At 43.4% G+C, this 115,624-nt stretch overlaps 2 protein-coding genes and 1 long non-coding RNA gene across 6 annotated transcripts; 1 reads left to right on the top strand and 2 right to left on the bottom strand.

Annotated features, from left to right (window-relative positions):
- Nucleotides 1-16,896: 16,896 nt before the first annotated feature.
- Nucleotides 16,897-27,090, top strand: VSIG10L2 (V-set and immunoglobulin domain containing 10 like 2). The gene is given in 11 exon segments (XM_072953811.1): nucleotides 16,897-16,978; nucleotides 18,526-18,873; nucleotides 19,124-19,399; nucleotides 21,021-21,278; nucleotides 21,816-22,064; nucleotides 22,748-23,008; nucleotides 24,309-24,599; nucleotides 25,006-25,206; nucleotides 25,209-25,301; nucleotides 25,966-26,138; nucleotides 26,464-27,090. Coding segments are annotated over 11 exon segments (2,574 nt in total). The 3' UTR covers nucleotides 26,806-27,090.
- Nucleotides 27,091-28,204: 1,114 nt separating this feature from the next.
- Nucleotides 28,205-115,272, bottom strand: CDON (cell adhesion associated, oncogene regulated). Of its 4 annotated transcripts, none has more exons than XM_072953733.1 (20): nucleotides 114,911-115,270; nucleotides 83,218-83,354; nucleotides 81,256-81,528; nucleotides 79,847-79,993; nucleotides 78,838-78,981; nucleotides 77,870-78,157; nucleotides 76,293-76,562; nucleotides 71,072-71,425; nucleotides 66,050-66,339; nucleotides 64,549-64,723; nucleotides 62,804-62,932; nucleotides 59,191-59,394; nucleotides 57,295-57,476; nucleotides 56,707-56,812; nucleotides 51,731-51,853; nucleotides 48,891-49,112; nucleotides 46,611-46,861; nucleotides 43,854-43,933; nucleotides 32,222-32,496; nucleotides 28,205-31,615 (listed from the first exon to the last, which is right to left on the bottom strand). In XM_072953733.1, exons 2-20 carry the CDS (start codon nucleotides 83,291-83,293, stop codon nucleotides 31,455-31,457), a joined length of 3,750 nt encoding a protein of 1,249 aa, XP_072809834.1. In that variant the 5' UTR covers nucleotides 83,294-83,354; nucleotides 114,911-115,270; the 3' UTR covers nucleotides 28,205-31,454. The 4 variants fall into 4 exon arrangements, with proteins under 4 accessions (XP_072809834.1, XP_006209928.2, XP_072809835.1 ...); XM_006209866.4 differs by lacking the exon at nucleotides 114,911-115,270 and adding an exon at nucleotides 111,560-111,769; XM_072953734.1 differs by lacking the exon at nucleotides 114,911-115,270 and adding an exon at nucleotides 107,210-108,738.
- On the bottom strand, nucleotides 32,519-42,166 carry LOC140691054 (uncharacterized). The gene is made up of 3 exons (XR_012066498.1): nucleotides 38,346-42,166; nucleotides 37,965-38,259; nucleotides 32,519-34,074 (listed from the first exon to the last, which is right to left on the bottom strand). It is a non-coding gene; the product is annotated as an uncharacterized lncRNA (long non-coding RNA).
- Nucleotides 115,273-115,624: the final 352 nt, after the last annotated feature.

Raw genomic sequence — 115,624 nt, 5'->3', positions numbered from 1 at the left:
CACAGAGCGTGTTTCTGGCATATCTCTTGATGCTCCGCGTGCACGTCACCCTGCCCGTGTTTTGTCGCCGTGAGCAGGGCTTAGAAGTACATCAGATCGTCTGGTTTCCTCACTCCACAACAGACATTTATGTGCACCCCTTATGCTAAACACCAAGGAAGAGAGATGGGTATGATGTCACAGTTATTTCAGAGTCCAGAGACTCAGAATAAGCCAGCATTCTAACAGTAATAGTCTCTGCTTAAGGAGGGGGTGGAGAGGAGGCCCCTCCGGCACCACCGGGCCAGCTTCCAGAGGAGAAGACACTCTCCATCTCCTTTTGTAAGAGAGGACAGGGGTTGAAGAGTGCCTCTCCTCCGGGACCTGGTACCACCTTGAAGTCACCTAACATAGGTCCACCGAGGCAGTGTCCCAGATCCAGCTCATCACCAGAATTACCTGGAGAACTTGAAAAAAAAAATCGTTTTTAAAATGGAGGTACTGGGGATTGAACCTAGGACCTCGAGCATGCTAAGCAAGTGCTTTGCCACTGAGCTGTACCCTCCCACTGCTGAAAAAAAAAATTACAGATTTCTTCCCCATACTGTACACAGGAAGCCAGACTCTCTGAGGGTGGAGGCCAGAAATACACTTTCATAAGGGAGCTGAAATCAGCAGGTCATAGAGACCACAGTCTTAGCGAGGAGGCACCGAGGAAAGGGAAGTCCTCGGGGACAAGAGTCTAGAAAAGCGGAGGTCCTACCCTGCATGTCCCCTCGGTTCTCCTTACACCCCATCTGTCGCCCACTCTGGGCTATCAGCTTGTGACCCGTTGTCTTGTCCACTCAGTACCCAGCCCCCAGCAAATAGTAGGCCCTCAACAGATATTCTGTGGAGTAAATATTCTGTTGCTATTTCTTCATTCACTCACCTTCTTCCCTGAAGTTTTCCAGCTTAGTTTTGAACCCCAATCACAAGGCACAGGATGAATATGCCTGGGGATGCTTTGCTGTCTCACTAGTGAAGAATTGAGGCGGACTTTCCCTCATAGTCAGCCGGGCGGTGGGGGTCTCCTAACAGACTTTCTCACCTCCCTTTTCAGTTCTGACCTCTGATGGAATCTCTGCCAGTTAACCCTCACAGCCGTCCTCAGTGATTTGTCAGCTGTTCCCATGGAGTCTGCAAACAGTGGGCATTCTTCCCCGTCCCCTTTGCCCCTCTGCTCACTTCCCTTCATCTCACCACCCAGGAGGCAGAAAGCCCTCCATGTTCTGCGCACAACACGCTGTCTTAACGTTGTCTGTGCAGTTTGGCGAGTCAGTGTTGCCAAGGCTGTTTTGCAGGGTGCAGCTCCTCACTCAGAACCGCCAGAAGTTTTCACATTTCCTGACGGGGCCAGGCCGGGATCATCTTGCTCAGTTGATGCCTGCCCGAGAAAGAGGAAATGGAGAAGCCAGGAATAGCCAGATGGTTCCAGTGCATCTGTAAGCCGGGTTAATCAGCTGTGTATTACTTGGCACCAGATACTAAACCAAATCCATTAGGTTTATCTTGGCCAGCGCCACACTGTGAGCATATTGAAGTTCCCGATTACGCAGAGCAGTGTGACTTCCAGTGGGAGTTAGGGGCACAGATCCTGCTCGCTAGGTGCGGGATCTGAGGCAGCTGTGACTAATAGGACAGGCAGACGCACCATCCTGGTCTGGTGGGTTGTCTGACAGCCCTTCTCAGGAGACGTGACTGCTTTTGCTTATGAGAAAGTGTTGATCCTCCCCGCAGAGCTCGGTCCCCAGGAAAGCTCTGGCAGCCTCTGCACGTGTGGTCAGCAGTGGAAAGTCTTGGGGGATGAGCAGTACATTTCCAGTCAAGACACGGGAGAGAGGAGCCGGTGGTGTCCAGCCTCGGTCCTGCTCTCGGTCCCCTGAGTGGCTTTCTCCTTCCCTTTGATTCAGGCCGGGGCCCAGGTCAGAGAGAGGACCGCGGAGACAGCACTGCGGCTGGAATGGATGCTCTGGGGGGTCCAGAGCAGGGCGCTCTCCGTGGGCCCGCTGAGCTCAGGGGCCTTCCTGCTGTTGCACAGACAGCTTGCGGGCTGGTCGGGAGGGCGCGGTAGTGGTTCCAAGGGACTACCAGAAGAGTCTGTCCTCTTAAATCCTACCCCTCGCCCCAGCCCTCCAGCACGTTCAGGGAATCACCGTATCTGTCTACCCTCGTTATGTTGTGGCCCACAGACTGTGAAATAGCCCAGTGTTGCTCTGCGCTGCAGGCAACACCAGCTTTCCACCTAGGAGGACTCCCAGAGGCACTCGCATCTGCACTTGGTACTCACGGCTGGGAGGCGAGTTGGGACTGACTTGCCTCCTCCCTTCCGTCTGCTGACCGCCCGCCCGCAGCGCCTCTGCTCACTTCCTCAAGCTGACGCTCCCATTTCCAGGTTCTGAGTTGTGTGTGGCCACAGGCTGTCCTGTGTCCCCTGCATCTCCAAGGCGGGAGGGATCACCCAGGCCGCTGTCAGAGCCGCTGGCTTGAGACACTGCTCTCTTCCCCTGCTTCCTGTATTGTCTGGGGTCCTGGTCGGCTCAGGCTGCCTCAACAAAATGCTACCAGAGACTGAGGGCATAAACGTAAGAAGTTTATTTTCTCAGACTTCTGGAGGCCAGGAAGTCCAAGATCAAGGTCCGGCAGGGCTCTGCTTCTAGTAAGGTGAGGTCTGTCTTCTGCCTCCTCACTGTGTCCTCATGTGGCAGGGGGAGAGGCACATGCATCCTGTCTGGTGCCTCCAATCCCACAGTCCCACCTTATGACCTTATTACCTCCCAAGAGCCTCACCTCCAAACGCCATCACATCAGGGGTTAGGGCTTCAGTGTATGAATTTGGAAGGTGAGGGGCGGGCAGACATTGTGCTCACCCACCAAATAACACTTTGCAATCTATCATTTAAAACATTAGGTGGAGTTGAAGCACCGTTCTCTATTTCTTTTTTTTTTCCCCTGTTATCTCTTTTTAATATGGTTTCCTACCCCACCTTTCAGCATGAAACTTTGAGACTCTTCTAATGTAACACAAGAAACACACCTGACCCAGGCTGATTCTTGGTTAAGGGGCGCACTGGTGTGTCCGCCCCAGGGCAGAGTCCCGCTCTGCTGTCGAGGCTCAAGACAGAGAGCTAGTGAAATGAGAAAGACGAGCACAGGAAAGATGGCTCTCCCCCCATACTCAGAAGAACTGAAAGATTTTTCTAAATGAGAATCTTCACAGATCTCAAGTCTTCAGTCTTTAGAGAGAAGCGTAGGCAGCCATCTGCAGCCCTTTCCTGTGGGAAGTCCTCTTTTCCTGTAATTTTGGTTCTATTCAGTAGAACGGCCATGGGTTTCCATATCCCCATTTCTAGGATACATTTGTCACCAGCGTGGTTGTCTCTCACTTTGAGCTCATTGTTTTTGTTTTGTTAGGAAGGTGATGCCATCTCACTCCAGTCCCTTAGTTGGTGATTTGTGGCTTGAAATCCCAGCTGGAAGGAAGTGATTGACCAGGAAGGCCTGCTCCGCGTGAGGGTGAGAGGCCTTGCTGAGCAGGCAGGGCCTGCACGGGCTGGGGGGGAACGTGGGGAGCCCCCAGCTTGTCGGGACAGTCAGCCCTTTGGAAGCATCCATTACGGTTACTTGCAAAGGATGCTGAACTCTGGCTGTTGAACTAGCTGGGAGTTTGGAGTTGAATGATCTCTGAGACTCCACCTGTTCTAAAACACCACGTTCCTGTGACCCGACCCGACAGAGCCACACACACGGAAGGGCCTGAGCTATAGGAACTTCGCACATAGAAGGTGGTTTCCCACAAATGAAAAGAAAATAGAGATAAAGAAGATGTGGTATATTTGTACAATGGAATAGTATTCAGCCATAAAAACTGACAACATAACGCCATTTGCAGCAACATGGATGTTCCTGGAGAATGTCATTCTAAGTGAAGTAAGCCAGAAAGAGAAAGAGAAATACCATATGAGATCGCTCATATGTGGAATCTTAAAAAAAAAAAAAGCACCATAGATACAAAAGAGAAACAGACTCATAGACATAGAATACAAACTTGTGGTTGCCAAGGGGGCAGGGAGGTGGGAAGAGACAGACTGGAATTTCAAAATGTAGAATAGATAAACAAGATTATACTGCATAGCACAGGGAAATACTGCAAGATCTTGTGGTGGCTCACAGTGAAAAAAAAAAGTGACAATGAATATATGTATGTTCATGTATAACTGAATAATTGTGCTCTACACTGGAATTTGACACAACATTGTAAAATGACTATAATTCAATAAAAAAAAGGGGGGGAAAATGGAGCCATGAACTCCTTGCTGCACCCCCGTATTAACTTTCAGATTCACTGGCTTCCCCGTGTGACCAGCTCATCATAGCTGTCGTCACTAGCTTATACAGAATCTGGATTTTTTTTCATTTAACACTTCTGTTATAAAAGCAATAAAACAGCAAAAATAGGGGTAAATTATTAAAAAGTCTCATTCTTTCATCAATAGCACTGTCTTGAAATAGTCTTTTTTTCATCTTAGTATGACTATTTGGAGTTAATCATAGTGCCTGGAAAGTATCATGTCCTTTTATTTGAAATATTCTAGTGTTTTTTTTCATGTTACTCCATGGTCTCTGGAATTATTATAATTATAATAATGGAAATACAATAATAATTGACTGCATTATCCTATCAGGTGAATGTAACACAACACATATTTCTCTCCTGGTTGAATATGTATGTGATGGCCAATTTTTCAACATTATACATGTACAAATAATGCAGCAAATCTTCTTGCCCACTGCTTTGAATTATTTCCTTAGAATTAGAGATGTTATATTTGAGTACTAGGTCAAAAAACAGGAGCATTTTTATGGCTTTTGGTAGATAGTGTCAAGTTGCTTCCAAAGGCCATGACTACAGCAGTTTTTATATTTTCCCCCGATTTCACCTCCCCTCACCAGCAAGGGATAGTTCCATTTTAAAATTGCTTGGTTACTTTTTCTGGTTTATGTTTCTTTTAATACAAAGTTGAAATTTTGTTTATTTGTTTGTTTGGTATATGGTTCCATCATTTGAGGAATATTTGTGGTGTCCTTTGCCCATTTCTCTTATGAGATCTTCGTATTGTCCTTAACCAAGTTTTGTGAAATACATGTGTGAATGGATTTTTCCAAAGAAAATATACTTTTTTTTTTTTACTGAAAATATACTTTCCTAGTTTACCTTATTATTTATACTATGACTTTTACACAAAACTGCCTGATTTTTGTACTGAGCTACATCAGTAATTTTGTGGGTTTTGTCTGCTGGTTTTAGAATGTGAATATCTGCTCTAGGAAATATTCAATTTTATTTTTGGTTATTATTATTATTTGGTGATTCTATCTTTAAAACAGATATTTGGCTAATCCATCTGAAATTTATTCTGGTGTGAGGTGTATCAAATTTGTCACATTTTTCTCTTTCAGAAAAAGTTAACTAATAATTCCAACACCATTTATTGAGATCTTTCTTTTTTCCATTTTCTTCTGCTGTCTCCTTTATCATATTAAATTTCTACACACCTGCGCATATATAATAGGATTCTGGATACCTACTTAATTACAGTTTACTCTTGCACCAGCACCACAATGTTAAGTCTTGTGATTATATAATGTTTAAATTTAAGGACTTGTTTCTCCTCTTGGCTATTTTCATTCTCTCTCATTTAAAAAAAAATACCATTACCAGTTTTATTCTTCAAGATCAATTTTAGATCCTATTTATCAACTTCCCAAAAACCCTCTGAATTTTTGTTTGCATCCATTTGGCAGTAATAATTTATTCTGTCCAGATATTCACTTGTGGAGAATTGATTTCTTTACAACATGTAATCATGTGGTAGGTCGTTCCTTTCTCAAAAGTCTGGAGGCAAATCTGGAGCCAAGACATTAAAAGGAATGGGCACCCCTGGAGCCAGGAGGCTGTGACTGCTGAGGGAGGGGCGGGGGTGGGGGTGAGGGGTCTCAGCTGGGTGTCCCTGGGTCGGGCCGTGCACGCCCACATGCTGACTTGTCTGCCAGAGCCAGTCCTGCTGAGGGATGAGTGGTGCATCTGGAGGGGTCTAGAGACCTGGGTTCTAGCCCCACCTAGAGGATTACTATGTCATTCTGTGCCAGAACAAAGCCACTCTCCTGGCCAGGGCCTTGCTCCAAGGTCCCTTCCAGCTCTGAAATCCTTCTCATCTCTGCTCCTTGTGGTGAAAGACGCCATGGAGGTGGGTCAGGGAGGCAAAGGCCCTCCCTAGCCCATCTTGCACCCAGCTCAATGCCTCCCCCTCACAGGTACCCCATCCCCGCAGGAAGAGGAGGGAAGGGCAAAACTGTGTCTCTCCAGGTTATAGAAGAGCTCTGTCCCGGCCCCTGTGTTCAGAGCACCCTCTCCCAGCGTTGACAGCAAGCAGAAGCTGGGGAGCGTGTTTAAGCTGCAGCTCTGATTTCACAGTTCTGGGCGGCGGCAACACCCCTAGTCTACAGAGCACACTTTGAGCAGCGAAGGCCTAGAACACAGATCTAGGTGTGACTTCTTGGCTGAAAAAGAAGGGGAGGTAGTGGGCGGGATGGGGGTCTGGAGTCCCAGTCACAATTAGGCTGTAAAAGTATGTGTGTAGACAAGAAACTAGGGACGCCGAGGTAGTGGGTGACGTTCTTCTACAGGCTTGTTGCTTTCAAGAGTTGACAAAGAATAAAAATGCTCAAGAACTCTCTAAGTGAAGGAAAAACAAAAGCCGTTCTTGGTCCCATGGCCGCACAGGGCTGGCCAGGCCCCTCCACTCACTGTCCCTTCTCTGAGTGACTGCGCTCCTGGGGCAAGGTTTCTCCTGGCTGGGAGGTTGTCAAAACGTTTTCCAACAGCCTGCTTGACTTTGCTCGTTTAGAAGTCCCGGGAGGCTGTACCCACAGCCCAGACCGTGCGTGTGGCAAGCAACCCCACCTCGGGTGCAGACGCAGACTTTACGGATGCAAGAAAACCCCTGGTTCCCCATCGGGCTTAACCCACAGCCCGGCCAGGTGACCGGCGACGCCCTCCACCCCGAAAGCGCTGAGGAAAATCTCTGAGCTAAAAGTTTGCCTTTCTTACTGGAAGAATTTTTATGAGGCCAAAGCGTTGACAAGTTTGTCATTCCCAGAATCTGCTAACACCCTCCCCCACCGACCCCCTTCGGTTTTTAGTACTTTTTCCCTCCTCGTTTCTCAAGGGGGTGGAAAACTGTCTCTAACAGGCAGAAGGTTTTATCCAAGGTGTTTGGCAGTGACTCGGCGTGCTGGGAAAGATTTATGTCTCCGTTCCCTGGCACTGCCTAGTGTGAGCTCACTTAAAATAACCGAATAAATGAGTTCACTTTATCCCGTCAAAATGGAACCGAGGGCGGCATGGTACCCAGCTGGGGTCCGCGGGGACCCTGAGGCAACGTTCCTGTCTCAGTCGCTTGTGCTGAGCTCAGCCGTTTTTATGTCTGTCTGAGATCATTAAATCGAGGAGGGCAGGGAGCAGAAAGACCCGGGGAATTGGAGGTGTGAGGGAGACGCCACTTGGAGTCTGGAGGGCTCGGCCGAGGGCAGGAGCCCAGGGGTTCGTTTAAAAGGCCGCCTCTCAGCCTCTCACCAGTTGGTTTGGCTCGAGCTCCTTGAAGGGGGCTCCTCCAGAGAGGTTTCTCTGCGCCAGTGGTCACAAGAATATTGGTTTTCCTGTCTCATTAAGTCATATTTTCTCTTTCCTGCTGCCCTACTGCCACTAAGACCAGGCCCATCAAGACAGGGCCTTGTTGCTCTAGAGAAAGGAACAGGGATTCTGTCCTGGGTGGATTTTCTAGGCCAGGGCTAGGCGCATCCCTCTCATGCGGGTTCGAGGAATTACCAAGCAGCTGTGCTGTTAATCTGAGGCAAAGTGACTGGAAAAGGAACAGCTGCCCCAAAGGGAAGGACTGTGCCCTTTGGCCACGAGCAGAGGGATGCTGGCAAGCTGGAGGCCCTGGGGTCTGGGCCTGCCCTCCGGGAAAGGCTGCGTGACCCTCCCCTCTCCCCTGTGCCAGGCGCTGTTTCTCCTTCCTGGGCTGCAGCTGGAGGGAGGGATGGCGTCTGTCTCAGGGTGGGGGACCCAGAGCTATAGTAACCCCTGACAATTTCTTAGGGGACCCTAACTGTAAGCAGCCTAAGGGTGGGGACTGTACATGCTTCCTGAGAAAGGAAGGGAGGGAGGGAGGATGGGAGGGAGGGAGTGGAAGAGGGAGAAAGCAAATCGATCCTTACATGTCCTGAGAAACTCCCAAGGAAACGTTAGGACGCCATTTGATAAATGCGGGAGCCGAGTGGTTGTGGTTTCCATCAGGCAGCTGAACTGGGGTCGAACTGCAGGCCTGTCTGAATCCTTGTTCCTTGCCCCTCCCCTTCATCAGCCCCACCCAAACGTCAATCACTCTCTGCCTTCATCTTCTTCACAATCTTTCTACTACATATATGTGTAAAAATATCCTGAAATCAATTTATTTTTACTTAAAAAATATAACTAGTTTGACGTGCTAGTTGTGGTTTCCGAACATGCACAAAAGCCTAGATATTTGTAAGATAACAGGTGCCATGCAGGTATCACCTGGGAAGCCGCCCAGCGTGTTCCCATCAGACCGGAGCCGTGGTTCTCAGCCTGGCCCGCAGATTGGCAGCATCGGCATCACCTGAGAACTTCCTAGAAATCAAAATCTCAGGCCCTACCACAGACCCCTTGCCTCAAAATCCCAGGGGATGGGGCTCAGCAAGCTCTTTTCTCAAACCCTGGGGATGATTCTGACGCCTGCGAAAGTTCGGGAACCATTGCACTAGAGCGTTGGGCCACTCTGTAGTGTCCTGGTTGGGTCACTTTGCCCTCCCCCCAGATTCCCACAGTATCTCTATGAACACAGAACATATGAAAGCCCTGGGTGAAGCATCAACATAAATGTTAAATCGTCAGGAAAGACAAGAGGTGTGGTGTGAGTGAACATCTGATTCAAGGAAAACACCTTGAAACTTACATGTGAGGCTATAAAGAGCCAACGCTGGCTCATTTCTCTGTGACTCCTTGGGTCAGAATTCAGAAGTGATGGGGAGGACCCAACAAAGCAGCTATCTCCTCATTGCTTAGAGCAGCTCTATTCAACAGAACTTTTTGCAGCATTGCAAACGTTTGCTACCTGCATGATGCAGGGAGACAATTCTCTGAGGGATTTGCATTTCTGCACATTTGGCATGCAGAGGCACTGAATGCATTTTTTTCTGGATATTTTTCAAGGACGTTTGTACAGCCCACAGCCTTGGAAGGTAGAGATAGTGTCTTCCTCCAGAGCAAAGGACAGCACGCTTCCTGCCCATTATAAAGGATGCATTTTCCCTAAACTCGGGGTTCTTGTCCCGTGTTGCATCCCACTGTACGTACATCCAAGAGGGTATCATCCAGCCCTCTTCATGTTGCCTTGTGGGAATTGGAGCTCCGGAAACTGGAGCAAGAAAATGCTGATACTCTGACTACTGATATTGCTATAAATAATGGAGTCTCCCGTGTCAGACCCGGTAGTCTCATGTGTTTTGCCAGCATCCACGAACCTGGCAGATTAACTTGTTAGCTTGCAACCAGAGCAAAATGTGAGCTCCCTTGAATATCTTCACATGTATCTTGGGTGATCTCTGGGTTATTTTAATGTTTGGATTTTGATAAGCTGCAGCCCTAGGAAGGGTGGGATAATGAAGAGACGCCTATTCTTTGATTACCTCCGGGGGGGGGGGGTTCCTGGTACAGGTGAGAGATGAGGGGAAAGAGAAATCGGGGCTGAGTTTGGAGCCTGGGGATGGGGAGATGGTCCTACTGTAGGATATGTCTCTTGGAAGTGGCTTGGAGACTAGAGGGAGAAGATACGGCCAGAGATGAGCAGACCAGTGGTCCTTAAAGAATTTTCTCAGCCCTGCCCTCCACTTCTCCCCTCAGCTTGAGAACACCCCCACCTGCCCCTGGCTGGCTGGAAGACCCCTCTGGGCCCTTCTCAGCTCCCCAGGCTCCCGCCCCCTCACCTCCTGGCTCAGAACAATCTCCCCTTTGACTGCTGACTCAGGCCCTGCTGACAGGTCAGGTCATATGTACCTAATCAGGAGGAGCTGGGGCCTGAGGGATGATAAACGGGGCTTCTCATTTCAATAAAGTTTGTGCACAATATTGGAAACAGCTGTGGGCCTTCACTGGCGGTGCCAGAGCCTGTGGGGGCCTGGTGTTTGGGGAGGAGGGTTGAGACGAGGGAGCACCGGGGCAAGAGTCTAAAGGGTGCTTGGCTTCCTGACGGCTGACAAAGCTAGTGAGCTTGGTTCCACGCCAGCTCCTCCAGGAATCCTAGGCTTTGAGGAGGGTGGAGAGCCCTCCGGGATCAGAGGACACAGGGTACGGCCAAGCAGATCTGAATCACCCAACAGACATTTGTTTACTTTTACTGTCATTTATTTCACAAAGTCCACACAGATTTCTCTGCAAGGTGCTTTTCTCATCTGACATCGTGAAAATCTAATTTATTCTCTTTCTTAAATTGTGGTAAAATACACGTAACATAAAAATTTACCATCTTAACCACTTCTAAGCACGCAGTTCAGTGGCGTTAAGTGTATTCATGTTGTTGAGCATCCAAGCTCCAGAACTTTTTCATCTCGCAAACCTGAAACTCTATACCCATTAAACAACAGTTTCCCATTTCCCCTTTCATCCTAGGAATTCACAGCCACTATTCTTCCTGTTTCTGTGAGCTTCACTACTTTAGAGATATCTAAAGGGGAACCCTACAGCATTTGTCTTTTTGAAATGTATTCTTTTGAATAATTGCATCACATTACTGCAATTAAGGGTATATACATACATACACATATATGGGTATATGTATACCATTCAATCATTACTAGTATTTTTGCTGCCACAAATAAAGGGTTATAAATAATTTTTTTATGGATATCCTTGCATCCTGGAGTTTGCTGCGGGTTTTTTTTGTTTTCATTTGTAGGATAAATTGCCGGAAATGACATAGCTGGGTCAAAAAGATGCATACTTTTTGTTTTCATATGCATGACCAGATCCTTTTCTCAAAAGCCTGTGGTAACACACACACCTGTCAGCTGTGATTAAGGGGGTTGTCTCTCTCATAACTCCTCCAGCCCTAGCTACCGTCATTCTTAAGGTCTGCTATTCTGATAAATGGAAAGTGGCATCACACCTTTAAAATGTGCATTTCCTTGGCTGTTAGTGAGGTTGAGCCTCTTCCCATCAATGTATTGATCATTTGGATGTTCTCTTCCATGAGTCACCTGTTCACATGTCTCGATCATTTTTGACCAGGTTGTTTCTTTCTTATTGTACGTAGGAGCCCTTTGTGCATTTCAGATGTTAACTCTTTCTTGGTGGTAAATTGAATGTTTTCTCCAGTCTATAATTTCTCTTTTGACTTTGTTTATGCCATCTTTCATCCTTCTAAAATTTAAACATTTAGAATTTTCCTCTGTAGCTTCTGGATTTTCTGCTTTGTTTAGGAAAAATTCCTCAAACCCTAGATTATATAAATAGTCTCCTAGTTTTTTCCTCATTAAATCGTTTTAAATATTTAAATTGCTTTAAATATTGTTTAAAATTGTTTTAAATATTTCCTCATGAAATTGTTTAAATATAAAAACCAATATTTAAATTGTTTTAAATGTTTAAATTTAAATACATTTAAGCCTTTCATGTGTTTGCAGCTGAGTTTTAGTAACTCGTGAGGTAGAGAGCTTAAGCTTGTTTTGTTTTTTAAGATAGACAGCCAGTTGTGTCTGTACAGTTTATTAAATAAACTATCCTTCTCCCCACCGGTTTGAAGCACCACCTTTATCATACACTGTGATCCTTAGGTACTGGGATGTGCTTCTGGACTTGTTTCTCTTACTGTCCCGTGAATCTCTTTACCTTGTCCTTTATCCTTTGTGTATGATTTGATCACAGTGATTTATAGTTAGTTTTCCTAAGGCCACTCTTACCTAAATGTTCCTTCACTGATGTTGTTTCCATCATCACCATTACATCAGTTCCTTCCCGCTGTCAGAGCCTGTCCGTGTTGTCTTCAAGACAAGCCAGAGTAAGCTGGGGAAAGCTGCCCATTGGCCTCCACAGGAATCGACCAAGGTTGAGGCCAATGATGTTAGATGAGCACCTACTATGTGCTTGGCACTGCTCTCTCCGCTAAAGCTGGGGCCAGAAGACCAGAACTTTCGGACCCCAGCAGCTAATACTCTAAATAAAGGTCTTGCTTCTCCGCTCCAGACCCAGCCTCTGTCCCTGCCTTTGTGATGCTGGCCTTGGGCCCCGTGAACCCCCATTTCTGCTTTGCCAGCTGTTCCCTCTCAGGTTCCCCAGTAGGAGCCTCTAAAGGGACACTACAGGCTGGAGGTTGAAGGGTGGGCATCTCCTTCCTTTTTGCACCTGTGTGTTCCCCGTGAGCATCACCCTGACCCCACTTCTTCACCCCAGCGGCAGCAGGCCCACCCTGATGCAGCAGCAGAATCCAGTTTGCAGTTTTTCCGACGCTTAGAGCTTCATCCTCCACTACCCACCCCCAACCCCTGCCCCAGAATCCCCAGCACCAGCAGGCAGGTGCCCTTTCCTCTGGGGCCTGGGCACAAGCATCCTTCCTTCCTGCTCAAGCCTCCACTGAGGTCTGGGTCCCCCTCCTCTATGTATGGAAGGCTCAGTGATTCCAGCCTCTCCTTCTGAGCCCCCCGAAAGGTAGCTGCTACTGCAGTTGTACCCCTGTGATACCTAAGCACACTCCTGTCACCCTTCTGTTACCTAATTAACAACTTTGTACCTAGTTACCAATTCTCCACGTTCAGTTCTCCTTTCAACTAACTGATGTGGCCTCTGTCTCCTGTCCAGGCCCCAACTGACACAGGTGGGGAAGAGCTGAAGTCTCCCGGGGGCTGAGGGCTTGCTTCTCTTGGCCGCCCTGCAGAGAGCTCCCCTCCCTCCTCCATTCCCAGAATTATTTGGCTGCTGGTTGCCAAGGAGACGCCTGACAGTTTCCAGTTGCCAAGCCTCCCCCTGGAGCTCTACGGAGACATTCTGGAAACTCCCTCCTCCTTCCTGCTCCCCAGCCAGGGAACTTGGAGAATCGAGCCAGGTTGTGTGCATGTGAGGTGGGTGGGATGTGGGGGGTGGGGAGGGAGTAGACTAGGCCTCAAGATGGAGAGAGGAGAGCTTTCCTTGAGCTTTGGCTTCCTCTGCAGACCCCGCCGCTGGGCCTGGCTCTCCCTTGGCCCTGTCCAGACAGACCCTCACTGGGCCCCACCAAGGCCGAGCTCTCCAACCAGGCCCTCAGTCACAGAAAGCTGCCCTAACACTGTCACTCCGGGCATGGTGGGGGCCCCATGGCCAGCTGGAGCAGGGAAGGACCCAGAACCTCTGTTGGGGAGGAACCCCAGCCTTGTCCTTCCGCGGAGCAAGCACTCAACATTCACTCAAACCTGGCGTCACGGCCCGGCTCCGTGCTGCCTCACAATGACAACAGCAACACGGGTGGCAATAACAGCAGGGAGGCGGGTGGGACTGATTCCACAAACGTACTTGTGCAAGGGTCCCTGTTCCTTTATGTCCTTAAAATCAAATAAAGTTGACTGCATGCTTTACGGGGTATGGAGTCCTGCCCCTCCCACCAGAATCCAGGAGGCTTATGAGGTACCAGATCCAAGGAGAAGCTTCTGCCCTCATGGCTGCTCCTGAGCTTGTCCACTGAGCCCCTGGGAGGTCCCCGCTTCTCCGCCCCCCACGGCTCAGGGGCCTGGCCTGACATCCTCTCCCAGGGACCCAGAGACCTCCGACCTGTCCCCAGTTCAGGGAAATCGCTTCCTCTTGACTCTAACAGCCTCCAAAGCCTCCTTCCTTTCTCCTTCTCATCACTTCCACTGAGACCACCTTAACATGACTTTTCAGTGAATTTAGGCTTTTACAAAAATAGGGAAATACTAACTTTGCTGTCAAGCAGGTTTTGCATCCACCCTGTAAAAATCCCTGAGGCAAAGTGGAATGGAAGACCTGCCTAAGGCTGCTTCATGGCTTTGAGTTTCACAGACGTATTTTAAAGAAAAGGCACCATTACATCTCATCCCTGAATGTTTTAGAATTCACTAAAATACAAACAGAAACGTTGTCTGACAGAAACACAAAACTGTGACCACCTGTAACAAACCCAACAACCATTTTCTAATATTGGCCTCCTTCTCTGAGGGAGAAACTGAGACTTGGAGAGAGTAAGTGTCGTGTCTGCCGTCACTCGGCTGGTGGGTCACGGAGCCGGGATCCGAACGCCGATCTGATTCCCAGGCCCGCTGTCATCCCGCTCCCCTGCTTGTCAACGCGGTTTATGCCTTTCACGGTCCCCTCCTGCTCCCCTCCTGCTCGCCCGCTCACCCAGCTCGTGCAACAGCCTCAGGGCGCAGCTGTCGGGCATTGTGGCCGCATTGTTAACCCATCCAGAGACAGAGGCCCAGAGAAACAGAGCGTCCTGCCCTCGGTGGCCCAGGAAGGGCTGTGGGTGGAAGGGCACGGGGACTGGGAAAGCAGATGGCAGGAGGGCTTGTCACTGCGCAGCGGGCACAGAAACCTGGCCACCTTCCCCGTGGCCCCAAGCCTCCCCTGCCTCCCCTTTCCCCTCTCCTGATCTGCTGCTCTCCCTTTGGCCACCCCTCCAGCTAGGGCTCATTCATTTCCTCTCCAGTCTCCAAGGAGCAGTGGACAAAGTGACTAAGCGGTGACCCCTGCCGGAGCCTCTGGCCCTCCACCGCCTCCTCTCAGCCGTGAACGCAGCGGGAGCCGGGTGTACTGCCGAGCTTCTGGCCCATTTCCTCTCCAGCCCTCGTCTCATCTCCTGCTGGGGTCCCTGGGGCCTATGGTTGGCCTCCGACCAGGCCCACGTGGACGCACATGGAAAAGCCATTTGTTTCCAAGAGCATCTGCTTCCTCTGCTCCAGCCCAGCTGTCCCCATCCTTCCACATTCTGCTCTTCCCAAAGCCGGGGGGTTCAGAATCAGGATTCAAAATGGTCGACACAGTCTGGAGGGCTGGGGTAAAACCACAGCACCACGGGAGGGGCCTGCAGGTTGGCTCAGAGAAGCCAAGAAGTGAGTGCAAGACAGGAAGCGGCCAGGAGGAGATTCCCCGGCCCCGAGTTTAGCAAGTGCCACAGTCTGACCCACAGGGATGCAGAGGTTCCTGGAAAGTGAGGCAGCGGCCAGAAACCTGGGTGCTGGCTGCAGACACCCTACTGCCTCGTCTGGAGACTGGGGAGACCCAAGGAGCCACTGTTTCCTCCCAGGGGACTAAGTTCTGTCCAGCCTCACTCATGGGCCTGGGTGAGGGCCCAGGAAAGCAGCAGAGTCAACACGCCCTGGTACACGGTGGCCAGGAAATCAGTGTTTACCAGATGGATAAGCAAAAACCCTGACAACATGGAGAAAGATTTTGAGTCTTCTTGTCGGGGAGAAGGAACTTAGTTCCACAGACCCCTGGTCAGCCCAGAGGGGACACAGCCCCAGGTGGATGGGGACAAACTGGAGAAGGCCCAATGGAGTTAGGACGGAGTGGGGGCTAAAGACCCTAAGGAGGGCACAGAGGAACCGCAGTTGAGAGAGAGTGGGACAGCGGTCTGTCCACTGTCCTAGGGCGAGTGAGAGGTCGGGAGTACCATGGCGAGCCTCGCCCGGCCAGGAGGAGCCTGCCTGGCTTCAGCTCTGACAGCCCCTGTCCTGGCTGAGCCCCGAGCAACCTGACACCAGATATCAGAGCTCATCTCACTGGAGTCCAGGAATCTCACCCTCCCTCCAACCCTGCCACCAGATAATGGAAAACTCTGACCTCATCTCAGGCTGCCCCTCAGACAGCTATGGCAGCAGGACATGCTAAGAGCGAGAAAGAGAGAGAGAGAGAGAGGGAGAGAGTGTGCTGGGATTCAGAGCACCCTGGATCCAGGAGACCTGGTCTCCATTTTAGCTCCAGGGGCCAGACTTTGCAGGTCAGATCTAGCTAGGAGCATGAATGCTGCTGGGCCGAATACACACACGTGTGTGTGAATTTCATAAGCATAAATAAAAGTATATAAAAAATGAATGTACAACTCAATGAACTGTAACCCTCAGCCAAGAAATAGGGCATCATTAGCACCCAAGAAGCCCCCATATGCTAATATGAACTATTCTTTTAATATTCACAATGATGTTTATAAGAAAGAAGATGTTACCCCCATTTATCTGTGAAGAAACTAAAGCTCAGAAAGGCTCAGAAATGCCCTAAAGTCCCATCAGTCAAGCTCAAACTCTGGATTTGTGTTTGACTCCAGGGGTCCTTCCAGCACGCCACCAGCTCCTCCCCAGGAAATGTGAGGGAAACACGAGGGGGCGAAGGGCGTCTAAAGGCATGTCTGAACCCTGACGCCCGTGGTCTGAGGGCTGCACGCGGGGGGCGCTGGGCAGGCGGCTGGACCTGACGAGGTCAAGGCTGTTTTCACCTCATGCTCGGACTCTCTAACTTTATGCTATTATTCAAGTGAAAAGTCAGGAGCTCGGGGTCTTCCCCTAGGTCTGGCCCAGCTGGATCTTGCCCTCCCCAGCTCTGCATTATGGGTGGAGAGAATCATCTGGTAGATAGGCCACCTGATATGGGGGCGGCGAGGGTAATAGGAGAGCGGGGGTGGAGGGGCTGAGAGGGCTGAGGTCGGCAACCTGAGACAGACCGCCCCCCATCCTTCCAGGGCCAGGCTTTGCTCTGGGGAGAGGGAGCCCGAGAGCCAGGCAGGAGCCTCGTGGGGCGGCCCCCCGGGAGACGGGGCCATGGAGGGTCAGAAGGCCCTCTGCGGGCCGCTCAGTCTGCTGCTGCTGGCGTCCCTCTGCCTGCTGCCTCCGGGGGCCTCAGGTGAGTGATGCTCAGGTCACCCCCCGCCACGGCGGCCCACTCCCCACTCACATCCTGTTACTTCTTCCCCTTTCTTCCTTGGGGTCCTCCTCTTGCACTTGTGTAGCTATTCAGTAAAGGCCTTTAACTTGGTTCGTCTGCTGCACGTAGCCAGCACGCACCGAGCGACCACCCTGTGCCAGGCCGGGGAGGCAGGGCCAGGGCGCAGAGGGCGCGCGCTTTGCCCCAAGGAGCCGGAAGTGACGCTGAGGGCCACCGTCGGGCTGGAGGCGTGGCGGGGCGGGTCACACCTGGGTTGGAGCTGGGAGCAGTGGGGAGGCCTGTGTGATAGTCTAGTGGAGAGATGCTGGTAGCATGGGCCAAAGCAGGGTCCGTGGTGTTGGAAAGAATGAGTTTCTGGGTTAAACATCTTCCTTCTGGATCAACTGAATATCAGAATCTTGCCTTTGATTCCCCGCCTCCAACTCCATGGCTGCCCCCTCCTCTTCTCTCTCTGGGGAGGCTGACAGCGGTGGGAAGAATCTGAGGTTGGGGGTTAGCCAGGGCTCCAGTCCCAGTGCCGCCACCTACTGCATGGTTCTAGATGAAGTGACTTTGTGTTTCAGAGTCAGGGGCCGGGGGGTGGTTGTTACAGTTAAGATCAGTAGGTGATGCATGTGAAGAGCCACCACAGGGCATGGCCTGGGGGCGCTCAGTCAAGGAAGCTAGTGTGAATGGTCCCTGTAGGCTTTCCTCTGACCCACTTACTTCCCTAAATGTGCTGGCCACATGGGGCAGAACGAGGGGCTCAGGCAGGTGTGGGGTTCTGTGCTGGGCCCTGAGCAGGAAAGACTGCCTGTTGCCTGCTTTTCCCACAATGACCGGTGACTCTCTGACTCCCTGATAGGCTGCGAGCTCCACAGGACAGGGACGAGTGGCTCATTTGTCACTGTAGCCCATGCCTCACAAGGAGCAGTTGCTCCATCCTTGCAAGGTGATGAAAGAATGGCTGCTGGATGGGCTGACGGCAGGCTGATGTCGTCTTCCCTTGGCTGCAGTAGGTCTGGAGTCCCCCCGGGAAGCCTTACACAGAGAGTGCCAGGGCCTGAACTAGCAGCGGCCAGGTAGATCCCCTGAGCCTCGGGGGTCATCTTCTGGCTGATCATCAGATTGACTTCTGGATGCTTGTTAAAAACACAGATTGCTGGGCCCTGCCCCACCCCTGGGTGGGGTGGGGATTCTGACTCAGTAATCTGGGATGCGGCCCAGGAATCTATGTTTTCATCAAGCTTTCCAAAAGGTCTGCTGGGAACCTCTGCTCTGGTCCATTCCCTCATCTCAAGGACCCCCCTCCCCGGCCCGCCCCTACAGCACAGCCAGACAGGAATCTCCATAGGCTCCCTCAGAAACCATCTCTTGCCCATCAACTCCAAAGGGCCTGTGCTGTCTTATCAAACCCTGCCCAACCAGCCTGCCTGGGGAACAATAAACAGAGGCTCTGGGCAGGGATAAGGGAGCAGGAGACCCCAGAGAAGCCCAGACAGCCCGCCTTGTCTCTCTGTCTCCAGGGCAGCTCCATCCAACCCGCAAAGCCCCCGAGGCGGCCCCCTCCATCCAAGGAGTGCGGGGCGGCTCCGTAGAGCTGGCCTGTGGCTCCCGGCCCGCCCCGCTGGTGGTCTTCTGGAGCTTCACCCCACTGGGCTCACTGATTCCCCGGCCTGTGGCCGTCACCAATGGAGCAGAGTCCAAAGTGGAGGCCGGGGCCTCGGCTCTGGGGGCCGTGAGTCTGCGGAACAGCAGCCTGGTGCTGGGGGAGCTGCGGGAGGGTGCCAGCGGCCACTTCCTGTGCCAGGCCCTGCACACGGCTGGCGGCCAGCTCCACACCACCTCCTCCTACCTCACTCTGGCGGTGCTGGGTGAGGGCTTCGCCAGGGACCAGGCTGACCTGAGCCGCTTTGCATGCTGCTTTGCATGTATTTGCATGTGCTTTCCGTGGTGTTCTGCTGGGCCCAGGTCCTACGGGAGTGAAAAGACCTGGGATCATGAGGAAGGGATGTTCAGGGCCCGGTGGGCAGGCCAGATCCCCGTCAGCAAGGGCTGGGCAGCCAGACGCAGCCAGGCACAGCCTGCGATAACAAACACAGGGCCTCTCCCTCCTCTGGCCAGTGCCCGTATCGAAGCCGCAGGTGCGGCTGAGCGACCCGGCCCCGGTGGAGGGGACCTCCGTGGTGGCCATGTGTGCAGTGCGGGAGGGCACGGAGCCTGTGACCTTTGCCTGGCAGCATCAGGCACCCCGCGGTCCTGGAGAGGCTCTGGTGGGGCCCACAAAGCGCCTACTCCAGCTGGACCCAGTCAACCGTACACATCTGGGCTGGTATGTGTGCAGTGCCCACAATGCCGTCAACCAGCTGAGCAGCGATGGCACCTTCCTGGATGTCATCTGTGAGTCTGAATGGTCGGGGGTAGGGGGCAGGGCTGGCACCCACCTACCCACCTGGGCTTGGCCTTCTGACACACCTCGGGGCTCCCAGGAGAGCCCTGGCCTTCCGAGAGGCTCCAGTAGGCAGGAGCTCAAGGCACTGTACCCACTGGCGCCAGACACGGCTCTAGTACAAAGGGTTTTCACCTTTTCAAAGTCATGGGCATACACTCATAGTCACAGTTTTACCCATGACTTCAGGGGTGGCCCAGAAAGTCTGCCTTTGACCAACTGAACCCCGAAGAAACACGGAGGGGCCACAGAGGGAAGAGAGGGCGGCAAGTTAGTACTAAGTCTGAGGCTGAGAGGCTGAAATTAGAACTCAGACAGAAGCTTGTCTTGAAAGCACGCATAGCAAACAAAGGATTACATCTCAGAAGACACAGAGAACTCCAGAACAACCAATATCGAAGAAACGATCCAATACAAAAGTGGACAGAAGACCAGAATAGTTATCTCAGTAAAGAGGAGAACACATGAGGCCAATTAACTTCCAAAAATTAAAAAAAAAAACAGATTTTAAATTTAAAAATGAAGAGAAATCAGGAGTTTGTGTGAAAAATGAAGACTCGTGTAGTCTGGAGCGGCGCTGTCCGGTACGGCGGCCACTCGTGTGACCGGAGCACTTGAGCTGTGGCCGAACCTCACTGAGATGTGCTCTGAGGGCACTGGAGTTTGAAGACTTGGTCTAAAGAAAAAATCATTGATGAACTTATATATATATATATATATATATATATACACACACACACACACACACACACACACACACACAATAATTTGATATTGATCATACATTGAAATCAATGAATATATTTGGTTAAGCAAAAAATATTAAAATTATTAAAACCTATTGGGGTTTTATTTTGTTTGGTTGGGTTTGGCTATTTTCCCTTTTTTAGATTTGGCCACTGGAAAATTTAACATATCTGTGGCACATGTGTATCTCTTGAGTGGTGCTGGTCTAGGGGATTTAAGGAGCCAGGACTCCTGCCTGATGATGTCCACGAATGATGGTGGTCTGTGGGAACTGTGAGCTGAGGGCTGTGGAGGAGACAGGTGAGCGGCTCCTGGGAGAGAGCAGAATGGAAGCAGGCAGAGAACTCGGTCTTCTCTGGGAATCAAGGGAGAGAGGGAACACAGGAGACAAGGGAAGGTGGTGCCCCACAGACGTGAGGAGGGCGGGCTGCTGGGATCATGCTCAGGGCATCTTCCCACCCTGTTTTCCTCCCTCTCGTCTGGAGGGACCAACCGACCCTGTCCCAAGAAACCTCTCAATCCCCAGCAAATAGGAAGGACTGGGCACCCAGCCTCTCTTCCGCCCAGCCAACTCTTGCCTGTCCCCTGCCTCAGCCCAAGCACTGGTCCTCCCACAGTCACAGCTGCCCTCCTGAGCTCCCACAGCCCAGGGTGCTCACCTCCACAGACCCTGATCCCCTACACTGGGCAGTGCCAATGGCCCCTGGAGTTCCTGGAGTACCTGGGGGTACATAACACATGCTCATTGGATGGTGCATGAATTCAGCGATGATTATATGAGGAATGAATACTGGGGAGGTGTGACAAGCCTTCCTTGCCCTCCAGATGGTCCAGACAATCCTGTGATCACCGTGGAGCCACTGGGTTTCACTGAGGAGGGATTTTGGGCCAGTGAGAGCTGCCTGGCTGCATCCAACCCACCTAGTCACTACGTGTGGCTCCATGACCACACTCAGATCCACACTGGGCCCACCTACATCATCGCCAGTGCTGGCCGTGCCCACACGGGCCTGTACACCTGCCTGGCCCGCAACAGCCGCCTGGACACCCGCACGCAGAGCACCATCCAGCTCAACATCTACTGTGAGTGTGTGGGGAGGGGCCACCATGGCTGGGGCCCCCACAGACCTGTGCTCTGGCAGAGTCTGAGGGGCTGGAAAGTGGTGTGGAAGTGGGAGGAGGGTCTGGGGAACCAAATGGAGCTACGGAGCATGGCGGGGGGCTAGAAAAATCACAGGAAGGGGCAGAAAGAAGGGAGGACCCTGCAGAGACCCCTCCCCAAAGGACTGTTCCCATGGCCCTGGGTTCTGAACTGAGGCGCAGAGAAGGGAAACGACAGTGAGGCATGTCCAAGGTGAAGAAGAGAAAAGGAGATGGGAGGCTTCCAAAGTGGGGGCCTCCGGGGGGCTTCCAGGATTCCTCAGGGACTCTGAACTCCTGCCCACACCCTTAGCCTTCTCCCTTGACCTGAGAGCTCAGCTTTTCCTTACCAGCCCCCCAAAGGGATCGCTCTTTTGCCGCTCATCCATTTCTCCCCTCCTCCCCTACCCTTGACACCTCTGGCCTCCAGGCCCCCAGCTGGGCAAGGGGGCTGCGATGCTCACACACTTCTCTACCCAGACCCCCCTGAGGGGCAGCCCTCCTGTACTGTGCTCCCCACCCTTGGGGCTGTGACTTTGGTCTGCTCCTGGCCCGGGGGGCTTCCGGCTGCGCAGCTGCAGTGGGGCGGGCCCCAGGGAACCAGCCCCACTGCCCTCAGCAACATCACCTGGAGTCACGTGGCCACCCAGCTCCCCAACGGCAGCGTCCTCACCTGCACTGGCCAGCACCCAGCCCTGGTACTGCCCGCCCTCTGCAGGATCACGCTGTGTGAGTGGACACAGGAAACAGCACGGCTCTGACATTCCGGCAGGGTAGTGGGCAGGGGCCGGGGAGAGCCCATGGGGCCCTGGGATCTAGGGCGGGACTCCAGACCACAAGCTCCAGGACTTGCCAGGTAACAAGTAGGTGGCAGCTCGCAGCCCAGTCCCCACCACCCAACTTTTCTGTCCAGTTCAGCCCAGGTCTCCACCCGCACTATAAGCTGTCCTCCTCATTTCGGGAGGTCTCGCTGTTCAGGTTTGTGGAGTCCAACCATCTCCCAGCCTCCAGGGAGGCGCCCATCAACCATACAATGTACTTCTACTGCTCAATTATTGTACGTTGGTCTTGAAATGTGCCTTCAGCGTTCTATCTGGAAATTTCTACCCGTCTATCAAGACCCAGTTTACATGCCATCCTGTCTTCAAAGTCCTCCTCCCTGAAGTCCCAGAGAGTTTGTCTTGCTGCCTATACTCCAGCACTCATCAAATCATAATTGTTTGCTTAGTGTCTGTTCTCACTATTTCCCTGCTGCATGGTCAGTCCTCAATAAACGACGAATGAACAAATGAGTGACTGTGTACGTGGAGGAATGAGCGAATGAAGCAATAAATGAAGGAGGGAGGGATGGATAAGCCTGCCAGCACATCCTCGTCCCTCGGGGTCACACTGAGTCCTTATTCTCTACCCAGGGGAACCCCTCTGGAGCCCTGCCTGCTGGACCACGGCCACAGTCGGAGACCAGGTCATCGTGCTGAGCTGTGAGTGGCCTGGAGGCGAGCCCCCTGCTGTGCTGAGCTGGCTTGATGGACAGCAGCGGCCCCTGGGCAGCAGCAGCTCCTCGCTGGCTGTCTACCTTCTGCCGGCCCAGGAAGACCTGGCTGGAAGCGAGTTCACCTGCCAGGGCGCTCACCCACTCAGAGTCCCCGACCCCAGCTGCCGGCTCCGGCTAGGTGAGTGGGGGCTACAGACCAGTTCTGGGGCCGGGTGGGAGGAGCAGCCCTTTGGAATCAGGAGGAGGGGCTCTGGGGACAAGGGGCTGTGCTAGAAAGCAAAATGAGTCAAGACACTGTGTCACCTATGTCCCAGGGATTCGAGTTTTTTGATCCATAAAATCAGGAGGGGCTTGGTCTAAGTCTGTGTTGCCCAATAAAAACATAATGTGAACCATATTTGTAATTAAAAATTTTCTAGTAGCCACATTTAAAAAAGTAAAAAGAATCAGTGAAACATTTTAGTAGTTGCTATATCCAATATATATTACCATTTTAATATGTAATAATAAAAATTATTAATGAGATATTTTATTCTTTTTTTCCAACTATCTTCAAAATTGGGTGTGTGTATTTCCAGTGACAGCACATCTCAGTGAGGACTGGTCACATTTAAAGGCTCGGCAGGCACACATGGCTGGGGGCACCGGCTAGCTGGGGAGGGGTTCTGTCTCCTTCATTTGCATCAATTTGCATGAGAGATGCCTGATTATGTTCTTGACTTGCATTAGTGTTTCAGGTGCCAGAGGTCTCTTCCTCTCTCTCTCACTCCCTCTGTTTTTGGTCTGATTTTTTTTTCTCTGTCTTCATCTGGCCCTGCCAGGCCTATATTTGGCAACTCAAGAAAAAAAGAATTAAATATTAAAGTAAAAATTTTAGAAAAGCAAACAGAGAAGCTGTCACATTCGACAATTCTCAAAATGATTTACATCTTGGTCTCCAAAGGCTTGGTGACTCGCGTGTTTTCAGAGAGGCCCACCACCCGAAATAGTTCCCTCTTTTATTACTCAGTCTCAGGGCTGGAAATTCCATCATAGGAGATTGACTGCCACCTGAAACTCTGGGTCTTTAGGAGTCAGTCCATAAAAACTAAGCAGTTGCTATGGGCTCAGCCCTGTGCCCAGGGTGGGGAGGTCGAGCGGGAGAAGGAAGCCCTGCGCGGGTGCTGGGAGGAGGAGGTGAACGCAGAGATGAATAGGGCAGGGCCCCACCTGAAAGAGCTGTCCTGGGGTCGGGTGGGAGAGGAGCCTGGAGAAAGACTCCTGCTGTCAGGAAACCTCGGAGCAGATGGGGATAGGAATCTGGCAAAGAACCAGAGCCTGAAAGAGGAGGCAGACCAGCCCAAGACAAGTTTCACTGTCAACTCCATGGCCCGTCTCCTCTCTCCTCTCCTACCCACTCCACTGCTGGCCAGCACCTGACCTCCAAGCCTTCCCACCAGCTTGGGCATCTTCCAGTCTTACCCTCTCTGTCCTTGCAGAAGCTCCGCAGCTGGCAGTGGCTGAGCCCCGGGTGTCGGTGCTGGAGAGGGGAGAGGCCTGGCTGGGATGTGCCCTCCTGGGCGGCACGCCACCTGCCCAGCTCCTCTGGCTGGGACCCCGGCGACAGCAGGTGGAGCCAGGCACCTCGGGATTCTCGCTGCACCCTAAGGGCGCCCAGCTCCGCCTGAGGGTCCGGGAGGCCGACCCAGCACACCGTGGGGGCACCTACCAGTGCGTGGCCCGGAGCGCCTTGGGCAGCTGCCGTCAGAGCGTCCTGCTGGAGGTCCTGAGTGAGTGTGTGTGAGGAGGGGGATGGGGAGCCTCCAGCCAGAGCCCTTTAGGTGGGAAGGCACAGGGATTCCCTGCTCCAGAGCTTGGGCACCGTATCTTCTCAGGCACAGACAGGCCGTCAACGACACAACCCTGGGTATGGCCGTGAATGAGATGCACTCGAGCGCGGGCAAACAGAAGTCCCTGAAGTCCGAATAAGCTCCCTTCCCTCGGGTTGCCGATGAGGACACTGAGGCCCAGCGTGCAAGTCTACGGGAACACAGACCAAAGCTACACTGAAGTGGTCAAGTTTAGAAAGCCCGGTTTCCACCCTACCAGCTTTCTCTCAACAAAGTCGTAATAGGCACACATACCCACGCGGTTGCGGGCGTGCACACGCCTGTGTGTGTCCCACCCTCACCCCAGGATGCCCGGCTCCCCCCAACGTCACCATCAGCCGCCTGACCCACGGGAGGCGCCGGAGAGAGGTGCACCTGCAGTGGGCCATTGAAGGCCCCGGGAACGTGGCGGGCTTCCTGGTGCAGCGGAGGGCCAGCGCCCCAGGCCTGGGAGCTGGGGCCTGGGAGACAGCAGCTGGTGACATCGAGCCGGAGAGCAGGGGCCAGCGCTGGGGGGCTTGGACCCGGGGGTCCTTTACGCCTTCCGTGTGCTGGCTCTGAACCAGCGCACAGCTGGACATCCCTCTGAGGTGAAGACACCAGGTGCTGGGCTAGCGCCGTGGATAGACGCACCTTTTCTCCACAAACCTGAACCCCGGGACCTCTTCCTCTCTGCAGGGCATCCCCTACTCTGTTCCTTTGCTTCCTTCCTACTGAGTCCCTCCATCCCCAGCTTCTGTCCTCTTCCCCATCCTCCCCTCAGGTTATCCCCTCTGCTGGCCTTCCCACCCCTCCCTGGGGGTCTCTGAAGGACCAGGCCTAGGGGTAGGAGCCACGGTCCAGCTTGAATCAGAAGTAGTAGGGAAAGGGGAGGCCCAGGGGGCCCGATCCTATGCCTCAGTCTCACCTGCCGGGGCACAGGTGGGCTCTGAGCTTCCAGCTGCTTTCTCCATCCTAGGAACTCCTTGCATCACGGCATCCTTCCCTTCAGCCCCAAGAGTTCCCTGGAGAACTGGCCTGCTGCCTCCTGTGCTAGGAACACGGGCCTTGGCTGGGGACTCAAAACCTCCAGAGCACAGGCACGCAGAGCATCTCCTTCCTGGGGAGAGCCCTTGTCTCCAGATTCTTTGGGTCAAGCTTGCTCTTATCAGGTGGAGGGGGAGCCAGATGAGCAGGGCCTGGCCTGCTTGGTGCCCCATGAGCCACTGATGCCAAGTTCAGCAGCAGCTCTAAACCTACCCCGTTCAACCAGCGCTCTCCCTCCTAGCGGACCCCCCCTTCAGTGCCTACCCTGCGGTGCTGGGTGCGGCAGGCACAGGAATGGTGGTGGCAACGGTGGCCTCTCTGCTGGTGTTCCAGTATGCTGCCCGGCACCCGGAGACTTTCCCCCGTAAGCAGGAAGCTAAAGGGCAGGGTTGCTGGACCCCATCAGGCGGCCAGGTCTAGACCGATCCCAAGAAGACATGAGGACACCCCGGGGCAAGGAATCTAGGCTCTTCCTTATTTGTGGCCTCTCCCCAGTGCTGGATGTCCCTCAGAGCTCCAACCCGAACCTCAAGCATCTAGCACCATCCCCTTCCAGTTTCCTGGGTCTTGGGGAAGGGAGGGTTATTCTCCTGGGACCTATGCTGGTTGTTCAAGAAATTGCACGTCTTCCTCTTCTCCCTTCAGGTCTTGGACTGTTGCTTGCTCCCATGTAAGTGTGGAACCCCAGCCATTCTAGGGGTGAAGACTTTCCTCTGACTGGAACGGAAGGCTGGGGAAGTCTGTCACTGATTTTACTCTCCCACTTCACCCTCAGGGAGCGAAGTCACCCCTGTTGGGGTTCAAGGGGAGGCCCCGAGGCCACGGCACGTTAAGCCCAATTTTATCCCAAAGAAGATTTCTCATGGTAAAGGAGAGCAGCCCCGAGTCTCCTGCAAGATGCTCAGTCTCTCTTGTCCTCTGGGAACAATCTGGGACACCTCCGGGGCATCTCTCTCTCCTTCGCTTGTGTCTGTTCTTTGTAGGCACTGAAACACCATCCACCAGCCCAGGTTCGGATCCTGCACAAGAATCCCAGGACCCTCCAGTAAATGTCACCATCACAGTGACTGCAACGCCATGAGGCCCCAAGGAGAAGAGGCAAACTTGCCTAATGGAGACGGTGAGGGATGGGAATATCCCCTGTCACACATGATCTTAAAACCAAGGTAGCCAAGACCCCAACTGCCTTTTCCCACGGAGTATCCAGCATTTATATCCAGCGCAAGGCTCAGCTGCAGGGCCTCTAAATGACTTGGTTACAAGAGGGGTCCTCACTCAGCTCGTGGAAGACCGCGGTGGAAGGACAAGGAAGACACGCTGTGTGAGGAAAGACCAGTTGGCTGCCCGAGGGCAAGTGAGAACCGTGGTGCTGGGCGCACCGCCCGGCGCTGTGGGAGCAAGCTGGCCGCTTCCGGACAAAGCCCGTGAACCGAGCGATTCCTCAATAAATCATTCGTGATGCTCTCCCTAGCGGAGGGTTCTTTCAGTTAGTCCCAGGTTTTCCTGCTGAAGGGAAGCTGGGATACAGGAAGCAAGATACGCAGGCATATCTTCAACTGTAGGGAAAGATATATCTTCTAGTTCTTAACTTTCCAAATCCCACGTCCCTTCCCCAAGAAGACAGGCTTCTATTATGGGACCCTGCTGGCTGGTAGCAGAGCCAGGTGCCAGTCCCAGGGTCTGTCTCCCTTTTTACCTTGGGTGTAGGAACATCACTGTGTCTGCCGTGGTCAGAGGGACTCGCAGTCGCTGGCCTCCAGACTCTGTGCCAACCAGACAGGACGGGGTTCTTGCCACCAGACTCAGGGAGCTGGCTGACAGGGGACCCGGGCTGGCCAAAGTCACACTCTGTCAGCCGCCAGCATGACTCACTGGCTCCGAGCGTGTGTGCCTGACATCTGGGTGAAACACAAACGCGCGCTTGTTCGGCTGCCTAGAAGACTCAGCAGAGCTGCCTCCCAGGGGGCTCAGATGAGAAGAAACAGCGCGAGAGCCAAGGGATGATCTTGCCAGGAATGAGGAAAGTGGCGCCTGGGAGGGGACGGAAAACGGACGGAAACTAAGTTCGTCTTCGGTTCTCACAGATCCAGACTTTATTAGAAGAGGGGTTTCAAGTTCCCTCAGAGCTCTCAGGACTGGGGCTGAGGTTCAGCGGAGGCTCACAGAAATCTGAGGCATACAAGAAAGCCCCACCCCAGGCAAAGGTCCCTCTTGGCTTTCTGGTCAAAGAGGCCCAGATATTGATCTCTTTTAGAGCAGTAAAGCAAAGCTGCTTCTTGAGGCTAAATTTCTACCCCAGGGTCCACATGGACATGGCTCTAGGTGAACAGTAAAAACAGACAAGGTCTGAGAAGGGATCGCTCTTCCCATCCTCCCTCCCCCTTCTCCTTGCTTCCTTCCGTAGAAATACTGAACTTCTGGGTGTAGGTATGTCCCCAACCTTCCCATAAAACACTTGTCCTAGATCCTCTGCCTTCAGGGCCTGAATCTCTGCAGTTAGAACCAAAGGGATTAACTCACTTGGGTCTTGGCTGTGCAGAGAGGATGTTCAGGGGAGGACAGGGGTCCAAAGAATTTCAGAGTAAGACATACACCCGCCCCAATCACAAGCTATAGGCAGTTTTGCAGAAACAGGGAGCATTAGAGGGTCCTCATCTTCACGTGCACCTCTCCATGAAAGCAGCGTTCTCTTTTAATATAAAATCACACCAACCAAGTAAAACCTGTCAGAGCTACATCATTTCAAATATGTACAATTTCAAACATAATATTACAACTTTAAGGAAAATAAAACATACTTTTCAATATGATACAAAAACATGCATCTTAAAGTCATTTGCTTTAAAAGAGAGCTACACAGGTGAAATTCAGTTACAAAATTAACTTCTTGGCAGTACGGTAGCTGGAATGAGATTTGCGTCACGCTCAGACTGCTAAGGGTGTATTCGTCTCTGCAGACTCGGTCAACAACAACAAAATCCAGGAAGAAATGCTTTTTTCAAAAGACCACTTCAAAAGGCTTAAAACATTGCCATTTCACTTACATCCTACACAGCACCTGTCCCCAGACGATCAGTGCATGACGAAAGGAAAATAAAAGAGTGGAATGACATGGCAGGAGTCGGGGAAGTTTCCTGCTAAAACAGAGACTCAGAGAGTTCAGAGATGAGGAGCATGAAGAGCCTGACCAATCGCAGGGTCACTAAGCTGAGAGGTCAAGTTCCCAGGGGGTGAAGGGTGAGAAACGAGGGCCCCGGGAAGACCAGGTACCAAGCACAGCGTTCCGCCCACGGAGGACAGAGGGCAGCTTCTCTGGCCGTGGAGTCTGAGCATCAGAGGAATCCCATGGCGGGGAAGGACCAGGGCTTACAGAACTGGACCGGGTTCCATCAGAAGAGTGAACCCGAGTGCTTTTGGAAAGCAGTCTGGAAAAATGGAAGGAGCTCAGATTATGGCTCCAGCTAAGTTCAAATTCAGGCTCTCTGTGTGACCTGGGGACTTTATCACCTACTCTGTAGATCTGTCTGAACAGTAAGATTTGAGATAGCAGTAATGAGCACTGAGCATGGCGCCTGGTACACAGCAGTGACTCCATGACGTTAGTGCCACCTCCCACACTGTACTGTCCTCTGACTTCCTGGCAAGGGACAGTAGGTAGGACGCTTTGTAGTGACTGTGCAGGGCATAAAAGTTCAGAACAACCGTGGTTAGAGCACTCATAACTCCTAAATATGAAGGCAATTTATATATATATATATATATATATATTTATATTTATATATCTCAATATATAAAGGCATTTTTTATAAATAAAATACAATAAAAGGGATAACACTTAAAACAGCGTTACTAATAATATAAATAAAGCAGTCCACAATGAGATTGCCCTAAAGGTAAAGTCATTTTCTCTTCCTAGTGGACAAATCCCATATTTAAACTCAATCTTTAAAAGCAGTTTATGACCTAAGGCTCACATGCTAATACACCTCTGTTTCCTGAATCAAAATGACTGCCTACAGATATTTACTCCCCAGTTTCCTACAACTCCCTTAATGACTGCATCTCTGTAGCTTGACTGGCAGATACAAGGTATGTTTCCATCTTCTGTGTACTACAACTTGGTGCTTTGCCAGCCACAGAATTAAGGGATAAAGCTACCCCTCTCCAAAGCTAACTGCATCTAAGCCACATGAAGAATCAATCCAGTAACTAGTGGCATGCACTTCTGGAATGGAGAACTTGTCTCTGCAGCATCCCTGATACCCAGCTATGAGACTGTATTCACTACCTTCTTCTGGAAGTCAGCCTTGCATAGAGACCCAGCTTAAAACACAGCACATCCCACTAACAGTTGTACTAAGATATACAGACATGTGTAAGGAAATATTGATGCATTTATACAGAAAGTCGATTAACATAGTGTTCTAGTCTATTTCACTGCCATTGTTGGGAAACTAAAAATATTTTCATTTACACTGGAACTGCTGCTTCACTCTACACCACGAGAACTGTTTTCTGTTTCTTTCCCAAAGGGATGCACAATCCAAAAAAAAAAAAAAAAAGCAGTGATCCATAAAACTTGACTCAAGCTATTCAATACACTGAGAGTGTTACGTTGTTTTGTTTTAGATGTGGAGAAGAGAGCCTTCCAAGGGCAGCTGCAAATGTCCTTGTCACTCAGAGGTGGCAGTAACTGTAACTTAGGAGCTCTGCTACTCAAAGCTGTAGGTGCCTGCTGCAATGATGACATTCTGAAAAAAAGCCAGGACATTTCAAATCTCCCGATTCTTTTCTGACACTTGCATCTTCCAGGCACTGCTTGTGCGGGAAGCTAGAAAATGATGATTTTCTGGGGATGTGGCACCACGAGCACGTCCTATACTAATGGGAGAACTTCCGCCAAGACAGTCCCCCTGGAACCCTCCCCTTTCTCCTTAAAACGTGGATCTTTCTCTTCTAGTCACCACTTTAAAGTCTGATTTTCCTCCTACTCTTAGAAACAGTCAAAAAGAGCCCCATGGTGACTATTTTAAAAACTAATTTTTAAATTTTAGTAGGACTTGAAGGCATTCTTTTTCTCCCTGGCCTTGGCTCCCATTCTGCCTTCTGCAATAACCCAATCAGACATCAACCTCAACCATGTCCGGGACACTGTGACTAGTGCCTAGAAAATCAGACATAACATGTGTCCATGTGCAGACAGTCAACAGGTCAACTATCACCTCTGTGCAAGGCACTCATAAAATTCACAAGATACTGCTATTATAAACACAAAGCTACAACTGCAGTTGACTTCAAATGTTCTTAGGAAGTCTGACAACACGATATTGATAGACATGTTTCCATCAGAAAACTTCCAATGGCCTGTGCAATTAATTCCCTCTGGGCTGAATCAGCCAATAGATGGGGTCCTTGCAGGAGGAGCTCTGACTGTCACTGAGGCTCTTGGACAACATGGAATGATCCCACTGCTCTCAGATGACTGAAAACTCTGCAAAGCCAGGTTGTTTACTACTGAGGGGGAGGAAGGAGTAGGGAGGGAAACTTTTAAGGCATAAATAATATCAAAGGGCACACATTTTAAGATACATTCATATGACATTACCACTACAAAAAATAAATAGCAATTTTCTCTGATTTGAATTAATGTCCTTCACACAGTCCATCCCCAGGCCTGTTTTGTGCAGATACTGGCTTGAAGTGGGAACATGGCTAGTCACTTCCACATCCTCAGGTTTCCCGGGGTTGTTGAAGGACCCCTGATGGGCTGGCTGCAGGAATGCCAGGAGGAGAACACGTCTTTTCAGCACAGTCCTCTGAAACAGCCGGCAAAATAAGAGGATCCCAACTTAAAATTTTGTTTTCTGTTTCTGAATGGATACAGCTATCTCCTGAAAAACAGAAGTTTGGAAGCATTATGAAATGATAAAGGCTGATTTTTTTTTTTGAAAGTAGTCTAAAAACATTAGCTTGAGCAGCAAAGAAAGAATAATGAGCAAAATTAGAGCCTAGTTATGTTTAGTTTGAATTTGCGGGAGGTAGTAGGTTTAAAATAAAGTTGAGCTCTCATAAACATTTATTCATCTGAAGATTAAAGCAAACCCTTAAAAGCCCCCAAATCACCACCTTAAAGAAAGGCTACAATGCCAGAATCAACCCAAATGAAAAAAAAAAAAAAAAAAAGCCCAGGATCACAAAATGCACCTTCCAGCAAGTCTACTGTTCAGGTACAACTGAAAGCAAAGCCTGTTTGGATTTATTTTCCAAAGTGCAATGGGATTAATAGCCTGAGATGAAGGATGTGAATAATAAAATTTCAAAGAATTGTTTATCTAGTCAACTTTTTTTTTTAAGTATCCAATACCCCTCGCCCAGTATCTAAGGAATACATGTGTTGATCACCAAGAAAATATTCCAAAAGCATCTTCTTTCCTTATATAGTTCTTAGTTAACTGAAGACTATCTAGAAACTTAAGATATATAATGTCTTGCTGTACCTCTGTTGAACTCTGCTGTATCTTCCACACAATCAGAATTCATCTCCCTTCTACTGGCTTGACAGCAAATATGCTGAACAGGTCTCGGCACCACGTCATCTTTGATGTTCTCCTCAGGTGACTGACCACCGTCGGGGACGGTGGAAGCCAGACACACAGGCATCGTCATGTGACTGAGGGGCTTCATTTCCAAACCATCCGGGGGATAAGGTGCTACCACTGAGACCACGGGAAGGGGGCCACTGCTGAAGGTACTGTTGGTTTTGGTGAAACACCTACAAAGTGTAAACCAAAAGAAACAGAGTTGTGTCTAGAGAGATCAATAACTAAAATTCACTGATTTTGAAATACCAACTTCGTATTTTGAATTCACAGATGCTTAAGAAAGACTGGTGCTTAAAAATAACTGAATGATTCACTATGGTTTGAAATATCAAGATCTCAGAAATTAAAGTGAAATACAGCAGGAGAACGCATCAAAAGGCAAACCACTCAAGAACGTGATTGTATATGATGACCTAATCCTCCTGCTTCCTTTGCCTTAGTCCACTGCCGGAAGTCGTCTCCCATTTCATATTAACCAGCTCCTGAGTACAGCACGCAGAAGGCAAGGGCCATTTGCACTGGAAGGAATGGGGGGAGGGGGAAGAGGACAGAAAGCTAAGAAAGTTATGGCCACATGAGAGAAATGACCTTACATAAGCCAACAAAAACACACTGCTTTCAAATCAGGTACATTCCCTTTCACCCTTGGAAGAAACATTACAAGAATTAGACATTCAAAATATAGGTTTTATTATTTTTTTCTTTGCAGAATTAATTGCTACAATTTATTAGTACTGAGCATTCACTTGAATTCTTCCCTTGTATTTCCTGCTTTCCTCCAAGACAGGTGTTTTCTCTAATTTTTTTCCTTCTGTTCTTTAGACTGGATAACATCTAATGGTCTTCTAGTTCATTGACTCCTTCTTTCTTCTGTTGTCTCCAATCTGCTGTTAAGCCCAACCAGTAAATTTTCCATTCCATTTATTTATACTTTTCAGCTTTGGAATTTCCATTTGATCTTTTTTAAATATATAGTTTCTATTTCTTAGATGAAATTCCCCATGTGAATTCATTGTGTGTATATCTTCAAGACCTTGAGCATATTTGTAACAGTGCCTTTAAAATCACTGTCTGCTAGTTGCGACATCTGGATCATCTTCGGGTCTGTTTCTACTGACTTTTTTTCCCCTTGAGTAAGTATGACATTTTCCTACTTCTTCTTATGTACAGTAATTTTTTTTAAACTAGATTTTCTCCTCTGATTTTCTGGTTGTTCCGTTGGCCTCAAACTCCATCTTTCAGCACCTTCAGTTTGTGTTCTTGAGCCAAGACTGGAGAATGCCTTCAGGCAAAAATCCATAAACAATTATCTCCCATTGTCTCTCAAGGTTAGATTTATTCAGTTTCTTCCTGCTTCTGGTTATTCTCCAAAACATTCAGATTGTCCAGATTTCATCATTATTACTGACAGATGATCAAACTGTCTGTCATTAAAAGAAGCTGGAATTTCCAAAGTATATTTTTTATTTATAAAATTGGGAGTAAGTAAAGTCTGGAGAAGACATTTCATTGGGCTTCGACTTGAGCATGTTAGGTAGGAAATGTATAGGACTGACCAGTAGTATGCAGGAGTTAGGCATGTTAGGGAATAAAGATAAGAATTCTTTGGATTTCCAGCCTTTTAACATGGGATGGTATGCTTCTGGAGCATATAAAATTCATTATAAGGAAGTCCGCGCAACTGTTACTAGCATCTCCATTGGTTCAAGTTATTAGAAATACCAGATGCTAAGGGTGAAGATCAGAGCCTGAAAGAGAGCAAGACATCTGTCAGTAAACTAAATCCTTAATGTAAGTCAGTCAAACTTGCATTTCAAATAGAGAAATAAATTCACTATACATTGAGTAGACTTCAGATACCAGTCATCTGGACTGAAAGCAAAGTATGTCTGTCGGGTATTTATCCTGCACAGAATAATTTGACGACAGCTTTATCTAATATTACTGTGATTTTAACTTTTGGTAATACAGCAAAAAAAAAATTATACCCGATTCAGAGAAAACCTGTGTTCCCATGCAAGCCTTAAGCCAGTAAAAAGTGGAGGAAGCATGGGTATGGTCGGAAGTTTGTTGGAGCCTGATTCAGAGCACTGGCTAGACGGATCATGACTCCAGGAGAGCACGGCATTCCTTATTTGCTTGATTGTACATTTTATTCAACTCTGAACTCAATTTTTTTTTTCTGGGATGCTGGCAAGTATGACCACAAATCTCCTAGCAGCCATTTAAAATGATCCATGTTACCAGTCTCCTGTCATTAGTCTCTCCCCCTGTCTCAATACCAAGGGAACCTGAAAATTCCCCTCAATGTGTTCAATTCATGGGAATCCACAGACTCATCCAACATGTGAAGCAAAGTCAGAGGGAAAAAATCTTTTTGAATTCAAACTACTACTGATGAGAATTTAATGGATATTATCCATCTATATAAATAACCTTACCCAGAAGAACTCTTTATTCTAAAAACATTTGCTGAATATCTTCTAAATGTCAGACACTGTGGTAGACACTGAAAATGTGAAGGTAAACACAAGAGTTTGAGTTCCCAGTCTAGCAGAGGAGAACACATAAATAAATGGTTACAATATAATGTAGTAGGTGTTACATAAGAAGATATAGAAGACCCTGGAACACTCAACTTTGCGATGAGTTATGGATGTGTGGTTGATGAGAACAGAGCACTCCCCAAATTACCAGCTAGAGATGAGTGTGTATTTCTCTCTGCTATTTCAGACTCAAATGTCCTATAATTGAGGAAACTGCATTAGATCACAATTGTGGCATTAGTAAGAAGGATTCCGATGTCAAAACCAGAAATATCTCTGGTCAGAGAAATCTATACGGCTACCATGATTTGCTGGAAATAATTTGTAAAAAATTAAATTCCTGGCTTCGGGCTATGACTGATTAGTTTCTATCAGGACAATTCTCCTGCCAAGGACAACTAAAAAAGATGGAGAAATTTTAGCTTAAATCTGTTGAAGTCATCAGAGAGCTACCCCAGCACTTAAGTGGCTGAGAGTCCTGAGAAAAGGCAAATGTGAATTTCAGCATCACTTTTCCTCATGAAGCATCTGCCCATTTCAGGATGAAATACTGAGACATCAAGCAGGAAGTGGCAGCTAAGAAGTAGAACAGAGTTTCTGGCAGTTTCATGGGGCTGGGAAGGCAGAAATTGGAGTTCAGGGCCTGCCAAAGAGAAAAGGCCCAGTAAACACCCCAGGCTTTTCACTGGGACCCTTGAAGGGTTACACTGTAAAAATAATGGTGAAGCAGGAATGGATGAGGCTTTTTAAAAGACTGACACTCAGCATTCAATCAGCTCAATCCCTAACTGGGTTAAAATGATCTGCCTCTTGCCTCACTGCCTGCCAAAAGCAAAGTAAATTCTTTCTGCGGGAAGAAAACATCTTCCAGAGCCTCTGTGAGTTTTTATATACAACGTCCAGTATTCAGTAAAATTCCCAGGCGTATCAGGAGACAGAAACAAGAGAAAAATAAGTGATGCAGATATTGTTAGGAGGCAAAGACTTTAAAAGAACGGGGTGAAGACATTCAAGAAAATAGGTGACATGATGGAGACTGTCAACAGAGACCCACAGTCTAATAATAATAAAAATCTGGAGTTTCCAGACTGAAAAGTAGAATAATTGAAATTAAGAACTTCATATATGGTTAAAGTTAAATTGAATTAAATTTGAAAGAAATTAAATTTCTTAATACATGGGATTAAGAGCAAATTGAGCATAGATGACCAGAGGTTTACGGAACATGTCACCACACACTATTCAGACTGAAGCACAGATAGAAAAGGATGGAAAGTACAGACAGAAGTTTAAAAGACAAGCTCAAAAATATGTGCAGGCACATCTTATTTTATTACGCTTCACTTTACTATACTTAGCAGGTAATGCATTTTTTTTTTTTATAAGTTGAAGGTCTGTGGCAACCCTGATTCAAGCAAGATTTTTGGCACCGTTTTTCCAACAGCATTTGTTCACTTTGTGTCTCTGTGTCACATTTTGGTAACTCTCGAAATATTTCAAACTTTATTCATTATCATTATATTTGTTATGGTGACCTGTGATGAGTGACCTTTGACTGTATTTGTTCTGGGGTGCTATGAACACTATTGTCTTATTTTAATAAACTGCCACAGTCACCCCAACCTTCAGCAACCGCCACCTGATCAGTCAGCAGCCATTAACATCCAGGCAAGACCCTCCACCAGCAAAAAGATTACAACCCGCTGAAAGCTTAGATGACTGTTAGCATTTTTTTGTTTTTTAGCAATAAAGCATTTTTAAATTAAGGTATGTACAATGGGCTTTCTGACACAAAAGTTTTTTTTATTATGTGAATTGCTTTATTGAGTTATTCAATTTATTGCAGTGGTCTGGAACTGAACCCTCATTATCTCCAAGGTTTAGCTGTACACTTGGAGTCTCTCTGAAAGAGAGAAAAGAGAGAATGGGACAGAAGCTATATTTGGAGAGACAAAGGCTGAAAATTTTCTAAAACTGATGAAAGTTTGAGTCACAGATTTAAGAAGTTCTATGAACCCCAAGCAGAATAAATACAAAGAAAATTATGCTCCTGAATGTGAATAATTGAACTGCCGGAAGCAAAAATGCGAAATGAAAATCATGAAAGCAGCCAGAAGAAAGAGATTGTCACCTCAAGAGGGAACAACAGCTGTACAGGCGGTACTTCAGCAGAAGCCACAGAAGTGACAAAACAATGAAACGACATCGTTAAAGCACAAACAGAAAGTTACAAATTTAAGAAACAGTAATAAATATCCTTCAAAAAGGAGGATGCATTGAAGACATTTCGAGACCTTGGAGAATGTGTCACTCTCAGACCTGACTATGAGAAATACCAAAGTGAATTTTTTAATTTGAAGGAAAACGAGTACTAGCAGGAAAAAGCGGAGGAAATACAGAAAGGGATGAATAGTAACAAAGGTACCACTGGGAATTCTGAATAAATACTGACTGCAAAAAACAGTAGTGTCTCAGAGGGTTTTAAATGTTGGTAGAACTAAAGCATATGATGGGAGCGGGGAGGGTATAGCTCAGCGGTAGACTGTGTGCTTAGCATGCGTGAGGTCCTGGGTTCAGCCCCTAGTAGCTCCGTTAAAAAAATTTTTTTTAAATAAATAAGCCTAATTACTTCCCCCATCCAAAAAAAAAAAAAAAAAGCTTAAAAAAACAAAACTTGTTGAAGAGAGTGAAAAAATAGCACATACCTGTATATACTGGCATGCATAAAGAAATGCATTCTTGAAAAAATACATAAATAAAGCAAATGACAAAAATAACCCAAAACATTGGAGAAGGAATTGGAGTCAAAGTGTTCTAAAGTATTTTATTGTCTAGGAAGTGACAAAAGTAGAAATATATATTAAATGAGCCTAATTCAGGTCATAATATCCAGCAGCACATCGTAAATGGCAGAATAAATGTTGAATAAATAGATAATAAACATTAGAACATCATATTATTTTAATATCCTTTTCATAAGTAAAATTGTTTTCAAGGAGCAATAATTCAGCTAATTAGTCAAAACACCTTATTAAATAGACCGCACCCAATAAGACACACAGATTAAAGTGAGAATGAACACATGCACTTACACACTTCAAGATCTCTGTACCACAATAGTAGTTCTCTCTGTCTTTGTTCAGTATTGGCTCTGGTTTTTCTTATATCTGGTTGGCTTCAAAGTTGTCTGACAAACGTCAGCCTTCTGGAGGACGGGCAACGACTGACCTCAGTGTCAGAGAAAGCTCTTAGAACAGTGAGACACGGAGCACAGTCAGGCACGTGATGAAATCCCCAATCGTGATGCTGTGAAGCAAACTAAGGGAGCTTCTGCCTTGCTGTTCCATCTCTGCAAGAATCTGGGAGAAATACAAAGGTACCAGAAACCTGAAAGGCAAAAAAGGATCAGGTCTGAAAGAGAAGTTTTCACCTAAAAGAAGTAAAGTTAAGCTGTAGGAAAAAAACATACTTACCAGAATTTGAAAAATCAGAGCAATTCCCTAAAGACAAAATATTATAAATTAATAATTGGCTTATATAAATCTAACAGGAATGAAATTCATAATGTTGACAAAAATAATGGAAACTCACCGGACAGGAAGATGCCTTAAATTCTTCTGTTGTTTCCTTCCTTTTTGTTTTCTTTTTTTTTTTCCTGCTCATTTCTTTAATTTAAAGCAAAGGATGAGATTTTTTCAAACGAAGTCTAAGGGCAGTCTCACAGTCTGAGTATAAAGTACTCTTGTGAGGGTGGCAGTGATGGTGAATTACATGGATGGGACAGGACAGAAGGAATGGTCAGGACAGACGGGCCAGGCCAACCACAGTGGGTGGTAATCAGTGTGCTGACACTTCACCTCATGTTTTGTGCTGGGAGTTAGCAAGCAGAATAAACACATACATGTTTTAAACGAAATTACAGACATTTAACAAGAGTACAATTTCCTATTACATATTCTCGAGCATGTATTTTTCAGGTAAATGATACAGGAAACCATAGCAGTGTTGACTCTTATTCCAAATTGTGACTCAATTAACAGGGTGAGGTTGACAGTCAAATCCTCATTTGAATTAGATTGTTAATGTGATTATAACCCAAATTTCAACATGATAAACCAAACTGATTTAAGATTTTCTAGTACACGTAACCCTAACACATAACCATCGGTAATTAACCACGTAGATAACCAAATGTAAGTAATTCAGTCGCATTACTTTTAGTTCCCTTCCGGATGCCTACATGTGTCAGCGTAAACATGGCTTTAACTTGGAGGTCACATGCTAAGACAGAAGCAGAGAGGACAGAGCCTATAAAAAAGGAATATACTGCCTGTCCTAAATGTACTAAGTACACAGTAAGTGAAACAATTCTCTTGCTGATAATGCTTTAATTAAAAGCAATCAGATCGTCACAAAAATAACGGCTGCATATATGTAAACTTAAGAGACCCAGCTCTACAGGCAGTGAGAGAAAAAAGGCAAACGTCTGTGTGCCTGCGAACGTGTGCCATTCCTTAAGGCGCTCTGACGATGCACACCTTAGTCTGTGATTTCACCGCCTCAGGTTTCTCAAACCACCCTTCAACTGCAGTTATTCCTGCAGGCTTCAGGTGGAGTGAAAGTTCTCACTGAGTTGTCTCTGGCTCCGTGAAACGACTTTTCCTCATTTTAAGTTTAAAAACACTGAGTGAATAGAGTCCTGCGCGTCTTGCCACACGCAGACCTCTGTGCTGCTCTGCAAGCGCGCAGGCGGCCTGGGACCTGGCCATTTATTACTAAGGTGTCTTTCAGTAAACAGGAGAGGCCTGTCTGCCCAAGCTGTAACATAGGAGAATGGCTACTATAGTGTCATAACAAAACAATATTCTTTAACCAACGATCGGAATAGCACAGACTGAAAAAAATGAGACTAGAATCGCAGCATAGGATTGTGCTTAGAATATGGTGCTTTAATATTTGAGTAAACAGATTTTGGACATTCCAGTTAAACCATGTAGCACCTCTGAAATACTTTCTAGAGACGTATCCCATTTCTGATTACACAGCTGAATATTTGTTAAGCATGATTATGTACAGAATTACTCTGATTAGATAATTATATACCTTTTGCCATAAGTTTCCTCTTTTGATTACCCCTGCAGGGCAGGGATAGCCATGAATCTCTCGGATGCGCGATACTTATTTTTGTGAATATGTTTCATGGATGTCTTCTGAAATAGTCACATCTTGGTGATGGTTTGTTTTAATACTCAGCTCACCCCTGCTGTTCCCTCTTGTCACTGTGCCTGTCATTTTGCTGACCTAGCCCTTATGTTCGGGAAGTCATCAGTTACTGTGTAATAGAAGCCTGAGGACACTCTTCCAGGGCCTTGGTGGTCCTCCACCCTCACTGCACACTTTGTGTTGGATGCTGCAGTGATTCCAGCCTTAGAGTGGGAGTTTCCTTTTGGCAATTAGTTTATTGTTGACTGTCACACAATAGGCATGTCACACAATACATGTCGGGTATAAATGAGTGAGTACACAATACTGAACGTGCCAAGCTCTCTCACACACACTCTTACAAATAAAAGACCAATGGCACTATTCTAACCACACGACGCCCTGACAACAGTCCCGGGTCTCCATATGAGAAGTAGGAGATACGCAACTTCCCCAGAAAGGAAGGGACTGATCCACTTTAAAAATCAGACATCGCGCTTGGAATTTTTTTCCTTAGGGGATCAGGTAGATTACTATACATGGAAGATGTAACAAATCTTGGGCTTTGTGGGTTTCCCTCCTCTGGTTTCACGGCTAGTTGTGAAGCAGCGGGGTAGTCAGGGAGGGGAGGCGGGCTGAGTCACAACACAGTAATCTGCTGGAGGGATGAGTCTAGGTGTCCCAGACAAGTAGCTGCTTCCATGCTTAAACCCACCGGGCAGACTAAACCCTGGGCCTGGAAGAAGCAGCACTATAATGAAACGCTGTACTCATCTAGGGCACACTGAGTTCCTCTGAGGATATCCGACATCAGTGGAAGGTTTTGAGTTGGTGAAAGAGCGCCCCCGAACCCAGCAATACCCAGACCTTTCGGGTGATCATTATGTAAAGACTCGGAGGCCGTTTGTAACGTCTGTGCTTCCTAATGCACTGTTCCCAACAGTCTGATTTCTCCTCTTGACTATCAGCCACGTACAGCTCGTACTTCTGTTTTCCCAGGTGGATTACATACACTTTCCAAGCTGATTTTCACTTGGCTGCTTCCTGCCCATTTCCAAGCTCTCCAGGACCCTTAAAGTTAATTTTTCGTTCCTTCCTGATGGGACTGCTCAGTTCGTTCATCTGTGAATGTCATTAGTGTCCTCTCTACTCTTTTACAAATTATCAAGACTGATGGTAAACAGGGCAGATTTAATGTCAATCCCTTCCCATTAAACTATCCAAGCAATTGACAAACCCCTTTTGATTACTTATCCAGAACTGCACGACTGCCTTTTGAACTGAGGAGAGGAGAAGAGTAGAAAGCTTTTGGTTTATTTGATTAAAAATCTGTTTAACCCTTCAAATGCCCAAATTGCAAAGGACTTTTCAATCGAGTCTTTCGTGTCGAGGACTGGCTCCCTGAAAAGCTGCATTAAATATGCTTCTTCCTAGCTGTTCACAGGAAGCCATGACATACTACTCTTAAACCTGAAAGGGGTTCGAATGGACTGAACACAGTGAGGCAGGCAGTTCTTTACAAATGCCACAAAAGCTCTAGAATCCAGTGAAACTCCACAGATTGCCACAGTGCACACTCCTCTCTTAGCTGTCCTTGAGTTTTCATATCAGTAAGCCAGCTTAGACAAGTAAAGGCAAAGTTTTCTCCCCAGGTAGTTATTACTGAAATAGAGGGATGATAAAACAGGCCTAATACTGGCAGTAGGTTGCCTCTTAAAAGCCCACTCCAGGAAATACATTCACGTTTAAACCTAAGGTAGAAAAAAATAGCCTGGAGTGGCAGGCCACAGTGCAGGTAAGATTCCGCGTGGAAGGGCCCTCAGCAAGCCTCCGTCGGTTCGCAGGCATCTGAGTAGGAGAGCCGCCCTGGGTCAAGGTGACTTTGATGAGGCACCACGGGGATGACTTCCAGGTGTGTAAGGGGCAGATGGTTCTCTTCATTCCTGCAGTGTTTCTTCTCTCAGTGATCGCACCTGGTTACCTGGACACCATCCCTGACACCTCCTCTTCTGCTGCCCCTCAAACAATTACTAGTCTCTTTTTAAAAAATTTGCACACCCCACCGTCTCTCAAACCCACCTGCTTCTCTCCGTATCTACTGCAGCTATCCTAGTGCACTATAAATGGGATCTATTTTTGGTACAGGAATGTGATACCTCACCATAAAGATGATTAGCAACAAATGACTGAAATCTATAATCAGAGTATGTGGGGAGCAATTTTACATTACCTAGGACAATTCTCCATTTTTCAGATAAGGAAGCAGCCTCAGAGGGCACATATAACTTTCCCAAGATCACAGATTCAGGCAGCGGCAAAGCCTATGTCTTCTTATTCTTAGACCTGAGGTCCTCTCATTATAGCATTCTAATGTCTACACTGAACCACATTTACCGAAGGCTGCAAGAATCCCAAAAGAAAACACATTACAGATGCAGGTAATTCCATGTGTTTTAATTAAGTCCATCTCATTACTCATCAGGTGCATGACCCATCTTTACCAGTTCTTTAGCATGTTCCTAACAAGTTGTGATAAAAGTCTTGGACAAGCTCAGGATAAAAATGTGGCTTTACTGTTAAGAAAAATCTTAAAATTCAGCTCAGGGCATACAGAATTTTAAAATGTAACAAGCAAATCTTAGTACACAGAATAGTTCTTGCTAATATAGAAACCCTAAGATGGGTTTAGGAAGTGATAAAGAAAAATCTCCAGGAAGATTTATTGCTTTTGCTCTGCAACTCTCCAAACACAGGATGAAACAATGCACTTTTAATTCGATGGTTAACTGGATCCTTCGTCAAGTTCTGGTCTTGGTAACTCCCAGACGCAACCATTAACCTTGTAATTCATTTTTTAAAGATAGGTCAAATCTCATTTCAATAATGAAATATCCAAACTCCAGTTCATACTCCAGGCATTTTATGTGCTAACTATAATTTTTAAATTGCATAGTTTTAGATCTGGGAAGGACTTTTGAGACCACATAATCAAATACCATCATTATATAAAAGAAAGAACTGAGATTTCTGACAGACACAACTTTAATACAGCAAAATATCTGATAATCCTTTTGGATTAATATATAAAGAAATAGCATGAAAGCTTTCTGAATATTCTGTAAAAATGTAAATGTACTTGTTAGTCTACATATTCTACCTTGTTTGAAATATTGTGAATATATATTACTCTTAAAAAATTTTTTTTAAACCCAGAAAATTGAAAGAAATCAAGATTTTGCTACTTAATTATCTTAAGGTTTTAAGAATTTTCAAAAAAAAAAAAAAAGCCCAAAAAACAAAACACATTGACTGATCTGGTAAGAAAATTTCAGTACTATTACTATGAAAAAACATTACTATATACAGAGGGTTTTCCCCCTAACAGTCAAAGACACTCTCATCTATAACATAAAGAAGAAAATATCACATAGCAAAGAATAGAAAACTCTACTGAAAATAGAACAGGTGAGAAAAGATAAAGTCTATATGCAGAGAATGACTCTAAAGATTTCAAAAACATCAAACCTTATAATAATATCTCAGTGAGAAATAAAGTCTTTAATATTGTCAACATAGCTAAAGAAACCAAAGCACAGAAAGGTAAAAGTTCATAAAGCCACGGCAAAAACTTAGTAACAGCCTTAAACTGAAGACTCCGTACTCTGAGATTTATATCTTAGGTAAAACTTCAAGAACTTCTTTTGTGGAAGGGACAATAGCAATAGGGGGTCACGTACCTCCTCACAACCACCTGTGCAAATAAATACACATCCACATACCTGTTGTTGTTCCGACAATTCCGACAGTTAATGCACTCCAGTGGGTCAGTCTGAGGTACCGCCGTGTACACGCTACCACCCTGGTCAGGGAGGAAGAACAGGAAACCAGAAAAGAAAAAAGTGCTTAAGGTACCATAGACCAGGAACCAGATCATCTCAAATGTAACAGCTGTGTCAACGATAAAAGATACATGGTATATTTTAACCCCCTCCCTAGCCACCTTGGGCATACCGCTGTTCACATACATTAGCAAATGAGTTCCGCACAATTTTAAAACTATACTCTCAAAACTTAACCGCCATGTTTTTTGCTTTTTTTTTTTTTTTTTTTGCACTGGAAAGAGGCAAATAAATGAAGGGAGAAGTTTAGTCACTTCCCTTCAGTGTTTCAAATCTAAGGGGCCCAAAATATACCATACGTTATAACCTCCTATTCATTTTTACTTTCCGAGCAGTCATGGAAGAATTTTATGTCATGCCAGTTGGAGAAACAGGGTGGAAATCTGTTTGAATGATGTCACAAGATAAACCCATCTTCATGTTTCTGTAATTACTTCGATGAGGTCTGTTCACTTGACTACACGAAGTTTTAAAACACACTATATTTTTCCAGATGGAGTAGATTCTCAGCCAGCAATGACTTGGAGGGGAGTATTAATATTTTGATGTTGCTTTTGGCGGAAACTGCCCAGCAATTAAGAAAAATGCCCAGATTAACACATACCTCATTGTAAAATGTTCACTTGACATATACAATGGCAAGAGTTCTTCAAAACTGAAGTTAAGAATTAAACCAGCTTATGGTCAGAGTCACAATTCTGCTTTCAGAAGGAAAAAACCCAGCAGAACTGAATTTGATAAGGGGTGGGGTGGGGGGGCTTGTCACACTGCACCCAAACCCCGAGCAGGCCTTCGAGGTTAGGAAAAGTTCAGGCAATTGTTTTCCCCAGAATACTTTCCATTTCCATTCATCTCATAACAACAGCCAGAATCTAAGCAAACCAAAAAGTACTGAGAACTTCTCTCAACATTCCTGACCCACGAGCAACAGGAATTTTTAAGAAAACATTGAGAGAAACAATATTCCTGCGCTATGTTCATAGCTTCAGAAAATGAAGTTAACAACCTACAGGGTAGTGTACTTATCTGAATCATTTTAAACATATTAAAGTTAATTCAATGATTTTGATGGTCACCAGCATTTTAAAACTTTCTCTATTTCTACCGACCCAGCAGAGAAGAGTGAGAAAATGAATGAGTTAAGATCACAGACGATAACCTCTAAAACTGCTCACCGAATGGGGCAACTATTACTTAAATAGCAACTCATTGTTCAAAAAACACAAAGTACTGTGTTTAAATACTAAAGCAAACATCGGACTTGTTTTTTCTTCTTATGGAAACAGCATGTGCTATTCAAACTTTAATGCTCTCTCTTTCAGTTTCCTGGACAATGTTAGTAGTTTGTACCAGGAATGGTGACAAAAAAAGTATAGAAAGTCTGAATACAAGCCATGTCTTTCCACACAAAATAATGAAATCATTATTCGCTTTTAGTAATGAGATGCACTAAAGCAAATTAAATATTTTTCCTACCGCATATTAAAGCTAGGTCACGGGACAGACATTAGATTTCTAGCTTTAAGATACAGATATATATTATAGCTTCATTCTCCAAAGGTAATAGTTTAACAAATCTTTATTAAAGTTGAAGATAAAAAAAAGCTCTAAATGTCTTCAAATTTTAGCACATTGTGGGTTATGGCAAATTTATCTGTAGTTGTAACAAAGACAAAAACTTAAATGAATGCTTAGTTTGATCAACTGACCCTATTATCTATATGATTGAAAAATAATGTGGATGTCTAGCCAAAGGATGTAATAAATCAAACTTCTTAGTGCAGAGAACCTCTTTAGCCAGCACAAATCTAAAACACACTAGTCATTCCTTCCTGTATCAAAAATTAAACTGTATCAGCTGGTTATCCCTGAAATAAAGGAGTGTTAACGGTTTATCACTCCCTGTGGCCAGAGAATACTAATATTGTAAAATGCAAAAATACTAAAGGCAACAACAAAAACACACACTAGGGGGGAAAAGCCCTCACAATAGGTCAGAAGTGACAATCTGGTGGCCTGCAGACACGCTCTGTGCGGCTTACACAACGCTAAAACCGGGACTGGTTGCCAACATGTTAAAAATCTGGCGATTTCACCTAGATTTACAGACGTTTCGAAAAATCAGAAGACCTGGCAACGCGGGCCGTCAGCCTTGCACGCGGACTACAGGAGCCGAGTCAGGGCTGCTTCTGGGAGACCGCACCCATGTTCTCTGCTTTGCCGTGGCCTCCATGGCTTCTGTCCCCTTCCCAACCTGCTTCACTCAATTTCATGATCTGCCTGACTCCTCTAAGCATCTGAGTTTTCAGACTTCGCTCTAAAAAAATCAGACTGAAAGTATTTGGTCTGGTCCGCACCCAGCGGTACTTCCGTTCCATCTCAAGAGTAACTTCCAAGTCTGTTCGTCACTGGTATAATATAAGATATAAATAAAATCGATGAAAACGACCACTACCTAATAACAGAAAGCTTACAAAGCTCGCTCGGGATCAAGGGACTGCCAGTGATACACGCTACATCCATTCCCGTGAACCTGTGAGATTTCTATACCAAAGAAAGCCATGTGTGCCAGCCCTGTGCTGGTGCCCTGGCACCATGGGGCATGGGGAGACTTTTATTTATAATCAGGCCTCTTACATTCACTAGATGGCGAGGATGTTCAAAATCCACATGTGTCCTGGTGAGAGAGCTCGTGTGCCCAGAGCAGAGGCCTCCATTTAAGCTCCCATTCACTCCGTTGGGGACCTTATGGTGGAGGTGGGAGCAGCCGTTGCTGAAGCTTCCATGAACATTTCCATTTACCCGGTTTGTGCCGGGCAGAGTGGTGTATTCCACCATCTGCCCATTAATCTCTGACCCTTGGTAGAGATATCCTGGTGGGTCGTATTCTGTTGAGAGAGTACCAAAAAAGCGAAAAGAAAAAAAAAAAGTAAGATACTGAAAAGGACAATCTTCCTGCTTAGGAAGTTTTATTAATGAAATCCCTAATAAACGACAAATATACTAAAATAAAACTCTCTGAAAGTGTTCACTGAAATCCTCCTTGTGAGATAGGATTTAATAAAGTTGCGGCTGTTCTTTCCTTGACAGTGTGGAGGCAGCCAGGAGCTATGAGTTAACCATGACTCTTCTAAGGGGAAGAGAAATTAACCAGAGAGAAATTACTCAAAAGAGAATTTAATAAATTGTGCAAGCTGGAGGTATCAAAGCACTGGCAACACTAAGAAACAGTGTTTAAACTCCCCTATGCTTCAAAGCGCTGAAAGAAATTGCGTAAAGCACCAACAAAAGGCTAACTTTAGGTAGGATATTTCAAATAGCAATAAACACCACCTTTAAGTAAAAGGATGGGGCTGGGGGAACATTCACTATTCACATAGCTCCTTGGTTATTACAGCCAAGTTGGAAGTTGTGCGGCACTAAAGGCAAAAGGCTAATTATTCCCTTTCCTTACATTAACAGCATTTCAACAGCTGCCTCAAATACCTGGTTTCCAGAGGCACAGCTACCAGATACATTTAGAAAAAGTGAAATATCCCTTAGAAAGCACAGTACCTAAATGACACAGGATTTGCTGTCAGAGTTCTGATCAATTCTGCAAAGGTACTGGAGGGGCCAAGCCTGGGCTAGGTGTCTCTCCTCCTATGACAGGTGTGTTAATAGCACAGGTGTGTGGTTCCCAGTGTACCTGCTTCTCTTCTCCACTAAACTGTACGGAGAGGACATTGAAGCTGCACCGTCCACCCCAGTGCAGGGCACACAGAAGACAGCCAGTGAGTATCCTTTGAATGAATGATTGAATGAACATTACCATCGTAAATGTCCACCTTCCAACATATTATCAAGTCTCAAAGGAAAATGACCTTAACCAGATTTATCTTGCTCAGACAACGAAGTCAATACTTTTCTTTTAACAGTTCAGTACATACTCACACAAAGTAACTGACATGAAAGCCATTTAGAAAAAGACCCAGTCAAAGAAAGGCTCTTTCAGCCCAGCACCACCACCACCCACCGCCCCCTCCAACCACTTCTCTGCCTGCCTATCTCCTGGAAGGCATCAGAGCAATAAAAATAAATCCTTTTTCCCCTTGAGCTATTAACTAAAAAAGGAATGACATGTAGGAACTTGCTGGTAGCTGCTGAAGTGCCTGTCACCGCTGGTGTCTTCCTTTGCTTTTGTTTCACTCCCTTATTCTGGGGCCAAGGAGAAAACCAAAATACTTCCTCCCCGCAGAGACTAAAGTCTCCGACTGATCTGACTGTCCTCTTTTAGAACAGCTGGAGGAAGAGGAGTGGTAGGCAGAGGAGGGGAAGAGAGATGGGGAAGGAAAAGGAAAGGGGTTCTAGGTTATTCGTTTTAATACAGTGCCACACCGACAACGCAAGCGCGCCTGCTACTGGACACATCTCGGGGTGGGGGTGCCACCCTGGAGCGGCTTTGGTACACTCAGCACCCAACCAGGACGGTGTTATCTTCCATGGGTGTCGTCCGGGGACAGGACCTTAGAAAAGTCTTCACTCCCTTCCTTTCCATCACGCCTTTGCCGTTCCTTGTTGACAAGATGTACACCAGTACGAAGGGGTTCTTGCAGCAACTCCAAAGCTCAGGCTTCAAGTACTCATCCTCTTTGGTGGTCTGACAGACCCAGAGTTTCCCAGCACTAAGTCAGCTATTTACTTAGAGACCTGCTTGGTTTTGGCTTTGTTGTTTATTTCTCCTGGGCAATTTAATCTGATGCTCCACTTACTTTGGCTGACAGCTCGAACCGTTTCCAAGTCAACTCCTCTGAATGAAGAGCATCTAATGTGTCCTCCACCGCGACACTGACACAGGAACGTGTCAGGAATCAATATTTATTCTGACAACATTTTTCCACCCATCTTTACAGAAGGACACAGCTGTGAATGACTTACTCTGTATGGTACTCTGCTGGCGGCTCTTCCACAGGCACATGGCAATGAAAGCCATGAGGATCAGCACCATGACACCCAGCACGCAGCCCACGATCAGGTACAACATGTCGCTGCTCCTGGCGGGACTGGTGGCGGGCCCAACATTGCCCCCGTTTCCTGAAGAATTTGGAGGGGTACTCAAGTCTTTGACGGGATACTCAGACGCTCCAGGAACCCGTTTCACTAGTTGAAACACAAAGGAAAACATGATGTCAGAGTGAAGGCAGACTCTACGAGATGGTTTATTCTCCGAAGGAGGTCTGGTTAGGAACGCAAGCCAGTCTGTTTACGCTTGGTACTGGGATGATCTGACCACCAGTGAGTCACAAAGAGGGCTCAAGAGTTTAAAAATCTAATGTGCCAAGCTTTTAGGCCACAAATTCTAGAGAAATCGTAAGATCAGAGAAACATATGCACTTGGTCTAACCCCCAACTGCTGTATGATTATCTGCTCAATTGTACTTGCAGAAGATTCCCAAAGAGTTGAAATAAAAAGTATTTCAACTTACGGATGGGACAAATTTTCAATATCTGACACATTTTTAAAAATTTAATTTATTTTTAATTCTAATGGAGGTACTGGGGTTTGAACCCAGGACCTCACACATGTGAAGCAGACATTTACCCAGAGCTATACCCCCACCCCTCAATATCTGACACATTTTGGACTGAATGAGACTCACAATTACATATTTTATGCCTTTATCATGTGATTAATATTAAAAGATATGACTTCGGACTACTACAACAATTATACACGATTCCAAAAACCTCACACATAATATTAAGCGTTCTAAAGCCAAAAGGTTTTTGGAGTCCACATAAATGCAGTACTTTTATCTAATTCCCTGGTACTCTGGATAATGACAATAACAAAATATAGCAGCAAGTGAGATTCAAATGCCATTTTTTTTTCTGTCCTCAAATAACATGCTCTTAATGCTTTAAGTGTCACAGAAGAGCAAGAGAGCATAATGGTTGACAGCCTGATGTCTAGAACCAGGCTGCCTGGGTTTCCATCCTGCTCCACCACTAATCCTTAGCGCTATGACTTTAACCTCCATGAACCAGCTTCTGCGTGTGGAAACTGGAGATGACAATCACTCCATCATAAGGTTGTAATGAAGAGTAAATGAGCGAGTGGAAAGCTCCTGGCACGGAGCCTGGCCCACAGCACTGTTCAGTCGATTTTGTTATTGCTTTGGTTATCATAACATATTTCCTGTTATGGTTCCTGACAACTTACAGGAGCAGAGTGGTCTTTAAATTTAAAAAAATCTACTTCAAGATTGTATTGGGGTTTAATCTTCTAGGAACTTCATCTACCCAGAACAGGGCTGGAAACCAGTGAAGATGGGCCCGTCTTTCAAAGGAAGGAGACTGAAACCTGGGGGAATACCTGGCAGAGACTAAAGGAAATTTCTGCTTTGGGTGGTATGTTGGATTATATGATTCTAAGGCCCCTGCCAATTCCAAAGGCAACAAACAAGTTTCTGAGGCAAAATGGATGTTACAGATCACAGATTAAATACCGTGATTACTCATTGGGAAGTCCTTCAGGCTTATTCACTCTTTATTTACTCTTAATTTATTCTTCATTCTACCAAGCTTGGTGATCGGTTGCCAACCTCTTGCTAAAGCTGAAAACTTTTGCAGTGTATGGTGAGTGAGATGGTCCCACTAACACCAACAAGAAGAGACACCGGGAGCATGAAGTGAGTCAGGTGAAGTGAAGAACAAACAGAATTCAGAGCACTAAAGAAAAATCACGGCCGTCTCTGATCTCTGAGGTGGGGGAAAGTGGCTGGCCTCCAACACCTGTGTCATTCCTTAAAGCCTCACCAAATGACTAAAGATAAGGCCATCTTTGTTGACGACAAGAACCTTGAGTCATTTCTTTAAAAGGCAGAGTCGTGTATCACACATTCTATTTAAACAGGCTGGGGACTGTGTAATACACTTAAGAAAGTCATGCAATATGAACAGTTAACATTTTTTTTTTAAAGTTTTTTGTTTTTCACTGATCTGAAAGTCTGTAGGTAAAACCTTTCATTCCCCAGCAAAGTCAGTGAATGACGTATACTACAATACTACTAAAAACAACACAGTTAATACAGTGTGGTCTGAGCTTCACGTTCTGCCTGGCTAGATTCTTAGATGTCTTGGGAACACGTGATAAGACATATGACTTAGAATTAAACGATGAAACTGAGTCTCGGCTTTATAATTCAATCTTTCTGAGCCTCTGTGTTTCCACTTCTATTACTCAAATGTAGTATCTCCTATTTTCAGAGATGATTATATTTCAGAGTTTATGTAGGCAGAGTTGAGAATTTCAATTTAGAATTATCAACTAACTCTGAACTTATCTAGAACACTTAATTAAATAAGCAGGTAGTGTTATATATATATCTGTCATTCAAGAAACCACTTTAAACACATGTAGTGCCTTTCCTTAAAATTCTTATACATTTTTTTAAGTATTCTAATGCTCACAGCAATCTCAGAAATTAGTCAGCAAATAGTTCTATGCCTTCATGGAGGAAAAAGAAGGGAAGTGATTTACAGTCACACAGAAATCAATGAATATGATGAATACTTATGTAAGTTACTTTTCAGACAAGCTTCTCTAGCCCGCATATGGCAGGACTGTTGGGACAGTCTAAACGGACGCACCTGGAAAAATGGTCCAAAACAGAAGCTTCTTCGGGTAAATACATCAACAGTCAGAAGGAACACTCCAGAATTCAGAATTGTAGTTCTGTCTGGGGAAAAAGCACTAATTCTCACCCCCCTCCTACCTTTAGTTTCACAGATCATCACATTACTAAACTCGCTCTCTCCTCCTTCGTTGAAACATTGCATTTTAATATCATAGGACGTTTCTGGCTGCAGGTGGCCGATCATGTGCCACTGCTTCGAACCTAGAAGGAAAAATAAAAGACCATCTTTACATCCCCCGCAGCCTAAACAGCCATATCAATGTCACCACTTACTCATTTCAAAATGAGGTTGGAGCAGCGTCCATCACCACAGGGTCAGTCCCGCGCAATAAAAACTGAAATATTTCAGCAATGCACAACAGGTAAATAGCGTTTCTATCACACGGCATGACAAAAGTGGGAAAGAGAAGAGATAAACTGAATTAAAGCTCTTCCTGTGTGTTGGTGGTCATACTTTGTTTTATTACAAATAGTGGGAAGCCGTTCATAAAATATATGCTAATTATGCATAAGTTAAAAAAACACCCCTCAAGTCCTTTCATTCCCTGCTTCAGCCCAGGAAGTCAATGCACTCTGTCCACCCACCAGAAAGCAATACCACGCATGAGATCAGCAAAGGACGCCTGGCCCAGAACAAGTGACCACTCACAAGATGGGCTTCAGTGAAACTCTCACCTCCACTGTAATAGACATGACATGAACTGACGTAGAAATGAACGGCTGAATTCGAGAATAGTCAAGAAGCACAATCTACTATGGGAAACTCTTGGCTACCGTCCCCCCTACTTCTTTCCTTTTGAATTAGGGTCTCCAACCCACACAAGTATCTCTAACAGAGCGATTCTGTTATCCGTGGCGCGCAGCCAGTATTTCATTTAGAAACACTTCTAAACTGAACCCTCCAGCATAAATCACTCTCCAGTTTTACTTCCATGGACCTATAACAAACTTTAATAAACGGGGACACTTCTGCCAGATTCAATGACCTCTTCAAGCACCTTTAATCCTTCTTAGAGAATACCTCTTCAAACTGTTTCCACGGTTTCTTAGAAACTCAACATACCACCGGCTGATTTAAGAACCAATTAACGGGGGAGGAAAAAACAAAACAAAACAAAACCACACACACAAGTCCAGTCTACTTGGCGGACTGGACCAATAGCTCTGGGATCCTTCCTGACTCAATGCAGACGAAACCATCTCGACCTGGAAGCACGCCCCCTTCAGGGCCACCAATACAAAGTCTCTGATTCATAAAGACCTCTATTTTATAAGGAAGAGAATCTGCTTGTTTCAGGTTCAATGGCCTATGAAAGGCTTAAGAAGTGAGGAGTTCTATACCCCCATTTATAAACGAAAAGAGGCCCCTGGAAGAAACTTGACTCAAAATCTAGCTGACACTAGAACAGACCTATTTTTAAATTCCAAAACCTCTTATAAAAGACTTCTGCTTTTTCCTCTACCTTTAGGTCTTCCTGGCCTAGCCTTCTACTCATCTTTCAACATTCAATTGAATAGACACTAAATTTGAAATTTCCTTTCATAGCACTAGTAAAAATGGAATTAAATTAAGCTTCTGACATGTTACCAATAAGAGAAAATAGTTACGGTAATACATATCTTGTTAGATTAATGTTGCATTGTTACGGTAATTATTCTAATAGCTAAAATGACAGGAAATACCAGCAGGGAGAAAGTTTTTACCAGTCATCGATGAATAAGACCTTTAAGTGCCTTATTAGGTTTCAAAGCAACCAGTCAGCATATCCTTTGCTTAACAGGGAGTTTTGTTTTGTTTTTTTGTTGCCTCTGAGAGTATTGTAGAAAAGGTTAAAAAAAACCCAAAGCATTAGACTTACTTAGACATGAGGATGACTGATACTTTGGTTTACTTGGAACTCAGCTTAATTTACAAGATTAAAATGTTCATCAGAAAAACATTGGTGTGTTGGAAACATTTATAGTTTATCTGAATGTGGAACTTAATTCAGATGAGAGGATAACTTGGCATAACTGTTCTTCGCTGAGTGTATTCTTTAACAATGTAATTGTGTTTCAAAGCTTAAACAAGTTTGAGTCAATATACATAAGTAATCTAAAACTTGACTTTAAAGAAAACTTCACGTACAGAGAATAAATACTCTGTTCCTTGGTTTGGGAGAACAAGCCAATGGCTTCCAACTGCCAGAAAAAGAATTTCAAGTGCATAAACTTGAAAATAAGGAATAAGCAAATTACACAGCACAGCGCAGCCCACTTAAACATCTAACTGCTCCGTCTGTTACGTTCATAAACATGCTCTCTGTGAACCACAAGCAAAGCTCACATTTGCAGACGCTACTACTGGCTACAAAAAGTTCTTGAGAGCCACTTCCCAGTCTGACTCTCAACAGCCACGTCACACGAGTTTGTAAAAGTCCAAAGATTAAACTAGAGAGTGCAGTTGAGAAGCTGTTTATCAGTGGCTCTTTCTAGAGAGCAGAACTAGGAAGGGCCTGGGAGAGAGGGAGACAGAGACAGAGAGGGATGGTCATTGGATTGACATCTGCCTCGCTGGGGACTGTTCTCTAACAAAAATGTAGCCTCTCTCAGAATGTATCCTTGCTCACCTAACCCAGCTAAACAAAAAGGAAGACCAAGCCAGGACACAGTGCACTAACAAAGCCACTAACCATTCTTTGCCCTTCTTTCTTTTTTTTTTTTAATGGCCTTTTTATGAAGTCAGATATGCACATGGAAAACCATCCATTGCTGCATCGCTCCCTGAACGTTCACAAACACAACACAGCCACAGGACCAACACCCGGGCCCAGAAAGAGAGTGTTCCTGGCTCCCCAACGGTCTTGTCACCTCCTCCAGCCACTGCTCCCCCAAGGCAGCTCCTATTTTGATGTCACAGAATCATTTAGTCACTAATGATGATCTTTCCACATCTCCCCAGCTCTTTATGTCTAAAGTGGCTTTTAGGGACTCATGTCTTGCCTACTTTTCCAGGTGAAGAAAAGAGAAATAATCACTCTTTCATTCAAAAAATATTTTTTGAGCACCTACTGTGTGTCAGGTATTGTAACTCAGATGATAAATTTCTCATTATATTACAAAAGTAGTTCCATTGGATAAACATTAAAAGGAATGCTACACTATTTATAGAAACATGATATTGCATATTAAAAGTAATTTATTGGGGGGAGGGTAGAGCTCAGTGGTAGAGTGCCTGCTTAGCATGCACCAGGTCCTGGGTTTAATCCCCAGTACCTCCACCTAAAAAAAATAAATAAATGTAATTACCACCTCCCTAAAAAAATTTTTTAAGTAATTTATTATAAGACTACTTATAACAGAAAACTATATGCAGTATTTGATGTCAAAAAGTCATAGGAAAGTAATACAACACTGTAAATCAACTCTACTTCGAAAACCAGAAAAGAAACATGTAAATGAAATTTCAGATAAGGGTAAGTGCTAAGAAGAAAATAAAGCACAGCTGTGGACTGGGTGGGGGACAAACAGAACAAGAAGTCATAGGAAAGGAACCTTGGCCTGGGACAATCCTCTGACATGACCCATTAGGACATTACTATTTCAAAGAACAAAAATCCTGGAGTGAAGAAAAAGGACCGTCCTAAAGCAAGAATCCTTTCCAGGACATCACTGAGAAACAGGCACCCATCTTCTACTGAGCACCCCAAAGTCATGCAGTTTGCTATCTTGTGAGAGAACCCGAGTTAGAAATGTGTCATTAAAGGGTCACACAGCTTCCTTTCAGCTGCCCTCCCCCAACAGGTTGAGCCCCTCTTCCACGTCCCGGAGACCTTGAATACTTGAAAACAGCTGCCTGTTGCTGGTGAGTTCTTTTTCCCAACCTGATCATGCCCAGATATTCCACTGCTCCTTTTGGACTCCAAGCATTCATTCATTCCTTCAATAAATACCAAACACCTCATCTCTGTAGGGGCTGGGCTACAGCCATGAGAAAGAAGGCTCTTTCTTGGTCCACAAGGAGGTTAACATTTAGTGAGGGAGACATGCTTTGAACAAATAATTTCATACACACACACACACACACACACAACTAAACTAGGATAAATCGCATGGAATAAACACAAAGCGTGTGGTTAGAAAGCGTAGCAATGGTATCTCATGTCAATGGGAGGAAGTAACATTCAAGCACACAGCAGAGAAAAGGGGAGCACCTGGGTGCAGCCTTCGGAGGTGGGGGCAGGAAGTGCTCTGTGCCAAGGTCCCGAGGCAAGAAAGATCTTGGTGCACACACACAAGGAGACTGAAAGAAGGCCAGTGTGTGAGGAAGACAGTGAGAAAGGGAGAGTGTATGCCACATGGCGGAGGTGAGGCAGTCCCCACGGGGCCTCAGACCACAGGCAAAGTTCTGGATTTTACTTTCAATGTAGTAAAAAAGGCAGCTTCAACCTTCTTGGCACTCTCAGCTGTTTCTTCCTCTACCCATATTCCAACTTCTCAGCATCTCTAAAAGTGGACCACGTGCTCGAGATGTGATCTTTCTAGCACAGACTTCAATGGAAATGTTGACTGAGACATTCTTTGTTTAAATGTAGCTAGAAGTTGCAATTGATTTTTAAACCCAGGTCACTATGCATTTAAACAAAACAAAAGAAAAATTGTTTGCAGGTGAACCATGGGCACATCATCTCTCCCCCTTTTGTAACTGACTGTTTCTATAACCAAAATATAAGATACTATATATACAGCTGAGCCTTGAACAACGTGAGTTTGACCGTGTGGGTCCACTTTTACAGACACCCGACAGTGCACCACACGACCACACGGTGTGTGGTTGGTGGAATCTGCAGACACAGAGGAACCATGGACACTAGCACTAACCTCTGTGTTCTTCCAGGGTCAGCTGTATCAAACTGGAAATATTATCTGTCTTTGGGAAAAATTCAAAGTGACAGTACATATACCATTTCATTTTTGACTCTATTTTAACCTGGGATGATGATTTTCACAAGATTTATAAACCCTCTCCCTCCAAAGCTCCTGAGTTAGGACTCCAGCTTGTCAACGGAACTTACCTTCTACAATATCCCTCTTGTAATCACTGTCATTGTCACTATCTGTTGGCCGGTAATAGATATAAAATCCTTGAATGGGAGTGTTATTGTTACTTGATGGAATGTACTAAAAAATAGAAGCAAAGACTTGTCAAAGACGAAAAGAAATGTAACTTTCACATCCATTAAGATTTTTTATCTCTGTGGCAATACTTTTTTAGTGTCATTTTGCAAACATCCTTGGTGGCATTTCTAATTTAATTCAAAGGCATTCAAAGCTATTAAGAGCATTTTAGCTTACAGAGGAGCTAAACAAAAATAAAGCAATACATTTCAGTAGATCTAAAGACATAAAAGTCCATTGGGTTCAAAATGAATAAATCATGAAATGGTAATTAAGTTAACACTTAGATGAGAGCTGAGGAGACAGTCATTTTATTTTTAACCCTACTCCACTTATACATGTGCTTTTACACAAATATCTGTGCCCTCCAATTTCCCCTTACTTAAAGTTCAAAAATTCGCTGTTCATAGCCTCAGGTCACAAGAATGTTAAATTACCATGGCCAAATCAGAAACTCTTCTCATTAGAGAAGATGTTTTACTTACCGTCCACTTCAGCATGATCTGAGTATCACTGACAGCTTCTGTGTACGCGATGTGAGGTCCAGTTATCGGACGGTTGGAAAAACGATTGGGGAACCCAGCCACCTGATAAGGACGTGATGCCGAACTCCGAAAACTCTCACCATAATGGTTGATAGCAATGACCCTAAATTTATATGTTGAACCTTTGGAGGGGGGAAACCAGAATTTTTTAAAAAGCTGTAATAAGACAACTGAAGGTACAATGTTCAAAATATGACAGCGGTACTGAAGGATCTATCTACAATAGCAACCTCTGAAGTCTATATGGTAAATGGATTTCAACCCACTTGTCAGCTCCTATCGACTGGCAGTGGCTGTTCAGTGCATGTGTTCAAGATTCCAAGACCTCACTGGGAGTCACTGGGAGAGACAGATGATGTCTGTCACGGAAGGGGGCAGGGAGAGAACAGAAGAGAGCACCCTGCTCTCTAACCAGCCTGTTCTACAGTCACACCGACAAATACAGGACGAGTTGGTGCATCTGTGGTCACAAGTAGGTTCTTCTCCCTTTGAAAGAAACAACTGAAGCGAAGTTTAATCTGATAAATACATTTATGAAGAGGCTCTGTGTGGGTCAAAGCAGAGTCACTCTGCTTCTACTAATACTAGGATAAGAGGGAGCATTTTTAAACTACAACAGAAGGTATCTGTTTGGATTAGCTATTAAGAATTAAAAAAAAAACATTCTAAGGATTGTGAGTTTCTGAACATCTGAATCTAAAGAATAAATCAGACTCCTAAAGCAAGTTTCCTAATAGCTCAAAAATAACCCCTGGACTTCTGAAGACAGTGCCTTCTGTCTGTGGAATGTTACTCAGCTTCGCCCACATTTAAAACTGCCACCTTCTCCCAACTAGACCTGCGTGTTCCTGAACTCATGTTACCTGTTTAGACAGACACAGGCATTTGCTACTAAAGTGCATTTAAAAGTCCATACACAAAACTGGTCATGAAACCTAACAGAAAAAAAAAAGTAATGAAGGTTGATTTGTGATCACTGCTTTTCTCTCTTACGGTTTAATTTCTTTCATACAGACTCAAGGTACTGGGGGCTGGGGGAGTTCCCCTGCTGCTGAAAAAAATTTAAGTAACAAAGAAGTGGTAAGTGTTGTCCCAGTCCCTAAAGCTAAGCCCTGGGTCTAACCATGCTGAGATTCAGCGTCAGATCAATTTTAGTCAAATAACAAGCAATTTTCCTCTTAAAATACTCATAGCAAAACACACACACACACACACACATGCACACAAAGCTGTCAACAACACTGTTCCTGCTTATTTGCAATTAGAAATAATCTAAAGCCCAGAAATAAAAAAATGGGTTAAGTAAATCACAGTGTACTTACATGGTAGAGACAGTCATTAAAAACTGAGTTTTCAAAGAATTATTAATGATATTGGAAAATGCACATGACATAATATAGGGAAAATGGGATCACAAGACAGTATGGCGTGATCCCTATTTGCATTAAAAAGAGAAAAAACAGTGGGGAGGGCACAGCTCAGTGGTAGAGTGAATGCCTAGCACACACAAGGTCCTGGGTTCAGTCCCCAGCACCCTCATCAAAATAAACAAATAAACTAACTACCTCCCCCAAAACAAACAAAAAAAAAAAAAAAAGAAAAGAAAAGTTTAAAAAAAAAAAAAGCGAGAGAGAAAAGGCTAGAAGTAAATACACCAAAATGTAAACAAGGGCTGTCTCTGGATGGATGGGTTTCAGGTGATGATCTCGTCTCTATTTTCAATTTTTTATGTAATAAGCTCAGATTACTTTAACAATTAGAAGCATATAAGATTATTAAAAATATGCACCCAAGCCAGCACTGATGGTTTAAAGGGAAATGTTTGAATATCACTACCTGGCTCTAAGCTGCGAACCTCCACAGAAAGTTTGGAAGGGGGGATATCTTCAGCTGCCACCAGCCAATCACTTGTCCTCATGCGTTTGTACTCGACCTTGAAGGCTGTGATGGGAGACCCCCCATTCGCCCTGGGAATCCAGGTGACGTACACAGAGGTCTCTGACGCCGTGGAGACGGTAGGCCGATCTGGTGCCTCTGGAACTGAAAATGGGAACGTTCGTTTTGATAATCCGTGGTATCAGAGACAATAACTCAAACTGAAAGGGATCAATCCCAAACATGATTGTATTAAATCTTCTTCACCAGACTTCTTGCCAGAGTTACCAATATTTTGACTATCTTCCTGTCCTCTCTGAAAAGATAGTGGGCAATGAAATTGCGAAATACACGAAACAGAAGGAAGGAAAAGGGAGATAATTCATAAATTTGATAATTAGCTTCGAAAAACTGAAAGTTAATAAGCAGGATAATTGTGACTGTCCTATTTTGGATTCATGGCTAAAACAGTGTATAAGTAATTATTATTTGGTGCTACAAGTCTAATTGTGGTTATCATTTATAGCAAATTTTCAAGATTATGTGTTATTTAAATGTTTTTCTTTAATGATCCAAGCTACAGAAAACACATTCAGCAAACAATCTAAAGGTGATATTACATATTATTAACAGCCATTACTATTGTATCTTATCTTATACCTCAAGAATACAGGAATGCTACCCTGAAAAACAGACAGCAAGCAGTAAAACAGAGATAAAATATGACCAATAAAATCAATACTGACAAAAATGGGAGGAGAGAACGCTGCTCAGGACAAAAGCAGTAAGACAGGAGATGCAGGCAAATAAAGACAAGTGCTGTCGGCAAACAGATGATCCATGAAATTGTAGGGAAAAGGGGTCAGAGAGCTAATGTCTGGTCGTGTTCAGTTAGCCCTGCCAAGGGGAGGGGACGTCCTAGTCCACAAATGAGATGGTCTAGATTCTGCAGCAGGTGGAAACAGCAGGAGCAAGTTCAGAGCCATTGAAACCATGTCCCTAACCATTCCTGCTGGCCCAGCAATCTTGTGGCTATAACTGGTTTCCCACTTGAGTAAAGGATGCTGATAGAAGCAATCTGGCCTGCATGACAGTTACATCATGAAGCAGTCAGCTGCCACTCTTTACTTCAGTCACCTGTGAACTGTGTAAGAGTGAGCTGGTTCTCAAGAGACCGACTGTCTTTCGGCTGGCTAACCATCGAGTTTCTAGGGCTGGAACAGGAAGGACCAACTCTGGGCCACAGTTACACTACTTTGGTGAATTACTCAGGGAGCCCCGTCTTTCTCCAGCCCGTGCTGAGCCTCAGGCAACACCCCTCTGTCTCAACACCTCTTCAACCTGAACACAAACACGGAAGAACAAAATAATGTTGCAGATGATACCTGCATGGAGAAAACTGGCATTTTCAAAACAAACTGCTTAATGGATAAAAAAAATAGGAATATAGTCAAAGCAGGCAACTTTGCGTGATACTTACTGTATTCCTTTCAAGTTAGAAAGCAATGGAAACAGAACGAATAGAAGTGTTAGTGAAGCTCTTTCAATGCTAGACAATCAAATAACTTCCTTTGCTGATTCACACGAGGTTAAAACTCATCAAAGGACACCACAGATCAAACAGAAGAAGAAAGTTATTAGGGGAAAATCTCTACAGAGAAGCCTATTATCAATAGCATGAGACTGTTAAGGAATGAAAGGAAGAACACTGTACTTGGAATTTAAAAAAAATTGAATGTGAACCGTAGCGCCCCCCTTTCCGGATGACCTTAGGCGAGAAGCATAACTTTCTTGAGTCTCAGTTTCCTGATCTGTAAAGTAGTTCTGCTACCTTCCCCACAGGGCTGTTGTGAAGATAAATAAGTCCCTTCTCTATGGTTATGTCTGCTTGGAGAACTCCAAACTCACGATTTCCAGAACCTAATTCCCAGCCCTGACCTAAAAATCCTTATTACCCATCTTTGTAAATAGTCCCCAGTGTCCCCAGCCCAAGTCACTATATTTCTGCCTCTGATTCCACGTGGATTCAACTCCCTTACTCTGTCATCTGTGTCCCCCTTTTCCATGCACACTGTCACTATTTTTATTTTTAAGCCTCACCTTTCTTCACTCCTCCTTTCCCATCTCTCAAATCTTTCAGGCTTCTTTATAGCTTTCAGGGGAAGACTAAACTTCTAAGGACATCATACCAGGCACCCTCCTGTCCTCCTCACAGTAGCATCATTCTGCACAGTCAACCACTAACTAACACCTCTAGTCTCTAAGCCTCTAAATAAAATAGGATGCGTCATTCATCCGTCTCTGCCCAAGGAGGGGCTCTGCCTAGAACCACTTTCCCTGTGTCTTCATCCGGCTCCAACATTCTTGTCTCTGAGGCTTAGCTCAGGGAGCCTCTCATCTCACTGGGCCTCTCTCACAACAAGTCAGTGATTTAGATATTTCTCTCGCGATCCCACCACACCAAGGGTAGAATCCCAGGTATAAGGGATCAGAGTCATTGTCATGGGTTAACCTGCCTGTCTTCCCCACTGTGTTGTTACTGTTTCTTTACCTAGAGCATCCACTACACTGCAAACCTATAGAAGGCAAGGTTTATTTTCTCTCTCCTGCTCCAGCATTTAGTGCAGTGTCTACCACAGGGTGTCAAGGTATAAGGGTTTCGTTTTGCAGACGTCAGTTTTATTCATATCAAGTTGACACTCATATACTTAATCTGCTCAAGGCAGCTGAAGTGGTCCTCAGAGGCGAAAGGACTCGAGCAAAACAGGTCAAGATCCTGAAGAAGCAGAGGGTTGTTCAAATGTTATTACTTGCCTTTGTCTGAGACCAATTCATGGAAGACTATAAAAACAGGAGGAGAAGCTTGAAAATTCTTAGCGCTCAGCAGTGAAATTTTAAGCCTTCCCTAGATGCCCCAACAACTGTGATCACAGTTACAAAGAGCATATTATGTTGTACCGGGTAGAACTGTTAAGTGTGACATTTAAGTGCTAAAGTGGAGTCTTTTGAAAATGTTACTGTGACATCTAAAAACAGTAACACTGACAAGATGCACCAATAAAGCTGAGGATGACATGTAACTGCCCAAGAAACAAACTAAATCTCACTATAGGGACCAGCATACATTTTGACAAGTTACTAAAAAAAAAGACTTTCAGAGTTCAAATATAGAAACTGACACAACATTGTAAACTAACTATACTTCAGTAAAATATATATATATATATAGAAAAAAAGAAAGAAAAAAAAAAGGAAATAAGTAAATAAATAAATTTGGTTTCCTTGCCAGAGAAGAAACAGAAAAATCCTTTTTGTGAGTTATAAAAACTTAGTACCATAACATTTTGAATCTGGATTTATTACTTTAAATCCCAGTCATGATACTGGGTCACTATTTGAATACAGGACTTTTTTTTTTTTTTTAAATGCTTGAAATTGGACCTAAAAGAGCTATATGCTAAAACATAATCTGAGGTACAAACACCCTGCCCCGCTTAACCCCCCAACTAATCTGAAACAGGTCAGTTACATTTGAAAGCAAACAAAATGAATCAATGAAGAGCCTTCTCTTTACCTCCACTGTGCCTCGAGGAATCCGTGAGGACCACGCCCACGTTGTCCGCCACCTCTGAAACTACGGGGCGCTTAGGGATGCCCACGGGGGGAGAGGAGGCCTGGGTGTTTTTTGATGATGCTGTTTTCTCTAGAAAGGGTAAAAAACATATACTGTAACTTAAGCTTCTGTGTGTGTGTAAAGTAAGAAAAGATACTATGAAATGCAAGTATGAAACAGGTACAGAGATATGAGTATATGAACTTGTCTGTTACAGCGTCTAAATTTAAAACTTACATTGTAATTACTGAGCTAACCTGAGGAATTAACTTAAAAATTACTTTGTCTTTTTCTAGCACCTATGATTACAGTGTGTCTTTCTTCACCAGGCTAGCTTTCATTTATACACAGAAAAAAACAAGTGGAAAAAGCTAAATCACTAGAGCAGAAGTTTTCAAACTTTTTGTCCATTTGTCTTTTTACTGTACACATTGCTTAATTCTAAAACACAGAATTCATTATTAAAAAGCATCTGTGAAGTTTCTTCACGGGAAAACTGTCCTGCTACATTTTAAAATTTCAAGAGGCAAAAAGTGAAATTGGGTGATTATTTTAGAACCAAACTACATGCTTATTATTCAGTATTTGGAGGTCAGACTCCATAAACAATGAAGGACTCCTTATGGAAATTACCTCAAAGTACATTTCAAATAAGAAATATTCATCATTTTTCTGGCCAGACTCAGGAATGAGGTGAAATGGTCTTTTTCAAAAGCCAATAGACAATTTCTTCTCAGTCATCATACCTCTTTTTAATACTGAACCATATAAAATTCCTCTTCTATCCAATTCTCATCTCTGCTCACTGAAGTCTTCTTGTTCATTTATGGCCAAGCTACAGTCTATCCTTACCCTACAGCCAGCTCGTCCCACTGAAACATACAGCAGACTGTCACAGCTCTCCTCAAAACCCTCCAATGCTCTCAGCTCACTTGGGGCTGATGTCAGTGTCTTCACAGGGTGGACAAGGTGCTGCGTGCTTTGGCCTCTCTGCTACCTCGTTAAACACTCCCCCTTATCCACTTACTTTGTTTCCATCACTGTGGCCCCAGTGCTCTAGGGTGCACTAAGTACACCCCACCGCAGGGCCTTTGCACTTGCTGTCCTCGCTGCTGGGATGTTCTTTCCCCAGATACCCACACGGCTTTCCACATACCTCCTTGAAGTTCTGCTTAAACTGAGCCAACTGCTGCCCATACACCTTCTATACCCATCCCCTAATTTGTCTCTCTTATTAACACCGAGCACCTCCTAATGTTCTTATAACTCTGGTATAAGTCTCTCCCAACTGGAATGTAAGCTCCATAAGGACAAGGAGTATTGTCTATTTTGTTTACTGCCAGGCACAGAGAAGGCATTGGGTAAATACCAGCTGAACTGAAATTCTGCCTTGAGCTGGTATTTATGTATATGTCTCACCTTTCTTAGCAAAGGAGAAGCCCCATAAATTGGCTCTTGTCGTGATCATTTTTGTTTTCCCTGCCTCCCCTATCCTAATGCCTTACCTTTCATAAGCGCTCAAAAACATCTGTGAAATAGTGTATGGAACAGAAGACAACCATCCAAATGTGGCCCCCAAAGGGCTTATAATAATAGACTTACTTAGTAAATGTATATGTAAGAATCCGTACTCCCCAAAAGGATACTTATTACTCAAGTGACACCAAGACAGCCAACTCCTTCCTCTTAAGGAGGGTCATACGCACCTTTGCTGGTTCGGAAGGTAAGCATGGCAGGTTGTCCTTCGCCAGCTGCACTCCTTGCCACCATCAAAACTTCATAGAGACTAGACGGCTCCAGTTCTGTTAAATGGAGCTCATTTTCACTTCCCGGGACTCGAACTGTATGCCAGCTTCCCACCACGCCAACACCATCTTCTAGCTGCTCAAGAGAAAACAAGGCCTTAAAAAAAAAGGATATAAAGGGGAGAAAATCCTTCTATTCAAACAGAATGCAAATTAGAAGTCATCCAATTCCAGATGCATTTTGGGAAGTGATTCACCATCAAAAGTGAAGGAGACACACTCTCTCTGCACATTAAGACACATAAGGAGACCTGGAGCAGGAACTCAGGAATTCTCCCTGTGAAAAGACTCTCAATTTATGGCCTCAAGCAAATTATTTGATTCCCCAGTTTGTTTCCTTTTCTTGTAATGGAAACAATACTCCATTCTTACTTGGCTGATGGGGGATTTAAAGAAGTATACAGTAACATGTATTAATGACAATATATAATATATAATATGATAAATCAAAGTATCTGCTATGTATGTTTATGTGTGTATAAATGTTGTAACTACGCATGATATATTTCCAGCACTCTTCATGTTTTGACGCTGTTCAATATGAGTTGGAGGAAATAAATTAAAAAGAGATCCAGTCTGTTGTGTCTTGGTTAATGGAACCAAGAGACAACATTATGTGGAAGTTTCCATGTGGACAGAACACCAGAATCATCATGTCACCTAGAATCATCAGGTTACAGAGAATAAACTGTCAAATATCACCATGTTAATTTTTGCAAATATTAAAAATATTACTATTAAATGGTGGACACCAAAGTGTCTTGGAGAAAGAAAATTATTTTAAATATGAGTGCATCTTCTCTCATTTCATTTATTAGTCTCATTAAACAAAGGTGGGAGATTTTTTTTCCACTTTGCTTTAATACAACCCTCTAGATGAAAAACATTGTCTGAAAAAAATCAACTGAGATGATCAAGGTTTACCATAATAAAGGACCAGACAATGTAAGATTTCAATACAGTTAAGAAGACAACTTGAAATGAAAACATTTTTCAGAGATTATAAAGGATGACTTTGTTCAAACAGTTGTTTCTAATAAGAAACTGCTCTTTTGCTAAGTAATCTGCATTCTGCTATCTCAGAATGGGAAGGACTTACTTTTAAAAAAGTGGTTTATAGAGCTTTACACCCGAGGGTTTCAAATGTTTGATTAAAAGTGTCAGAAAGTTACTGGGCTCTTAGAATCCCAGTTTAAGGGAAATTATTTATAATTCATTCTTACTGCTTTTATAAGCTTGGTAAATCCAGCATGATTGCTGGGGTCTCTCTCCCAAACTCACCATCCTGGGACACTCTTGTTCTCTTTCCAGGCACTCCACAAATGCAAGAGATAATAAGCATGTGTTGTACACACGATGTCAAAGTGTGAGAAGAAAAAGATGATAAATGAGAAGACATTACCTTTCGATACTTCACAAAATAGGCGTTGATGGGCAGCCCGCCATCCTTCCCCGCCCTCCAGACCAGGTTGTACGTATCTGGAGTGTGGGTCTGAGGGGGGCTCAGAATGATGGGGGCGTCGGGGACAGAGGTACCACTGGCATTTTTCTCTGATGATGATTCCACAGCACTGGAATGTTCCTTCACCAGAAATGAGCTCAATAATCCAGTTTCAGAACCATCACTTCTATCACTGTGAGTTGGATTGGAAGGGGTGACTACTTCAGCTTTTGGATTTGTTTTAAAAGGAACTGTGGAGAAAGGGAGGAAGAAAAAGAGAGGAGAGAGCTTGAAGAAGTTCATTCTTTCAGTATCTCCTATACAGTGGCCTAACTGCCCACGTTGATACTGTCAGCACAATTTGAGCCCTAGAAGTTAAAACTGGTAACATTTCAATTCATAATTCATGGAAACATCTAACCTCCAGTAGGAATCTCTTAGTCACGAAGGAGCAAATCAGCTATATGAAAAATCAGCTATGTGACACAGTAGTTTAGCAGCTTAAAGGACGCTGTTCCCCCTGCTCTGCACCAGCATTCCCTCTTTACAACAACAACTCACTAGTGTAACCTCAGAAGATTGTAAGTTGGAGAACGCGGAGCTTTAACTCTAGTTGGTAAATGAAACATAATGAGTAATGCCTTCCTTTGGAAACAAAGTGAAATAAATAGTAAAGAAAAGGTCATGAGTTAGGCTACCAGCTCTTGGGTAGCTAGCCTCCAAAGACACCTCAGGAGTCACACCCTTGGGCAGTCCCCTCCCACGCTGAATCCGGGGGCTAGCCCTGTGACTCACTTTAGCCAATGGAGACGCCGGGCTCTTCCAGGTTCAAACCTTAAGAAGGCCTGGTGCTCCTGCTTTAGTGTTGCCACCTAAGAGACCCCAAGCAGGGCTGGCAGAGTGGCCTGGCTGCAGCCCACAGCATCTGTAAGGAAATACAGGAGCTGATGCTTCAAGTTGTTAATCTTTGAGGGTAGCTCTGCAGTAGGTAAGTAGGTGACTACAACACCTACCCTCCACATGGAAGACACACCATAGTCAAGAAGAGGGAAGAAATGAAGCAAGACTAGCAAAGAAAAAGGAAGAAGTTACTTATTTCCAAACAAGCCCTCTTTCTGAATAGAGCTGAAGCTTGGCTTAAGAAATTGCCACTTGAAAAAAAAAAAAAAGAAAGAAATTGCCACTTGAAAGAAGGACAAGACAATGTATGTACATGTATGACTGGGACATTGTGCTGAACCCGGAGACTGGTATGTCATAACTGACTGTACTTCAATAAAAACAAATAAAGATGACTGGATAAAGAAGCTGTTGTTTATTAATACCACTCAGCCATAAAAAAGAATAAAAGAATGCCATTTGCAGCAACATGGATGGACCTGGAGATTGTCATTCTAAGTGAAGAAAGTCAGAAAGAGAAAGAAGAATACCATATGATGTCACTTATACGCGGAATTTAAAAAAGAAAAGACAAACGAACTTATTTACAAAACAGAAACAGACTCACAGCCATAGAAAACAAATTATGGTTACCAGTGGGGGGAAGGATAAACCGGAAGTTCAAGATTTGCAGATACTAACTACTAAATATAAAATAGATAAACAACAAGTTTATACTGTAGAGCACAGGGAACTATATTCAGTATCTTATAGTACCCTATAATGAAAAAGAATCTGAAAAGGAATATATCTGTGTGTATGTATGACTGAACTATTATGCTGTAAACCAGAAATTGACACAACATTGTAAACTGACTATACTTCAATAAAAAATAATAAGAACGAACGAACAAGCAGATGGCCTTTCTACTCACTACAAAGCACACAGAATATATAGAGGAAGGTAAAAATAATTTATTTGCACTGAAAAAATAAATAGGTCGCCTCTATCCAAAAAGAATTTCTGAGTATGTATTTTGTGCCAAGCATTGTGCCAGACATTTATCAAATGTCATCTCATTTCATTCGCAAAACAACCTTCTCAGGTAGATAGTAACACTCCCACATTACAGAGGAAGAAATCCGGGTTCTGAGAGATTAAGCGACAACAGCTGGCAGAAGAATGATAGTGGCGCGGCTGTGAAAAAAACGAGAGAGCAACTTATGAAAACAAACACCCTGCCGGCACAATAAAACCCGAGGACTGACAGCCTGGTTTCTCCGAAGCGCTACTAACGCTGGCAACGCCAAGCCTCCTGTTTCTGACTACTTTCGTGGAGGAAGGGAGCAGAGGAAACAAAGGGTGAGTCTCTTTTCCACAATGAGGTCAGATTCCTGGTAAAAGGTGGGAGTGTTTTTGGGAGAATGACTCCAGCTCAGTAGAGAACCAACAGAAAAACAGGACTAACAGGGGAAGGTCAGTTCTCTGTTTGTTTAAGAGAGAGAGAAGGTGTCCCAGAAGCATCCTCCGTCAAAGAAAACAAGACGCTAGTGGGAAAATAATAAAGAAGAAAACTAATTAGGTTCCCTGAGACAACTTCCAAATATTGCTCCTGGAACAGCCGTGTTTACCCAGTGAGTCAGAATGTGGGCTGGATGTGAAGGGTGTGACCGGGAGCCAGCGAATGCAGAGATGGACTCTAGCAAGTGGAGGTAATTAGCCGTGGCTTAGGGCAGCGGAGAAGGACCTTTTTATCGTGTTTCGTGGATCCTCTGGGCAGGTTACCACTGGGAAGTGGTATCTGGCTGTAGAAGAGTCTGAATACCACATGCCTCAGTTTATACAGAAGCATGAGAAAAATCTTACGCTACAGCCTGAGTCTGCTGCAGAAGTATCAGAATTCTACCTGTGTTATTCGGGTTGCAATGAGACGTTTCCACCACTTATATTAAAAAGGATTCAATTTCCCTCTACAATTCCCCATGATGTATAAAGTGAACACTCACAAGATACCAGATTATCAGTTACAAGGCCGTCACAGCCTTTTCCAAAGTTTCTTCACATCCAGGACCTTAATTTATTTTCAAAACAACTCTGTGAAATGGTCAGAACAGACATCTACCTTTTTTAAAGGTAGCATTTTTGCTTGCTTGCTTGCTTGTTTCATTGAAGCGTAGTTGATTTACAACGATGTGTTAGTTTCAGGTGTACAGCAAAGTGACTTGGTTATACATATATTTTCTTTTTCAGATTCTTTTCCACTATAGGTTATTACGAGATATTGAATATAGCTCCCTGTACTATTCAGTAGGTCCTTGTTGTTTGTCTATTTTATAGATATAGTGTATATCTGTTAATCCCAAACTCCTAATTTATCCCTCTGCCCCTGAGGTAGAATGTTTTTTGAACTGGATGAAACTCTGGCTTTCTAAGTACTTAACTAGGGCAATAGCCATGAATTAACGACTCTGTGTTGAGACCAATTAAACAGGGAACAGAACCAGATCTGCCAAAGTTGTTCCCACTGTGACCACTCAAACCAGCCACCCCACCCCCAAGCTATTTAGGACCCCAGGCCAACTCCCGTTATAGTTTCGAAGATTTTCGCTCTACAAATATTTGTACATCCAGGACCTCAAAAACCCAAGGTCTCTGGGAAAAAAAAAAAAAGGTGGAGGAGGGAGCAGTCTTGCTTACTCCCCCCTTCACAATAAACAAAGTAAAGGCTGTCAGTGTGCTAGAATTTAATAAGGCTCAGATTCCTATGGGAAGAAGTGGGTTGTTACGTGCTATTCTGAGCTTTAATAGACTCAGCTAGACTTTAATAATTATTATAGAGCATGTAAAAAAGGCAACAAAAGGACCACTCAGGTAGGATGCAGCTCATGGGGTTACTATACATTACAAAAATGGTATTTATCAAGACATAAAATCCTGGGGAGGAGCTTAAAGATCTAAAAAGATGTAACCTAAACAAGTTAGCTTAGGGCTTCAGATTTCTCATATTTAAAGTGAGGCAGTTGGACAACTAGATATTTCTCTCGTCCCTTCAGCTATGACTATGATGTCCAAGCCTCCCCCTACCCTCTATTTACATAAAATAATCACTTCAGCCAAATGCTACTCAAGCAGTGCCTGCATTACACCTGTCTTAGAGCTAACACTGTTGAGCAGAGCCATTCCTAGTTTTGCTCGGCAGAACAGATCAACACACGCGCGCACACACGTACATGTTATACATCCACAGAGGTGTATAAACGTATGCAACACTTAACTACCTTCTTTATTTGAGGATTCTTAAGGTCTACTAAAATTAGCAACTATTTCTTCCTTCCCTAAACACCACCACAAGGGACAATTATAGTTAAATAATAATTAGATAGTAATAATTAGAACCTAATACTTGGTATTTACTGAAGGCTTTCTACTACCAGACCCCATTCTAAGCACTTTACAGGTATTAACTCTTTGAATTCTCACATCAGCCCTATGAGGAGGGTGCCTTCACTAATGCTCACTGACAGAAGGCTTGAATTTAAATTAAGTCAAATTTGAATTAATCTGAGTAATATTGATATTCTAATACCAGTACTTCAAATTAAGTCATCACCACCTAAAATCAGTAAAATATAAAGAATATTATACATTCCATTAGAAAAATTAGTTTGAATAAGATTAAGGCAAATATACAGATGGGTACTGTTTGACAGTACGGTGACGCTCTATTCCCAGTGACAGCCAGCCTTTCAGACTCTGAACGCTATACTTACCAAGCCCCCACCTGAAAAATGTCTGCAATGTCATTTTCAGGAGTTTAGAAAACCAAAAGCATTCATGTCCCAAAGAGGTCAGACTTTGGGCTTTCTCCCAAATGACAGCTCTCTGCAGGGCAACTACAAGCTTAACACACATATCAGAAGCGGAGACCAAGATTCGTCGGGTGCACGTTAAGGCCAAAAAAGGCAGTCCTACACTTCACTGCTGTTGGTAAGAACGTATATATTTAGAGACTGCTGGATTCATTAAGATATACTTCAAATCACTTTGTCCCCTACTATCAAAGGAAACCATCAACCCGAGAAGAACCTCTAATGGAAACTCACCGACTGTGAGGATGGCTTCCGCCTGGGCGGTGCCATGTTCATTTGCAGCTTCGCAGGTGTACTTCCCGGCCTGTTCCCGAGTCATAGCCTGAATGTAGAGAGAGCTTGAGCCCTGCAGGGATGTGATGAAGTAGACAGGCTCCAGATCAGAACCCCCAGGTCTTAATAAGTGGGATTTTCGGGATTCAGATCTAAGAACTTGAGACGGATGGCCGGTTAGCAATCCACGCCTGTCATACCAACGAATGACTGGAACTGGCAGTCCGCTGGCATTGCACGACAAAGTCACAGAGTCGCCATCGGCCACCTCTGCACTTGCTGGCACTGCAGTTATAACTGGCTTGAGTCCACTGTCTATTAAAAAAAGCAATTCACATACAAAAAATTAAGAACATTGTAGTACCTACAATGCAAAATAACTTCATCCAGTGGCATAAGGGTTCTCAATGTCGTGCACAAGCAGCTCTCTTAGAAACATCTTTTTTTGGTTTTGTTTTTTGTTTGTCTGTCTGTCTGTTTTTGGCGGGGAGGTAACGAGATTCATTTCATTTATTTATTTTAACAGAGGTAATGGGGATTGAACCCAGGACCTCGTGCATGCTAAGCATGCTCTCTACCACTAGCTCCATCCTCCCCCCAGAAACACCTTTTATACGTGTGTTTCTAAACAGTGCTTTACACGCAGAGCAGTGTGGTGAACACGCCCATTCACTGAAATAACACTGTTCACAATGTTATGAGCAAGGAGTGATGCAGGACTAACAGTAATGATTAGAACAAATATATCTCCCTCCTTGTTAATTTGCTTCTCAACTTTCCCGAGTCAGTAAAAAAAAAAAAGGATTTTTCATAGTTGTGGGCTCCTGGACACTTCTGACCTAGGTTGCCTGCCCTTCAGAAAGAAAGGAATGTATACAAAGGAATGTACAGGGAGCTTTCCAATAGGTCTCCTCAGCACATCTGACCACTGTAAACACAGAACATGCAAAGCCAAAACCTCAGATTTTAACATGAGAAAGGTGTAAAGGAATATAAAACTAAATAGCAGTCCTTTAAAAAAACAGTCGATTCTGGCAGGGGGAGGGGAGGTGGTAAAATCTGATTATAAAAATATTGAGAGAAGAATCTGTTCTGAATTACAGTTGGTAAACATATTTCTGACCATACACATGAAAAAAGTTTTATTTCTAACTGAAAGTGGCACCAACTCCTTCCTTTTGGTCCCAGGAATTTGGCAGGGGTGGGGAGGGGGGGTATATTTTTAAGGGATCTCACAATAGGATACTGATTACAAATGACATCTTCTCTAGCATGCCTTTCTCCTTCTCCAGCTCTACTTCTTATGTTTGACAAAATCAACCAACACTTGGCAAAAATTCAGAAATCTGATAACCAGTCTAGTAAGTATAAAATGCTATCTCATGGGTCCTAACCTGCATTTCCCTCAGTACTCATGAGGCTGAACATCTTTTCATGTGTTTATATGCCACTCATTTTTCCTCTTCTGTGAAATGTCTTTTGTCCATTTGTCTGTTGGGTTACCTTTTTTGCAATGGTTCAGAGTTCTCTGTACACACTAGGCACTGTTCTTTCATTAGTTACATATGTTACTAGTACCTTCTCTCAGTTCATTGCTTTCCATTTCATTTTTAATGGCATCTTTTCACAACGAGGACAGTTTAACTTTAATGTAGTCATTCCAATCCTTTCTTAAAAGTTAGCCTAAAATATCTTGCTAAAAACGTTTACCGAGATCATATAGATATTCTCCTATATTTTCTACAAAAACGTTGCCATTTTGCCTTTCATAGACAGGTCTTTAATCCAATGGAAATGTGTCTTTGTGTACAATGTGAGTGAGAGATTTGATTTCTTCTTTTTCTCCATTTTGATAACCAAGTATTGCATATCAAAACTCAAAATGGATATCCTCCCCCTTGGTGATCGACAATGCCCCTTAGGTCCAGTCCTTTTGGGTAAATGTCTTCTTGGTGGTCTCAGATCTAATATTCGTCTGTTCCTGTACCAATGATACAACACTTCCTTAATTACTACACATTATCGGGTGTGCGCTAATATCTGGTAAAGCAAGTCTCCCACATTCTTGCTCTTTTTCTTTCAGAGTAACTGAGCTATCACTGGGCCTTTGATCATCCATATAAGTTTTAGGATCAGTCTGTCAAGGTCCTCAAAACACTGGTAGGATTTAATTGGAACTGCATAGATATACAGAAAGTTTCTGGAAAGACCTGAAAATTATATAATACTGAATTTTGATATCCTTGAACCGTTTCATCTTTCTATAAACCTGGGTCTTTTTTAATGTTGCTAATATAAAAAGGTGATTTAAGAAAATTATTTTTTTATTTATTGCAGGAGGAAGGTATTTAGGTTTATTTATTTAGTTAGTTTTTCGACGGAGGTGCTGGGCATTGAACATAGGACCTTGTGCATGCTAAGCATGTACTCTACCACTTGAGCTAAACCCTCTCCCCAAAAAGGTGACTTTTAAATTACACTTTCTGTCTGTTGCTGGTTATACTTGTTAATTTTACACAGCAACTCGACTGGGCTAAGGGATGCCCAGAAAACTGGGTGTGTCTGTGAGGGTGCTTCCAGAAAAAATTAGCATTTGAATTGGTAAACTGAGTACAGCAGATGGCCCCCTCCAGAGTGGGTGGGCACCATCCAATCTGCTGAGCGCCTCAAGAGAACACAAATGTAGAGGAAGAGTGAATCCTCTCTCTCTATGCCTGGGCTGAGCCATCCATTTCACGCCTAAGACAGCAGACATCAGTGCTCCAGGATCTCTGGCTCTCACACTTTGGTCGAGACTTCAGCAGTCAGCTCCCCTTCCCTGCAACTGATCTGCATCGTCGCTTTCCTCCAGCTCCAGTTTGCAGACAGCAGACTTGGCCTCCTGGCCTCCTATTATAGCAAGCGATCCACTTGCTATAATAAATCTCCTCTATGTATCCTATTGGCTCTGTTTCTCTGGAGAAGCCTGGCTAGTACACTGGTATACAGAACAGCAACTAATTCTTGCTTACTGGCCTTCATCCAGCCACCTTTGCTAAATGCTCTTATTATTTCTAATAATTTGCCAAAAAACTATTGAGGATTCTCTATGTAGACAATCATAGCAGCTGTAAATGAATAACAGTTGGGTTTCTTTCTTTCTTTCTTATCCTTACATCTTTTATTTCTTTTTCTTGTTATTCTGTGCTGGTTAGAATCTCCACTGTGATGACAACTGAGAGAGATTTTAAAGGGAATGCTTCTAACATTTCACCATTAAAAGTAATGTTTCCTGTAAGTTTTTGTTAGATAATCTTTATCGAGTTAAGAAAGCTCCCTTCTTAACAATACTCAACATCTTGTAATAGCCTATAATGAGAAAGAATATGAAAAAGAATATATATGCATAACTATGCTGTACACCAGAAATTTACTCCACATTGTAAACTGACTACACTTCAATTAAAAAAAAAGAAAGTTCCCTTCTATTTCTGTTTATCTAAGAGTGTCTAACGTGAATACTGGATTATGTCAAATGTTTTTTCTGCTTCTATTGAGATAACCATATTGTTTTTCTCCTTTATTCAATAAATGGAATGAATGATACTTTATATTTTCTGATGTATTACTGGAATAACTCCTTAGTCAAACTTTATCTTTACTGACTCTATTTTATCTTAATTTTCTATCTAATTGATTTCTGCCTATATCTTTATTATCTGCTTTCTTTGTTTTCTTTAAGTCTATTCTCTTATTTTACTTTGTTCACTAATTTTCAGTTTTACTAGCTTTCTTTTATAAGCATTTAAGGCTATAAATTCTTTTTATGTTCCATCTTCTCATATCTCACACAATTTGATTTTGACATTCATTATCATGGAAAGCATTTTAAATTTCCCTTCTGATTTTTTGACCCAGCTATGGAGAAGAATAATTTTAAATTTCTAAATACATGCCAATCAAAATTACTTTTTATTATTAACTTCTAAATTAATTGCATCAAGTTCAGAGAATTGGGCTGTATCATACTGATTCTTTGAAATATGAAATATTTATAACTCATAAACAAAAGGTTAATTTCCTTAATAGATAAAGAACTTGTATGAATAAGAAAAAAAACCAACAACCTAATTTAAAATGGGTAGAAGACAATGAACAGGCAATACACAGGAAAGCAAATTCAAACAGCTCATAAACACACGATGAGATGCCCAACATCACTCGTAATAATAAGAAAAGTACAGATCAAAAGGTGCGCTTTTTAAAAACCTATCAGATTGGCAAAGATTAAACCGAAATTTTGACAACTGTTTGGTGAAGATACGAGGAAACAGGCAGTTACACGCTGCTGGTGCGAGAATGAACTGGTTAACAATTCTGGAAAGCAATGGTATCTATCAAAATTACCAAGGCATATATGCTTTTATTCAGCAAGTGCACTTCTAGGAATTTATTTTACAGATATTCATACATGTAATAATGCAAATAATCTCATGTAATAATAATAATGTCACGCAAAATAATCTACATAGAAGGACATTCATTGTAGACTCCTTATAGCAGCAAAGGATAAGAACTAGCCATCAATGAGGTACTAGTCAAATCATAATATACAATGGAAGACTAAGCAGGCATTTTTAAAAAGAAGTGAAAATACTCTTTAATGTCCAAGATACATGTTAAGTGATATATGAAAAATTCAAGGTAATTTTAAAAGGCAAAATTCAAGGTAATTTACATGAATGCTACCACTACTTCTGTAAAAAAAAAAATAAAATAAAATAAAAAAACCCAGATGTTATTAAATGCACACACACACTCACATGGTACATGCGACTGATTATGCACGTGCATACAAGGATATTCAAGAAACTGATAAAACTAGTTAGTTCAAAAGAGAAATCTGGCTGGCTGTGGGACAAGAGTGAGACTTTCACCATTTACCTTTAGAAATTAGACCTTTTTTAAACTACATGGTATCTGGTGAAAAATATGTTTAAAAAATTTTTAATGAGCGTGATTAAATAAGGCTGCTTCTTCATGGAAATGCCTGCCTGCAATTAGAAAGGAACATGGAAAGTGAACACAGTTCTGTTATGGTGACAGGATTACTTCCTTTTAATAAAAATGATTTAATTTTAACCACAACCAAAGCCCATCTTTAAAGTAAAATTTCCTATGATTACCTAACCTAAAAGCCTACCTTTTTCAACTTCAAGTCTCCCAGTAGACTGCATAAATCCAATCCCATTGTCTGCTACACACTGATACAGCCCGGAATCTTCCGTGGTAACATCACTGATTTTCAATCCATTTCCCGCAGTTCGATGCCGTGGGGACGGACGAAGGGGCTGTGCGTTGTGAAACCAGGTACGGTTGGGGGCTGGGTTCCCATGAACCTCACAGGTAAATTGCACCGTGGCACCCAGAGACACGGTCTGATCGCGCAGTCCTTTAGAAATTGAAGCATGTTCTGAAAACAAAACGTATCAATTAAATTCTAGCCCTCAAGATGTACTTTTTAAACTATTGCATGAGTCATATAAGACCTCCTGTCTACCGATAACTAGTTGAAACTAAATTGCATTGTTTACTCACACTCTCCCATCCGCGGTGGTCATCAAGAAAAAATCAGAAATGTATTAACTTTCCTCCAGTAGGGTAAACCGTATGTTACTAATACGTTATAGCCTCTTTGTATAGACCTCTCCACGCACTTAACTCCCAACACAACACAACAAATGCACACACATACACACAAGCATCGTTTCTAATCTCAGGCTTCCCTGAGCATTTGTTTCAGGTGATCTGTCTGAAATAAAGTAACCGTTTCCCTGGACTTCCCACTCAACAAGAGCCAAAACAGAAGAACGCTATTTGCAGGTTTCATTCTTTTGATGGTCAGTTCTGCTTTGAGGCCAGGTGTATGCTATGTAAACCAGGCAAAAATCTTCCTTTAGTATCTCCATCAAGTCACTTTTTACCCGGACAAAGTAAATCATGTATTGGCACTTGTAACACATGCCCAAATTAAGAGATTTTGCATATGAATCTAGCCCAGTGATCATGAAACTTTACAGCCCACTTGCCGTACACACATTAATTCCAGTGTAACCCACGTCAGGCCACTGTTGCGAATAAACAGGGGCAGAAGGTTTACAAAAATTATATTTACTATGAAACTACTTGCTACCTATGTTTTTTCTCATTTTCATGAAAAGCTGTTTTGATAAAAGAAAACATTTTCTGCTGTTACACATGATAGTGAGATAAGTAGCCGGAAGGGAAGAAAGGAACAGCTTTATCTAGAGAGTAACACAGAAACGTGGGGGGAAATAACACAAATTTCACAAGCCAGCTAAAAGCAGGTAAAAGCATTCCAAAGGGAAAAGGAAAAGAAACTGATTTCTTTCTGAGATGACGTTTTCTAGTTGGCACGCTCAGTTATCACTACTGGATACTGCACACTGACACAGCCCAGAATCTTCCATCCTGTAAATCCTGTCTCTCTCCTCGTCACTGAGAAAGAAGGACAAGGATCTGTACTGTGTAACCAGATGAGGGGTGAGGTTCCCCAAAACATCTCAGCTGAAATGCTCTGTGTCCCCCAGAAGTACTGCGCAATTCAGCTGTCCTTTAGAAAAAATGAAGCTTGTTCTGGCTTCTGGGGCAGCTATTTCTAGATAGTCCCTGCTCCATTCACAAATAGATTTCCATTCAAACATGTTAGACCAGAAAAATAGCCAGGCTTGAAGAAGAATTAAACAAGAAACACCTTACCGAGTACGTTCACCATGTAGGTCACATGTTTGACCTCTCCAGACCTGTTTCCCACCACGCAGGAGTAGTTGCCGGAGTCCGCTGGGTCAATGCTGTCTGTGGCAAGATGAGCATACAGCCTTCTCCAGCTGCCTCCCAGCTCAGCATCCTGGCCGTCCTTCAGCCAGTGCACCTGAGAAGCTGGGACGCCGCTCACCACACACTCCAGGGTCACAGGGCTGTGAGACAGGACGGCTAATGCCTGTGAAAGGCTGGGGTGAAGGATGTGAAAGCTATCTGAAGAAGGGCCTGGAAAAAGAAGGGAGAACAAAAAAGAAAATCATTATTACTAAATATTCCCTTTCCAACATCTTCCTTAACAAAGCTGTAAAGTTTCCCATCTTCCCATTTACTCTTCTTTACACTACGAGATCCTAGCTGGTAACTAAACTCATTTTCAGTTGAGAATTAAAATGGAAAGACTTGGTGATCCCTTAGGGCTACTTCAAAATTAGCAGTTTGGAAATGTCAAATTCCCCATAAGGACAAGGACCCCGACTTCACTGCGCTTCTGACTTCTGCTGACACCTCAACTCAACCAGCATTAGTTAACAACAAGCTATGACTTATCACATCTGAAAGGGAACAGATGCATATTTTTTCACAATTCACAGTTAGCCATCAGTTTGATTACCCCTGATACAAAGTTCTATCTTCACTATATTTTCTTTTTATTTGAGCCAAGGGCAAAGTTCCCCACATGTATTCCACTCTGTCACCTTGACCAAAATTCTCTTCAAAAAGTCATTATATTTTTAAAACGTGTACAGTGTTATTCTATAATGCGTTTACGCCTATAATCTTTTATAAGACTTTCTCATGATAAGCAAGCAGGGTCTAAAAGAAAAATGAACTCTCATTTTCCAGCTTTTTATGAGGAGTGCGTCCAAGGACTCCTCTGAGTGACCGTTACTCCCCCAAATACTTACGACTCACAAGGAGCTTTTGGCCAATGGGTTCAACTTTTAACTCATGTGTGACAGGATTAAAAGCTGCACATTTATAGGACCCCTTGTCCTCTAGCGATACATTCAAAATCTGCAGATTTCCCGACGGCAGGATTAAGTAATTCTCTGAGGAAGGAAGGGCATGCAGTTAGGTCTTTCTCTTTATGAAGGACACCAGTTAAAATTAACAAAGGTTGATCATTAGGCTTTAAATTTAGGCGTGACGTGAGCAGCAAATTGGGGAAAATTCGTTAAATGAAAGAATAGGAAAGTCAAGGCAGGAAAAAAAGAAAAGTGAATGGCACTAGAAGAAAGAAGATCAAACCCATCAGAGCCTCTGACCACAGATCACTCACTGAGAACATCAAAACACAAGAGGCACATTTGGACCGAGACACACCGACCACAGCCACCATCCTGGGCAGATCTCTGCCTACAGCACTGATCACCCCGTATGCATTCACATCTTCATTCATTTCTTCTCAAGTATATGTCCTGAGAGACTATTTCCTGCCAATGCGGCCGGGGGAACGAGTGCTACAGTGATGAGGTAGCAGACAAAGAAAGCTCTGGACTCATGCAGCCGATGTTCCAGTGCAGGGATGGGGAGGCAGAGAAAGGGGAAAATGACAAACAAGCAAATAAAAAGACAAAAATATACCGCGACGGAAAAAGCGAAGGTGAGTAAAGGGGACAGAAAGCAACACGGCTTATTATTTTAGATGGCGCCTGAGGGTGAGCTTCTCAAAGGAAATGGTTTCTGAGCAGATTCCTGAATGGGCTGAAGGCGTGAGCCCTGGGGGGCGGGACTCGGATCACTTCTACACTGATGTTCCCTTTCTATACTGAAACCACTTGTTCTCATCTCCCTCCACCTGAGTCCCGAGAGGAGCGATAATCCAGCTTATGCGTTTTTGTCCACAGTCCCCAGCACACGGAGCTTACTGACATTGTTCCGTGGGTGCCACGGGCTTTTCGTGAGCGGTCTCACCTGTAGAGTGCCTCAGCCACTTTCCCCGGATCTTGTAGCGCACCTCAGCTTTGGGGTTACTATTTGGTACCTTGCAGCCAATGAAACCAGTACTTTTTTCTTCGGCGGTAATAATGTGCTTTGTTGATGAACCGAAGTCACCAAGAACTGAAAAAAAAATTAAGTGCGTAAGTAGAGAGATAAATACATGCATGCAAATCTGAACTCTCTTTCCCAAAGGAAATTTAAAAACTAGAAACATCTGCAACATGGTGGTTGGTGGCAGCTCATCCCAGGTCCCAGAGGAGCAGGAACTTCTTATCTCAGAAGGTGGCTGGGTTAGAGGTGCACAGTTGGGGGCTGGGACTAAGCCATGGCACCCTTTTCCAGAGATCGATGCTTCCAGGAGACTACAAGACAAGCAAGCTGTTCTTAAAACATTAGGGAGAACTGTGAAGCATAATTTTCCCCGTTCTGTCAAGATAAATCCTCCTTAATCCAGTCTCTCATCAAAACTCACTTTCCCTATGCATCTTTATTCTGTTTGTAGCTACTTGCATTGCAATAAAATGGTTTATAAGAATGAACCTAGGACATCGGGGGGAAAAAAAGCAGTCCATCATTTGCATTATCTGAATACACTAACTCGGTCTCAATTTCTCTCAGTTTAAGTTTAGTATGGATGGAGCTTGCATGGAAGAGCTTTTTATTACCTCCAATGCTGAGAGTATTCTGCAGCCTGCCCCCAGGAATTCAGCCCTCCCGTGCGTGTCTTGGAGCTGTCCATGGGTCACAGCTCTACAAAAACATTTACTCTTCTCAGTTATGACAAACTCACTACTCCTGGGGAATCCAGATTTGTTCTGTAAATAGGGGTGCCCTCACAAAGACGTTTTCCGTGACTGGAAGCCATCACCGTTTGAAAGGCAGATGGCTCAGACTTACTAAGAAAACCACGCACTCCAGATTTTCCGTAAGTTTAATATTCACTATTCCTTTCTTTACAGTCAGTTTTCCCACTTCTTTAGCCTGGTTTCAATTAAATAAATGAAAATCACTCTGAAAACCACTATCAGTCCTTGGCGTGATTTTTCCAGGGACTGCATGAAATAACTGCGTCAAAGCAAACAACAGCTTTTGTGCTGTTGGTATTAAGGACTTTGAAATACTCACAGAGAAATTCAGATGCACGTTAGGAAATTGTCCTAACTCATTTCCATCCTCCTTGTTACAGATGAAGACACTCGGCTAGGCTCACAGACGGTCAAGTACATGTATTTCCCCAGGTGAAGCGCACAGTAAGCATCAAGGGATGAGAACTCATATGTGTCTGACTCCAACGCCCATGCTCATCCCATTACTCAAAAAATGCAAGTATTAACAGTAATCTCAGGAAAAAGCATCTATAACAGGAACAAAACTAGACTCACCTGCAATGGATACGGTCGCAGGACCGCTCACAACTGCACCGACGCTGTTGTTGGCAATGCACTGGTAATCACCCGAAAGGGAGGGGTTAAGAGAAAGAATAGTCAGCGTGCCCCGATGAACCTTAATCTGGTCCTCGTTTCTGCCCAATCTTTTTCCATTATGCAACCATGAGATATGCGCGGTCACAGGTTTAGCAGAACAGTGCAGCACTACAGGTCCACCAAGTTTCTGGACAGCAGACAATGGCTCAGAAGTAAAAAAAGGTGCCAAGTCTACAAGAGAACATTCCCCGTGTGCAAAGGGGTGCGGGGAGTGGGAGAGAAGAGGAGATCAGGGGAGAGAGAAAGAAGAGTACATTAAATACACTTCATCCGAATCAATACAGCTCAAGGCAATCCCTTATTTTTATCTGTATGCTATGGCCTTTAGAGCTTGTAAAAGTTCTAAGGCCATTCTTTCTTATGTTTTGAAAGAAAAAGGGCAACATACTGCCATAGGACTTCACAGTTTGGGCAGAATAGGTAAGAATCCTTATGCTATAAATCAAACAAAACACTAACTCTATAAATGAGAAACGGCAAACTGCTTTTTTAATGAAGGCGTTTTTAAGAAATGGAAGTTAATGGGGGGAGGGTACAGCTCAGTGGTAGAGCACATGCTTAGCATGCACGAGGTCCTGGGTTCAATCTCCAATACCTCCATCAAAAAAATAATAATTAAAAAAAAATTTTTTTAAGAAATGGAAGAATCTGAAAAAGAGAAGATGACTTTTATTAAATAAAAAGAATTATCTCCCATGTTAGCAATAGGAATTGACTTTAGGGGCAAATTATTTTTATAGATAAAGGCTATGGTACTTCTTGACTACTTCCTTTTAATATAAAATAATGTTCAACTTGTAAGAAAACAGAAGCAGAAAGTCAAGAAGCCAAACTGAAATACAAAGTCTATTTTTTTTTGGATATAAGGATAAACAGGGTATCAATCTCAATATTTTTATTTAGTGTTCAGAATAGTTTCATCTTTTACGTCTGTTCCTCCAGGAACTTGGTGGGGAGGAGTTTCCACACTCAAGTATCAAAATAAATTCCTCTCCTCCACCCAGAAGAGGGTGGGGGACAGGAATACTATTAATCTGGTGCAATAAAATACTTAAATTAAAAAAAAATCACAAATTGCTGAATCTACTCTTACAGGATATTTTACCAGAAATGAAGATCAAGGGAAAAGCCTTCACTGAATCTGAGGTTGTTGTTGAGCAAAAGAAAGACAGAAACAAAATTGCTAAATCAATTTTCTCTTCCTAAATTCAATATAGTTATACGGTATTTTTAACAGATATAGAATTAAATAAATATTACTGAATAAATAAACATGACTGTATTTGTATATACTTCTATATAAATCTTCACGAAAATCTGAAATAAAAAGAAATGCATGTCGGCCCCGTATTAGGCTCGGGCTTATATACACATTTAACAATGAACACATTTAAGCTTCTCAGAAACGCAGTTAGACAAGAAATTAGGCAAGGTCACAAGGGACCTGGGATTTGAACCAAGTTCTCTCTCTCCAAGTTGAGTACTGTTACACACTGACTCTAAAATTTCTAGTTGGTGGTGTGTAGTCAGCATTTTATTCCTATTACAATTTCCAAATTCAGAAATTTGTAACATATCCTCATTGAAAAAAAGCATGATCAGAAAATATTTATTTTTAAAGCAACAAAAGGAATAAATTACAAGGACAGTGATGGGAAAGCCCTAGGTGCCCAGAAGCACTACCAGGAGGTCCCGAAATTGCGTAATTAATCAAATTTTTAAAATCATTCCACTAGTCAAACCTTAGGAATGCCTTTAGAAGCCATGACTACTGGCAAAGCATTAGAGTTGAAGCTGGCTTTTTGTAGGATTTAAGATGAGGAAAAGCTTCAGCCAAAAAAGACCATGTTCCCCTCTTACCTGAGCTCACAGAAGAGCACAGAATCGGAAGACTGACGTACAGCAGTGTCTGTAAGGGTCCCAGGTCTGGATGCATCGCGCCAGATTACAGAAGTGGGCAGGAAAGACTTCCAGAGCAAAATCCAGAACCGGGCTCACTAAAAGACATTCAAAAACAAAAATCAAAAAAAAAAAAAAAAAAGAAGAAGAAGAAGAAGAAGAAATTCTAAATAACAAAAACATCTGAAATCTTTTATCTGAACAGCCAGAGTTGTGACCACGATGCCTGCCATCTATTTGGAAAGCTCAGTATAGAGCGTGTCAAATACAAGGCATTTAATGATCCATAGCGTCTCAATTCACAAACTAATCTCTAGACATTAAATTAAAGGAGTTCTGCTCACTCCTCCAAGATACTAAGATACCTCCTGTTACACAGAACCTGTCACGCCACATGAATACATAACCACCTTGAGCGCATTTGTCGGTACCTCCCAAATATCCCAAACTCAGCACAATCAAAATGCATTCCTCCTGCACGCTCCGTAAGAGAGAAACAATAACAAAAACAACAAAATGATAACTAACACTGAGATACTGCTTAGTATGGGCCAGACACCATCTCAGTGCTTTTTCTATATTAACCAAATTTTCACAACCACCGTACGAGCTGGGTACTTCTGGTTTCTCCCACCTTTTCAGATGGGGACTCAGGCTCATGGATTGTGCAGAGAAGACACACCAAGGGCAGGCCTGGGTGGGGTTGGGCTTGCCTGCAGAACATCCAAAGGCCACTGTGGTGAGAGTGGACTGAGCCAGGAAAAGAGCACAGGGAAGGCTGGGCTGGCTCCCATCCAGCTTCAAAAGCCGGGGTGAAGATGTGGGAATTTATTCTAACTGTGATGGCAGGTCCTTGCAGACTTGGGCGAAGGAGTGATGGGATCTCACTATGCTTTAGAAAGATCACCGGCTGGTGGAGACTAGACTGAAGCGGGGCAGGAAAGGAAGAGGGAGACCAAGGGGGAGGTGACATACTCGCTCAGGAGAGAGATGAGCACATGGGGGTTAGACCAGTGAGCTGACTGAGGAGGCGGTGAGGAGTGACTGGATTCAGAAGACATTCTACAGGTAAACCAGCAGAATTTGCTGAAGGCTTGTGTATGGAGTGTGAGATAAAGAGGATTACTCTTAGTTTTTGGCGTAACAGAGTAAATAAAAACTCTGTTTACTGAAACGGGGAAGAACTGGAGAGGGGAAGACAGGCTGAAGAGGAGGCTGTGCACCAGCTGCGTTTTGGCCAAGGTAAGCCTGAGACCTGTGAGGCCCCCAAGTACTGCTGTCAAGTCGACAGGTGCGTGGAGGAGCCTGCAGCTGTGGGGAGAAGTCAGAACCGACCAGGCAGATACCAGACCTCTGAAAGCCTTGGCACTAGACGAGCTTCACAGTTCTCCCAGAGGAGAGATACTCCAGCCCTTAGAGACTGAAGGGAGGAGAATGAAGCAGCAAGGGGACTAAGAAGAAGCAGTCAAAGAAACAGGAAGAAATCCAGGGGATCGTGGGGTCCAGGGAGAAAAATGGAAAATACTTCTAGGAGAGAGTCATCAACCATCTCAAACACTGCTGGGAACTAGAATGAAATGAGACACCATTAGAAAGGCGTAATGGAGACCTCGGGTGATGTGTAACAAGATTGGTTTCAATGGAGAAGGGACAAAAATTTGATGGGTCTGGGACAGAATGGGAAGGGAAGAAACAGAGAAACAGGCACAGAAAACTCCTTCAAGGATTTGCCATCACAGGGCGGCAAAAAACAAGGAGAATTGCTGGAGACGGATGGGTGGCAGTCGTGGAAAGGTTTGTCTTTGTGTTTTTTAATATAGTGATAATACAGCACATTTACAGAGCTGAAAAAATTTCACAAAACCCAGCACTGGTAAGGATGTGGGTATAAATCACTATGATTGATTGCTGGTGGAAATACAATCAGTAAATTCCTTTTGGAAGGAAAATTATTCATTCATGCAACAAGTAGTTATTGAATGCTTATTATATGCTAGGGACTATTTTAGGAGCTGGGGGTAGAGCAACTTAAAATATATATAAATAAGAATAAGTAACAGACAAAAAGGTATACCTCACATTCCGTAGGTGAGACAGACAATAAAGATAAACAAAATTAGTAATATTCACAAGGTCCCTGCCACCCTCCAGATATATCCCATTCTTTCTCCTCTGTGCTACGCCTACCGCTGCACTCACCACTCTATCTTGCAGTTTATCTGGTTACATAACTGTGTCCTCTTTAAAGGCAAGAATGATGTCATATTCATCTCTGCAAATTTTAATGCCTAGCAGAACATAGGCACTTGATGCTTCTTAAAATGAAAGGAACATCTTAATGTGATGTAATTCCCAGAAGTATGTTAAAGAGCAGAATTTGATGAGAATTCTACGTGCCTGCCCATCCCATTTGTGCAAAGAAAGGTGAATTCTAACCACTGAAATAAAACTGGGCAGTAATACAAAGCAAAGCACCTGAAGTACAGCTTTGAATAAATCAAATGATATTTCCCAGACTCTGCTCACTTCTCTACGCCAGGTTCTCTAACATCTGCAAGCTGCAAACTGAAGTTTATCTACATTGTGGATTATCAGTTCAAGGACCACCTTTCAAATGTGTTCTTGCTGAGCTCTTTTTAAAGTGGGAGAAAATACTTCGGTACCACTCAGTGGCAGAAGGGGCCAGCTGTGTGAAAAATTTTCTGGTTTATTTGAATTCTCCCTTGGTTCAAGGGTAAGAACTGACACCGCGGCTAAGCAGTCAAGGCAAAGTAAACACTCAAACAACTTGTTAACAGGAGAAACTTTCCTGAGAGGATGAGGACAAGGAAGCATGTTTCTTCCTTTTGCCAAATCTTTCCTCAACTATTTATTTATTGAAAAGCAGTGAAACAAATTCCAGAGTCAACTTTTAACCCCAGCACATGATCTGGTGCGTTACTTCACAGCTGTCCTTTCAAATGCCATAGCTCATTACTGCTACCTAAATATTACCACACGGGAATATGCTGGTCTTTCTGTTAGGGTAACATGCTATCTGGTGGTTTGGGAGGTTGGAAAGAAATTATGACCATGACAGTCGTTTGCTAAATATTTGTTGACTTGGTTTATATTTACCCATAGCAAGCCTGCTTAGCTTTTTAGAGATTTGTGAAGATGAGAACACGGACCCAGGTTCTGTTGCTCTGTGGGTCAGGTCGCTGGAAATTACAGTCAACAGGCACAAGTTCAACCCGGGTCCAAACTCACTAATAAACATTACTGACCACGAGGAGGGTTAGATGATGTATAAGTCAGAGTATACGCATTAGCACTGTTGAATACTACTGTCATTTTCAAAAGTACTATATTTTACGAAAGAGGAAACTCTTAATATTAGAGTTATTGCTATTTGACTAGTAACTTACTGGAAAACCAAAAAATATATTTTAACATATATATTTTTAAATATATATATCTAACATCCATGTGCAAATATACATAAGTATATACTATAAATGTATATAAGAAATGCATTTTATATTTTAGAATTTATATACACATAAATATAAATGTATAAATATACAACATTTCCCTGCACTGCTCTAGCAAATGAACAATCTGGTCATGTTTATCACAACTGAACAAGGCCCCTACTATCCTTTCACACACAGGCCAGTGGCCTTAACATGTATGTCATCTTCCTTAACCATAAAAATTTCCCCTGGCAAGGGAGACACTGGCCCTAATTTCCCCTGCATAGAAACTGTTATCCCATCCTCCTCTCACCCTCTTTTCTGATCTGGAAACAGTGTGCAGAGAGAAAAGGTTCAGTCAGGGGACGCCAGCCCACTCCATCACCCATCCCTTGCAGAAGGTACTTTGGCCTATGTTCTGGCACACAGAACATTCAGATATCCTCAAGCAAAACTTAAAAAGAGAATTCTAACTTAAACCACATCAGGTAGAACAGAATTCTGATTTAAATCGCATTGTCATTTTTCAGATGTCAAGTGTTTTTCTTACTTGGAATTTTTTTAAGGCACCCAGTGTGATTAACATAATGCCTGGTGATATTTTAAACAAAATAGTCAAGGTTTTTTTTTTCACAAATTCTGCAATGAATATGCTACTTTTTCAGGTAGAAAACTGTTAACCGTAAGTTTCTACAAATACTCATTGACAAAAAACATACACATGCAACACAGAAAATGTAGAATTCACAAATGTACGAAAAAGAAAAGTAAACATGATGATTCCACCACCTGAAGACAATACATCAGTATTTTGATACATTTTCAACTAATCCTTTTCAGGATTTACATAGCTGAGATCATGACACACATGCAACATAGTTTTAAATCCTGTTTTATTCATTTATCATCTATTGATCATGTTTACTTATTAAAACAATTCATAAACATAACTTGTAACGGCTATCGACACTTTCTTGAATGGATGTACTTTAATTTGCTTAGCCATTCCCTACTGGACAGTTAGGCTATACCTTTTTCACATATGTGTGTATATACGTATGGTTTTTTTATTTTTTTTGCTGTTACAGATAATGCCGCTATGAGTATCTTTGTCCATAAATCTTTAACCACTCTTCTAATAATGCCCTTAGGGTTGATTTTTAAACGTGGAATTATTGGGCCAAGGAGTAAAAACACTTTCAAGACTCAATATATAGATTGCCAAGTTATTTTTCAAAAAGATGGCCACAAGGTGCAACGCCATCCCCAATAACCACCATCATCACAGTGAGAGGCTCCCACTTGCCAACATGTTACTTATATCCTTACACTGAGATAAGCAAAGTATGGATTTAAAACATGAATTTGAGAAATTAATTAAAATATCTGATAGGGCATAAAGCAACATTCCTTGTCTAACCTACTAGGGATTTCTCTAACAATATTCTAAATTTACACGAAAGTAACTGCAGAAAGTACTGAGAGGAACCGACAATACAGGTTACGCTGATCAAACCTCGTCTATCTCTGAACTTTCGATTACAAAAAACACCATGGACACAAAAATCTCTGCTTTCCCCCCAAAATCTATTTAACATAGGTTAAGGGGTCACTGTTGTTATACCATGTGATTTTAACTTATTTATTTCTCTAAAAAACAAATTTGTATGCCAAAACTGCTAATAGACACTTCTTGGCAATATTTGCTGGCCTTCAAAATAGTAAATTACCACTCATCTCCAAACGTCATTCTCTCTTCTTACTGTTTTTTCCTGTCCATAAAGCATATATATATTTCTACATCCCTCAACTCCTAGAGGCAGCAAAATGACTAAGGACTTGGATTCTAAATTGGGTTCCGTGTCGCCTTACTGTTGGTCATAGGCAAAGACCCAATCAATTCCCTACGTGAAACACAGAAGTGTTAAGGCTTAGCCCACTCTCTGGTTTCAGAAGGAATAACACGGTCATGAGGAACTTCTTCTACCTCCTTTGTATCTTCAGAGGAAGTTAATGGCCAACATAATTCCATCATTTTCGCTGCAGTTCTGAATGGCTGACTTAAGTGTCTGAGACGATGATCAGTGGTCACTTTGTCCCTCAAGAAAGCCCCCAGTAGCACAGTCTCTCCAGGGCACACACACACAAAAAGAACGGCTAGTGTAGGGCCCCATTCAACCTGCAAATCAGGGGATAATTCTTTCCTCCATGTGGTAAAAATCTTTATTCACCCACTCTCCTCCCCACTCTCATATGGCCCAAGTGATGCTCTGAGGGTCCTGCCTGACATCCCTAAAGACTAGCTGGTATCTCCTGACTTACATGGATTTCTCTAAGCCTTTACCTCGTGTCTACAGAGAAGGCAATTTGTCTTGCGTTACAAACTGTACTTTCAAGCCATCCGAGGCTTAGGAAAATTTCTGTCGGCAAGGGAAGCTAAAGGTACGCCTCGTCTCAGAATAAGAAAGGAAATAGTTCCCTAACATTTACTTAACTTACTGTTCAGGTTATGAACTTCATGCTTTTATAACCCCTTTTCAACATGCTGCCAGAGTAATCCTTTGGGAAAAGTCTTTCCTGAATTTCTAGATTTGATTCCTCTGTTTTTTGAAGGAACGCCTTTGCTTTCCCAAGGATGATCAAAGCCATCTCTCTGAATTATCCCCTCCCTAGACTCCTATATCAGACTTTCTTACAGTCTTTGAGGCTTAGGAAATAACTGTGATTAATTTGTGAATAAAAACTCGGCTTTGGGATCAGCATTGTTCTTCAAAATAGCAAATTCTTTAAGTTAGCTTCCTTTTTAAAAGACATCTTATTCTTCAGGAAATAGTAATTTCCTTCTTCAAAAAAAAGATTGATCCTTATTTTCAAACAATCTATTTCAAAACATCTCAACTGTTGAGGGAAAAAAATGAGTTTCAGCAATAATTAAAAGAAAAAATAAAATACGTATAGTTTAAAATTTTGATTAAATACTGATTAATTCAGCACAGTTTCAGTTCTGGAAGTCAAACATACAACACACCCTTTTTCTTAATCCACTGAACTACTTTGACTTTAATCACAGCCAACTTTAAATCTCCCCTCAAAGTTGTCTTCATTCTGAATATTTGAATAATTCAGCTAAGAAGCAAACATTATTTCCCGCACAGACTTCTGTGAGAAAGAATCCTTACCTTCTCCAAGAACTATTTACTCAATCAATTAATTCTATACATAGGGCATCGACTTTGGGCAAGACCCCGGGAAGGGTATAAAAATAAGGAAGGGGAGGAGGGCGTTGCAGCCTAACTGTAGAAGAGGACCTGACCATGATTAATTTTGTAATAAAGAAAAGTGTCCTAAACACAATGAGTAGAAAGTATTAAGAGTTCAAAGCAGAGGAATTCACCTTTCATTCAACAAATACTTAGTGCGTACCTACTACGTGTCAGGCACTGTGCTGTGCTGAGAACTCAGCCCAGAACGAAACAAGGCAGGACACTGCCTTCATGAGCCTTCGAGTCACAGGAGGACAGGTGACAACTGAGAAGTCATTCAAGCACAGACACCTAACAAAATGACTCAAGTTCTCGCCACAAGGGCTCCTGCAAAGGCATTCCACGTTGTGGATGGCTTCTTTTCATTTGGTGTAAACTTTTATATAACTGTTTCTATCGGAAACTAAGAAATAGTACTTCGAAACTAAGAAATAGTTACAGCTTCAGGCAAAGACACACCCACCAGTTTACACAACACTGCAGTTTCTAGTCTGAAAGTATCATATAGAGGAATCTGAACAGCCTGCTACGTCTATGTGGATGCTCTGTGAACAGATGCCAAGAGAGGGAGGTCGGTGAGCGTCTTCTCTGCTCTTCCATCTGCAGAGCATGTGCGTCACCTCCACAACTTGTGGAGTGCTCCGGTGCTTAGCCTTTACTTTGCCGTAAGGTGCTTTCACAAGCTGTAACTGTTTTAAAGTGCCATGTGAATGCAAGATACCTATGTGCCTTTAGAAGCCTTCCCGTCTCCAAGTCCATTTCCTGACTCTCTCCCACCTCCGAAGGGCTTCCTCGCCAGTCCTCCTTCACCAGCCACCAACCTCCAAGTCTTCTCTTTCTCCTTTGCTGAGTCCAGCAAACTCACTGCGCTACATTTAGGACCAAACTATTTACTTACTTTCAAAACAATGTTTATCCCCTATACACAAACTTGTTTTCATTGCTTGATTGATTTATTTTTCTATCTGTGGAAACTGTTTGGCTATCTTGGATTGGGGTGGAATACAACATGATTTGTTTTTTTCCCCATCAAAATCAATGGAAATGGTTTTTGCCAAGAAGCACGGCTTTGGGGAACTACAGGTTTTCAGGAATTAAAGTAGGTAAGTGAGGATGGAATAGGTGAGCCACAGAATACAATAACTACAGAGGCCACTGGAAAACCTGAAAAGTCACTTGACCGACACCAAGAGGGCTGAGAAGACCTCACAGAGGAAACAACGATTAGGTGAACTGGGATGAGTTGGGGTGGGGGGAAGCAGGGGGAGCGGCGTATTCCAAGCAGAAGGAATAGTGTGTGTGCAGAATTCTTTAGAGGGAGAGAGGGGCAAGGACAGGAGCAGTGAGAGAGTGAGGCCACACAGGTGAGTAGAAGCTAGACCGTAAAAAACAAAATAAAGCGGGTTAGGATGTCTGGATTTTTCCCTAAGAAGGGAGTAGTAATAGCTTTTAAGCAGGCAAGGGACAAGATCAGACTTGTGCCTTTGAAAAATCATTTACGCTGCAATGTGGAGAACGGCTGAAGAGGGGTTAGGAGGCTGTTGTGAGAGAATGGGGACCTGTCCTAGAGAAATATCAGGGGTAAAGGTAAAAGGTCAAAAATAATTTTAAGACACGGACATATGCAGAAGCTACTTTGGAGGTGGAATTGATAAGACTCGGAGAGTGAATGGTTTGCGAACTGGGAAAGAATACGGCTCTCAGACATCTTTGGAATCCATGGTCCATCTACTTCTGTTTCCCCACTGCTTCGGCCTTCAATGAAGGAATTATGGCTGCTGTCTAGGTTTCTGGCTTGGACAAGCGAGTGCGTGGATGATGTGTGTTCACTAAGGCAGGAAGTGCACGGGAAGCAGCAGGGCTTCCCATGGTTTGCCATTGCTGTTCGGTGGGTAGCAGGGAATGGGGAGAATGCATCTTACAGTGTAGAGCTAATGAGCCGAGGTGTAGATAAGAGAAACTCTAAGAAAGAGACCTAGTAGACAAGCAAAAGAAATGCTGAAATGCTTAAGAGAGAGGATGAACTCTTGCTCCCTACTGGGGATGGGGCCTCAGGCTGAATCCTTAAAAACAAAAACAAAAACAGAAACAAAACCCCATGACCTTTAAAGGGGTAGCAATTTGTCACTCAACCCACATTATCAATACTACTAATAAAAAAATGTTTAACAAAAAAGGGAAAGGCAGAAAATGATATCCCAGGGATGGAGTCAGACACTCAGACTTCTTAAAAATTAGTTTCCAGATGTCACTGAATTTCACACTCATGTACCTTTCGCAGGTACTTCGGTTTAGGGTGATCAGACACATTCCTTCACTAAAGCCTTTCGTCAGTGACAGTCTTCACGTGGGCCACGTGGGGTCTTGAGAAATGAGAGGCTCAGCTGGCAGGCAACCTTCAGTGGGTTTACTGGAGGGGTGGGTAGGGGCGGGAGAAGGGTGAGGAAAGAGAAGCAAAGAGAGTGCTACCCTAAGTCCAGTGGCAACACACAGTCAGCATGTTCGTCTCTGGGGGTTATTCTAGATGCTTTTAGAAACTAGAGGATCCCTTAAAGTAGTCCTGTGCAACTGACAACGATGCGTTCTCCGGCCTGCCACGTGGCTGGGAGGCAGTACGAGGCACATACAAGTCTTGGAAAAGTAGAGCTGCAGGGTATCCAACCCCCAGGCCCAGGGCACGCGCTCTCTTACCAGAACTCAGCCTCGCTGTTGGAAGTGCAGCTCTTGATGGTACCCACTTCGACAGCGCAGAAGGATGGCACGGCCATTCAGATCAACATTTTTTAACATGTTGACACCTACAGACTTCACAGCCCCTCCCCCACTCCTGCAGGGTCTCCGTCAAGTCAGCCAAGCACGCACCCTGATCCTGCCGCCTGCAGAAGCACCTCCTTTCACTGTGGACCGTCAAAAGTGGAGGAAGAAAATGGAAGTGACTTGGAGTTATGGCACCAAAAAGGCCAAATGAGCAAAGAAATAATCAACTCCACATGAGCCACTTCAGCTCCCACACAATAGAAAGGGCCCAGGACTAACCCCAGGAAAGGTCACTGAGATCAAAGGTCACCAGCAGAAAAAGGCAACAGTGAGGGGCTGCCAGCTGCACCAGGAATCAATGTGGTCTTAATTACACACCGACAGAGGAGGGGTCGGAGCCAGAGCCCAGTCGGGTTCCATTCACAATATTGGCGTGTTTAAAAAAAAGTCAAGTGTTCCTGTTCCACTCTCTTTCAAAGAGACTATTTCCTCCTGCTTCTAGAGCACAGGAAACCAAGAATTGTGGAGATAAGATAATTCTGGCATCCATGGTGAGCTGGCCGGGAGGATTACGAATATTTAAAAGCTTAGCTGCATAGACAGTAAAATTCTAAAAAGTGACTTGGGAGAGATTTTTAAAAACACAAAATACAGCAAGTTTCAAGGGGATGACTTTGCAAGCATCATAGAGTCAACACTTGCCAAAAACCCAACACTCAGTAGATTTTCAGGTTTGTCGTTGGAATTGGCTTCATGGGAAAAAATAACAGAATTATGGTAACCACAGAACAAATGCCAAACGCAAAATTTTAAGTTTGCAAAGAACTAGCTAACCTTGAACGGACTGAGGTTATAAAGATCCAGACAGACATCTGGCTAACCTTCTTTGTTGGAGAATGAGGAGAAATACGAAAACATTTGAAAAAGAGCTCTAGATAAGTGTTAGGTAATAAAACTAATATAGTTGTTAATAAGTCCAGTGCTTTGCTCAGACCTTACCAAATGGAATGAATTTTCCCCTGGCCATTACAAAAGACACCGTCATGGGGTCTGGTTTAGATTTCATTTCAATAACAGGGAAATAAGAACTCAAGGAGAAATTCATTTCCATGAAATACATTCTAATATATACAGTCAAACATTTAGGAAAAAGCAAAGTAAGAAAGATTCAGAAATCGAAGAAAAAACATCTTTGCTGCAAATAAACTTGAATCAATGCTGGTTGAGCACTGGATCTCTCTCACAATGATTTTTATATTATATTACCTGCTGAATTATGAATTTCCTGGAGACCTGGAACATAGTGATATGAAATTTCCAAGGACCTTACTCCATCTTTAAACTTGGCCTCATAACAGTAACTGAAGGAGTCTAGACTGCTCAGGAGGCCCTGCTTTGTTTAAGTTGGTGATGTGAATTAGGTCAGATCTAGCTTCATCAAAGCTGTTATGGCCCCATGTCAGCGCACTGGGCACTGATAATGAGACACTTCAAGCACCCTCATAAGTTGGCATACGAGTCAATCACAGATTCCCACGCACTTAGTACACAATCACCACAAATGGAAGGATAAATCTAAAGATAAATAAAAAACAGACGTTGGCCTGTTGGAAGAAAACCTGCATTCCCAGACACTTTGATAGGCAGTGAAAAATCAAAGAAATGATCAAGATACAACGTCCTGAAGAAACAGAAAACAGAAAAACAAATCAATCTCATGGTTACAGGGGAAGTGGGAGGGAAGGGGTATATTTGGGAGTTTGAAATTTGCAAATGTTAGCTACTATATATAAAAATAGATTTCAAAAAAGCTTCTTCTGTATAGCACAGGGAACTACATTGCTATAGTAATACATCTGTAATAATCTTTAACGAAAAAGAATATGAAAATGAATATTCGTATGTATATGCATGACTGGGACATTGTGCTGTACACCAGAAATCGACACATTGTAACTGACTGTATTTCAATTTAAAAAAAAAAAAGGATCGAGATATCTTTCTAAATGCAGCACAATATAGCATGACATTTTAGTCCAACTGGGAGAGCCCCAGACAGTTGTAGCATTGGGTCCTGTCTGTCCACCAGAAAGGAAGCAAAGCTTGTTGGGACAACTCTGCTGGGCTGCGTGTGGACAAACCAGCAGCTGCTGCTTTGTGACGTTATGTTGGGCAACAGTAAACAGGATGGTCAAAAGAAAGAATTCAAGGAAACACTGATGCAGGAGTCACACACACATATACAAGACACAGACACCCCAGGAAAACCGCGGCAGCAGACAGACCCAACCCGGAAGACAGATAAACTCACTCCAATGATGCTTCTCTGGGCAAAATTTTTCTGAAAATCCTTTGTTAATTATTTTCAGTGTCCATGTAGAAACAAGGCATAAAAGTCATCTCATTAGGTTATGATTACACCTGATTTTGACCTCCATGTAATCTTAACTCCATCATCATCACCCAATTAATTCATGAATGGTTATTTCCCAAAAGAACTCAAGAACACCAAAAAAATCTTTTAAAGTGCCATGACCAGAAAAGATAATTTCAAAAGAACTCCAAACTTCTTGGTACAATAACAGCAATGTGAGATTAAATATACAGCTTCCTGAGGTGACAGACTTCTTCAGAGACACAATTCTCATTTAGATATGTGAGTTCTGGTGTATTTCTTAAGTTTTTCATATCACACTGTACTCACGTTTCCTCACTGCACAGCACTTGTCATACCCGACAGGTGTTGAATACACGTTACACGTTGATACATCCACAGACCTTGTAGCTGGACTTGTAAGGACTCATCATTAGCTTCAATGCACAATGTGTGGATTTGGGGTTTGGCTTTGTTTTTCGGTGAGATTTACCAAAATTAGAAGAGAATTATGAGTTTACTGTTTACATAATGACAGATGATTAATTTCAGTCTTAAAATTCTAAGAATGCTGTGAGCTGGATCCTGAGCTTAATTTTCTAAAATCTCTTCACTCAACCCATTTTCTAACACACATTATGAGTGGAGGTGGAAGCTGTAACCCAAAGGCATGAAAAGCAGTTTCTCGTTCACTTATACAACCAAAATGTGTCAAGTACCTATGTTCAAGATAGCTGGGGAAAAAAGACGGGCAGAGGGAAGATGAAGTAAAATAAGACAGCAGAGCCCTTGATCTCATTCCCTAAACCTCTGACATCTTTAACTCCCGGCTTACACACAAACAGGAGCATTTAAAACTTTTCTGAGGTCTAAAAAAGTTTCCAAAACTGACAGGGGTCCTAATTTTTTAAACAATATATTTTAAAAACATTTAATAAGTACATTTTAAATATTTTTTTAAATTAATAATTGGTTATCTAAAGTAATGGATTTCTTTTTCCTTCGGAATGTTATCCGGGCAGAACATGTATTAATTTAGCGTGGCTTAGGTTCTGTCTGCAAGTGGAAAAAAAACCCCACGATTTTCACCCCCAGCTTTAGAATTCTATGACAAGCATTTTACAAGTGCTGTGTTTAAAATGAAAAAGCACTTAAAAGCTTGTATGCACCTCTTCCACTGGTTTTGCCTCATCTTTGGCAGCCTCCAAAAATGACTGTGTAATGAGAGAGGAGAGGGGGAGAGAAAACAGCAAAGGTATCCAAAATCAACAAAATTTCAGCTCTAAAAATTAAATCAAAAGCATATAGTTCAGCACTTCAGTTTGCAAGCAAAAGAGAGACTGTTTGTGTTCACTCGCATTAAAAAAAAAAAAAGCAGGTTGAAAAGAAAAAGTAGTAAGAGACTAGTTTATGATTTCACTGTAAGAACCTGGACAGGAAGTCCCTTTACTTTGCATACAGGTAAAGAAACTGCAGAAAATTCCCTGGCGAACTTTCTTGCTTTGTGAAAAGCATCCTCCTCCATTTTCCAGTCAAATGATCTGTGAGGTTTTCACAGAATTCTGGAAACACTGTGAGAAACATGTACACAATGGAAAAGACAGGCCTTCTCATGAAAACACGGTGTTTATCTTAGAAAAGAACCATTGGTTATGGAGCAAACAGCCCTGCCAATTTGCAGACTACTTAGTTATCAGCTTTCCAAGAACTTACATTTAAAACATCTCACAGCTCCACATAATCATCTCCTTTTTCTCTTCCCAGCTTCCCTGCCAACCTGAGTAAGTACTTGAGAGGAAAAGGCCCAGATGGCAGGTGTGGGTGTTCCAAAGCGTCAGATATTATTTTGTTTATTTGAATTACATTCTTTGCTTAAGCAGCCTCAGGGTACAAATAAAACATACTACTAATTAAAATAACCAACAGCGGTACTAATAAAACATCTAAAAAGCAGCTTTTATAGACTTTTTAGGCGTTCGCCTCCTGATCTCAATATATGGAACAACGAAGGTACACTTAAAACTAAGTGAGACACTTCCATTTCTGTTGGAGAAGGATAAGAATCCAGTTTAAGTCCGCCGTCAGAGAGAGAATCCTGCTGGAGACACTTGGTGTCATAAGCACGTGGGCACCAATCTCACAGATGGAGAAACGTCTAGCGGGAGAAACAGCAAAGACACCACATCCAATCTGAGTAACTGTACACGGATAGTTCACGAAATTTAATCTAGAGCATTGGTTCCCAGACTTTTGGATTCCAGTAACCAGTAACATCTAAAAAGAAAACAAAACACCACTATGTCCCCTGTTAAGACTGCCAACAATTCACCAAGTTTAAAAAAAAAAAATGCCATCTATTATCATTGCTTCACTGGAGCAGAACAAGATGCAGGCAAAAGAAGAACTTTCAGAATACATTCAGCTGTAGGAAGGAATCACTACACGTTTTTTGGCTGGTTTTTTCTCTTTTCACTCCAGACAAATATAAAACCTCCATTATGAACCATGCTGGTTTGAAGATCAATCTTGAGAAGTTTTCACTGTCTTAAATTATGTTACAACAGCTCAACACCAGCATTCGGTTATAAAATAGGCTAAATCACGTGTCCCCTAATGGAGCAATAAACACAGATATGCTGCAGCTTTTCATCCTGAATGTCCACCAGCAGATCTCCCGAAAGCAGTGTTTTCCCTCTTCTCAGTACTGACAGGTTTCTGTCACTTAAAAAGACCCCACTGGTCCCAGTGCCATCCCTACTTTTCATTAGTAACACTCCCCTCCCCAAATAGGCCAGACTTTCAGATCTTACTGGGAAACTGTTGTTCCAGGGGCAGAAACTTTGTCCAATGTATCCCTAATTCAGCTCAAAAGATTCCCAGTCTCCCTTCACTCTCACTGCATTCTGTTCTCAAATTTTGTTTTAAAACTTCTTTCCTTCTTCAGTAATGGCCTTGATTTTCATTTTAATCTGATTCCCCCTGGGTAAAAATTGTAGCCAAGGAGAAGTCATGCAGGGAAAATACAGAATTTGGTTTCACCTGACTCATCATACTGTTGAAAAATAACAGAACAAAACAGAACTAGGCTGATGGGCTAGATACTTATAGATCCCATAAATGTAGAAAATTTCAACCAGATCTGGATTAAACACTAGTCTTTCGGTTCCACGAGGGAAGGGAACGTCTGTTTCGCTCACCACTGTATATCTGACACTAACATCTTGCACAACATGAGTGCTTAATAAATGCTGATAAGTGATTAAATGTATACTGAGAGAAACCCAGCAATGTTTTCTAGGAATTATATATGACCTCAACACACTACTAATTTAATATGCTTAAAGACCTTCTAGCAAATCAAAAGAGAAATGACTGGAATGGTCTGATACTCTCAGACAGCTGTGGAAGAGAATCAGCACTGAAGTTTTACGATCTGTTCACTGAGCTTATCCATGTTTACCCCATGTTTACTTCCTTTCTATTATGCAATTTTTAAAAATCAAGAGCTAATAATTATGTAATATAATTTGATAGGTACTGAGACCAAATGACTATCAAAGTACATGATGTAGTGCAGAAAAAAACAAACAAAAATGGGAAGAGTTCAAATAATGGATGTTATCAAAAGGTCTTTTAAATCTAAGGGGAGAAAAGATACTACAGCCAACATGAGAAACACTGCTACTTTTGCTCACAAACAGAAATGACTCAGTAGTTGTGAAACATCCATCACGATCTTACACATTCTAAAGGCATAGGACCAACAGTGGGTAAATGGAAATGGTACTTTTAGGATTGTCATAAGGGTTTGTGGCTAAAACAAATACAGTGGACTCGTCATACACTTATGCAGAGATTGGCATGACAGGCTACAATATCAGGCTTTTTAGATATAGAAGCCAATTAAGTGTCCATCAACAGAGGAATGGATAAAGCAGATGTGGTACATATACACAATGGAATATAATTCAGCCATGAAAACAATGAAATTTTGCCATCTGCAACAATATGGATGGACCTGGAGGATATTATGTTCAGTGAAATAAATTAGACAAAGACAGATACTGTATGTCTTCACTTATATGTGGAATGTAAAACAAGCAAACAAATGTAACAAAAGAAAACAGACTTACAGATACGGAGAACAAGCTAGTGGCTACCAGTGGGGAGGGAGGCAGGGGAGGGGCAAGATAGGTGAAGGGGATTCACAAGTACAAACTACTAGGTACAAAAAAAAAAGACGCAATGTACAGCACAGCCAAGTCTTATGTTAATTTTATATGAAGTATAATCTATACACATATGGAATCACTACGTTTCATACTTGAAACTAATGTTGTAAGTCAACTATACTTCAATCAAAACAAAAAGGGTTTTACATTGAAATTTTTTAAAATTTTAAAAATATAATAAAATATCAGGGTTTTTTTAATCATAGTCATGTTTCCTGCAGTGCGATATAAACTTTTGCACAGTAAAAATAATGTAACCAAAATTCTACCACACAATGCTACTACCAAACAGGAAGATATCTCTCTAGGAAGCATTTCAAGTATACTTAAAGAGCACTGGCCAAATTAACTGGGTCAAACCACAAAGAGTTTTATAAACTTCCCTAGAACCATCAAGTCAATCTGTCTCACATCTTGTCAATACTTCTTTTTTTTTTTAAAGTCCTGAATTTGGTACATAAATACCTAAGGAAAAGCAAGTATGTTTTTTAAGCAATCTGCCACAATGCTAATTTGATTTATACATACAGGTCAGGTAGATTAGTCACTCCCTGTCCATATCAGGGAATATCAACTTGCTCATTTATTTGCATAAATAAATAAGTTGGTTGTTAGGATAACTAATCATAAAATTAGGATTTTTAATATATTGTACAAGGATTTAAATCAGAGCTGCCAGGGAAAGATTCAACTGTTTTAGTCAGTAGACCTTTCTGCCTGTGCGCAAGAGAGCAATGCTGTATCCCCAGTGGTAATCCTGGGTCACTTGGAAATGATTTGGGGAAGCAGGGCTCGAGATATAACATGAAAAATCTCACCAAAGACTTCCCTTGACTCTACACCACCCTTGACTCTTGCTTCCACTAGGCAGAAAATTGCTTTGTGTGGAAATATATTCATTTATATAGAAACAGATAGAAAAGCAGAAGTTGTGAATCACCTTCTAGCTCATGGCAGCATACGTGTGCCAAACTTGAAAAGCATATGACATAACAGATGGTGTAAGAGAACCGTCTACTAGGGACACACCTGTTTACAAACCTCTCACTCACTATATATAGTTCATCAACAATCAGTAAATACTATGCATACATACATTTCACTGAATGGGTTTTTTCATTTTTTCAGTATTACATATCCGGGTGCACTTTTAAAGTGACTGGCCCATAAAATACTGGACCAGTAATGAAAAACAAGCTCTTCATTAAAAAGAAATAATGTTAAGCATGCTTAAAATCTAAAGAATCAAATCAAATAGTCCAGTAAAATATAAAATAAATAAAAGTATCTTCCTACTATTAAACTCAATGCTGACAATGTGAAAAAAAAATCTTTTTAAAGACTTAAAATGTTTGAATTATATTGGTTTGTGGTTTTGCTATAATATATATATTCATTTTAGCTTTATAAGTTTGCATTTAGTTTATTTTGTATATAATTAAATGAGATTAATAATAAAATTATGTAATCAACATGGGGGTTTATAAGAATTCTTCCCTTTGAAAAAGTTACACATTATTCAAGTGGTCACCCCTTTTTAGCAAAATATAGGACATGTTTATTTCAGTTGAGAAATTACGTTAACTAACCAAACACCGGGCTATTTCATTGATCACACGTATCTTTGCAAATCTCAACTGAGAATGGGGTTGGAATGACAGGACAAGAATGACAGTTTCAAGTACTAGATTCACATTCCCCAGAATCAAAAAGGTTAAAAGAATCTTGTAAATGCTATCCAACTCCATAGCCACCAAGACCACTTCCTTCAGAAAACTCTATAAATGCAATTCAGCCAAGCTTTATACACCCAGCAGGAATATCTGAAAAATCTGTGCATTTTTAGAGTTGTGGCACAATGTTCCCTGCTGCCAACATGCTCACTATTGCTACAAAAATTACTGTGCTTTCCTTGAAAACTCAGATGCCGGTAATAAAAATAGTCATTAGGCCAACCTGTGGGGTAGAAGAAACAGATGGAATTCCCAACACTACCCAAAAATATTCAAAACAACAACAACAATAAATAGACAAACACCTCCTCTGAAGCATTATTACTGTCACTGCTGATGACAGAAAAGGAGCTATAGGACAAGGAGACTGGAAAGAGGCGCCTACAGCCCCAATGTACCAAGTTGATTCCACAGCTCCTGGGCCAGTTCACTGGATGTCCCTCCACTGCTGAACCTCAGTCTTCAATAATCACTTGAGGGCTTATCCTGGCCACCAAGAAACAAAATCGGGGCATGGCTGGAGCGGGGCTGACAGCACACATAACTGGCCTTTCTCCAAGTCAAATATTTGCCTCTGATGATCCTATATCCATTCTATTTCTTTCTCTTTTTTTTTTGAAACAACTCAGGAATGGCACTTTATTGGTGGTCTTTAATGCTACCAATCCTGGCTAAGTATTTATCTGCTCTGATCATACGGAAGCCCAAGGGCACAGCAGAAAATTTGGAAGAACAGACATAAGAGTCAAGCTCATTATTTAAAAAAATATATATTTATTTAAAAATAATGATATATATATATCACCTAACCTAACCACTCTCTCTGCTAGGAGCCATGTCCTAACCAACTCAAGCACATACAGTCAACTCTAGCTTATTCCCACACTTACAGCCTCGTAAAGTTGAATCCCTACTCATTTGATTTTGATTTGACAGTCTGCAATACAGCGACATCACAGTACTGTTTTGTCAACTGTAAGCCCTCCTCCCATAGATAACATACCAGAGTGGCAAGAGCAACTGCTCACATTCCAGGAGCACCTACCAAGCGCCAGTCACTGTGAGGAGTCAGTGAGGAGGTCCAGAGCCTGATGAGCCACCGTTCCCATTATACAGACAAGGACACTAAAGCACACAGAGGCCATGTCACTGGAAGACAACGGAGTCTGGCTCTGACCCGGGGCACTCTGACTCCAGAGTTTACCCGAGTCTAAACCTGTCTGACCCGCTGCCTGAAAACTCCCAGGTTAAGAAAATTCCATTTACAGAAAGCTAATTCATTCTCAAGTCAATGACTTCACTGATCTGGAAATTCCACACGCTCAATTTACTTCAAATAGGGGGAGAGGGTTCTTCCTCTACCCGTTTCTACTAAACAGCGTATGAAGGATGAAAAACAAGAAATGATCTTCTCTGGTTGGACGCAGCACCACGTGGAGACTAATGATTTAACGTGCTGCCAAGAACAACTGGCACTTTCCAGTCACACACAGAATCTATCTGCTGGTAATGAGACAAGGCACAAATGATACAGCAAAGGTCAACTGCAACACTCAAAGGCCCAGATATGCCATTACAAGTGTCCAAATCGTTGCTGCATAGTGAGAGAGCAAGGGGTTGAAACTGCCTCAGGTGAAAGCCAAAACTTGCAAATAACCTCATTAGAAAATAAAGAGGAAAATTCCTTACAAGTTAAAAATTCCACTAAAGAATATATAACATCAAAGAAAACCATGTTAAGAAAGATGTCAAGATAAGAAGCAAGATCTCTAAAATTTCAAGAATTTAATCACGTAGAAGCCAAATTAATCTGCTGACCCAAAAATAGGATTTTAAAGCCACTTAACTATAACCTAAAAAATAACACACAAATTAATACATATTAACCACTACAAATAAAACTACAGTACAGACTTGGCTTAGACTTGGCAATTAGAGATCTCAACAAGTATTCATTCTTGTTCTGTTTTTCTCCGTTCAAAAAAGAAAAAAAAAAAACCTACAGACAAGCCTCATCAATCATTAAGAGGGCCTGGTTCTGATATTATACGAGTCCTGTCAACCTTAATCAAATTGCTTGCCAGATCGTAGATAAGTAATGACTTGCTTAGGTTAAGCAAGGCCAGAGTTTTCCTTCTGTAGTATATACATCTCCAGAGTGAAAATAAACAGCCTCACACCTCTTACTGGGAGCTGGACTGCGCTGCTGCAACCCAGCCTTCACTGCAGCCCAGGAGGGGAGCAAGGTTTGCCTTTAAGAATATCTGTTTTTCTTTCTTTCTTCTCAAGCTGTTCATCAAAATTATTTTTACGTATCTCATTAAGCAGTTAACAACTGTTTGTGATCTGCACTGGAAGAACACAAACGAGCTATCCTCAAATGCTGCAGCATTAACCTTTCTTTTAGCCAGTATTATACAATGACATAAAATGAAAAGGAAATAGCTTACGATTGACAAAAGCAATACTAGCAGAATCCCTTAAACCTGCAAAACTTGTACTCCTTTTCTAACATATCCAAGAAATGAAAAATTAAGTTTCAACATCATCTGTCATGCTCTGGACACAGGAGCATCATGGAATGAATGTGAAAAGAAAGAACAGTTGATTGATTTTATATTCATTCCACGAGCAAAGACACAAATGTAAAATGAGATTTATTTCTAAAAAGCCCCCTTTGCTATTTTCCTTACTGTGCGTATAATTGGAGAGGGCTTTCAAACTTCATTTTCATGTGGAATATACTATTAAAGATTTTCTAAGCATCCAAGTACCTGCTCTAAAGAAATGTATTAGAAAGCAACCATTCCTGTGGCTGGAGAGAGGGGGACGAAATGATCTCTTTCAAGAGGAAAGAGTTTAAAAATACAAGACACCTCGGAGTCAATTTTGTCTTAGGCAAATTCACGTCAATCTCTCAATATCTTCCATTAGGTCAATAGAATCTAGAATGCAGATTCCATGGCTTACAAATGTCAAAGACAAAAAAAACAAAAAAAAAAACCAAGCAAACAAAACCTTAGAATTTAACTATTTTATTCTATTCCTAAGCAGATAAATGTGCAAATATAACCTAAATTAAGCTTAAAAACAAAGACTACAAATGACCTCCTCTTCTACCATTAGATATTTAAAGCTCATCCAACTTTGAACATTAAAACTCTTGTATCTGATACTAATGTTTAATCATTTATTGTCTTCATGATTTCTGTTCTCATGAGAACTTTACTATCTCATACATTATTGTGAACAGAAAAAACAACTTGTAAAACACTCTGCAAAGTACAAAGGACTCTAAAATTATTTAAGAAATGATCGCCCTCAGAAAGAAGCTAGGAGAAAATTATTCTGTATATGGAAGAAAAGGAACCGCAAGACAGGAGTTGCAACTGCTGAAGGGGCAAGTCCTCAGCCAGGACTCAGTGAGCACGGGAGGGTACTGGCCCCTGGCGTGCCTGTCAGCGCCCGCAACGCCAGGCAGGACGGGGCTTTCCTCCCCAGCCCTCTGGAGGCACCATTCTGAAAGCCTGCAGGGCTCTCAGACAAGGGCCCTGCTTTGCCAAAGCAGCATTTCATTCCTTCGTCACCATGTGATTGTTACACTGCCCGAGTAAACCCGCGGACCTTCTAGGTGAATCAGGCACAAAAGATGCTAGCATTTCTCAGGGAATTAGACTTTTACAAGCAAATGGGGACTTTGTCTTTCTACAATATGTCAAGTGAGAAGATTTTTTTTTCCAGAAAACTCGCATTTCAACATGAAGGGGGAAAAGAATTCTTAATAGCACGAATGAAAAACACAAAACTCAGTTTCTCATTCTTGGTCATTGAAGGCCTCGGGAGTTTAATCTGCAGTGCCTGGTCCATGACCAGCTGACATCTATAATGACAAGAGATTTGTACAGTAAGGAGCGGAGAGGAAGCATGGATTTGATCAAGTGTTAAAATCTTTGTTCCACAGGGCTGACCATTTCCTTATCCTTCCCCTAACAATCTACCTATCTGGAAGAGAAATCCCGAAAGTAACACGTGGACAATTTTTTTTTAAGATAATTTGTTATTTTCCTGTGGGGCGGGATACAGCCTGGACTTACAAAGCTCACATTTAGAAACCCACTATGGGAGGGAGCTACAAGACTCTTTTAACATTAGTAACATGTGTATCTAGTCAAATCCCTGAGCTAAAATTTATTTGATGCTGCAAAAAATCCCCAAATATCAAATCTCTGCACGAGCTGTATTCTATGATTAAAAACCCCACCGCGGCTGCTGTCACAGAGACAAATGTGAAATTATTTTAAGACCTAACCACTGTGACAATAGCTCTTTTAAAACACATCCTTAAACACAAAAGAAATAACCAATAATGACAATTTTGTTTGCTAACCTAATAGGAGGCCGCAGTTAACAACTCATCTTAGAATGACTCAAAATTGGCTTTAGTTAGCCATGGGATTAAAAAAAAAAAACTTCAGCTCTAAAATGTATGATGAAAATTATATGAAAGAGCTTGCACAGGTCTACAGTCAAAACATAAGTAACTTAATGACTAGAGCTTAGATTTAGGAACTCAGGGTAGACGTCTGCTGTTTGTTTTTGTCTTAATCTCAAAAAAGACTCAGCCGTAAGTGTGCCTAGTATTCAACAAATAGAAACCGAAAGAACCAAGTCAGAGATTAGAACCATTCTAATCAGATCATAATACGACTTGAAAATACATTCTTAAGTAGAAGTACATATTTAAAATTAGGTCTAAGATGTCTTTAACCCATCAGTACTATAATCCTCCTTACTGGAGAACAAAACCTGTTCATTTCATTTTGGAAGAACATTTAATGTTTAATGGAAGGAACAATAAAATGACGTTTTAAAAAGTGATCACAGTAAGAAAGATGAGCCCACAACATAAATTACGGGCACAACATAACGGTAAAACTAGTGTCGGTCTATTCAGGAGTTTTAATAATCTATTAAGAACTATAAAAATATCTTCTTGGGGTTTAGCAGCCCCAAGATCTATTGGAATTGCTGCTCAGGTGCAGGGAACTCTGGTGTATGAGTTGCCACTAATTTCACAAGAGTGAACAGGGTAAACTGCCCAGGAGGAAACACTAGATTCAATCAAATGACGTACTTCCCTGGTGTTTATAAAGAGGAATAAATAGCACCTTTCTTACAAAAACTACAATCACACTCATAACCACAATCAGGCATTCACTCTCACAAGACCGTTTTAATAGCTAATTGTCAAACTTTCTGAATATATTGCAAGCTATGGAACATCAAGCCAGATAATGAAGTTTAACTTCACTCCAAAGATGAGCATTCCTCATACTCACCCTCCTAGTCACCAATCTGAGAGGAAGTTTAAACTACTGAAATAGCGGTGAGTGATAAAACAGTATGTCCGTTCCAGCTGAAACCATGTTCACGCCCTAATTCTTATTGCCTCTTATTCACTGTGTTATTTTGTTGTACACACGCCCTAGGGCCAAAACCATGAAAACAAGCCAAAATAAATGGGCAAGAAAAATCTTATCCCTAGCTTATGATGCTGTTTTTTTTTTTTCATTGGGATACAAGAGGCTGCCAAATTCTGATGTCACTACAGTAATTTCACGGCCTGAGAAAAGCATTTTGTCCGTTAGACATTCATATTCCTTGCCAATTTCACCTCCAGGTAGTGTGCACACTCACGGAACAGACAGCAAATTATAGTAAAATAGAAAATGCTAATTACTTTTACTCTGATACCTAAAAAGCCAGTAACTGTCAGAAATTTCCCTGCAAGAGACAGAGTGCAGAATGAACTTTTTACAGGAAAACTTCTATAATACTGAGTATTTAAAAAACAGACAAAACATGACATCAGCTCTCTGGACACAAAGTAATGTTGCACGTAACTAAAATATACATTTTAAATATGTAAAATGTTTGGCAAGCATTCCAGTAATAATGACAGTGGATATCCCAGTATCTTCAATATTTATTATGTTTTCTTTATCTAAAGGTTACTTTAATCTTCATCACTTGAAGATGTGGTCTATCTGAACTCGACATGCATAGTTACTGATCTTACTGGATTTTAGAGAAGAATTGTGTGTTGAAATCATCCATGGGTCTAGAAGTGACAGCTCACCAAGTTGCTATTCAGTGTGGTCCACCCAGCGTCATCAACATCATTCGGAATCTTGTTAGAAAGGGAGAGTCTTGGGATTCGCCCCAGACTTTACCAACTCAGAATCTGCATTTTAACATCCCTCCCTGTCAAGAAACTCAAACGCACATTAAAGTTCGAGAGGCGCTGCTTTAGCACTCGGATACATTCGGGACATCTGGGTGTCGTAGTTGTAAGGCAGTGCAAGGAGAGGGGTGAGAGGGATGACTGCATGTAGGGGAAAATCACATCGTCCTTCGGGAGTAAGAAAACGATGAGACAGACGTGTACACAGTGACGACAGTATCAGCGCGAACACGAGAGACGTGTTCACTGCCTGCAAAAGACAAAAGACAAGGTGTATTCAAGGAAGTTTAATTTATAAATTAGGCACAGAAAGAGATTAATAATAACCAACAATAAAACAATTTTAATATGCTGTAATAAAAGTTGTATGAATGTGGTCTCCCTCTGTCTCAAAATATCTTCTTGTACTGTAATCATCCTTCTCACAATGACGATGATGAGATGAAGTGAGGGGACAGATGCAGGCATTGCGATGTAGCGATAGGCTAGTGCTGACCTGATGATGCGTCAGAGGGAGGACCATCCGCTCAGGGTGATCCTGGATCGTGGAGCCGTGATGACATGGACAGCTGGATATCAGGAACAGAATCACATTGAGGGTTTGAGGATCTTGGAGGGGGGAGGTGGCCCACGATTTCATCACACTACTCACAACGATGCACAACTTAAAACGTACGAATTGTTTCTTTTTGGGATTTTCCATTCAGTATTTTTGGATTGCGGCTGACCTGGGTAAATGAAACTGCAGCAAGTGAAACCTGAGGTGTGGTGGGTGGCACTGTAGGTGGTGCTCAAGGAGCACAGCTCCCCCACCAGACCCTGCTTCGTGCAGTCCTACAGCAAAGGCCCTCAGAGGTCGCGTGGTCCCGCGTCTCACCCAAGGCAGAGACTCTTTCCACACTGTCTTCTGCAAAGGCCACTAGAACACATCAAGGCATAAGGAGCTCATGCCCCTTCGAGAGAGCGTTTTTCACGAGGCAGCTTTATTTGTCAACAGTTCTTCCTTCTTTTGAAATAAAATCTGCATCTTTTGAGTGCCCCTATGGGACAAAAGATGAATGGTATATCACTACTTCAACACTCTCTACCCTCATTGAAATCTTGGCCACTGGTGCTCTGATTTAAGAGAAAAGGGGGCGACCTGCCCCTCTGGAGTCCAGAGGATCCTATCCCTACACCTGGCTTATGTGAAGAATGACCTAATGTCCAGGAGCTATGAATAATGAAATTTAACAAAATTACAAAAAGACAATGCCTGAGGAGAGAGAAGTGGGCTGTGTCCAACCAGAACATCCAGAAAATCCCTCATCAACATTTCCAAGAACAGAAATGCAAGCTTTTGGGGGAAGGGTATATAGCTCGGTGGCAGAGTGCATGCTTGGTATGCACAAGATCAATCCCCAGTACCTCCGTTAAAAATAAACAAACAAATAAAACCTAATTACCTCCCCCTAAAAAAAATTAGTAAAGAAAAAAAAAAAAAAAACTAGACCCAAAAAGTCGGAGAAGGGAGAAGAAGAAGAAGAAATATAAGCTATTAATCTCAACCACAGCCCCCTTCAAAATAAAATTTTAAAAAGCCAAACAGCACTTCTGGTTCATCGACATCATCCTGTATTCTTGTTTCACTGTTTGGTGAAATAAGTTTTATTCCGTATATTAGGGAATCCCAACAATACAAACAGAAATTTCAAACATATAGGCATAGCCTGACAGCAACTGTTAAGAAGGTTAGTTGCCACAATTCTTCCTGATTTAAGTGTGAGGTCTTCAAAATTTTCCTGTAGTATAACATCCTTGCTCCATTTTCTTCCATTATTGATGGATTTTTCTTTTTCCAAGACAGCATTGTACTGTTTCGTTTTCTTCTAGAATACGGCACTAACGCTGGGCTAGTGGTTACTTCTGTACAATTCTAAGTATTGCTTATGGCATTAAATCCTAAGCACGGAGGATATAAGCTATCTTAGATGTTCTTCTCTGTTTCGAGGCTCCCTCCCTTCCTTTCTAAACACACACAAAACGAACGCGGTTATCAAAAGATTTGCTTTATGGAATTGTGGCTGCAGGTGATTATATTACCTGCAACCCAACTTTGTGTATAAAAATAAGGTCATGGCTTTTTCTCTAAGACAGTGACTGGGATCTGATTTGCTAACAATTTAGGAAGAAGTGTTGTTATTTTCTGGTTTTCGCAATGACTACACACCTAACGGGCCAATAAAATGAACCCCTATGAATTTCAAAACATGCAAAAGATGCTAAAACAATTTAAAAAGCATGAATTACGCCCGTGCACAGTAACAGAGATGGATCTCAGACATGTGCAAGTGACCAGTGCAAGAAACCAGATACAAAAGAGAACTTAGCGTGCAAGTCCATTTTTATAACATTCAGGAAGAAGCAAAATTCACATATGGTAAGAGTTGTCAGAATCGTTCTCTACTGGGGGTGGTGCGGTCTGGGAAGGGGCACCAGGGAGCCTTCCAATGACAGAAATGTTCTGCATCTTGGTCTGGGTTATCACACATACGTGCATATATAAAAGTTCATCTGGCTATTTGCGGAGTACACATTAACTGGACACTTGCGTACATTTTTATATACCTCAATTGGAAGAAAAAATGCAACACATTGTTTCCCAGTGTCTTTTAAGTTTCGATTGCAGAATGAAGGAAACTGTAACACACTGAAAACTACAGCCGCTACACGCACCCACACTACTACTAACTTCTGAGAATTCCTCATTACTTCATCTTCAAAAGAAATCACTTCTGGATCAAAGTTAACTGACTAACATGTACAGGACGAGTTACTTAAAATAGCGGCAGCTAACATTCATAGAGGTTTGACTAGATGCCAAGCGCTTTACTTTCATTATCTCATGTAATCCCCACAACAGTGGTAACTGATACTTTTGTTATTATCCCCATTTCATGGATGAGGAAACCGATGCTTAGGTCAAGATCACTGCCCCAGCTCACAAAAGTAAAAAGTGATCAGCTAGTCTATGACAAGAATAGCTGAAAAGCGGCTGTATGTCAGCTTCTTAATTCTGTTTATATTAAGCAATATAAAAATATGGCAACAAAATGTAAGCAGAACATATCTAACTACAGTAGCATAACCTGTGTATTTATCCCCTCTCAAGTAAGATATGAGGAACTTCAGAATCCCTTAATTCTATGATTAAAAGGCTCATCCCTGGTTTGCAAGAACTGAAGTTCTAACTCACATTCCAACTGATATGCAGCAGAACAAAGTGTGCTTTGGGGTAGTTTTTTATTATCTCTGGCCATCAAAATACATCACACAGCAAACTGCCTGAGCAACTGTGAACCAAGACGGGCTCAATGCTAACCTTAGTGTTTACACCCATTCATTTCGGAGTCCTTTCCATTTGGCCATACCAGTAGAAGGCAAGCCCAGGATGAAGGTGGGGGAAAAATTAAACATATTCTCTAACAGGCTTCTTTATTTTCTAAATACTAAGTATTGCGAGGAGAATTTGGTAGACAGCTACATGGAAACAGGATGGAAAGAACTGTGACACACAACATGCTTTTAATTGGGAACAAAATATATCAAATTAACCATCAGATAGGCTACTGCACTCTGCACTAGTTAAAAACGACAAGCACTGGAATTCACAATCATTTTTAACTATTCCCGGAAGATGCAAATTGATTAACTACACTATCCAAGATTCAGAACTGCTCCTCCTTGAAAGAGTACACAAGAAACAAGCTGGGCTAATAGTCTGAAAAATGTATCCAAAAATTATTTGGGGGCAGGGGAGGAGGGGCGGGGGGGAGGAGGACACACTGATGTTTCTCAAAAATTCTGCTCCGAAGATTTTACAGAACATTTTTGGTAGATATATTTTCATTTACTTGTGACTGCTGGCAAGTCTGCAAAGCGATGCCTTAAAAAATAGCAGTGATAGGAAAAAAAATCCTTAAAAAGACAGCAGGAAAGAGAGATATACCCTAAATGAATTTAAATTCTGTAACAATAATGTCACAAAAACACAATTAAAAAATCATATAAAAGCAAAAGAGCAAATTCAAATATGCCTACTCCAACAAGTATTTCATCTCTGCAAAATAATCTGCTTCACAGAAAAGTCTGATTTTGCTCTCGGCTTGAAAAAGTTATTATAACAATCAAGCAGCTCTTGCAGGCAAGACCAAACTGTAACACAATTTTACATATTTATCAAAAGATCATTCAGAGAAAACTTACCCAGTCTGCAACGTGTATTAGCTTGTGCTTCGGAGGGAAAGCAGAAAAGTGACTTTCGGTACTTGCAGTGGTGTTCACTTCGGGGAAAGACACATCACCCCAGCCGTGCTTGTAATTAAGTCCTGACTAGCAGGTTGGGCTTTTCTCTTACAAGATAAGCTGTTAAGTCATGCCTTGATTTTAGATCTGCTAACATATGGAGTCTTCTAATGTAGCCTCTCTCCGCCCCCCGCCCGCCACCCGCCCATCTCCACTCTGCTCAGCTCCCTCTGCACACACACACATACACACATACAAAAAAGGCACTGCAGGGCAGAAATTCCTCAGGTGCTCGCTAATGGAATTCCCAGGGTCTTGGAGCCGCTTCGGGGATCAAGAGATCTCATCGCCCCTGCTGGGGTAAGGAGCAGCAAGTCTGTTCCATTTAATCAAATACAGAATGAATTTTCAGCTCTATTCACTAGCTTGTCTCCAGGGCTCTCAAAAGGCACCAGGCAGCTAGAATCACACACATGTGGCTCTTTTAGGCAAGTATAATTAGTTTGATTTTAAAAAGCCACATTAATAATATCACCTCAGGACCATTATTCAGGGGACAGATGACAATGATACTGTATGTTTTAAGCCTGACAATGGGGAAAAGAGCACAATGAGGGAAAACTTGAAGGACTGAAAAAAGAAAAAAAAAAAACCAACAAACCAGTTTTCATTTCATTGTAATCCTATATTTTTAAAGTGACATTAAGTATGTTCCATATACCATCTCTTAACTCAACTGCAAAGAATTAAGTGAAGCCCTCCCCCGCACTGTCTTGAAAGTGAATTAGTACCATATACGCAACAAAAATTCATAAGCAGAATGTTTATAAATCAGTGACATGTTTGCATACAATATAAAAATTTAAATAAAAACAATAAAACCTCTAATTCAAGTTAACAAAATTTCTTGAAAAAAGCACCAATCAAAAACCACTGTCAAGCCAAGTCCTTCAAAGCAATCTATACAGCAACCAGACTGCAAATTCCCTTTCTAATCTAATTAATTTCTATTAAGTAGCAAGATCATATACCTAAAGACTACCTGGCAGAAAACTCAGCTTCTCTTCTGATGTTTTGCCTTATTTACACTCCTTCACAGTACAAATGCTAATAACCAGGCAATGGCTAACATAACGATGTGTTAAAAATAACAAATTTTTCACTTAATTATTTTCAACTTTCCTGTCTCCAGCCTGATTTCACTAAGATAATGTTTGGTTACTGAAATCATTTCTCCAGGATCTTACTAAGAAACAACACCGATTTTGGTCTAAATGCCTGCATAAGAAACATTTCTAGAGAAGAAAAATTTTACTTCAACTTATATTTTGACAAAGCCATAAACAAAATCATCTAAAAAGTCATGAACGCCCAACGGCAAAAAAGTGGAAAAATAGGAAGAAAGCTAGTCAACAAATTTTACCTGATCTCGTTAGAGCACAGCCCTATGACAGGAGTTCCTATTCCAACAGCAACCCTTCATCTTTATATATACCTTGCAGATGGGGATGGGAGAGGGGGAAGCAGGGGAGGCGGGGTCCTATCTTAAAGTGAACTTAATTCCCTTCATGCAAAGTCAAACCACCTGCAAAGAAGGCAAGAAGTAAGACTGATTTAGAAGCCAACCTACACAAGCTGGATGGGTCTGCTCCAAGTCCTAAGGGTTCTTTGTACTTCCCCGCCTGAGAGTCAGAGCTGGTTAAGTACTTTCCACAGAAGAGGAGGTTGATGAGAACCACGGCAATCAATCAAAGCATCCCAAGTGAGTTACTACACAAACAATAGCACAGTACCTCTAGTAACTGATTTTCCTGGTTGACTAAACTATTCAAACAAAGACAGATTTTCCAAATACTATATCCGAGTTTTTGCATGCAAGTTAAACAATATACACTTGTGTGTGTGTGTTTTTTTAATAGAAATATAAATGTTTCTGCTCTACGCACTGCCACACACCCAGGGCACGTCTTTACAAAATGAAACAGGTTTTCTCCATCCTTCTCATGTAACTTGAAGTATGAGGCAGTTTATTTCAACATGTGCATAACAGAAACTGCAGTACTTGGTGCCTCTCTGGGTTCCTAAGAATGCTTTCTAGTTAAGCACTAAATTAAATTTTCCAGAAATTTTCTGGAGTTTTCTTTTATCTTCTATTAAAAGTTGAACTACCCCACATTTTCAGCTAAAAGAGACTATACCCCAAAATGAGCTATAAAATGTAACAGAACGTTTAAACTTGTACTGAGAATAAACTCATTTCATTCTCCAGGCCCCTCCCCACCCTCTCCTAGCAGGCACTGTCCACGAGGTATGCCAAGTATCAGCTGGGGAGTCTGAGGGCTGTGGCATCAGCGAGGCACAGAATCAAAACTGGCCTCTTTCATCTTTCCTGGCCATTGGTCTGAGAATAAATCTCATGTTACCTTTTAATCCAATCTTCTGTTTCTCAAGGTGTCTGATTTAAGACACAGAGGTTCTATTAATGAGGTTCCCTAAATTCTAGATCTCAGCTAAAAAACAGCCTGCCCCTTAACGCACCTGCCACCCTCTGGAGTCCGGACTGGGAAAGGCAGGCATTCTAAAGAAAGCTCCTTTTGGAGAGCCTTCCACCTGATTTGGTGGGGTTAGGGAGAACAATGAAGGGAAGGGCGAGAGAGCCTCTCTAACCCCCTCGGTGATTTATTACTGAAATTCCTAGATGTGGAGAGAATGCAACAAAGGTCTGGAAGCTGCAGAGTGAAATAAATAGCGAGCTGTAATGTATTTAGCAAATGATAATGCAGTCCACAGAGAGCTTTACAGAGGGGAAGGGAAAATACGCTCCCTGGGGCTGGGAAGAAACTGAGTCTGTGAAGGCAGAGAAAGATACATTGTGCAGAAAATTTCTCTTGATTCTCCCTACACATAAATCACTGTCTCTCGCGGGCGCTCCGCGGGGATGTAGGTTGAGAGAGGCGAGGGACCCCGCTCCCTTGGGAAAACGTGCCGGCGCCCCTTGCTCCCAGCTATGCTGCATCTCACCTGCTCTGGCGGATCATTGTCAAAGAGATTTAATCGTGTCACTGACACCTCACCCTGCCTCCTCCCACGAGGTGCCTCAGAGTCCCCAAGGACGCGGGACCTCGGGCTCCCCGCTGCGCATCCGTCAGCTGCCCTTCCCAGAGCCCGCTCGCAGCCTGGACCCCCATGCCCTCCGGGACACGCCGGCCTGCCCGCCCCCGGACCTCGCGCTCGCAAGCCTCGTGGCCCCCAAGCGCGGTGTCCCCTGGCCACCCCTCCCTCCGACCCTGCGGTGGGACCCCACCCCCGCACCTCTCAGCGGGGCTGGCCAAGCCCCCAGACCTCCTGTGCGGCAGCCGGCTCCGAAAGCCACCCCCAGGTCATCCCTCGCGCGCTGGCGGCGGCTACGGCGGCGGCAGCGGCTGCGATCCGAACGGGCCCCTCCATGCACCGGCCAGGGCAGCAGGAGGGCGCGGCGCCTCGCACGCCGGGGCGGGGGCGCGGGGGCGGGCGGCGCAGGGTCCCCGTCTCCTCACACGGAGCCGCGCTAGCCGGGCGCCGGGGACTCAGGGGAGGGGAGCCGGGGGGGCGGAGTCACCGGCGCGCGCCCCCGCAGCCGCGCTCCTCCCCGCCGAGGCGCGCGGGCGCGTAACCCGGCGGGCGCTGGGCCAGGGCGGAGCACGCGAGGAGCGGGAGGAGGGGACCGCGCCGCGGAGGCCGCAGCTCCGCGCCGGCCCGCGCCGCGCCGGAGGGTGCGCGCGCAGCCTGCCAGATCAGCGGCGGGGGGATGGGCCGTACCAACGTGCGCGGGGGTGGGGGGAGCTCCGTGCAGAACCCTCTCCTAGTCCCCCTCCTGTTGGCTCTGCAAGGGAGCCCGCCAAGGCAAGGAGAGGAAGTCTCCGCTTTGGCTTAGGATAGGTGAGGGGGAGCTGACTTGGCAGTTCCCGGAGGTTCCCGTAGTGCCTGCACTCTCCCCTCACCCTTCCTGCCCCGGGAGAGGCGGCATTTCGGGCCGGCCCACTACTG

Source organism: Vicugna pacos, chromosome 33, assembly GCF_048564905.1.
Source record: "Vicugna pacos chromosome 33, VicPac4, whole genome shotgun sequence".
Taxonomy (NCBI): domain Eukaryota; kingdom Metazoa; phylum Chordata; class Mammalia; order Artiodactyla; family Camelidae; genus Vicugna; species Vicugna pacos.
Note: the sequence above shows the minus strand (reverse complement) of the source record. Positions and strands in the feature narration are given on the sequence as shown.

Excerpts from the sequence above, each read along its gene's own strand:
- CDON (XM_072953733.1), bottom strand. The coding sequence starts at position 83,293 with ATGCATCCAGACCTGGGACCCTTACAGACACTGCTGTACGTCAGTCTT. Across the intron at positions 79,994-81,255 it reads TGCGACCGTATCCATTGCAG|TTCTTGGTGACTTCGGTTCA; the intron begins GTGAGTCTAGTT and ends TTTTTTTTTCAG. Across the intron at positions 59,395-62,803 it reads TTCCTCGAGGCACAGTGGAG|TTCCAGAGGCACCAGATCGG; the intron begins GTAAAGAGAAGG and ends TCCCATTTTCAG.